Genomic DNA, 144,179 nt, shown 5'->3' on the forward strand with positions numbered 1-144,179 from the left:
AGTTGTGACAGGGCCAATAAAAGTAGTCTCAGGTTGGCTATTGAAATGCAATTCAACTGGAACTTGACAGACAGGTGCGAATCTCGACTTTTACCTATATACGGTCTATGGCTTTTACGCATTGGCATAATAATAATGCGCATATTATGTCGGCTAAGGCTGTCCTTATACAAGAGAGCACTCTAAACCCAAATACACTTGCCATGTTGCCTATAATACACCTCTTACAATGTAATTATTTAACACATGTTACATAATAGCACATTAATGTCTAATAAGGGCTGGTATCAAAATTATATTCTGGATGACATTGAAATTGGGCCTACCAAGGGGTTTTTCTGAAGTCAATAATATTCAACAGTTCTTAGTCATTTAATTGTGTAGGTCCCATAATAATATCATGAATGCAAGACTGTATGCAAGAAAAGATATGTACAAATGCCCTTGCTCACAGAACACACAACACAGATCTGGTTTGTTCAGAATACATCAGTAGTGCAGGGTAAGGTTTGGCATCAGACCAGCTCCAATGCTTCCTTGTAAAACACTTGGTTCCTGTTCAAGTTTTTCTTATAAATGGTTGCTACATCAGAAAGAACATGGGATAGCTCAGAGCCAGGCTTGAAAGCAACTTTTGTTGAGGGCTAGGTCCTTTACATAAGAATAAACTCACTAGACTGTGCTGCTCTGGGTTACTTGCTTCCAACAGACAAATAATTTGATTCCGATAAGAACATTTTTGCAAAATGGTGCCATAGTTCTTTAGTTTTTCTACATGGAACATACATGCAATGCCACAGGTTACAAGAAAAACTCACTCAGTGGCTCTAATAAAAGTTTGGTAACCACTGCCCTATATAGATACTGTAGCTACAATGAGAACCATTCCCTCCCAAATGCTTTTACTACAGACACCCCCATTAGGCCAGGCTTTTTCTCCAACTTTAAGCAGGCCCAGTCAGAGCCACAGATAGACAGATATTATATCCGTCTGTCTATAGTTTCAGGGGCACTCAGAGCCCTGTAGAAGTAAAGGGGCCACCCTGACTCGCTGTGGTATTAAGCTCAGTGCTGGAACAGGATATTGTGTTTCCTCTGTACATGAAAAGGATACATCACCCAAGCTACACATGATGAATTATGTGCTGTGTTTTACCCATGGAGGAGGAAGGGGATGTGAGGGGAGGGGAGAGGAGTGCAGTTACAAGGCAAAGGCATATGGGGGTGGCAGAGATATATTTTGTGGTGGCCTATACCAGAAAACAAATGCCTACTTTTGCTAACGCTTTATTTTACTGTCTGTTGTTCACCTAGTATCCGGCATTCGACAACTTCTTTACTACCTGAAAATATAGACACTCCATATCATTCCTTCCGCAGCCTTGGGGGCAGTGTGGTCGCTTGGTTCCTTGATCTGATCTACGCTATATAGGCTACTCATCAAAGTAGCGTATTTTGCATTAATAACCAAATATAATCTCAGCGACTGTTCAAACAGTAAACCAAACAACAAGAATCCACCCAAACATTTTTTGTTTACAAGTAATACCTAGAGATTCCAGGCTATAGTGGAATGGTAGAACCTGCTATAGCCAACTAGCTAGACATGTGTTTTTTTTCTCCATAACCAAAACATGATGACATTCTATTTTTTAGCTGATATGGGAATGAAGCATATCAAACTGGGATAATGTTTTAAGTTACACCGGCAAGTATACAAATACTTGCCAGGGCATATTTTTTTATTATAAATCTGATGATTTCAAATGGACATGTTGGAAGCTAAAAAGGTCAGCATGTTTTTAGCCAGGCTAAAGCCAGCTATCCAGGCTCATTGCTATCTCCTACTAGCAAGGGAAGGAGACTCTTCCTTCTGTTCACAAAATGAAAAGGCAAAAAAAAGTTGCTGTCGCCCTCTTGTGAGTGGGACCAGCAATGGTATCATGTTCCAAAAAGGTGTCCACTACTCCCACTACACCACCACTAACAGGCTCCCACTACACCACCCAATTGCACGCATGCTGCTCATTGAGGTGAAGCTTCTAGTAACCTTGCAGTTTATTATCAACAGATAGTTTGTTGATAGTATGAGCATCTGTAGAGCATCTACAGATGGACTATCCAAATAAAGTGTGACCGATATTTATTGTCCCTGAAGGCCAATTCTTGTCCAGCATAGAAAAATCATATTGTTGTTGAATTCCCTGATGAAGACACAGTGCCTCTGGAAAGTATTCATACCCCTTGACTTATTCCACATGTTTGTTGTGTTACAGCCTGAATTCAAAATTGATTTAAAAAACTTCCCTCACCCATCTAATGACAAAGTGAAAATATGTTTTTAGAAATGTTTGCAAATTTATTGAAAATTAAATACAGAAATATCTAATTTACAGTATTCACACCCCTGAGTCAATACATGTTAGAACAACCTTTGGCAGCGATTACAGCTGTGAGTCTTTCTGGGTAAGTCTCTAAGAGCTTTGCACACCTGGATTGTACAATATTTGCACATTCTTTTTCAAATTAAATTCTTCAAGCTCTGTCAAGTTGGTTGTTGATCATAACTAGACAGCCATTTTCAAGTCTAGCCATAGTTCTTCAAGCGGATTTAAGTCAAAACTGTAACTAGGCCACTCAGGAACATTCAATGTCATTTTGGTAAGCAACTCCAGTGTATATTTGACTTTGTGTTTTAGGCTATTGTCCTGCTGAAATGTGAATTTGTCTCCCAGTGTCTGTTGGAAAGCAGACAGACAACCAGGTTTTCCTCTAAGATTTTGCCTGTGCTTAGCTCTATTCTGTTTATTTTTATCATAAAATAAAATATGCTTGAAAATATGAAGAGTGGTTCTCAGCGACGTGTTGTTGGATTTTCCCTAAACGTAGCACTTTGTATGCAGGACATAAAGTTAATTTCTTTGCCACATTTTTTGCAGTTTTACTTTAGTGCCTTATTGCAAACAGAATGCCCTTTTTTGCGAGGCATGGAAAACCTCCCTGGTCTTTGTGGTTGAATCTGTTTGAAATTCACTTCACTGCTCGAGTGAGGGACCTTACAATTATCTGTATGTGTGGGGTACAGAGATGAGGTAGTCATGTTAAACACTATTATTGCACACAGTGTGAGTCCACGCAACTTACTATGACACTTGTTAAGCACATTTTTACTCCTGAATTTATTTAGGCTTGCCATAAAAGGGATTGAATACTTATTGACTCAAGACATTTCAGCTTTTCATTTTAAATGTATTTGTAAACATTTCAAAAACATAATTAAACTTTGACATTATGGGGTATTGTTTGTTGGCCAGTGACACAATCTCAATTTAATCAATTTTAAATTCAGGCTGTAACAACATGTGGAAAAAGTCAAGGGGTGTGAATACAATACTTTGAAGGCACTGTAGTTGGCAGACTGTGGGTAACTTCGTGGGAAGGCAACAATGGTAGTTGGGAGCCCCTCCAGACTAGTATTTAGAATATGAGGGGCCTTTGCCCCTAGATGTTTAGTCTACTGGTGGAACTGATTACCACAACGCATACTTCAGCAAGTTACTATAATTATATGAAATTCTGCACTCCTCTCCCATGATTTAATTTTGTCTGCATGCTCGTTTGTGTGTGTGTGTGTGCGCGCGTGCGTGCGTGCACACGTGTAGCTTTGAAACAATTTCACCTGAGGCAGTATCAGATGTCTCTCTAGGTTTGTGTATGTCAGATATCCCAGATTTTATTATACTTTATGTTTCCAATCAGATATGTCAATGAAGTGAATGTTTAAACAAGACGACTGGATTTCCCCCTGCATGCCAATACATCGGTTACTACTACAGCAGCTCTGGCTTTGGGACAGATTCGGACTAAACCCCAGAAATACCTACCCGAATTCCCTATTCCTCCCTGGCCAAGAATAGCATGATTCATTCTAAAACCACTGTAGGACTCAACACATATGGAACACCCTCCCACAAAACCATAGCCATACTGAGACACTCAAGTGTGAGCCAAGCCAAAATGGTACCCAGTGCATTCATTTTGGCCAGAGCCTACTACACTACTTTAGTCCAGAGTAAAGTAGTGCACTACATCGGAAATAGGGAGTCTACTGTCAGCCTATTGTTGATTGGAATCCTTTATTCCAAATCTCTCCAAGCTGTTTGGGTTGTCTCAGGAATCAGGATGTTACCATAGTGACCCAGCCCTTGTCAGGGGCAGTGACCTGGATGGAAGGGAGCTGTCAGAATTGGAGTCTTGGAGTTGGAATCAGCCATAGAAGAGAAGGGGTCAGGCCAAATGAGGTCAGGGTGATCATTAGAATGTCTGGTGTGAGCAATTCATTCTCCTGCCTGCCAATACTGCTGTCAAAGACCACGATATATATCTGGATATGTCTGTCTGAGGGGCTTGAGTTTTTCCTGGTCAGCTCCCATGGTCAGGAAAGACTCCTGGCCCTATACTCTGTCTTTCCATTCCTAACCAGTCAGAACAGAGATTCCTAATGTCTTTAATACATCTATGTACACCGAAGAAGAAAAAACCCGCAACAATTTCTAAGATTTTACTGAGTTACAGTTCATATAAGGAAATCAGTCAATTTAAATAAATCTATAGATTAAGGCCTAATGAATTTCACACGACTGGGAATACAGATATGCATCTGACGGTCACAGATACCTTAAAAAAAAAGGAAGTGGATCAGAAAACCAGTCAGTATCAGGTGTGACCACCATTTGCCTCATGCAGCGCGACACATATCCTTCACATAGTTTGATTCAGGCTGTTGATTGTTGCCTGTGGAATGTTGTCCCACTCCCCTTCAATAGCGGTGCATAGTTGCTGGATATTGGCAGGAACTGGAACACGTTGTCATACACGTCGATCCAGAGCATCCCACACATGCTCAGTGGGTGACATGTCTGGTGAGGATGCAGGCCAAGGATGAACTGAGACATTTTCAGCTTCCAGTAATTGTGTACAGATCCTTGCGACATGCGGCCGTGCATTATCATGCTGAAACATGGCACGACAATGATCCTCAGGATCTCGTTACGGTATCGCTGTGCATTCAAAGTAATAAAATACAATTGTGTTCGCTATCCATAGCTTATGACTGCCCATACCATAACCCCACTGTCACCATGTTGCACTCTGGTCACAACTTTGACATCACAACCACTTGCCATGTGCCCGATACAGTTGAAACCGGGATTCATCCGTGAAGGGCCCACTTCTCCAGTGCCAGTGGCTATCGAAGGTTAGCATTTGCCCACTGAAGTTGGTTATAAACGTAAAACAGCAGTCAGATTAAGACCCTGGTGAGGACGACGAGCACGCAGATGAGCTTCCCTGAGACGGTTTCTGACATTTTGAGCAGAAAATCTTTGGTTATGCAAACTGGTTGGCACAAACGCCTCACAAGTCCTCAACTGGCAACTTCATTAAATAGTACCCGCAAAACACCAGTCTCAACGTCAACAGTGAAGAGACGACTCCGGGATGCTGACCTTCTAGGCAGAGTTCCTCTATCCAGTGTCTGTGTTCTTTTGCCCATCTTAATCTTTTCTTTTTATTGGCCAGTCTGAGATATGGCTTTTTCTTTGCAACTCTGCCTAGAAGGCCAGTATCCCAGAGTCGCCTCTTCACTGTTGATGTTTGTTTCTCAAACTAGACACTCTAATGTACTTGTCCTCTTGCTCAGTTGTGCACCGGGGTCTCCCACTCCTCTTTTTGTTCTGGTTAGAGACAGTTTGTGCTGTTCTTTGAAGGGAGTAGTACCCAGCGTTGTACGAGATCTTCAGTTTCTTGGCAATTTCTCGCATGGAATTGCCTTCATTTCTCAGAACAAGAATAGACTGACGAGAAGAAAGTTCTTTGTTTCTGGCCATTTTGAGCCTGTAATCAAACCCACAAATGCTGATGCTCCAGATACTCAACTAGTTTAAAGAAGGCCAGTTTTATTGCTTCTTTAATCAGAACAACAGTTTTCAGCTGTGCTAACATAATTGGAAAAGGGTTTTCTAATGATCAATTAGCCTTTTAATATGATAAACTTGGATTAGCTAACATAACGTGCCATTGGAACACAGAAGTGATGGTTGCTGAAAATGGGCCTTTGTACGCCTATGTAGATATTCCATAAAAAATCTGCCGTTTCCAGCTACAATAGTTGTTTACAACATTAACAATGTCTACACTGTATTTCTGATCAATTTTATGTTATTTTAATGGACAAAAAATGAGCTTTTCTTTCAAAAACAAGGACATTTCTAAGTGACCGCAAACTTTTGAACGTTAGTGTACATGTGGAGACTGACTGCCTGTGGATAAAATGACCTGTAATTCATCGTCTTTACAGCGTGGAAGCAATACTGGGAGGCTGGTGGGGGACAAATAATGTTGACAGTTTATTGTTTAATGTAAGAAAGAACGTCACCATCATGTAGGGTAGAAATCAAACATGATTGAATGGATTAATACGTACAGTTGAAGTCGGAAGTTTACATACACCTTAGCCAAATATATTTAAACTCAGTTTTTCACAATTCCTGACATTTAATCCTGGTAAAAATGCTCTGTCTTGGGTCAGTTAGGATCACCACTTTATTTTAAGAATGTGAAATGTCAGAATAATAGTAGAGTGATTTTATTTCAGCTTTTTATTTATTTCATCACATTGCCAGTGGTTCAGAAGTTTACATACACTCACTTAGTATTTGGTAGCATTGCCTTTAAATTGTTTAACTTGGGTCAAACGTTTCGGGTAGCCTTCCACAAGCTTTCCACAATAAGTTGGGGGAATTTTGGCCCATTCCTCCTGACAGAGCTGGTGTAACTGAGTCAGGTTTGTAGGCCTCCTTGCTCGCACACGCATTTTCAGTTCTGCCCACAAATTTTCTATAGGATTGAGGTCGGGGCTTTGTGATGGCCACTCCAATACCTTGACTTTGTTGTCCTTAAGCTATTTTGCCACAACTTTGGATGTATGCTTGGGGTCATTGTCCATTTGGAAGATCCATTTGCGACCAAGCTTTAACTTCCTGACTGATGTCTTGAGATGTTGCTTCAATATATCCACATAATTTTCCTACCTCATGATGCCATCTATTTTGTGAAGTGCACCAGTCCCTCCTGCAGCAAAGCACCCACACAACCTGATGCTGCCACCCCCGTGCTTCATGGTTGGGATGGTGTTCTTTGGCTTACGAGCATCCCCCTTTTTCCTCCAACTATAACGACGGTCATTATGGCCTAACAGTATTATTTTTGTTTCATCAGACCAGAGGACATTTCTCCAAAAAGTACGATCTTTATCCCCATGTGAAGTTGCAAACCATAGTCTGGCTTTTTTTATGGTGGTTTTGGAGCAGTGGCTTCTTCCTTTCTGCGCGGTCTTTCAGGTTATGTCGATATAGGACTCGTTTTACTGTGGATATACAGTCGTGGCCAAAAGTTTTGAGAATTACACAAATATTAATTTCCACAAAGTTTTCTGCTTCTGTGTCTTTAGATATTTTTGTCAGATGTTACTATGGAATACTGAAGTATAATTACAAGCATTTCATAAGTGTCAAAGGCTTTTATTGACAATTACATGAAGTTGATGCAAAGAGTCAATATTTGCAGTGTTGACCCTTCTTTTTCAAGACCTCTGCATTCTGCCCTGGCATGCTTTCAATTAACTTCTGGGCCACATCCTGACTGATGGCAGCCCATTATTGCATAATCAATGCTTGGAGTTTGTCAGAATTTGTGGGTTTTTGTTTGTCCACCCGCCTCTTGAGGATTGACCACAAATTCTCAATGGGATTAAGGTCTGGGGAGTTTCCTGGCCATGGACCCAAAATATTGTTGTTTTGTTCCCCGAGCCACTTAGTTATCACTTTTGCCTTATGGCAAGGTGCTCATTCATGCTGGAAAAGGCATTGTTCGTCACCAAACTGTTCCTGGATGGATGGGAGAAGTTGCTCTCGGAGGATGTGTTGGTACCATTCTTTATTCATGGCTGTGTTCTTAGGCAAAATTGTGAGTGAGCCCACTCCCTTGGCTGAGAAGCAACCCCACACATGAATGGTCTTAGGATGCTTTACTGTTGGCATGACACAGGACTGATGGTAGCGCTCGCTTTGTCTTCTCCGAACAAGCTTATTTCCGGATGCCCCAAACAATCGGAAAGGGGACTCATCAGAGAAATGACTTTACCCAGTCCTCAGCAGTCCAATCCCTGTACCTTTTGCAGAATATCAGTCTGTCCCTGATGTTTTTCCTGGAGAGAAGTGGCTTCTTTGCTGCCCTTCTTGACTCCAGGCGATCCTCCAAAAAGTCTTCACCTCACTGTGCGTGCAGATGCACTCACACCTGACTGCTGCCATTCCGGAGCAAGCTCTGTACTGGTGGTGCCACGATCCTGCAGCTGAATCAACTTTAGGAGACGGTCCTGGCGCTTGCTGGACTTTCTTGGGCGCCCTGAAGCCTTCTTCACAACAATTGAACCGCTCTCCTTGAAGTTCTTGATGGACTTCAGGAAACAGCAGAGGGAGCACCCCCCTATCCACATCGACGGGACAGTAGTGGAGAGGGTAGTAAGTTTTAAGTTCCTCGGCAAACACATCACGGACAAACTGAATTGGTCCACCCACACAGACAGCGTGGTGAAGAAGGCGCAGCAGCGCCTCTTTAACCTCAGGAGGCTGAAGAACTTCGACTTGTCACCAAAAGCACTCACAAACTTTTACAGATGCACAATCGAGAGCATCCTGTTGGGCTGTATCACCGCCTGGTACGGCAACTGCTCCGCCCACAACCGTAAGGCTCTCCAGAGGGTAGTGAGGTCTGCACAACGCATCACTGGGGGCAAACTACCTGCCCTCCAGGACACCTACACCACCCGATGTCACAGGAAGGCCATAAAGATCATCAAGGACAACAACCACCCGAGCCACTGCCTGTTCACCCCGCTATCATCCAGAAGGCGAGGTCAGTACAGGTGCATCAAAGCAGGGACCGAGTGACTGAAAAACAGCTTCTATCTCAAGGCCATCAGACTGTTAAACAGCCACCACTAACATTGAGTGGCTGCTACCAACATACTGACTCAACTCCAGCCCACTTTAATAATAGAAATTGATGGAAATTGATCAAAAATGTATCACTAGCCACTTTAAACAATGCCACTTAATATAATGTATATGTATATACTGTACTCTATATCATCTACTGCATCTTGCCATCTTTATGTAATACATGTATCACTAGCCACTTTAAACTATGCACTTTTATGTTTGCATACCCTACATTACTCATCTCATATGTATATACTGTACTCGATACCATCTACTGCATCTTGCCTATGCCGTTCTGTACCATCACTCATTCATATGTCTTTATGTACATACTCTTTATCCCTTTACACTTGTGTGTATAAGGTAGTTGTTGTGGAATTGTTAGGTTAGATTACTCGTTGGTTATTACTGCATTCTCGGAACTAGAAGCACAAGCATTTCGCTACACTCGCATTAACATCTGGTAACCATGTGTATGTGACAAATAAAATTTTATTTTATTTGATCCGATCCGATAAATGGTTGATTTAGGTGCAATCTTACTGGCAGCAATATCCTTGCCTGTGAAGCCCTTTTTGTGCAAAGCAATGACGACGGCACGTGTTTTCTTGCAGATAACCATGGTTGACAGAGGAAGAACAATGATTCCAAGCACCACCCTCCTTTTGAAGCTTCCAGTCTGTTATTCGAACTCAATCAGCATGACAGAGTGATCTCCAGCCTTGTCCTCGTCAACACTCACACCTGTGTTAACGAGAGAATCATTGACATGATGTCAGCTGGTCCTTTTGTGGCAGGGCTGAAATGCAGTGGAAATGTTATTTGGGGATTCAGTTCATTCACATGGCAAGAGGGACTTTGCAATTAATTGCAGTTCATCTGATCACTCTTCATAACATTCTGGAGTATTTGCAAATTGCCATCATACAAACTGAGGCAGCAGACTTTGTGAAAATTCATATTTGTGTCATTCTCAAAACCTTTGGCCACTACTGTAGATACATTTTGTACTGTTTCCTCCAGCATCTTCACAAGGTCCTTTGCTGTTGTTCTGGGATTGATTTGCACTTTTCGCACCAAAGTACGTTAATCTCTAGGAGACAGAACGCGTCTCCTTCCTGAGCGGTGTGACGGCTGCGTGGTCCCATGGTGTTTATACATGCATACTATTGTTTGTACAGATGAACGTGGTACCTTCAGGCATTTGGAAATTGCTCCCAAGGATGAACCAGACAAAACATTTTCCTGAGGTCTTGGCTGATTTCTTTTGATTTTCCCATGATGTCAAGCAAAGAGGCACTGAGTTTGAAGGTAGGCCTTGATATACATCCACAGGTACACCTCCAATTGACTCAAATTATGTCAATTAGCCTATCAGAAGCTTCTAAAGCCATGACATAATGTTCTGGAATTTTCCAAGCTGTTTAAAGGCACAGTCAACTTAGTGTATGCAAACTTCTGACCCACTGGAATTGTTATACAGTGAATTATAAGTGAAATAATCTGTCTGTAAACAATTGTTGGAAGAATTACTTGTGTCATGCACAAAGTAGATGTCCTAACCAACTTGCCAAAACTATAGTTTGTTAACAAGAAATTTGTGGAGTGGTTGAAAAACGAGTTTTAATGACTCCAACCTAAGTGTATGTAAACTTCCGACTTCAACTGTACATTTATACATTGAATTGCCCCTCAAATAGTATAGAAAAGTATTTCACGTTCACTTCATACCAAGGTTGTTTCATTAAGCCTTCACATTTTCACCAGGCTTCTTCAATTAGAATATTGTTTTCCATATTTCATAGTGTTTCGGTTTTTGTATGATGTATCAGCCTGAGAGGAGAGATGATATGTCTCCCAACGCCAAGTTGCCAACTCAGGCACTCTTTAATTCCTATTTTATTATGACAGGCTACTCCCCCAGCCCACTCCCTCTCCTATTAACATCAAAGCCGCCTGGACCTGGTTCCTGTTCAAGCCTAATAGTGTGTTTTGATGTTTATAAGACAGAAACAAGCGAATGCCCGGGTGCTTTAGTGGATAAATCAACATGCATGCAGGCACAGGCACACACACACACACACAGGGTGCAGACAGCCACCGACTAAGGTACTGAGAGCCGTCTCGGTCGTATAACTTGATTGCTGAAGTCAGATCCTAAATTGGGTCGTCTTGTTTTAATAACTTGTGGATGGGAGGAGAAGGTTTCCAAAACAGCACTTAAGTCTCAGAGCATTATGTGAAAGTGCTCCCTGCTTTTAGATTGTCCAGGGTGGTTTTTACACATCAAAGAAAATACATGGGGATATATGGCCCATTGAGCAAATCAATCTCATTGAAAAATCAGCCTAAACTCAATAAGAAGTCGTGCATTTCTATTTTCATAGATCCATGATGTGTGTTGAGGGATGTGTGTGTGCTGTGCGTGTGATTGTGCGTACAGTACCAGTCAAAAGTTCAGACACACCTACTCATTCCAGGGTTTTTCTTTCTTTTTTCTTTTTTTCATGACTACCTCATGAAGCTGGTTGAGAGAATTCCATGAGTGTGCAAAGCTGTGATCAAGGCAAAGGGTGGCTACTTTGAAGAATCTCAAATATAAAATATATTTTGATTTGTTTAACTCCTTTATTGGTTAGTACATGATTCCGTATGTGTTTTTTCATAGTTTTGATATCTTCACTATTATTCTACAATGTAGAAAATAGTAAAGAATTAAGAAAAACCCTTGAATGAGTATGTGTGTCCAAACTTTTGACTGGTACTGTACGTGGGAAAGGAACGTTCAGAAAGGTCCATACTGAGCAGGAAGCAGTAGCCAGGCATTCTCTCAGAGAACTGTTGAGTTGACAACTGGCAATCTGCTCAGTCTTTTACACAAAGAAGGTCCATAGCACCTTCCGACTCCTACGCACACAGCTCACAGTCTTATGGGAGGTGTTCACAGCTGCACTTCGAACCTGTGTGAGATGGGTGGGCTTCCTTTCTCTCATCGCCATCGACACCACTGTGCACTGAAACCATCCAACGCGGACAGAAACCACCAATGTGGAGCTCACACCACAACTGCATTGAGTCAGGTGGTGTAGACAATAAAATGTGATTTCACAACATCCATTGTTATCACGTGGCCATCTGGAATCCTGTGTACTTGTGCTACACTCTAGTCGAGAGGGTTTGAATGATACACTGACTATTTGAATTAGTGACATAAAGCATAACCGGGCATGCAAGATGTGGAATCACAGTGCATATGGTAACATTCGCATGTGGTTCTTCTGCCAATGTATACTTATAGGAAATGTTTTACAAATATACATCCCTCCCATCCTTCTCAGTATGACTGAAACATGAAGACATTGGAGTGATTGGCTAACTACACAAACATGAGTTGTGATTCAGCCCTGTGTAGATCTGTTCTTCATCACCTGTCACCAAGTTAACATAGGGCCTAATGCAGAAGCTTAACTACATTACAGCCCAGGTCTAAATGACCAGAGCTTTGAACTGAACAACCAAAGCCTGAAAACTGCTGTGGCGGAGCGACATCAAACATCCACCACATATGCGGTTCATTAGGGGACAAATACACACACATCCGGACACACTCATGCACACACACTGGCATAGAAGAGAACCCTCCCACTGTTCCTAGTGACCCCTGCACCAAGGTGACTTGAAGCATGCAGGAAATACCTCAATGTGACTTCCTGGACTGGGGGGGTGGGGGGGGGGGTTCATTTGTGAATGACTCATTGTAACAACTGGTACGAACGGAAATGTGAAGGGCTGTGTATTTTTCTGCTTTTGTTCTCATAAATGTTGCATGTTGGATGTGTTGGCCCGTTTGCATGCACCACCACGACAAAGCCAACTATGTAATTTCACAATGGAGATGTTTGTTTTTTCAAATTGCAGGCTGGTACCGGTAACCGCTGGCTCCAACTGTATATGATTATCCTATTGAGTGACACGCTTTCCTTCAGGGCAGCTTACTGGAGCTTACTGCAATTAAGCTAAAACGGGCTTTTAACCCATTTGTAAACGCCAAGCGCAGATGAATGCTAAGATTTATGTGCATATTGTCTGTGAAATCTGAAACATGCTATTAAATGTGATAGTAGTGTGTGGAGTTTGACTTTTTGAACATCCTTTCAATTTTTTTGCAAGGAGATTATAACATGCAGAGTTGTGGATGAGAGATGTTGCTACCTGACTGCCTATATTTATGTTTTGGAAAGGGTCAATAACTTTACAGTTTTACTTTAGTCAATTATATTGTAAATTACAATGTTTTATAGCAATGGGTTAAGTAGATGGGTGCATGCACACACAAAATAAAGCCACTCCTGTATATACAGTTTGTTAGTTGGGTACAGTGCCTTGCAAAAGTACTCATCCCCCTTGGTGGTTTTCCTATTTTGTTGCATTACAACCTGTAATTTAAATTGATTTTTATTTGGATTTCATGCAATGGACATGTACAAAAGAGTCCAAATTGGTGAAGTGAAATGAAAAAAATTATAAAAAATACAAATTGAAAAAGTGGTGCATGCTTATGTATTTACCCCCTTTGCTATGAAGCCCCTAAATAAGATCTGGTGCAACCAATTACCTTCAGAAGTCACATAATTTGTTAGATTGCACACAGGTGGACTTTATTTAAGTGTCACGTGATCTCAGTATATACAGTTGAAGTCGGAAGTTTATATACACCTTACACATTTAAACTCAGTTTTTCACAATTCCTGACATTTAATCCTAGTAAAATGTCCCTGTCTTGGGTCAGTTAGGATCACCACTTTACTTTATGAATGTGAAATGTCAGAATAATAGTACAGAGAATAATAGTACAGAGAATGATTTATTCAGATTTTATTTCTTTCATCACATTACCAGTGGGTCAGAAGTTTACATACACTCAATTAGTATTTGGTAGCATTGCCTTTAAATTGTTTAACTTGGGTCAAACGTTTCAGGTAGCCTTCCACAAGCTTCCCACAATAAGTTGGGGGAATTTTGGCCCATTCCTCCTGACAGAGCTGGTGTAACTGAGTCAGGTTTGTAGGCCTCCTTGCTCGCACACGCATTTTCAGTTCTGCCCACAAATTTTCTATAGGATTGAGGTCGGGGCTTTGTGATGGCCACTCCAATACTTTGACTTTGTTGTCCTTAAGCTATTTTGCCACAACTTTGGATGTATGCTTGGGGTCATTGTCCATTTGGAAGATCCATTTGCGACCAAGCTTTAACTTCCTGACTGATGTCTTGAGATGTTGCTTCAATATATCCACATAATTTTCCTACCTCATGATGCCATCTATTTTGTGAAGTGCACCAGTCCCTCCTGCAGCAAAGCACCCACATAACCTGATGCTGCCACCCCCGTGCTTCATGGTTGGGATGGTGTTCTTTGGCTTACGAGCATCCCCCTTTTTCCTCCAACTATAACGATGGTCATTATGGCCTAACAGTATTATTTTTGTTTCATCAGACCAGAGGACATTTCTCCAAAAAGTACGATCTTTGTTCCCATGTGCAGTTGCAAACCGTATTCTGGCTTTTTTTTATGGTGGTTTTGGAGCAGTGGCTTCTTTCTGAGCGGTCTTTCTGGTTATGTCGATATAGGACTCATTTTACTGTGGATATAGATACTTTTGTATTCACTGCTGCTCGATCATCCTATTTTTCCAACTTAATTGAGGAAAATAAGAACAATCCGAAATGTATTTTTGATACTGTCGCAAAGCTAACTAAAAAGCAGCATTCCCCAAGTGACAATGGCTTTCACTTCAGCAGTCATAAATTCATGAACTTCTTTGAGGAAAAGATCATGATCATTAGAAAGCAAATTACGGACTCCTCTTTAAATCTGCGTATTCCTCCAAAGCTCAGCTGTCCTGACCTAGGACCTCTGCCAGGACCTAGCATCAAGAGAGACACTTAAGTGTTTTAGTACTATATCTCTTGACACAATGATGAAAATAATCATGGCCTCTAAACCTTCAAGCTGCATACTGGACCCTATTCCAACTAAACTACTGAAAGAGCTGCTTCCTGTGCTCGGCCCTCCTATGTTGAACATAATAAACGGCTCTCTATCCACCGGATGTGTACCAAACTCACTAAAAGTGGCAGTAATAAAGGCTCTCTTGAAAAAGCCAAACCTTGACCCAGAAAATATAAAAAACTATCAGCCTATATCGAATCTTCCATTCCTCTCAAAAATTTTAGAAAAAGCTGTTGCACAGCAACTCACTGCCTTCCTGAAGACAAACAATGTATACGAAATGCTTCAGTCTGGTTTTAGACTGCACTTGTGAAGGTGGTAAATGACCTTGTAATGGCGTCAGACCGAGGCTCTGCATCTGTCCTCGTGCTCCTAGACCTTAGTGCTGCCTTTGATACCATCGATCACCACATTCTTTTGGAGAGATTGGAAACCCAAATTGGTCTACACGGACAAGTTCTGGCCTGGTTTAGATCTTATCTGTCGGAAAGATATCAGTTTGTCTCTGTGAATGGTTTGTCCTCTGACAAATCAACTGTACATTTCGGTGTTCCTCAAGGTTCCGTTTTGGGACCACTATTGTTTTCACTATATATTTTACCTCTTGGGGATGTCATTCGAAAACATAATGTTAACTTTCACTGCTATGCAGATGACACACAGCTGTACATTTCAATGAAACATGGTGAAGCTCCAAAATTGCCCTCGCTAGAAGCCTGTGTTTCAGACATAAGGAAGTGGATGGCTGCAAACTTTCTACTTTTAAACTCGGACAAAACAGAGATGCTTGTTCTAGGTCCCAAGAAACAAAGAGATCTTCTGTTGAATCTGACAATTAATCTTGATGGGTGTACAGTTGTCTCAAATAAAACTGTGAAGGACCTCAGCGTTACTCTGGACCCTGATCTCTCTTTTGACGAACATATCAAGACTGTTTCAAGGACAGCTTTTTTCCATCTACGTAACATTGCAAAAATCAGAAACTTTCTGTCCAAAAATTATGCAGAAAAATGAATCCATGCTTTTGTTACTTCTAGGTTAGACTACTGCAATGCTCTACTTTCCGGCTACCCGGATAAAGCACTAAATAAACTAAAGTTAGTGCTAAATACGGCTGCTAGAATCCTGACTAGAACCCAAAAAATGTATCATATTACTCCAGTGCTAGCCTCCCTACACTGGCTTCCTGTTAAGGCAAGGTTGTTGTTTTTTTTTCAAGGTTTTACTGCTAACCTACAATGCATTACATAGGCTTGCTCCTACCTATCTTTCCTATTTGGTCCTGCCGTACATACCTACACGTACGCTACGGTCACAAGACGCAGGCCTCCTAATTGTCCCTAGAATTTCTAAGCAAACAGCTGGAGGCAGGGCTTTCTCCTATAGAGCTCCATTTTTATGGAATGGTCTGCCTACCCATGTGAGAGACGCAGACTCGGTCTCAACCTTTAAGTCTTTACTGAAGACTCATCTCTTCAGTGGGTCATATGATTGAGTGTAGTCTGGCCCAGGAGTGTGAAGGTGAACGGAAAGGCTCTGGAGCAACGAACCGCCCTTGCTGTCTCTGCCTGGCCGGTTATCCTCTCTCCACTGGGATTCTCTGCCTCTAACCCTATTACAGGGGCAGAGTCACTGGCTTACTGGTGCTCTTTCATGTTGTACCTAGGAGGGGTGCGTCACTTGAGTGGGTTGAGTCACTGACGTGATCTTCCTGTCTGGGTTGGCGCCCTCCCTTGGGTTGTGCTGTGGCGGAGATCTTTTGTGGGCTATACTCGGCCTTGTCTCAGGATGGTAAGTTGGTTGTTGAAGATATCCCTCTAGTGGTGTGGGGGCTGTGCTTTGGCAAAGTGGGTGGAGTTATATCCTTCCTGTTTGGCCTTGTCCGGGGGTATCATCGGATGGGGCCACAGTGTCTCCTGACCCCTCCTGTCTCAGCCTTCAGTATTTATGCTGCAGTAGTTTATGTGTCGGGGGGCTAGGGTCAGTTTGTTATATCTGGAGTACTTCTGTCTTATCCGGTGTCCTGTGTGAATTTAAGTATGCTCTCTCTAATTCTCTCTTTCGGAGGACCTGAGCCCTAGGACCATGCCTCAGGACTACCTGGCATGATGACTCCTTGCTGTCCCCAGTCCACCTGGCCGTGCTGCTGCTCCAGTTTCAACTGTTCTGCCTGCGGCTATGGAACCCTGACCTGTTCACCGGACGTGCTACCTGTCCCAGACCTGCTGTTTTCAACTCTCTAGAGACTGCAGGAGCGGTAGAGATACTCTTAATGATCAGCTATGAAAAGCCAACTGACATTTACTCCTGAGGTGCTGACTTGCTGCACCCTCGACAACTACTGTGATTATTATTATTTGACCATGCTGGTAATTTATGAACATTTGAACATCTTGGCCATGTTCTGTTATAATCTCCACCCGGCACAGCCAGAAGAGGACTGGCCACCCCTCATAGCCTGGTTCCTCTCTAGGTTTCTTCCTAGGTTTTGGCCTTTCTAGGGAGTTTTTCCTAGCCACCGTGCTTCTATACCTACATTGCTTGCTGTTTGGGGTTTTAGGCTGGGTTTCTGTACAGCACTTGTAGATATCAGCTGATGTAAGAAGGGCTATATAAATAAATTTGATTTGATTTTGTACCTGTTTCCTCCAGCATCTTCACAAGGTCCTTTGCTGCTGTTCTGGGGTTGATTTGAACTTTTCGCACCAAAGTACGTTCCTTCCTGAGCGGTGTGACGGCTGTGTGGTCCCATGGTGTTTATACTTGCGTACTATTGTTTGTACAGATGAAAGTGGTACCTTCAGGCATTTGGAAATTTCTCCCAAGGATGAACCAGACTTGTGGAGGTCTACAATTTATTTTCCTGAGGTCTTGGCTGATTTCTTTTGATTTTCCAATGATGATTTCCAAACTCAGGCACTGAGTTTGAAGGTAGGCCTTGAAATACATCCACAGGTACACCTCCAATTGACTCAAATTATGTCAATTAGCCTATCAGAAGCTTCTAAAGCCATGACATAATGTTTTGGAATTTTCCAAGCTGTTTAAAGGCACAGTCAACTTAGTGTATGTAAACTTCTGACCCACTGGAATTGTTATACAGTGAATTATAAGTGAAATAATCTGTCTGTAAACAATTGTTGGAAGAATTACTTGTGTCATGCACAAAGTCGATGTCCTAACCAACTTGCCAAAACTATAATTTAACAAGAAATTTGTGGAGTGGTTGAAAAACGAGTTTTAATGACTCCAACCTAAGTGTATGTAAACTTCCGACTTCAACTGTATATACTTGTTCTGAAAGGCCCCAGAGTCTGCAATACCGTTAAGCAAGGGGCACCACCAAGCAAGCGGCACCATGAAGACCAAGGAGCTCTCCAGACAGGCCAGCGACAAAGTTGTGGAGAAGAGAATCCCAGAGAATCCCAAAAAAATATCCATTATTAAAGAATTGAAAGAATATGGCATCACAACAAACCTGCCAAGAGAGGGCCGCCCACCAAAATTCACGGACCAGGCAATGAGGGCATTAATCAGAGAGACAAGAAAGAAACCAAAGATAACCCTAAAGATTGGAGTATCTGTCCATAGGACCACTTTAAGCCGTATACTCCACAGAGCTGGGCTTTATAGAAGAGTGTCCAGAAAAAAGCCATTGCTTGAAGAAAAAAATAAGCAAACACGTTTGGTGTTCGCCAAGAGGCATGTGGGAGACTCCCCAAACATATGGAAGAGGATACTCTGGTCAGAGATTTTTGGCCATCAAGGAGAACTCTCTCTCTCTCTGTGTCTGTGTCTGTGTGTGTCTGTGTGTGTGTGTGTGTGTGTGTGTGTGTGTGTGTGTGTGTGTGTGTGTGTGTGTGTGTGTACACAGGGGGCCGAGGGTGTGGATAGGCCCAGGAGAGGATAAAATCAATAGGACCACTCATGTATCAATTAACTAAAGTATCAAACAGCACTGAAGTGGGCAGTTTGCCTGTTTGACTACGGTTGACAGTCTTCTGTTGAAATTCAAGTAGAGAGAGAGAGAGAGAGGGTGATGGAGAGGTGGACAGAGGGAGAGGGTGAGAGAATCCATAACAGTGCGTTACCTTAGTTCCCACTAGACTAGAGGAAACATGCTCCAAATTCTATGTGAATATTTCATAAAGCAGGTAATACAAACTATATATATGGTGTGAAATTGAACTATACAGGGTAGGGCTGTTAAAAGCAATCTTCTGAGGCACACCAAACCAATTTTGTTCCTCCTAATCTCGTATGCCAGATTTAAGACAAGCTTCTGACTCGGCAAGATTACTTCCCTAACCCACATATCATAACTACTGGCACTTGCAGGAAATCAAGACAACAACCCAAAGCAAACAGACAGGAAGTTGGGGCAAGTTATGAAAAGCAGACACATCAGGCCACTAAAGGCTGTGAGGGAAGTTGGGGGAACAGGCTGTGTCATGATAATCACAACACTGAACTTTCGACACACAGAAAATGGGAAGCTTTGGTTCTTAGGGAGAAGGATCAAGTGTTGAGCAAGGGAAACAACTCCTACAACTGTTGAATGATTGTGTGTGTGTGTCTCTCTTCTTGAGATGGGGGAGGTGTTGATGGTGATGGTAGACAGGGGATGTGTTTGACTCCCAGACAGACACATGAGAGAATGAGGAGAGAACGGCCCCACTGCCACAGGACAATGGACTGCCATCAGACCATACAACTCTACACAGCTACACTACAAGAGGATGGCCATCAACCCCTATAGATAGTTACTATACACATCTATAGGAACTCAGACTGAGCTGAACAGAAGAGACAATAGAGAGGGTAATGATAAGCAGATCAGAGATCAACACCTGCAAGTAAGAGGTCTAACTTTTTAAAAGCCCGTTCTGACTATATCCAACCATTAATGGAACCAGCGTAACACCATAACCTGATAAAGGGAGAAAGAATTGCAACTTGATCAGTTACTTCCCAAAACTCTCCCTTTATAAACACAACCCAACCCCACCCTAAAAACACCAACCCTGTCTAGCTTTTTTTTGTGTGTGTGTGTGTGTGTGAGAGACCATTTGATTCACTGGGTTAAAAAGGAGAGGGGAGGAGGCCACAAAGGCCCTGTCTCAGTCTGGGAGTGAGGTTACCTGCATCAATCTCTCTGGCAGGGGTCTGATTTCACAACACACACAGACGAACACAGGATTTAGGATAGTCATACTGTAGTTCCTCTGACTGTTCCCTAGGAAATTACATGTAGAGAGCTGTCGACTAAATGTCAACAAAATGTAAAGTCAGAAGTTCACACAAACTTGTCTTTCTTCTTGTGACCCACCATGTAAGAAATACAACTATTTCTAGCCATGATTCAGTCTTGATCTGTGACTCAAAAGGAGTCAGCTGCAACCTACCACCAGTGATCCCTTCCCACTGTTACAAAACTATGTTACTAACCTGCTGATTTTGCTGCACTCGTTAGGTCTAGGAGTCGTATGCCTAGCAAACGATGTACGTTTTTTAGTTAACTTACATGGTCTGTAATCTGATTTAATGTGTGCATAAATGTGGGAAGTAAGCATGTGCGACTAGGTGTTGAAATATGTTTACAGGAGACAGCCATCTTACCTTAGGTCCAGGGCTGGCTGCTTCTTGACCTCTTGGTCAGCCAGTACAAGCAGTTTATTATTTGTTCAGTTGGTAACAAAACATAAATATATATATACAAATTTTAAAAATACACAAAGGCATGCCCAAAATAAAGACAAAAAACAACGAAAGGCCTCATGGCCACCAAACGAAACCAGCAGCCTCACGGCTATGCCCGCTGGGACACTGAATGAAGATCACCACCTGTGTGCCAATAAAGGTCTGGCTCAGCAGCTGGACCCGGTTGCTGCTGCCACCTGGGGATGGAGTGTGTAAGTGTATCGTGGTAGTGTGTTTGTCTATGTCATAACACTAACCTTCCCCCCCATATCATAACACCACCATTAGGGAAACACCGGGTAAAATCACTTATACAATGAGCTTTTACAGTAGAAATATACTTTTTTGAAATAATGACCATCTGAATAGGTTTTCTGAATGCGTAAATGAGACGAAAGTGAACCATGGACCCCTGAAATGTAAAATACCTGAGGAGTTTGAGGTGACCTTTTGTGAAAGGTAAACAGAGAAGTTAGAAATGTCACACTGGCTTCCCAGTGAGCTGACCTCTGGCAACAACCTTTGATCTGTACCCTCTTTAATGTCACCTCTAGTTCATTTTCTCTGAAGCAAACTCACCCACATTCATAGATAGTAAGAGGCACAATGTGAACGAGAACAAGCTCAATACACAGAGACATGAATGTTTTGTTTTATCACCTTTAGGGAACATACAATAATTTGTCTGAGTTATGTTTTGGAATGTGGAAGGAAAGAAGACCTTTCCATCACATCCATTATTAAGGCTTCCATCTGTGTGTGTGTGTGTGCGCGCGCAGTGGAGGGTAAACGTAGTTTACCCATCTTTTGCAGAAAACTGCATTGCAGTATAGTGAGCGTTAGCTTTTCCACCACCACCAATTTTCTTACCACTACAACATTGTTTGTGTGATGGGACTGGTGTGAAGCTGCCGGGGACAAAAACTGACTAGTGACAATACATCACCAGGAGGAACACACACCAAAACAATGCACAGATGTCAGATGTGTTGAAACCATAAAAAAAAACTACAATGCCCCCTGGTGGTTGTCATTCTATTACATCTTTCTAAATTCTACTTCCCGTAACACAGATGTTTACACATAAGAATATTTTTTATAAATTGCTCTCCAATAAGCATTTTCCATATCTTTCATTGCAATAAGCATTTCAATATCAATGTTAACCAAAATATACTGTACACATTTTATTTTACATACAAAATGGCTCTAAAATAAAGGACAAAAAAGCTAATCAGACAAAATGTTAAAATGGACTCCTTTAATTCTGCACAGGACAGCCATACAGTACATTTTCAATAGAAAAATGATATGCTTTGGGCTCATGTCTCAAGTTAGGCTCTCATCCAGAAATGCATACATACACCATCACACCTGGTGCCCACCATTGAGGGACAGAATCATAACTCCTCACACTGTTCTACAACAACCCCAGAACAGAAAACATCACTTCTAGAACATCCATAATTCTACAACAGAACTCCAGTAGTATTCTCATGTTGTTTTAGTCTAGAATCACAACCATTCTATCTGTGGTCAAAAGGCAGGACGATACCTAGGGCTCCAGTTCCTATGATGTTAGTTGAGACATTCAGCTTATGGTTTGGCTTTGCATTTACTTCCCTTTCAATAAACAAACAACTCAATGCTAAACAATCCCACCCTGGATAGATGTAACATAGACCACACGACTGACTGACTACCATGGTCGAACAACTCCTGGGATCAAACAAGCTTGCTACTGGAAGAGGCCTCAAGAGACTGAGGTTTCTCATAAGGAGATGCATGCAATACTACTGTCGTATTCATTGGGCACCAAACGGAAGCAAACTGGCCAAAATGGGGAGGTACTATCTGAACGTGTTCAATAAGAATCACTAATTTTCATGTGCCGTTACTTTGTTAGTGTTCCCTAATGAATACAACCCATGTCTCAAAACAGTGGCAGCCAGTCTAGTCAGGACGAGGAAATACAAAATGATCAATTACTTTATTGATCAGGGAGAAGAGTCATTCTGTTGACTCATCAAAAACATATCTTCTTCAAGGTCCTCATCCCTCCCCTCTAAATATCATTGTTTATTTATTTTAAATATATTTTTTTTTAATGAATTCACTTGAACATAAATAACACCATTATTGCTAATTAGAATGATCTGATATAAAGTACTACTCACACATACTGGCATCAATGTTGTGTTACTATTTGGGTAGGGCTATGAACGAGTAAACCAATGCAGACTAAAACAAAACATTTCAATTATCATGAGCAATTGAGGCAGCTACAAAAATGAAAAATGTATACCGTAAGCAAAGAAGCACTTCTCAATGAAACGAACACAATTTTGAACAAAATATCAGTTATTAATAGTTTCACAATTAGAACGCATCATAATAACCCGAGAATCAAACTAACTGATTTCAAACCAATGAAATGAACATGTTATTTTCAGGTGGAAACAGTGAGGTCACTTAAAAACATTAGAACTAATTAAGTGAACGCTTATGTCCCAAAGGGCACCCTATTCCCTACATAGTGCACTACGTTTGACCAGACCCCAATGTGTCCTGTTCAAAAGTAGTGCACTATATAGGGAATAGGGTGCCCTTTGGGATTCAAAAACACAATGCCAATCTATTTATGGCCATGAGAGAGAAAACAACTACTATAGACCCAAATGAAACTTGTTTTTAGTGCATATGTACAGGATTTGTAAGAAGTGTGTCCGATTACACAACTCATTCTTTCATTCGTCTGAACCATTAGTTGTTTGGGATTTTTGGTCAGCTGCGGCTTCTGAGGGAACCTCCTGGAATTGGAGAAACAAGACAGGAATTCTTCAGTTCATTTCAACATACAAAAATAGAACAATGTTTGGCGGTATTCTGCAAACTAATGAGCTCTTTATGAACAGTATTTACCCTTTTCATACATAGGACACCACTACAGTAACGGGTCGATAGCAGCAACAAAAAATAAAAAATTGAAGTGCCGCCCGCATCAGAAGTGTCTGTACCTTTTCAGCCAGTAGAATTCAGCTCCGGCATAGAATGTTCGGGTATTGTTTCCCTGACAACAATAAACGTTGCTGATTGATGGGTTGTTGTGTTGTTTTTCTGCTGTTTCTTTATGGCAAGGTAGATAGATGTGTTTTCTTTAGACTAAATGTATTGGTAAGCCATTGTATTTAACAAACTTCAAAGTACTTTTTTTAGGAGGGAGGAGTCTGTGTGCAGGCAGGCTGCGCGCAGGCAGCTCGAGGTCATTTGAATGACAGATCTGTTTGCCTAGATGGACATTAGTCCCGCTACAGAGGCAGCCTTTAGAGACAAGTCAAATGCCTGTTCAGTGGAGCTTCTTAACTATCTCCAGAGAAGGTTTCGTGGCGGCATTTAAAAAGTAATTGTGCACCTTTTCAAACAAACAAACATGCCGTAGCCGAGGTGCTTTCAAGGCGCCACATTCCATTTGTCTGAAAGGGGCAATAGTGAAACTTTGACGGTTGTACGACAAGTACATTTCTTTCTTATCACAGTTGGTTTGGGTTGATTATTGTACAAATCTAAAACTTTAAGATTATTAAACATAACTTAAAGTTTCATGCAAATCTCCCATTAACAACTAACCCAATCCACCAGAAATTGTAAGGTGCTTTCTTCGAGACCTAATGGAAATCCATGAATATCACCATTTAAAACCAACTCATGTCTACCAATAAATCAATCAATCAATTCTACCTTCTTGAGGACTCCCTGAAGTTCCTTAATGGTGTTGCCCAGGTTGTTGAGTGTCTTGCTGAGCTGGTCGTGGTAGACGGTCTTCTCTTCCACCGTAGCTCTGAAGTTGTTCTCTGTCTGGCCCAGAGTTCCCTTCACCTCCTCCAGATCTTTAGACAGGGCTCGGTTAGCTGATACCAGCTGGAGGATTTGCTTGGTGTCCTCGGCTGGAACACAAAAACGCACACATACAGGTTTAGACACTCAGGAATACATTCTATTAAATTAGACTTTTTTCCGGTTGAAGTTCATTCACCAATTGCAGGTATTAAAAATACATATGATATTTTTTTACTCCCACAAGGGGCAATTCTAATGCCATCAGGCCGTAGAATTAGGATAACATTGCGTCAAAGCCATCTGAGCTTAAAAGACCGTTGAAGACCTAAAAAAGCCAGTCTGAGTTTAACAATGATCAGAAGCGAGGCACAGAATGATGCCAAGGATAGTAAGTAGAGGGAGCTCGTAGTGGCCTATGTCCCAATGGCAATGAATAGAACTGAGTAAATCTGTTGAGGTGACTTGTCTCTTACCCATCTTGGAGTCCTGCACCATGAGTTTCTGCTCAATCTCCTCCCTGGCCTTCTCACTCTTGTCCAGTTTCTGCATGATGCTGCCCACGTCCACCATGGCGCCATTATACACTATTAGACTGCTGCCGCCTCCGGACTCACTAGCCTCCACTGGCGCTGCCTGGCCACGAGACACAAGCATGGGCAGCAAGGCACGGTTACCTGAGGAGGGAGGAGAAAGGAGGTGATCGAGGAGGAAAGGCAGAGGGAGAGAAAGAGAGCAGAGAGAGAGTGTCAGACTCAAAAATAAACCACACTAGGTCAGTTCTAACTAGGATGTTGGGTATTCACAGAAAGCATTGGTGAAGGAATGGATCATTCCGATCCACCTTAGTGAAGCTTAAAAAAATGCTTTGAGACAAGTCAAAGAGAGAAAATGAATAACCCATTCCAGTGTCAGGTCTCCTTCCCTCACCTAGCAGGTTGTCTAGCAGGGGTTCACTGAAGGAAGGAGCAGACTCATCTTTAGCTGCGTCCGTCAGTTTACGGTAGTAACACGACTCTCTCACCACCGGCTTGTTCAACAACTTCTTTACCTGCAAATGAATCAACATTATGAAAAGTACTAACAAATGAACAATCACATATATTGTGACGAATATAAAAATAGCAGGGCAGGCGTGTGTAACATTGAGCTCAAGCCCCAGTGTATGTGTGTATACCTGGGCTCTGGACAGATGTAACCATAGTGTGTGTGTGTATATATATACCTGGGCTCTAGACAGATGTAACCCCAGTGTGTGTGTGTGTGTGTGTGTATATACCTGGGCTCTGGACAGATGTAACCCCAGTGTGTGTGTGTGTGTGTGTATACCTGGGCTCTGGACAGATGTAACCATAGTGTGTGTGTGTGTATATATATACCTGGGCTCTAGACAGATGTAACCCCAGTGTGTGTGTGTGTGTGTGTGTGTGTGTATATATACCTGGGCTCTGGACAGATGTAACCCCAGTGTGTGTGTGTGTATATATACACCTGGGCTCTTGACAGATGTAACACCAGTGTGTGTGTGTATATACCTGGGCTCTGAACAGATGTAACCCCAGTGTGTGTGTGTGTATATATATATACACCTGGGCTCTAGACAGATGTAACCCCAGTGTGTGTGTATATATATACACCTGGGCTCTAGACAAATGTAACCCCAGTGTGTGTGTGTGTGTGTGTGTGTGTGTGTGTGTGTGTGTGTGTATATATGTATACCTGGGCTCTAGACAGATGTAACCCCAGTGTGTGTGTATATATATATATATATATATATATACCTGGGCTCTAGACAGATGTAACCCCAGTGTGTGTGTGTGTATATATATATATATACCTGGGCTCTAGACAGATGTAACCCCAGTGTGTGTGTGTGTGTGTGTATATGTATACCTGGGCTCTGGACAGATGTAACCCCAGTGTGTGTGTATATATATACCTGGGCTCTAGACAGATGTAACCCCAGTGTGTGTGTATATATATATACCTGGGCTCTAGACAGATGTAACCCCAGTGTGTGTGTGTGTGTGTGTGTGTGTGTGTGTGTATACCTGGGCTCTAGACAGATGTAACCCCAGTGTGTGTGTGTATATATATACCTGGGCTCTAGACAGATGTAACCCCAGTGTGTGTGTGTGTGTATACCTGGGCTCTAGACACATGTAACCCCAGTGTGTGTGTATATATACACTGCTCAAAAAAATAAAGGGAACACTTAAACAACACAATGTAACTCCAAGTCAATCACACTTCTGTGAAATCAAACTGTCCACTTAGGAAGCAACACTGATTGACAATAAATGTCACATGCTGTTGTGCAAATGGAATAAACAAAAGGTGGAAATTGTAGGCAATTAGCAAGACACCCCCAATAAAGGAGTGGTTCTGCAGGTGGTGACCACAGACCACTTCTCAGTTCCAATGCTTCCTGGCTGATGTTTTGGTCACTTTTGAATGCTGGCGGTGCTTTCACTCTAGTGGGAGCATGAGACGGAGTCTACAACCCACACAGGTGGCTCAGGTAGTGCAGCTCATCCAGGATGGCACATCAATGCGAGCTGTGGCAAGAAGGTTTGCTGTGTCTGTCAGCGTAGTGTCCAGAGCATGGAGGCGCTACCAGGAGACAGGCCAGTACATCAGGAGACGTGGAGGAGGCCGTAGGAGGGCAACAACCCAGCAGCAGGACCGCTACCTCCGCCTTTGTGCAAGGAGGAGCACTGCCAGAGCCCTGCAAAATGACCTCCAGCAGGCCACAAATGTGCAAGTGTCAGCATATGGTCTCACAAGGGGTCTGAGGATCTCATCTCGGTACCTAATGGCAGTCAGGCTACCTCTGGCGAGCACATGGAGGGCTGTGCGGCCCCACAAAGAAATGCCACCCCACACCATGACTGACCCACCGCCAAACCGGTCATGCTGGAGGATGTTGCAGGCAGCAGAACGTTCTCCACGGCGTCTCCAGACTCTGTCACGTCTGTCACATGTGCTCAGTGTGAACCTGCTTTCATCTGTGAAGAGCACAGGGCGCCAGTGGCGAATTTGCCAATCTTGGTGTTCTCTGGCAAATGCCAAACGTCCTGCACGGTGTTGGGCTATAAGCACAACCCCCACCTGTGGACGTCGGGCCCTCATACCACCCTCATGGAGTCTGTTTCTGACCGTTTGAGCAGACACATGCACATTTGTGGCCTGCTGGAGGTCATTTTGCAGGGCACTGGCAGTGCTCCTCCTTGCACAAAGGCGGAGGTAGCGGTCCTGCTGCTGGGTTGTTGCCCTCCTACGGCCTCCTCCACGTCTCCTGATGTACTGGCCTGTCTCCTGGTAGCGCCTCCATGCTCTGGACACTACGCTGACGGACGTCGGGCCCTCATACCACCCTCATGGAGTCTGTTTCTGACCGTTTGAGCAGACACATGCACATTTGTGGCCTGCTGGAGGTCATTTTGCAGGGCACTGGCAGTGCTCCTCCTTGCACAAAGGCGGAGGTAGCGGTCCTGCTGCTGGGTTGTTGCCCTCCTACGGCCTCCTCCACGTCTCCTGATGTACTGGCCTGTCTCCTGGTAGCGCCTCCATGCTCTGGACACTACGCTGACAGACACAGCAAACCTTCTTGCCACAGCTCGCATTGATGTGCCATCCTGGATGAGCTGCACTACCTGAGCCACTTGTGTGGGTTGTAGACTCCGTCTCATGCTCCCACTAGAGTGAAAGCACCGCCAGCATTCAAAAGTGACCAAAACATCAGCCAGGAAGCATAGGAACTGAGAAGTGGTCTGTGGTCACCACCTGTAGAACCACTCCTTTATTGGGGGTGTCTTGCTAATTGCCTATAATTTCCACCTTTTGTCTATTCCATTTGCACAACAGCATGTGCAATTTATTGTCAATCAGTGTTGCTTCCTAAGTGGACAGTTTGATTTCACAGAAGTGTGATTGACTTGGAGTTACATTGTGTTGTTTAAGTGTTCCCTTTATTTTTTTGAGCAGTGTATATACCTGGGCTCTAGACAGATGTAACCCCAGTGTGTGTGTGTGTGTGTGTGTGTATACCTGGGCTCTAGACAGATGTAACCCCAGTGTGTGTGTGTGTGTATACCTGGGCTCTAGACAGATGTAACCCCAGTGTGTGTGTGTGTGTATATACCTGGGCTCTAGACAGATGTAACCCCAGTGTGTGTGTGTGTGTATACCTGGGCTCTAGACAGATGTAACCCCAGTGTGTGTGTGTGTGTATACCTGGGCTCTAGACAGATGTAACCCCAGTGTGTGTGTGTGTGTATACCTGGGCTCTAGACAGATGTAACCCCAGTGTGTGTGTGTGTGTATACCTGGGCTCTAGACAGATGTAACCCCAGTGTGTGTGTGTGTGTATACCTGGGCTCTAGACAGATGTAACCCCAGTGTGTGTGTGTGTGTGTATACCTGGGCTCTAGACAGATGTAACCCCAGTGTGTACATGATGTCCTCCAGGTCTTTTTCCAGCAGGTAGCCACAGTGGCTCTGGTCAAAGTAGACAAAGGCCATAAGCAGGTCCTTGTTGTAGGTCACCATCTGCTTCTTCTCCTTGTCTTTAGAGGACCGCTCTTTGGACTTCCTGTCGTCTCTGCTGCTGCGGTCGTCTCTCCTGTCCCTGCCGTTAGAGTCCTCATCGTCTTTATCTGAGAAAGAATCGACAAAAGTCCGTCAGTCAGATTTGTACTGGTGAAATTGTGTGAAACGTACAGGGAATCATTTTTTAACAGTTCTAGGGTTTGTTATAGAGATTCTCTTGAGCATGCTTTTTAGTCCAGAACTAGTGCTAATCTGTGTCCGGGACACAGGCCCATAATGAATCAGGACAGGCGCATTGCATTGCATGTACCATCTTCATCATCATCATCAGCATCTTCGGCCTCCAGAGGGTCGTACTCCTCAGCATTAGTGTTGCTGCTCTCATCCTCCTCCTTCTCTTCCGCATCTATAGAATCCTCCTTCAGCACTTTCTCCTCCTCCTTCTCACCCTCCTCCTGGGTTTGGAAAATACATGGCATAGGCACAACTTAGAACTAGCAGGCTGTTTGAAAAACCGAGCACTTCCTTTACATCATGGAGCAAACTTTGTATGTACAGTGCCTTCAGAAAATATTCACACCACCCATTGACTTTTTCCACATTTTGTTGTGTTACAGCCCGATTAAAAATGGTGTCCCTGGTCTACACAAAATACCCCATAATGTCAAAGTGGAATTAAGTTTTTCAAAATAAAAAAATAAAAACAAATGTCTTGAGCTCAAATGTCTTGAGTCAATACATATTCAAACCCTTTGTTATGGCACGCCTAAATAAGTTCAGGAGTTAAAATGTGCTTAACAAACCACATAATAAGTTGCATGGACTCACTGTGTGCAATAATAGTGTTTAACATGATTTTTTAATAACTACCTCATCTCTGTAACCCACACTTTAAATTATCTGTAAGGTCTCTCAGTCGAGCAGTGAATTTCAAACACAGATTCAATCAAAGATCAGGGAGGGTTTCCAATTCCTCGCAAATAAGGGCACCTTATTGGTCATAAAAAAAAAAAGCAGACATCGAATATCTCTTTGAGCATGGTGAAGTTATCAATTACACTTTGGATGGTGTATCAATATACCCAGTCACTACAAAGATACAGGCATCCTTCATAACTCAGTTGCTGGAAGGAAGGAAACCTCACAGGGATTTCACCATGAGGCCATTGGTGACTTTAAAACAGTTACAGAGTTTAATGGCAGTGATAGGAGAAAACTGAGGATGGACCAAGTGAAAAAAAGGAAGCCTATACAGAAACTTTGGCAAAGCAGTAGAAAAGAGTACAAAATCTTATGGTTGGGGTAAATCCAATACAACACATTACCGACTACCACGCCCCATATTTTCAAGCATAATGTTGGCTGCATCATGTTATGGGTATGCTTGTAATCGTTAAGGACTGGGGAGTTTTTCACGATACAAAAGAACCAGAATGGAGCCAAGCACAAGGAAAATCCTAGAGGAAAACCTGGTTCAGTCTGCTTCCCACCAGACACTGGGATATTAACAAGGCCAAATCTACACTGGAGTTGCTTACCAAGAAGACTGAATGTTCCCGTGTGGCTCAGTTACAGTTTTGACTTAAATCTGCTTGAAAAGCTATGGCAAGACCTGAAAATGGTTGTCTAGCAATGAATAATGGGAAAATGTTGCACAATCCAGGTGTGGAAAGCTCTTAAGAGACTTACCCAGAAAGACACAGCTGTAATCAAACATTTCTAAAAACATGTTTTGACTTTGTCATTATGGGGTATTGTGTGTAGATGGGTGAGGAAAAAATTATTAAATTCAGGCTGTAACAATAAAATGGGGAATAAGTCAAGGAAGGGGTATGAATACCTTCTGAAAGCACTGTAAATACAATTCACTCAAGAGCCATGAACCTCCCACCTACTTTTTCTCAATATAAATACAATTCACTCTCGAGAGCTATGAACCACCTACCTTCTTCTCCGGTTCCTCCTCTTTTGCCTTCTTTGTCACCGGCTCTCCGTTCTCCTCTTCTTTTACTTTCTTCACATCTGCTTTCTTCTCTGCCTCTTTCTTGGCTTTATCCTTCTTGTCTTTCTTGTCGTCCTTGCAAGGCACAGAGGCCAGGGCCTTGAAAATCCTGTAGCCAAAGTCTCTCTGTAGCATCTCGTTAAACAGCTCCGCAAACAGAGAAACCTGGAGAGAAGAGGAGACAGAGACATGATACCTTTTGATGCAACTCTTATTGCAACTCTTACGGCTAGGATTGGCTGTTCAACTGATGGCATGGTAATCAAAGCTGTTTTTTAGTCTCGGTCTTGATGCACCTGTACTGTCTCCGTCTGCCAGAAGGTAGCCCAGTGACGTCCTTAATAAGAGTAGACAGTACAGGTGCATCAGTACCAAGAACGAGACTAAAAAACAGCTTTGATTACCATGCCATCAGTTGAACAGCCATCCCTAGCCGTATATCAGGTGATACACACACACACACCTAATACTCAAACACACACTCTGTACTTTGTATTTTAGAGTACACTGTTTGTACACACCACATATTTATTTATATACTGGATTCTTGTACATACGTATACACTCAGTGGCCAGTTGATCAGGTACACCCATCTAGTACCGGGTCGGACACCCCTTTACCCCCAAAATTAGTGATCACGCACTCCGTAGCCGATGCGAGTAAGACCTTTAAACATGTCAACATTTAAGGCCGCAGGGCCAGACGGATTACCAGGACGTGTACTCAGAGCATGCAAAGACCAACTGGCAAGTGTCTTCACTGACATTTTCAACCTCTCCCTGATGTTTCAAGCAGACCACCATAGTCACTGTGCCCAAGAAAGCGAAGGTAACCTGTCTAAATGACTACCGCCCCGTAGCACTCACGTCGGTAGCCATGAAATTTTGGATAGCTGAAAAGCTGGTCATTACTCACATCAACACCGTTATCTGGAAACCCTAGACCCACTCCAATTTGCATACAGCCCCAACAGATCCACAGATGACGCAATCTCAAATCGCACTACACACTGCCCTTTCTCACCTGGACAAAAGGAAGACCTATGTGAGAATGCTGTTCATTGACTACAGCTCAGCATTCAACACCATAGTGCCCTCAAAGCTTATCAATAAGCTAAGGACCCTGGGACTAAACACCTCCCTCTGCAACTGGATCCTGGACTTCCTGACAGGAAGCACCCAGGTGGTAAGGGTAGGCAACAACACATCTGCCACGCTGATCCACAACACTTGGGACCCTTACGGGTGCGTGCTTAGTCCCCTCCTGTACTCCGTGTTCACCCATGACTGCGTGGCCAAGCACGACTCCAACACCATAATTAAGTTTGCTGACGACACAAAAAAGTGGTAGGCCTGATCACCGACAATGATGAAACAGCCTATAGGAAAGAGGTCAGAGACCTGGCAGTGTGGTGCCAGGATACCTCCTCTCCCTCATTGTGAGCAAGACAAAGGATCTGATCGTGGACTACAGGAAAAGGAGGGCCGAACAGGCCCCCATTAACATAGACGGGGCTTAAGTGGAGCGGGTCGAGAGTTTCAAGTTCCTTGGTGTCTATATCACCAACAAACTATCATGTTCTAAACAGACCAAGACAGTCGTGAAGAGGGCCGAACAACACCTTTATCCCCGCAGGAGACTGAAAAGATTTGGCATGGGTCCCCAGATACCCCAAAAGTTCTACAGCTGCACCATCGAGAGCATCCTGACCGGTTGCATCACCGGCTGGTATGGCAACTGCTCGGCATCAGACCATAAGGAGCTACAGAGGGTAGTGCGTACGACACAGTACATCACTGGGGCCAAGCTTCCTGCCATTCAGGACCTAAATGCTAGGTGGTGTCAGCGGAAGACCCCAAAAATTGTCAAAGACTCCAGTCATCCAAGTCGTAGACTGTTCTCTCTGCTATCGCACGGCAAGCGGTACCGGAGCGCCAAGTCTAGGTCCAAAAGGCTCCTTAACAGCTTCTACCCCCAAGCCATAAGACTGCTGAACAATTAATCAAATGGCTACCTAGACTATTTACATTGACACCTATCCCCCCCCCCCCCCTTTGTTTTTACACTGTTGCTACTCGCTGTTTATTATCTATGCATAGTTACTTTACCCCTAGTTACATGTACAAATTACCTCGACTAACCTGTACCCCCACACATTGACTCGGTACCGGTACCCCCTGTATATATCCTCGTTATTGTTTTGTTTTTTTGTTGTTTATTTAGTAAATACTTTAACTCTATTTCTTGAACTGCATTGTTGGTTAACCTCTTGAGCCTATGGGGGGTGCTATTTCGATCTTGGAAAAATTGGTCTCCAAATTAAACTGCCTCGTACTCAATTCTTGCTCGTACAATATGCATATTATTATTACTATTGGATAGAAAACAATCTCTAGTTTCTAAAACCGTTTGAATTATGTCTGTGGGTGAACCAGAACTCTTTCTGCAGCGAAATCCATGACAGGAACTGCGAAGGTCTGAAAACGAGGCTCTGTTCTCAGATCAGTTTAAAGCTCTGTATGTATCCTATGGGTCGACATGAACTGCACCCGCCTTCCCCTGGATGTCAGTAACCAATGAGAAGTGGAATGGAGTTTCTACGTAGTTCTCAGAGCTTATAAAAGGCCAAGGAACGAGGGGACCTCTCTTTTCGACGTTCGTCATTGCGCAAAGCAAGACCTCAGGATGGCATTTTGAAACGCTCAGTTATCGACCTTAGATATATCCGTCTGTAATTTAATTCGATATAGGTGTTAGAAACATCATAACGAAGTTATTTTAAACCGAGTTATCAGTTTATGCGAGTATATTGCTATTTTCGGAATTTCCTTAGTATTGCGTTTTGAGGATTTGGGCATGTTGTGGCCTCATAGCTATTGTTAGCTGCTAATTCCGAAGTTGAAGACGACGTTTTACAACCAAGCAACGATTCTTTTGGACAAAGGACCACTTGCCCAAGATTCTGATGGAAGCTCGTCCAAAAGTAAGAGCTATTTATGATGTTATTCCGTATTTATGTGGAAAAATGTAAACCGATTTGTCCGCCATTATTGCGGCACTAGTCTGGCTGTAACGCACACTGTATGTCTAGTAACGTTAATTTTAAAAATCTAACTCAGCGGTTGCATTAATAACTAATGCATCTTTCATTTGATGTCCAACCTGTATTTTTTAGTCAAGTTTACGATTATTTATTGATTAGATTAGGTGCCTTTCCAAGATGGCGCCGGCCAGAATGCATGACCTGTTGCCACTGATCACATTGTATAACCATGATTTGTGCTGCTAAATATGCACATTTTCGAACAAAACCTATATGCATTGTGTAATATGATGTTACAGGACTGTCATCTGAAGAATTCTGAGAAGGTTAGTGAAAAATTTATTTATTTTGGTGGTGAATACGTTATCGCTATGTTTGGCTGGAATCAATGCTGTTGTCTGGTTTGCTATTGTGGTAAGCTAATATAACGATATATTGTGTTTTCGCTGTAAAACACTTAGAAAATCTGAAATATTGTCTGGATTCACAAGATCTGTGTCTTTCAATTGCTGTACGCTGTGTATTTTTAAGAAATGTTTTATGATGAGTAATTAGGTAATACACGTTGCTCTCTGTAGTTATTCTAGTCGCTTTGGGGAGATTTGTGATGGTGGCTGCAATGGTAAACTATGATTTATACCTGAAATATGCACATTTTTCTAACAAAACATATGCTATACAATAAATATGTTATCAGACTGTCATCTGATGAAGTTTTTTCTTGGTTAGTGGCTATTTATATCTTTATTTGGTCGAATTGGTGATAGCTACTGATGGAGTGAAAAAATGGTGGAGTAAGAAAAATTGTGTCTTTTGCTAACGTGGTTAGCTAATAGATTTACATATTGTGTCTTCCCTGTAAAACATTTTAAAAATCAGAAATGGTGGATGGATTCACAAGAAGTGTATCTTTAATCTGGTGTCTTGGACTTGTGATTTAATGATATTTAGATGCTAGTATTTACTTGTGACGCTATGCTAGGCTAGTCAGCTTTTTTACTGGTGGGGGTGCTCCCGGATCCGGGTTTGGGAGGAACTAGAAGTTAAGGTAAGTAAGCATTTCACGGTAAGGTCTACTACACCTGTTGAATTCGGCAGATGTGACAAATACAATTTGAGAACAGCCTGGATTCTGCGGGGCATGGATTCTACAAGGTGTGGCGTTCAAACGTTGCTCAATTGGTATCAAGGGACCTAACGTGTGCTAGGAAAACATTCCCTACGCCATTACACCACAAGGACCAACGAGTGGTGCTTTCCGAGATGCCGTTCTTGATAGTGTTAACTAAAAGGGGAAAACTCTAGAAAGTTGAGTGAAGTTCAATCTCGTGCTTCTCTGGGGAGGCTGATATTTATTCTGTGCGGCAGTCCGAGGGGAGCTGTGCACCTGTGCATGAACGCAGCTTAGAGGGAACAGTATCGTTGACTGGATGTTTTTTGTTTGTAGTACCATTCTCTTTAAACCCTAGATAATGTCGTGCGTGAAAATCCCAGGAGGCAGACAGTTTCTGAGATACTGAAATGGTGTGACTAGGTCACTCGTTTTGTCCATTCGAACCAATCAAACAGTAACTGAATGCCTCGATGCCTGCTTTATATAGCAAGCCACAGCCAGTGACTCAATGTCTGTAGGAGCAAACCATTTTCGTGAACGGGGTGTAAAATTCAGTGTATGACTGGGAGATACCAATACTCAGTGCAGCTGCTGCTAATACGTGTGTGTGTGTTCGTGTTCACTGAGTGTCCTGAGACTTAGTGTGTGTGTCCTGAAAGTCCTCTGAAAGTGTGAGTGTTTGTGTATGTGACTGTTGTCTCACCTCGAAGGAGTGTTCCTTGTTGTCCTCCACCCTGTAGTCCAGTAGCACGCTCAGAGACATGACGCTGCAGTCAAACTTGCCGTTCTTGGCCGCCCAGTTGGGGTGAACTATGATGGTGGGCTCGTCTGGCAGGACGTAGCGCTTCTCTCTGCGCTGGCGCTCCAACTCCTCCTGCTTCTTCCTCTCCTCCTCCTGATGAACAGACAGTCAGAGAGAGATGGGATGAGGAGATGGATAATCAGAAACAAGAAATCAGTGGACCCATTCAAGTAAGCCATCCCTGGTGATGCTGTTTGTCATTGTGCTAACTGTAGCTAAATGCACTAAAAGCATACCTCAGCTTTGGTGTTAGTACAGTAGACACAAGTGTCCTAGCAGTAAGTGTCTTAGTCGTAAGTACCCTAGTCTCCTGTACTGTACCTCTCTGTCTTCCTCCATGTGTTGAGGCTCCTCCTCATCAGGGACCTGGCTCTCTGGTTTCTCAGGCTCCTTGGCCTCCTCTACCTGCTCCTCCACTTTCAACTGCTTGGTGAGGCGTGCGATCAGCTGGGACTTTAACCCCTTAGAGCTCAGGGAGCGTGACTCTAGCTCTTTGCGCAGGTCATTCACCTACAGGAGAGGTGGTCAGTTCATCATTTATAATTATTTTGTCACACATTTAGGATGGATTGGATATACAATGTGATTCAAAATAGGAAGCTCCCACGTATTGTTTATTTTTTTAAATGTATTTTGTGCTGAACAAATGGATTGCATCAGCTGCTTTTTTTGTACCACTTTACTACACATCAATACAGGAATGCTGGAATGAGACACACAATACATAACAAAATATAAGTGCACTAGTAAACTACCAAAATGCTAGCCCTGCTGAGGTGCTACAGACAAGAATGCATTGACATGACTTGTGACCAGGGCTCTAAATGTGACAATTTTGGTCGAGCCTAGATATTTTGCTGTGTGACCTGATATTTTATTTTGGGAGCATCAGTGCGACCCCCACAAAAATATAAATATATCACCCAGAGAACAATTGTAACGCTAGGTTTAACTGTGCTATTCTTTCCGAGTGCCCTAGAGAAAAAAGTGCACGCAGATTTGTTCAATCCAAAGTCTACATGTAGAGAATATTAAAGAATGCATCAGCGATGTGTATTTCTTGCAACTTTCTGAAGACGTAACGGCATGGGAATGACCGTGTCTACCACTTAGTTTTTTACCTTTATTTAACTAGGCAAGTCAGTTTAAGAACAAATTCTTATTTACAATGATGGCCTACACAATTTCTTAAAGGCTTTCCCATAAAACTTTCCAAATTAAATGTTAACGGCAAAATAAACTTAACCTACCTGGCATAATGATATGATGACTTGTATCAATTGGCTATAACGTTATGCCTGGTCCAGGGGTCGCATTAGCTTTCAGAAACCTGCATTTTCAAAACCATTTAACCTGAGTGTTATATTGAAAGTCAACAATGGAGTGATAAGGGGTGTGCGACTATAGTTTTTCTTCACACAAAATACATTAGTGTGTTTGTTTTGCAAAAACGATGCAAGGCCATCATATTTCTAATGTTTATCATAGAAAGAATGTACCCAGCTACATTTCCTAATGTTTCGCTTGAAGTCAATCTTGCATTTTAACTTGCTACCGGAGAAAAACTACACAGAAGGAAAGTACCGGAGAAAAGTAGTCTACACAGCAGTCAAAGAGCTGTCTGGTGATCCAATGAAGAGAGCAAAGATATTTCATCTGAGTTGAGAAGTGCAACTGAAGCACAAAATTAGTAATTTTACATTCTGATTTGGAGCGAATGCTGACTGAAGCCGAGCATAATGTACAATAAGAAGTATTTTAGATCTGCGTTTATAAGATGTTTTTCTGCGTTTTATCTTTCCTTTTCTGCGACCCCTGAAGGGCCAAAATGTTTAAATAATTTTACCATTATGTTATTGGGCTCATTTCTGGAGGTGGAAATTATATTTTAGATTCTTTCAGTATAATTTTCTAGTAGAATGTCCTTTAAAAAGCCAGAACTGAGCTTCTCAGTCCTTCTAAATAAAATTATCCAGGGGGACCCTGAATCCTCCCCTATCCCGGACCATTTCACCCCCTGCAATTTTTTGGTTAGGATTGTTGTTAAGTTGCACAGTTCCAGATGATGCCAGGTATAGATGTGGGGAACCACCTGAACCAAAACAACTAATAGCACGTCAGAAGAACAGTATCCTGACTCGCTAGCAATGCCAAGGTTGTGGGTTCAAATCCTGCATCACATACTAAAAATGTAGGCTATGCACTCACTGTACTGTAAATAAAAGTATATCTGCTAAGTGGCTTTAAAAGTAACTAACTTTGTACTGAGTAATATTCAGTCATTTCTCAAGTATAGGCTATTCAACTATCAACTATCGAATACTACCTTCATTGATTTCGGATCAAGCTTAGTCCAGTGTGTCGGGGTGGTCACCTCCTTCGAATCTTCTTCATCCTTCTCCTCTTCCTCCTTTGAGAAAGAAACGTCCAACCGAGATAGAGAGATACAGAAAGAAAAAGAAAGAGGGACAGAAAACCATTAAAACAGTTGTTCTCCTGTCGTTTTAAATAGTGAAAAAACAAAAGGTGATCCTTCACATCATGTGTCTGATAGTTTCTCTGGTCCTAGTGAGTTGCTCTGGGATGATAAAGTAGTCCTCTGCTACTGCAGGGTGGGTAGTAGGTAACACAGGGACGCCCTCTAGCTCTTTAATATAAAACCTTTATCACGGAAAACCAATGCCCCTCCCCCCATCCCCAGCGGCCAATCAATCACGTTCTGTGGAACACAAAAAGGTAAATCAATGACAGTGGGTTCCAAAGGGGGTGTGGTCTGTATCTGTGTAGTGGTAGGTACATCAGGTTCAACTCAAAGCTTGTGTTGCCAAACTCAGTGTGTATGCCAACTGTCTGTATGTGGGTTCCCTAGCCAGCCATCCTAGTCTGACAGAGATTCTGATTTGGATAGTTCAGGATTCTGCATTATTTTGGTTCTGTTAGGTTCTAAAAGATCATAGAAAACCATCTGTCCAAACAACTGCCCTGGAACAAACCAAGCTCTAGATACAGTCCAATCAAAACAGGAACAGACGACAGACAGAACTTAGGGAAGGGTTTTTTCTCTCTTTTCAAGTTCAGCAGATATTGAACTGAAGAAAAACTATATATATAAAAATCTAAAACAAAATCTAGAACAAACACATGCCAATGCAACTAGCTCTGCAGGTTCCAGCATTCTCTTTTAGAATCCTCAGCGGTCCCAAGCAAATAATCAAATAATGTCATTTTATCCTCCCCTCATGCAAGCAGCCAAAATTGCAAGCGGGTTCATTTTTTATTCATTGTGATTTTGGCACAAGCAAATAAAGCCAATTAAAATTAGGCTATATCCAGTTTAGTACCCAATTACGAGTAATTTATAAAGCTGGAAGCTGATTGGCCAGTCGCGGCATTGTCATTCAGATAAGACCTAGTCTCCGTCCACTGTGTCTGCTGAGTGTGAGGGCAGGTGGGGGTGTAGGGAGGGGACAGTGGGGGTAGGACCAGGTAGCAGGACGGTAGGAGAGGGGGGGACCAGTGAGAGGAACTGAACCTAAAGGGGACCAGGTAGTTCAATATCCTGCCTGCGATGATGGTGATATCTGGTTTGCCCTCTGTGTGTGTTTAGATTTGTATAACATAATGTACTGTGTGTATCTGGGGTGGTTATGTCTAGTGAATATCCTGTGGCTGTGTTCTTCCTGTGAGAAGCGGGGGAAATGAGAAGAGGGATTAGCGGTTCAGTGCCTGTTCTCCGTCAGCCTCCTTCCGCTCCGCGGACAGCTTCTCAGCCAGCTGCTCCCGAAGTCCCCGCGACAGCCCTTCCCACTCTGAGCGGGTAGGAAGACAATGCCAAACATCCGGAAGAAACAAAACCACTGTCTCCACATGTGCGGGCACTGTCCGCCCCTTGTGAGTCTCCTCAGGGCGATGATAGCGAATCTCTGCAAAACGATACCTGTCGCAAAGGAAGAAGGCGCATTGGAAAGAAACATTGGGGTCAGGGACACAACTCTCAAAAACAGGGCTAGGGCTAGCCTAGGCTACATTACCCCCCCAATGACTTTTGAACTTGTTACAGTTTCCCCCCCAACACACAACATTAGCATGGAACCCAGTCTGCAGCTCTCCAGTGGTTGTCCATTGGTTTTCAGGGATAACAGCGGCCATTTTTTGTTTTGACAAAACATCAAGCCTGGTAACACCCCAAACCCGTCTCAACCCTCGCCATCAGTCAATCAAAGCTCAGAATTTCTGTGTTTGTGTAGCTTACGACCTCGCGGACGGGAGAGTTTGTGAGAGAAGACACAGAATCAGAGAACAGGACAGTGATAGCAAGAAGTTAAATATGTAAGATATTTAACAGAATGAAAAGAAAACATTTAAAACACGAAAAGTAATGGTGGTGTCTTCTGGTCCGGGAGACTGCGCTTCAAGCCACAAAAATCAATGCATTCAATCATCCACAACATAGATATACAAAGATAGATAGAAGCAGGACGGCGTCATATGGTAGCCAAAGACATTGGAAAACAAAAAATAATTAAGAGGCAAATCAAATGACAGAATCAGTCATTAATGTCCAAAAACCAACAAAAAAAGCTATATGGTAATCGTTGGGAGTTAACAAAACCTTATAATACTACCACTGGCCTAGTTATAGACAGAGAAAAGACAGCGATAGAAAAGAGAGAAAGGAGGTTGAGAAAAGAGCAGGACTTACCACTGAGTGCAGAGACTCAGGTCTATGCCTGTGAGGGCCTTACAACAGCGTATGGCTGTCTTTATGAGCACGGCCGGGTCCTTCTCAGGCTCCGCTCCATCCAGGGAGGGGGACCAGTGGCCCCCGATGGCCATGGCCTCGTCCTTACCCCGCATCCCCACCAGGAACTGAGCGACAGAGAGAGACCGAAAGAGAGACAAACAAGAGGTCAAAAACAAGCCTAAGCCATGCTACTCTATAACTTAGACATACCGTACGCCAGGCTAGGGAAAAACACCTGATTGGTTGACACCTAACTGACCTTGATGAGGCGGGCGGGGTGCTGGAAGGAGTCTCTGAGTTCTTGAGGGTCCTCAGCCAGAGCACAGGACTTATGGTAGAGCTCTTCTAGACTGGGGTTGGCCAGCAACATCACCTATTCAATGCATTACAACAGACAGGACAGGTGAGGGTGTGTGTGGAATACCTTAGCACTGTAAGTGGTATTAGTAGGTGTGTGTGTGTGTGTATGTATGTATCACAACATAGCGCTGTACAGGTGTATGTACATGCGCATGCAACCTGTCTGTGTGTATACCCTACCTTAGCACTGTATGTGTGGTTGGCATCGGGAGGGTCCAGCACCGCAGTGTTCTTGACCAGAGAGTCCACCTCCTTGTGCATGATGTGGAAGTTACAGTAGTTGCCGAACTGGAAGGGCCGTTGCAGGGGGAAGCCATCCACCCAGGTGAACACAGCATCAAAGAAGTCACTGGGGATGTACAGGCTCTGATAGCGTCTCCTCAGCTCCATCATGTCACAGTTAGAACTGGAGGGGAAAGAAAATAGTACAGTTCTACCAAATGTAGTCACTACAAACGGTTCTAGCAAAGCACCTAGAACCTGCTTCAATGCAGCCACATAGCATTGTTTTATCAATTACAAAACATCTTTAATACAACCTCAATTTACCTCCTCACATGCACTTCTTTATAACAATCAGAAACAGGGACACACGAGGAACAGCGAGCAGACCGAAGACTCTATGTACACTGTAAGAAAGGCCCGAGAGGCTCCGAGTTGGTGCCGAAACCCGGGAATATATACAGTTCACCTAGTCCTCCACTACACACACACACACTTCTTATTTTTTACCCCTTTTTCTCCCAAATTTCGTGATATCCAAATTGGTAGCTACAGTCTTGTCCCATCACTGCAACTCCAGTACGGATAGAGGTGAATATCGCGAGCCATGTGTCCTCCGAAACATGACCCTACCAAAACGCACTGCTTCTCGACACACTGCTCGCTTAACCCGGAAGCCAGCCGCACCAATGTGTTGGAGGAAACACCGTACTACTGGCGACCGTGTCAGCGTGCATGCGCCCGGCCTGCCACAGCAGTCGCTAGAGCGCGAAGGGACAAGGACATCCCTGCTGGCCAAACCCTCCCCTAACGATGCTGGGCCAATGGTGCGCCGCGTCATGGGTCTCCCGGTCACGGCCGGATGTGACACAGCCCGGGATCGAATCCGAATCTGTAGAGACGCCTCTAGCACTTAGACCAATGCGCCACTCGGGAAGCCCCTACATACACACAGTTCTAAAGTCAACTGCTGCACCCCTGAGTAGTGACAAAAGCCCGACCCTAGTCAACACAGTGACTAGGGTCAGAGCCCTATACTACGAATCAGGTTTGAGGAGTTACTGAGGTAACTTTGGTCAACTCTCGAGTTCAACTCGGGATAACCAGTACCACGAAAGTGGCTCACCTTTTAGCCAGGTTGATTTCTATGGCAACGAACGCTTCAAAACTAACCTGCTCCGAGGCAGGCTAACTCAGGGCTAACTCCATTTATCCCGAATGAAGTGTCTGAGCCGCGAGTTGAGGATAAATTAAATCAGATTTCCTCCCTTTCGTAAAGATCGCGTCATCCTCCCCTTCATTTGAGGAAGTGTTCATTTTTTATGTGTTAAAAACTAGTCATGTTAAAATACCTATCACATTACACATTTAATAATGACAGAATGCATTTGAAACTTCAAGCACAGTAAAACTTTTGTAAGGAGGAAGCCTGTGCTGGAATGTGAAGCTAACTGAAGCTGGCTAGCTTTAGAAAACCCTGAGTAGATCTAGCTTCCTTCGTAGTATACCCCTCTGGTTTCAATTGACTCTTTTGGCATAGAGAAACTATGTCACTGTCTATGAAGGGAAAAAAACTAATTCAGGGGACTCTCCCCCAAAATTACAAGGAAGACAAGCCAGAACATCACAATTGAAAACCAAAGTGTGCAGGAAAAACCTTTTCAGTGGTTTTAGTTAAGGTAGTTGATGCAAACTAGCCACTTGTGAAATGCACTCATTAAAGATGACCTCCGTGATCTCCATCTTGCTAGCTACTGGTGTAGTTCCTCTATGCCAAGAGTCCATCATTTAAATCAGACCCTAGTCACTGTGTTGCCAATGGTCGTGTTTTCGAGATTACACCCAGATATAGTAGCAATGAAAATCTGAAACTGATTATAATGATTGGTCGACCCACCCGTCCAGGCTGAACTTGGAGAACTGGACGGTGTAGCGAGGCACCACCCTACGAGGGCGGCGTGGGGAGCGATCACGTCTCGGAGAACGGTCCCTGGAGCGTTTACGTATGGGAGAGCGCTCTCTGGACCTTCTGCGCTCACGGTCTCTTTCACGACTGCGTTCATCCTTGGTCCTGAGGATGAGTTCAGGGCGGTCATTACGGTTGGGGAAGCGGGGGGAGGGGTCCAGACGCCGGACGGGCTGAGGCATCATCCTCACTGGGGGCTGAAGCAGACCTCCTGAGAACACATCTAGAGGAAACACGCAAAGCGAGAAAGAGAAACAGACACAGACAGACAAATACATAAACCCAGACAGATATATTACAAATCATTTCTTTATTTTCTGCAAAAGTAGCAACTAAATCTAAAAGCATAAGAAAAACACAAATCGACATCATAGTGCCCCCTACCTTTGGGTGGTGGCTGTGATAGCAGGGGCGGAGGGGGGTTATGTAGGAGCGGGGCCAAGGAGGCAGCAGAGAGCTGGGCCTGGAGCAGGGGAGGAGGGGGACCCTGGGCCTGTACATTGAAATTGGTGGGGGGAGGCAGAGACTGGAGCATGTTGGGACCCGGCTTCATCATATTAGGGCCTGGAGGCTGGCTCTGGGGTGGGGTATGGGAGAAAAGAGGTTAGCATTACCCCAGAGCTGTCCCATGAGGTATCTTACCAGAGTAAGTGATTTATTTTGATTTATTGTCCCATATATGAGCTTAAGTTAAAGAAATGTGCATCATGGATATCATTATGCAAAGAGGACATACACCAAATGAGGTTTGTGCCGCTGCCAAAAGGTAACCATGTGCTAAAGCAAAACAGAACTAGAGGAGTGAGGTTTGGAAGGCGTCCATTTCTTTCACCCAAAATGTTTTTTGGCAAGTACAGTTGTTTCAATCAGGTACAGTGACTAAATTCTGTCAACAAACGAGAAAACTACTGCCAAAGTAGCATATATTCGGTCTGCATTATCTGCAAAGACAGGACAGGTTCCACGAAAAAAAAACGACAAAAAGGTGAAGTTATAAAACTCTGCAAAACCCTGGAATGATAGGTGTATGACTTTCTGTTTGATGTATGGAGAACTTTCCAGTTTTGATAGTAGTTCCCAACCTGTTTGTGAGGTGAAAAGGTGATAATCATGTGTGAAAATCATAACATTGAAGAAGGGTCAGAGAAGTGAAGAAAAAGTGTGTCAAAAGTGCATTCTGAAAGATATCCTAGAAATCCTAGTATTTGTTGATTTAACTTCTTTAATGTCTGTAAAAATGTAAGCACAAAAAACATTACCATCAATGGGACTCGCATGGTTAGCCTAAATCAACAATGAAAGGAAATCTTATGGATTGCACCTTCAAAATTGCAAATTTCCCCTGTTGAGAAATTTTCTTTGATTTCACTGTTAGAAAAGCCCCAATTAGATTGCATTCAGAAACATTTTCTGACAGACCATAAGGCCCCGAGATAAAAATGTATTCAATGCATTTTATGTGCTTTTATAGATCAGGAAACCATCTGGGTCTGAAACACAAATAAATGCTCAGCGTGAAGAAGGAAAAGAGAGAGAAGACAGAAAGTTGAGGAGAGAGAATAGAAGAGAATATAAGAGAGGAGGGAGAAGCACAGATTGTGTGAAAGAAGTAGGAATATGTATAAAGAAAAAAGAAAGAGAATAAGAGGGCCATAGAGGTGTGTGTGTGGGGGGGGGCAGGGTAAGGCGGGGGGAGTGTTACATTTTGTCTGTTGTCCATGCCGACAGAGTGCATGTCTGAGTAGCGCTGCTGCATTCCCTGGTCAGCATAGAAGCTGCTCAGCTGTGGGGGAACTGGAGGTAAGGACTGGGGCTGCTGCTGAAGCTAGGGGAGGAGGGGTGGAGATCAGAGTGGTTAATAACAGACACACAAAGGGCTGGGTTCCAATCTGATCACTCTCAAACTTCACCTCTGCACTGAGATCGAGGGTGAATATGGCAATGGCTCCATCTATACTGCTTGAAGGCTACAAGTAGGCTACATGTAGGCTTACATTACATTTAAATCAGAGAGTGAGTCAAGCAGGGCAGACGGGAAGAGCGAGCCAATGATCAGGTTGGAATCAAACCCTGGAAGCATTCAAATTGAGGTGGAAGGTGTCACTGGCTTATGCCTCGATCAGAACGACAGTGTCATTAAAAAAAATATATATTTAACCTTTATTTAACTAGGCAAGTCAGTTAAGAACAAATTCTTATTTACAATGACGGCCTAGGAACAGTGCCTTGTTCAGGGGCAGAACGACAGATTTTTACCTTGTCAGCTCGGGGATTCGATCTAGCAATCTTTCGGTTACTGGCTCTAACCATTAGGCTACCTGCCGCCTTCGTCATTGCATCAATGCTGAGTAATAAATTCTGCAGTTGTAACCTTCTTCATTATGTAAGCCAAGATTGCTTGTGGATACGTGTGCAACAAAAGTTCAACATTCACCTTTAGCTACTATACTGACCAAAAATATAAACGCAACATGTAAAGTGTTGGTCAAATTTTGTGCACAAATTTGTTTAAATTCCTGTTAGTGAGCATTTCTCCTTTGCCAAGACAATTCATCCACCTGAGAGGTGTGGCATATAAAGAAGCATGATCTTTACGCAGGTGCACCTTGTGCTGGCAACAATAAAATTGCACTAAAATGTGCAGTTGTCACACAACGCTACAGATGTCTCATGTTGAGGGAGCATGCAAATGGCATGCAGACTGCCAGAATGTCCACCAGGACCTCCACATCCTGCTTCTTCACCTGCGGGATCGTCTGAGACCAGTCACCCGGACAGCTGATAAAACTGTGGGTTTGCACAACTGAAGAATTTCTGCACAAACTGTCAGAAACCGTATCAGGGAAGCTCATCTGAGTGCTCGCCTTACTCACCAGGGTCTTGACCTGACTGCAGTTCAGCATTGTAACAGACTTCAGTGGGAAAATGCCCACCTTCGATGGCCACTGACACGCGGGAAAAGTGTCCCAGTTTCAACTGTCCCGGGCAGATGGCAGACGGCATGTATGGCGTTGTGTGGGCAAGCGGTTTGCTGATGATGCCAACGTTGTGAACAGAGTTCCCCATGGTAGCGGGAGGGGGGGGGGGGGGGGGGGGTTATGGCATGGGCAGACATAAGCTAGGCCCATTGTCGTGCCATTCATCCGCCTCCATCACCTCATGTTTCAGCATGATAATGCACGGCCCCATGTCGAAAGGATCTGTACACAATTGTACACAACGCACTGCAAATGCCTCTGCAACCCAATGCTGCAAGGCAAATGCAGAGTTCCATTGGAAATTAATGTACTTCTGGTGTATCAAAACGAAATGACGCTGTCAATCTGATCAAGGTGTAAGGCTTTGGTTTTAGCTGTTGACAGGGTCACCAGGATCATATTCAGTAGGGAGACAAAAGTTATTCAGTTTTACTTCAGGACTGTCTACTGAATGTGTCCCAGGTATGTGTAGGGGCTAGGTGAGGCTCACCGATTGGTTGGCCAGCTGAGGTAAGGTCTGAATGCGCTGGGCGTTCCATTTGAAAGGCATGTTGGGGTTGTACACGGCCTCCACTAGGACCCTGTCACCCACCTGGGGGGTCTTCCCCTTCACCGCACTGTGGAGACATCACCCATTATTTACCCACTTGAAATTGCTTTAGAAACTGCAATATACGGAGACTTCACACTTGAAATTAAACAAAACATTACTGCTTTAGAATAAAAGGTACACAAATTAGGAATGCAATCAGCAAAATATAGAAAACCCATGGGAAAAAAGACAATTGGTCCGATGTCTTCTGTGACCCAATCCTAAAAGGACTCCTAAACTCTATGCACTTGTGGAGATCTGAGAGGACTTGGGCCAGAGTCTGAACACTCACCTGAGCTGGAAGAAGACGTCCTCATCCACAAAGCCGAAGGTGTCATGCAGCTTGTTGACAACGCCGGTGAAGACGCGCTGTTTCTGGGGCTGGCTCTGCTGCTGGCTCTGCTGCTGGTGGCTGGAGCGAGGCGTGGGGTAGGACACGGTGATCTGGGCTGTCTGCTGGGGGTTGGACAGAGAGAGGCTGGTGGGGAGAGCCACGGGGGGCTGGGGAGGAGGAAAGTTATAGGTCAGTGTCCAGCGACAACTTCATCCTACTACTACCTTCTGTATAAGTCCTAAATGGATGAATTGTATGAAGTACCACTAAATTCTAAATCTGTGTATTTAATAATGGAACTGTTTGAAGTGTCTACTGTATATGGAGCCTATCATGTTATTTGCGATTTAATTGAATCAAATGTCCCTTAGCGGTTCTCTTCATTTATTAAAAGGTGTTGATTATTACACTCATTGTGGCCATACATGTCCTGTTATTGTATTTGGCTATGAAGAAGGTTAAAACATTTAACCTGGATTTTAAAACTGAAAAGTGATAAGGTGGGGATGCCTACCGGGAATTTGTTTTCACCACTCCAGTTCTTTCAACATCCGCGCAGATGGCAGAAAAAGAGACACGGTCACGTTAGACTATTATGATGCATTCACAATTCCTTCCCCAATAGCTTTGGTTTTGTACCGCATGCTTCCAAAATCACAGCCTACTTATAACAAGAGCGCGTTTGGAATTTTCATGACAAAATGGCATCTTTTTAGGCCTATTATATTTGACTAAATAATTCTACTCAAGACAAGATGACTTAAGTGGCAATACTTTTTCTGAAAGGTGCATTAAATTTACAAGAGAGACAAGTTTGTTCCTAATCAGCCTACCTGTGAAAGCAGCGCTTGCTGGGGCTGGGGGAGCTGTGGAGAGAATGATAGATATAGATAGAAAGAGAACAGTTACTACTGTGTGTATATAGAATAGAGTACATTCCACACCCCAGCACCAAGAATGAAGTGCCTTGTGATTTGACTGTGCTGCGGCTGGGAACCGCTGCTGCTTACCCCGTATAAGTCTGTATGCTGTTGATGTTGCTAAAGAGACAGGGAACACAAACACGCAGAAATAGCAATAAGTCTTTCATTGAGTCAACTATACATTTGTTGATTGATAGATATCATGAATATGGCTTTTCTCAAATCAAGGCGATTCAAAGTTGTCTGTGCGAGTTGCAAACATCAATAATTTACCCCGTATGAGTCTGTATGTTGTTGATGTTGCTGAAGAAACGGGATACACACACGCAGAAATTGCAATAAGTATTTCATTGAGTAAATAATACATTTGTTGATTGATACATATGAGTATAGCCTTTTTCAAATCAAGGCGATTCAGTTGTCTGTGTGAGTTGCACATCAATAATTTACCCCGTATGAGTCTGTATGTTGTTGATGTTGCTGAAGAGACGGGGTACACACACAAATGCAGAAATTGCAATAAGTCTTTCATTGAGTAAACATTACATTGTTTGATTGACACATATCAAGTGACCAGCATTAGTGAGGTATTTTTCAAGTTGGTTGAACATCAATAATTTGCACAAAAAAAAAACATTCCTAGAGAATGCAGCACAGGAGGCTGCAGAGGGGAGGACGGCTCATAATGATGTCTGGAACGATGCAAACGGAATGGCATCAAACACCTGGAAACCATGTCTGATGTACAGTTGAAGTAGCAAGTTTACATACACTTAGGTTGGAGTCATAAAAACTCGTTTTCAACCAATCCACAAATTTCTTGTTAACAAACTATAGATTTGGCAAGTCAGTTAGGACATCTACTTTGTGCATGACACAATTCATTTTTCCAACAATTGTTTACAGACAGATTATTTCACTGTATCACAATTCCAGTGGGTCAGAAGTTTACCTACACTAAGTTGACTGTGCCTTTAAACAGCTTGGGAAATTCCAGAAAATTATGTCATAGCTTTAGCTTCTGATAGGCTAATTGACATAATTTGAGTCAATTGGAGGTGTACCTGTGGATGTATTTCAAGGCCTACCTTCAAACTCAGTGCCTCTTTGCTTGACATCATGGGAAAATCAAAAGAAATCAGCCAAGACCTCAGAAAAATAATTGTAGAACTCCACAAGTCTGGTTCATCCTTTGGATCAATATCAAATGCCTGAAGGTACCACGGTCATCTCTACAAACAATAGTACGCAAGTATAAACACCATGGGACCACACAGCCGTCACACTGCTCAGGAAGGAGACGCGTTCTGTCTCCTAGAGATGAATGTACTTTGGTGCGAAAAGTGCAAATCAATCCCAGGACAGCAGCAAAGGACCTTGTGAAGATGCTGGAGGAAACAGGTACAGTGGGGCAAAAAAGTATTTAGTCAGCCACCAATTGTGCAAGTTCTCCCACTTAAAAAGATGCCTGTAATTTTCATCATATGTACACTTCAACTATGACAGACAAAACGAGAAAAAAAAAATCCAGAAAATCACATTGTAGGAGTTTTAATGAATTTATTTGCAAATTATGGTGGAAAATAAGTATTTGGTCACCTACAAACAAGCAAGATTTCTGGCTCTCACAGACCTGTAACTTCTTCTTTAAGAGGCTCCTCTGTCCTCCACTCGTTACCTGTATTAATGGCACCTGTTTGAACTTGTTATCAGTATAAAAGACACCTGTCCACAACCTCAAACAGTCACACTCCAAACTCCACTATGGCCAAGACCAAAGAGCTGTCAAAGGACACCAGAAACAAAATTGTAGACCTGCACCAGGCTGGGAAGGCTGAATCTGCAATAGGTAAGCAGCTTGGTTTGAAGAAATCAACTGTGGGAGCAATTATTAGGAAATGGAAGACATACAAGACCACTGATAATCTCCCTCGATCTGGGGCTCCACGCAAGATCTCACCCCGTGGGGTCAAAATGATCACAAGAACGGTGAGCAAAAATCCCAGAACCACACGGGGGGACCTAGTGAATGACCTGCAGAGAGCTGGGACCAAAGTAACAAAGCCTACCATCAGTAACACACTACGCCGCCAGGGACTCAAATCCTGCAGTGCCAGACGTGTCCCCCTGCTTAAGCCAGTACATGTCCAGGCCCGTCTGAAGTTTGCTAGAGAGCATTTGGATGATCCAGAAGAAGACTGGGAGAATGTTATATGGTCAGATGAAACCAAAATAGAACTTTTTGGTAAAAACTCAACTCGTCGTGTTTGGAGGACAAAGAATGCTGAGTTGCATCCAAAGAACACCATACCCACTGTGAAGCATGGGGGTGGAAACATCATGCGTTGGGGCTGTTTTTCTGCAAAGGGACCAGGACGACTGATCCGTGTAAAGGAAAGAATGAATGGGGCCATGTATCGTGAGATTTTGAGTGAACCTCCTTCCATCAGCAAGGGCATTGAAGATGAAACGTGGCTGGGTCTTTCAGCATGACAATGATCCCAAACACACCGCCTGGGCAACGAAGGAGTGGCTTCGTAAGAAGCATTTCAAGGTCCTGGAGTGGCCTAGCCAGTCTCCAGATCTCAACCCCATAGAAAATCTTTGGAGGGAGTTGAAAGTCCGTGTTGCCCAGCAACAGCCCCAAAACATCACTGCTCTAGAGGAGATCTGCATGGAGGAATGGGCCAAAATACCAGCAACAGTGTGTGAAAACCTTGTGAAGACTTACAGAAAACGTTTGACCTCTGTCATTGCCAACAAAGGGTATATAACAAAGTATTGAGATAAACTTTTGTTATTGACCAAATACTTATTTTCCACCATAATTTGCAAATAAATTCATTAAAAATCCTAGTGTGATTTTCTGGATTTTCTTTCTCATTTTGTCTGTCATAGTTGAAGTGTACCTATGATGAAAATTACAGGCCTCTCGCATCTTTTTAAGTGGGAGAACTTGCACAATTGGTGGACTTGCACTAAATACTTTTTTGCCCCACTGTACAAAAGTATCTATATCCACAGTAAAACGAGTCCTATAATTGACATAACCTGAAAGGCCGCCCAGCAAGGAAGAAGCCACTGCTCCAAAACTGCCATAAAAAAGCCAGACTACGTTTGCAACTGCACATGGGGACAAAGATTGTACTTTTTGGAGAAATGTCCTCTGATCTGATGAAACAAAAATACAACTGTTTGGCCATAATGACCATCGTTATGTTAGGAGGAAAAAGGGGGAGGCTTGCAAGCCGAAGGAACACCATCCCAACTGTGAAGCACGGGGGTGGCAGCATCATGTTGTGGGGGTGCTTCACAAAATAGATGGCATCATGAGGTAGGACAATTATGTGGATAAATTGAAGCAAAATCTCAAGACAACAGTCAGGAAGTTAAAACTTGGTCGCAAATGGGTCTTCCAAATGGACAATGACCCCAAGCATACTTCCAAAGTTGTGGCAAAATGGCTTAAAGACAACAAAGTCAAGGTATTAGAGTGGCCATCACAAAGCGCTGACCTCAATCCTATAGAAAATTTGTTGGCAGAACTGAAAAAGCGTGTGCGAGCAAGGAGGCCTACAAACCTGACTCAGTTACACCAGCTCTGTCAGGAGGAATGGGCCAAAATTCACCCAACTTACTGTGGGAAACTTGTGGAAGGCTACCCAAAACATTTGACCCAAGTTAAACAATTTAAAGGCAATGCTACCAAATACTGAGTGCATGTAAACTTCTGACCCACTGGGAATGTGATGAAAGAAATAAAAGCTGAAAGAAATAATTATCCTATTATTCTGACATTTCACATTCTTAAAATAAAGTGGTGATCCTAACTGACCTAAGACAGGAAATGTTTACTAGGATTAAATGTCAGGAATTGTGAAAACTGAGTTAATGTATTTGGCTAAGGTGTATGTAAACTTCCGACTTCAACTGTATTTGATATCATTCCACTGATTCCGCTCCATTCATTACCACAAGCCGTTATCCCCAATTAAGGTACCACCAACCTCCTGTGGAATGTAATATAAGACAACTACTACATAGGTCAAAGAGAACAAAGGGGAAAACTATGCTGCAGAGTCTAGCCTCTAAAAAATCTGATTTGACAAACACGGATGCCATTTTCTTTTATCTAAGTGAAACCCATTTGTCAATGAAATCCTGTGACTCAGTGAGTGAGAGGTCTAACTGACGTGATATGAACTGGCTGCTCTGGGTTAGAACACTCAGTGTTCTTCAAGTGGGTTAAAGTTCTGGAACTCTGCCCAGTTCGACAGTTTTCCTGACAAGCTCTAATTCGTTTACAAACCAAGCAGCAAAAACATGTATCAAACCCCCAACAGAGCACTACTCCAGATATTCTCAAAGCCTTTATAACTGTACCAAGGTCCACCACAGAATGTCATATGACAGGAAAACAGAATATTTTGTATAACTAAAAAGGAAAGATATGTGCTCATTAGGAGAGATTGAAGACATTAGGAATTCCAGATTGATCGTCATATGAACTAACATTATATGACATACTAAACATCTTCTCCAATCATAGCCATCAGGGGCAAAACTCAAAACACATAAGGTCAATAGCTTCTAAGAGAAACTTCATCCTACTCAACCTAGAACAGGGTATTTCACTTGGTGTAATGGCCATGTGTCTCACCTGATGGGGTACATTGTAGAGCTGCTGAGGAGGAGGCTGCTGAGGAGGAGGCTGTTGTTGCTGCTGCTGCTGCTGTTGCTGTTGTTGCTGTTGTTGCTGCTGCTGCTGCTGCTGTTGCTGATACTGCTGCAAGGCCGAGTTGATTTGAGACTAAAACAATAAGCGAGATGAGACAGAGAAAAAGTTAAAATGACTTGATGTTGCTTTGAAGGGAAGACCATTTACTAAACAGTTAGTGACTTCATACTCAACCACAGCGATGAGAAGAAAAAAAGGGTTATTTTTCTCAGACTTTCACTCAGAATCTAAAGAGTATGTTGTTCACACTGATCTGTCTCATGGTGTGGGGGTGTTTATCAGTTCATCACCCACAAATCATAACACGAGAACAGGTTTTCCAACATCACAGCTCCTTCAAGTCTAGTGAGGTTTGGCTGCTTACCAATCTCTGTACCTCGGTGGTTCCCAAACCAGTTTGTCTGACCAAAATAATGCTCATCATTGGAAATGTTTCTTCAGTAAACAAAATCCAGAAAGTTCAAGTGAAATTAGACGTGATCAACCAATGGGGTATCTCCCTACCATTTTGGGGACTATTGGGTTGTGTTCATTTGGCACAAAACCAAAGTTACTACCTGAGCTTATCCAACAACAACAACAGTGACCCGAATCAGGAAACTAGGCATATGTCGCAAGTCACAGAAGGGCCGTTTGAATTATTTCTGTATTTTTATCAAAGTGTCTTTTTTTGGCAGAAATGCCTTCTCGAAAATGTGAACTTTCATGTGCCTTAATAACAAACTTGTATGCCATCTGTAAATATGAATAAAATTGTTAAATTAAGAGCCTTGTTGGTTAAGCCACAGAAAAATATAGCAACCTTTCCACTAGCCATGATTGGCTGAGATAACGAGTGAGCTGGACATGCCGAGAGAGGAGTTCGGATTGGTCTGCCATATTCAAGGCTTCTGTCAATTTGAGCTCGTCAGTCTATGTTGGTAATCCTGTCGAACTAGGCTTTTTTTTTTTTTAAATGTATTGTGTAGTGGAGCTGCATAAGTGTTGCTCTCCACTTTCTGGAGGATGAAGTTTTGCAATCAGTGGAATTAGAGTATGATAGGTAAAGAGACGGAGAAAACCCCTGTCTCCGGATTACATCTTCAAACTAAGGGCAACCGTGGTATGGCATTCCTGACAGGGAGACGCGTCCATAATTTCTGTCAAAATTAGAAACGTGTAATATCTGAAAATGTAAGATAGCTAGCTACATTTTGAGATATGACACGTTTCTAATTTTGACAGAAGATGCTTTCATTTCAAGCTAAAATGTACTGTTAGCTAGCTAGCTAACGTTAGCTGGCTGGCTCCCTAGCTGACGTTATTCTTTGTTTCCCAGTACCGTTTGCTTTTCTAGTTAAAGCCTAATGTTAGCTTGCTAACATTGAACCTGGTTGGTTAGCTCCTAGTACTGTGACATTGTTGGAACTTTGTTCATTGTTGTTTAACTAGCTAACGTTAGCTGGCTGGCTCGTTAGCTAACGTTACGTGGCGTGTGTACAACACCTGCTGAATATTGCCGGTGTCAGTAAACGTTTGCAAAAAAATAATTAAAGTAATTAAATTGTTGCCAGCAATGCTGGTTAGGCTGTTTTCATGTTATCCAGAGGTAAACAAATCATCGGCCAGTGCGTCAAGTGTGCGCTCTGAGAGCGAAACAAGATGGGTGGGGCTAAAGCTTAAGAGGGTGTGAACGATGCTGAATGGGTGTAGACAAAGAAGAGCTAGATACCAAAACATTCAAAGGTGATTTTCTCAAAAGTGAGTTTAAAAGTTGATCAACTTTCAAAGCAGAATTACTTTCCCATTGTTCCTCAAATGCAGTGTATAATATACCATTTTGTAGCTCTGAGTCTCTACTTTTATCCAATGTAAAAAACACAATTTCACATTTTGCTACATAAGACCGAATCCAGGTGGTGAGTCACAAATATGATCATATTCTGTTAAAGAACATGTAGCTGCATTGTGCCTAGCGGAACACTGCCAAGCTGAGCCTAGCGTAGCTCACCTGTTGCAGTGCTGCAGCGGCGGCGGCTGCGGCTTGCTGCTGCAGGGCTGCAGTTTGTTGGGATAGCTGGTAGTTGGAGGCGGACGACTGGGAGTTGAGGGAGGCTGCAGACAGGGCCGATTGCTGGGAGTACATAGAGGGAGACGCACCCAGGAGAGATGGCTGCTGCACACCTAGAGCTGCAGGGGAGAGATGGGTGTGGGAATAGAAGAATGCGGAAAGAGTGGTGTTAGGATGTATGGCAAGTGAAAGGAATGGAGTGATAGACCGGCAGAACAAGAACGAGAAAAGAAATGACGGGAGAGAGAGAAAGAAAAAAGTATATTACTTTGAATATCCAGCGGACTAATCTGAACCCCCTCCATCACAAACTTTGCCAAAGAGATCAGTGAGATTCAGTTTCCTTCAAGCACTGTACCCTCAACCCAGCGTTACCGTTATCCGGTAATAGCAAGCTTTTGTCCCAAAAAATAATAATAGAAAAACTGATCAATAAAATTGGCACCGGCCAATTTGCGAAATAATGCTTTTTAGCCTATTTATTATTGGAAATATGTTTATCGGTCAATAGGTACATTTGCATAATTTAGTGGAATTAAAATGGCGCACAGTATATTCTTTATGCATCTTATTAATCACACATGTAGGCCTACAGCATACAAATACAGAGCCTTTGAGCAGAAAATCAGTCAGCTTCTCAAACAGCAAACATAGGCAACGGAAGTCAGGCTTCATCAACGCATCACACACCACTTTGCAATGAGCTGGAGGCAGTATGCATTTTGAAAACATATACTTAATTGTTTGAAACCTGAACATTTTAATACATATTATGAGGCATGTCTTACCTGCTTCCAAATGTGTAGCCTAGACAACTTTCTTTCATTGTCCAGTAGCCAAATAATTCTCTGTCACATGAAACCACTTGCATGAGCGGTGTCCTTTTGACAATGGTGTTTTCCTGCTAATTGCATTACGGAACGAGCATTAGTGCATAGTCTAATGCCTTGTGCGCATTGCTGCGCTTATAATGTTAAGAACATTATACATTTTAAAATAAACGTTCTGATCTATTGCATCAGACTCATTGCTTAGATGTGGATGTCGATTAAGGCAGCCCCCCACACCTCTCTGATTCAGAGGGGTTGGGTTAAATGCGGAAGACACATTTCAGTTGAATGCATTCAGTTGTACAACTGACTAGGTATCCCCCTTTCCATTAATTTATTTTTATTTTTATGTAGCCTAGGCCTACTGGTTGTATGAATTTGGGATCCATCGTCCGACAGCTATCCCAAAGTCTGTTTGGAATAGGCCATTTCTTTCTCCACCAGCTGACCAATAAAATGTGTCAACTTTTTTACTATGGGGGATAGTAGATTGACAGAATAACTGTCCACATTTACTAGCCTAACATCTTCAAAGTGCACATCAAAATTTCGTAGGAAAGACCGCACATCGTCCTCGACATTCATGTTCTGTTAATCCTTAAGAGTCTAAGCTGGGGGTTCGGTCTACTAAGCTAACCTATGGAATTCTTAAGATAGCTAAATGATCCTTGGTATGACTGTGACATAGAATATTAGGACCCCTTAAGGTATGTATATGATGAAACAGAATTTGATTACTGCTATTATCCCATAGAAACGCAATGAATAACAGCTTCATACATGGATAAATATAGAGTAATAAAAAAAAAACTATTCAAAAAATGAAGTTATGAAAGATTGACATGCTTTTAACCCCTTATTTTAGGGACCCCTATTTTAGGCACATCTCCATATATACTGTACTTCCATTTATTTTTTAAGCTGGTACCGGGCTACTTTCAGACAAGTCTTGTGAGGCTTCTGGGTGTCCTAGAGCAAAACAACCAACCTGTTCGTGAGAGACTCACCTTTCCTTAGAGGGAGCATATTAGTGTGTTGCCCAAACTATTCGGACACTACTGACAGAAGTTGGCACATCGGCTGTACCGACTTCAGAAAAGTCCTGTGACGTTTGTGGGGGTCGTAGAGCAAAACTGAGAACACCATCGTGTTCGTGGGAGTCATCTTTAGTTTGTAGGTCAAACCGTTCGTACGTTATAGACGTTTTCATGAGAAGACCGATTTTCGGAATGTCTCATGATCTGACAAACACTGCTCCACCTCTGCCACCTTCACCGCAGATGCGGAAGGGCGACATCGGCAGATGCTGTGGATTGAGACGCAGCCCTTGCCCAAAAAAAACCTGACGGATTTTGATGGGAAATGTTTTATTGTGTTAATTCATTTAGACTCTAGGGTGTGAAAATGAATTACCATAATCTAAATGTGATTTCTGTCAGTCATTCTGAGCACCGTGGGTGGACACCCTAATCAGGTTATGCACTCAATGTATATGGGTCCAGTAAATTTCACAAATGTTTGGTAAATTAAAATACTGCCAGTAAAATGTCCGGCGTCACATTTTCCTAACTGAAACCCTGCCTCAACCTCACATTAATTGTATCCCACAGATGAGTACAGATTATAGAAGGAAAGGCAGTCATCCAGCAAAATGTCATACTCACAGTGTAGGCTGTTGAGGTCCAGGGACTGTCCTGAGTGGCTGGGCTGGGACACCCCCGTGGCAGTGAACTGAGCCGCCCACGGTGGGTTCTTCTGTCCCCCAAACTGGGCCATGAGTTACGGCTCGAGCTTAAGTGTATTGCCGGAACTGATTTAGGCTTATATCCTGTCAAAACAACAACCCGGAAATGGGCCTATTTGTATAAGGATTCTTCATTTGACATTTACCTTGCTTTCATTGAACACAAACACTGGCATCTAACAACAAAAACAAACAATACAGGAGGAGATTGTTACAGATTTACTTACAGCTAATACAATACCTAGCTAGCTAAATCATATCAGCTAACTTTAGCTTGGATAATATATCGTTAAGTTACCACTTTGGCTAAAACGACAACAACATTAGGCCTCCTGACAGCTGCCTCTACTAGGCGGGATAGTGAGACTAGCAACAACAGAATTAATGGGCAGGGTAGCCAAATTTTCACTGCTGGAAAATGTTGCTTAGTTGGCCAGCTAGCTATCCCTTGATCATGACTCTCAGTTTTATTACATTACACATAAGAGTCATTGGACGAAGGTGTCTTCTGTATGGGACTTTTTGTTAATAATAGAAAGCCTTAGAATTAGAACAATTTGAATTAATGAATGTGGCATACTATTTATAGCTAGCCTCTTCAACTCTGATGCCCCCTGGTGGCATTTTCTAAACTACGCATAATATTGTATACTATCCTCAAAGTACATTTTGGTTTCAGAACTAAGTCCGACAAACACAAGCTTAGTACTGTTAGAAAGGTGGGAAACAATGTGTTTACTACAGAGCCTGAGATACAACAGATTCCCAGTTCCCAGTTCGTCCACTAGACAGCAGTAGATCACATGTCTCTTGGCCATTTCAAAATCAAATCAAATCAAATTGTATTTGTCACATACACATGGTTAGCAATGTTAATGCGAGGGTAGCGAAATGCTTGTGCTTCTAGTTCCGACCATGCAGTAAAACCAGTTGATTCACTGTGCCAAAAAGGCTGAATGGATTTTCAAGCCTGACATGAAAATGACCCTAGCAATCAGGCCTTTCAAGTTATCGAGGTGAGAAAACGTATTTTCATCATTCACGTTTCCTATTGTAAACAAGTGAGAAATCAACGGTGCATGTGGAGGATGCATACAAGGTAATGTGGATGGAGAAGAAAATGCATTGCTTTACAATGACAATCAGTGTGTATCCTTTCCTACTAAATGTTTGCACTATTAGTGACTTGACCTACATTGCACACTATGAATATGGCCATTGCGCATGATTTATGGCCTTTATGGGGGGGGGGGTCTTACAAAAGACAAGAGCTGTAGCTGTCAAATGATTTGTACTTTCTATTTTCTGAACAAATATTTGTTTGGGGGTACCTGTACAGGGCCCAAAACAACCAAGTTTAACAGGCAATCTAGCTAATGCACATGCTAGACAATTACAGATATCTACCTGGTTAGCCTTTAACTATAAATAGCCATAGGCTAACTAACAACATTTGCTGGGTTAGCTTGCTAACGGAGATAAATAACTAGATAGCTACCTAGCTTGCTATTTAGATAGCTAGCTATGATGATGACTCGTGGGTTTTGTTATCAAAGCAAAGACGACTAGTAACGTAGCTAACGTTAGCTATAACGAGGCCTAAACAAGGCAACACACGACGCAGTTCTATAAGAGACTGATGGACAGCAAGGCTGATTGACATTCCAATTTTGCGACAATAATTGCGTTCTGCAGTAAGGAAAGCATCCAAAATGTTTATTACATTAACAGATAGAGGAAAAAATATTGTCCTCACGCCTTTACCTCTGTCCTCTGTTCATTCGCCGGCGGAGATGGATCAAAAACTGTCGCCGCGCATGCGTAGATCAGGGGGCGCGCACGCGTGCTACATACTTTTCTTTGACGACAAAATAACAAGGTCGGTCAGGCAATCTGTGTAATCTTCAGAAAGTATTCATATGCCTTGATTTATTCCATATTTTGCTGTGTTACGGCCTGAATTCAAAATGGATTAAAAAATAATAATTATAATTTTCGACCATCTACACAAATACCCCATAATGACCAACTGAAAACGTTTTTAGAAATGTTTGCAAATTTATTGAAAATTAAATACAGAAATATCTCATTTACATAAGCATTCACACCCCCGAGCCAACAAATGTCAGTCACATTTGGCAGCGATTACAGCCGTGACTCTTTCTGGGTATGTCTAACATCTTTGCACATCTCGATTGTACAATATTTCCACATTCTTAAAAAAAATATGAATAATCTGTCAAATTGGTTGTTGATTATTGTTAGACAGCCATTTTCAAGTCTTGCCATAGATTTTCAAGCCGATGTAAGTCCAAACGGTAACTAGGAATGTTCAATGTTGTCTTGGTAAGCAACTCCAGTGTATATTTGGCCTTGTGTTTAAGTTTTTTTTTTCCTGATGAAAGATTAATTTGTCTCTGTGTCTGTTGAATAGCAGATTGAACTAGGTTTTCCTCTAGGATTTTGCCTGTGCTTTAGCTCTATTCTGTTTATTTTTATCCTAAAAAACACCCTAGTCCTCGCCAATGACAAACATACCCATAACATGATGCAGCCACCACCATGCTTGAAAATACACTGAACAAAAAAAAAAGTATTTCAGTAATTTCAAATAAATTCATTAGACCCTAATTTATGGATTTCACATTACTGGGAATACAGATATGCATCTGTTGATTACATATAACAATTTTTTTAAGTAGGGGCGTGGATCAGAAAACCAGTCAGTATCTGGTGTGTTCACCATTTGCCTCATGCAGCGTGACATCTCCTTTGCATAAAGTTGATCAGACTGTTGATTATGGCCTGTAGAATGTTGTCCCACTGCTCTTCAATGGCTGTGCAAAGTTACTGGATATTGGCGGTAACTGGAACACGCTGTCGTACATGTCGATCCAGAGCATCCCAAACATGCTCAATAGGTGACATGTCTGGTGAGTATGCAGGCCATGGAAGAACTGGCACATTTTCAGCTTCTGGGAATTGTGTACAGATCCTTGCGACAAGGGGCCGTGCACTATCATGCTGAAACATGAGGTGATGGTGGCGGATGAATGGTACAACAATGGGCCTCAGGATCTCGTTACGGTGTCTCTGTGCATTCAAATTGAAATTGATAAAAAAAAGCAATTGTGTTCATTGTCCCTAGCTTATGCCTGCCCATACCATAACCCCACCTCCACCATAAGGCACTCTGTTCACAACGCTGACATAAGCAAACTGCTCACCCACACAAAGCCATACCTGCCATCTGCCCAGTACAGTTGAAACCGGGACTCATCCGTGAAGAGCACACTTCTCCCCCGTGCCAGTGGCCATCGAAGGTGAGCATTAGTCCACTGAAGTCGGTTATGACGCCGACCTGCAGTCAGGTAATGACCCCGGTGAGAAAGACGAGCACGCAGCTGAGCTTCCCTGAGACGGTTTCTGACAGTTTGTGCAGCTATCCGCGAGGCTGGTCTCAGACGATCCCGCAGGTGAAGAAGCCAGGTGTGGAGGTCCTGGGCTGGCGTGGTTACACGTGGTCGGCATTTGTGATGCTGGTTGGACGTACTGCCAAATTCTCTAAAACGACATTGGAGGCGGCTTATGGTTGATAAATTAACATTACATTCTCTGGCCACAGCGCTGGTGGACATCCCTGCAGTCAGCATGCCCTTTCTGCAGTCAGCATGCCAATTGCACGCTCCCTCAAAAACTGTGGCATTGTGTTATGTGACAAAACTGAACATTTTAGTGGCCTTCGGAGGCCGAGCAGTTGCCATACCAGGCGGTGATGCAATCAGTCAGGATGCTCTCGATGGGGCAGCTGTAGAACATTTTGAGAATCTGAGGACCCATGCCAAATCTTTTCAGTCTTCTGAGGGGGAATAGGTGTTGTCGTGCCCTCTTCACGACTGTCTTGGTGTGTTTGGACCATGATAGTTTGTTGGTGATGTGGACACCAAGGCACTTGCCAAGACATTTCACAACCAGTCAGGGAGCAGGGAGTTTAAAGAGAATTCTCTGCTCATGGAAAGTAAGTAAAGCACAGCTATATTTATCTCAATTCACATTATTACCTTGAATACCAGAAACATCTAACAAATGGCATGCACCACCTACTATTGAGTCAATAAAGCTCTGCATCTATCTGAACTACAGTACTTAGTGAGTATCTACTCCATCAGTTTCACCAGCTCTGGCTGGGTGAGGTATTTGTAAAGACACCCAGCGATGGCTGCAGGCAGCTCCTCTTGATACCTGGCCGGAGACAAGTCTCAGACTCAATTTCCCATGTTAACTTACATCAATCAAAAGCATGGTGAATAGTGCTCCACTCATTGCTGTACAGGGTTAATGGTGGGCTGAAACTACCTCAGACCTGGGGAGACAGCACACACAAGGGAATGTTATTACCAAAAACTTCTGACAGGGTGCCTTTTCCCCTGACACACACTGCGGACGTTTGAGTTTGAGTTTGAGTTTATTTTATTTTTACAGGGACAGTGCACATTAATCAACGTTTCAGTAAAAGTGCCGGTTTTAGCCAGCCGGCTAATTTTCAACCGCAGTCCCTGGGCAGGTTATTAAAAACAATTACAATATAGACAATAGCAGCATGGAATAAGACGTAGCATACAGACAGAGCAACATAGAACAAAAAGCAGCAAGACAAAATTCATAAAAGCAACAAAGTGTTTCCACACCTCACAAGTTACAGACAACAGACATGGAAAGCGGCAACACACAGCTAGGGACCATGTTCACAAATCTGATTGACCTTTAGCCATGTCTTCAAGCATTTTGTGAAAGTGTGATATGTGGTGCAGTTATGTGTGTCTGATGGCAGTGTATTCCAGACATGGGAAGCTCTCACAGAGAAAGCGGATTTACTAAAGGTGCTTTTCCTTAGGGGAACTATACAGTCACCTCTCATGGCAGACCTTGTAGATCTGCTGCCATATGTTTGGGTTTTCTGTTTAACAAAAATACTGAGTGGAGGGGGAGCCAAGCCATTTAGGATCTTGAATACAAGACATGCGTCGGTGTATTGCACAAGATTTTCCCAACTCAGGAGCTCATGCTTTCTGAGGATGTGACAGTGATGATGGCTATTGGGCTTCCTATCAAGCACTTTGAGAGCCTGTTTGTAGACAGACTGAATAGGTCTTACTGTTGTACAGCAAGCTTGGGCCCAACTAGTCAAGCAGTATGTTAAGTGAGGGAGTATCATAGATTTGAAGTACAGTTTTGCTACCTCTGTAGTCAAACAATTTCGTATAAATCGGAAATTAGCTAGGTTGAATTTGGTTATTTGAATTACCTTTTTCACATGCTTTTTAAAAGAGAGGTTGGAATCAAGTATGATGCCAAGGTACTTAAAATCAGATACCACCTGGAGCTTCTCCCCTGACACATAGACATCTGGCTCAGTAGCATCTGTTGCCCTCTTTGTGAAGAACATGCAAACAGTTTTTTTCACATTGAGATGCAAACACGAGTCACTGAGCCACTTTGTAACCTGGACCATTACAGTAGTGAGTTCTTGTGCAGCTTGTTGTTTGCTCTTTGCATGCACATATATCACTGTATCATCTGCATACATTTGAACTTCAGACCCAGTACAGACAGAAGGCAGATCATTAATGTACAGGCTGAACAGGAGGGGCCCCAGTATTGACCCTTGGGGCACACCCACATCATAGCTAAGAGTGGGCGACAGCTCATTGCTCACTCTGACACACTGAGTTCTGCCTTCAAGGTATGATTTCATCCATCTCAAGGCATCGGGGGAAAAGTTGAACTTGGACAATTTTGTGATGAGAATCTCATGGTTAACAGTATCAAAAGCCTTCCTTAGGTCCAGAAACACAGCCCCAACAACGCCCCCTTTGTCCATCTTGGACTTCACATTTTCCAGAAGAAAGCAGTTGGCCGTTTCTGTGGAGTGTTTCGCTCTGAAGCCAAACTGCATGGAATGTAATGTGAAGGGGCTGTTGTTGAGGTGGGCAATCAGTTGTTCTGCTACACACTTTTCAACAGCCTTTGACACCACAGGTAGTATACTAATGGGCCTGTAGTTACTCACGTCAGCAGGGTCGCCTGATTTAAAGATGGCCGTTATTATGGCGGACGTAATGGAGGAAATTGAGAAAGTTGGTGAAGCAACAGCAGTGCTGGAATGCGAACAATATGGGTGTCAGTTCTGATTATATGGAGCGGGAGGATGAGGGTCAAGGACCGGAATGGTCGGTAGTGGAAAGACATGGGAAGAAGAGAGATCATGATACAGAAAGCAGTGAAGCATCTAATAAAGAAAGCATAAGGAGGGCCAAGGTAGGAAGCAAGAGTAGTGATGTTGGAGTGGAAAGTGGTGATAGGGTGTGAGGCCCTGTGTTCGCATCAAACACTATCTGACTAACTAATGCAGTAGAGAAAGAGGTAGGTGAAGTAAAATTAGTTTGGTTCATTGGAAATGGTAGATTGTTCATATTTTGTGGTAGCCAGGCTCAGCAAGAGAAGATTCTGAAAATGGAAAAGCTTAATGGGAAGAAGATTAAAGAAGATTAAAAATGTCCCTGGTGCTTATACTAGATTGAGGGGAGTCATCACTGGGGCCTGAATATCTATAGATGATATTTAAGAACATGTGAAGGGAGGCAGAGTGATTGAGGACAAAAGGTTGATCAGTAGGAAAGAAGGTCAAAGAAGTGAAAGCCTATCAGTGCTGCTGAGGTTTGACAAGGTTATGCCAGGGAAAGTACACATAGGATTCCCTAGTTTCAATGTCAGAGAATTTGTCCCATCCCCATTGCGGTGTTTAAAATGCCTAAGAATGGGACATGTAGCTGTTCAATGTAAAGGAAGGAAAGATGTGCCAACTGTGGGGGGGAACATGATTACGGTGAATGTGGGAGCAATGTGAAGGTTAAGTGTTGTAATTGTGTGGGGGAACATAGTGCAGCATTTGGTGGATGCCAGGTTCAGAGAGAGGCTCAGAGATATAGAATCAGTCATGCTGTATCGTATGCAGAAGCTGTAAAACAGATTGGTGGAATTTCCATGGCTGCTCCTGTACTAAGTGGACCTAATTTCGGGACTGGGTTATTCCTAGTAAGCGGTGTCTTTTCTTTTACCCCTTTTTTCTCCCCTGTGTGTGGCCAATTGTGCGCCGCCTCATGGGTCTCCCGGTCACGGCCGTCTGTGACACAGCCCGGGATCGAACCTGGGTCTGTAGTGACGCCTCAAGCACTGTGATGCAGTGCCTTAGACCGCTGCACCACTCAGGAGGCCTAGCGGTGCCTTTTCTGTCCCCAGAAAATAGAAGTTCTTATTTAGTGTAAAATGTGGATTCCAAAAGGCTTTAAATATAATCTCAGGTGTCCTTTACCTTAAACACCAAATATGGATCTTGAAAGGGAATTTTATGCATTTTAAACACTTTTTGTCAGTGGATGTAAGCATTTTTGCTTTGTCCCAAGGTGTTATCAACTTCCACAAGAAATATAAGTCTTAAAATAATAACATGTTTAACATTTTTCTTCATTATTTTATAGTCCTAGTTAAAGTATCTTTCATCAATATTTTTTTTCTTCATGATTATTGTATTTATTATTATTTTATTTAAGATTTTCTGTGTGTCCCTGATACCACTTTCCACCCTGTTAGTTTGTTGTAATTCTCTATTTAAGAAATCAACCCCTTCCTACAATATTCAGGAAGTGTCATTTCTTATGGGTAAAAAAAATAGGTGTGAAGCTAAATAAATAAACACTCAGTTTATCTATTTGTCCATGTTTCATGTTGTTATTGTTGTTGTATGTCCCACTCATAAATTTCCACCGTTAGGCTAAATTACAGAGAAAAAAAATTATACGATAGCTCAATCTTGCTCACTCACAGAGCTATGGCTAATAACATTTCCATCCTGTTAGGTTCCACCTTGTTAGGATTATGCACCTAACAAATTGGAAAATGCACCCCAATGTTTACGTGCCTGAGCTTGATCAATATGTTTTTCTGGAAGTCAAACATGTCCTTTTTCTGAGCGAATACATTTTATTTTATTTTATATATATATGTGTGGCAGGGAGAGGTGAGGGGAGTGGTAATTGAAGTGAGATACCTTGCAGCCCGCTGGCTCCACCCCCGAGCCTTATATGGACTTCCTGCCCCAACGAGGTGAGCCTGTGTATCATTAAGCCAGGGAATGCTTGGGGATAAAAGAGGATGCGGCAGAGAATGGAGAGGGAAGCGAGTGTTATGAAGCGAGGGAAATGTCTGTGTGGTTACCCCCACTGTGTACCGAACCGGTTTGGCTGAGGACCTGAGTTTTATGATTACCCCTGGAACGGACAATGAGAATGGATTGTGGACTGTGAAATGGTTGGTGAATTCCCCCTTTCCCCAGTGTGCAAAACTCCCTAATAAACACCCCATTTGGATTCTAGTTGTGCTCCTTGTGTGTGTTTGGTTATTGAACTTGGTGACATGGAAACCCCACACCCTTGAACCTGCTACAATATACAAACATTTTTCCAAAAGTTTTGAGGTCTAAATGGCACCGCATTGTAGGAATAACCCGGCTGGTGTTTCTGCTGGTCCTGGCATGGTTTGGATGCCTGTTCAGAAATCTTGCGCTCATGAATGTGCACTGTCAAAGGACACTTTGATAATGAAGTTGACTTCATAGCTTTTATTGGTAAGGTTATCAATACGACTCAGGTTGTGGAAAGCAGAAATGCCAGGTTGAAGGTTTTTGTGGAGACGGCAAAAGAGATATTGGGGGTATGAGATGTTAATGTTGAAATGGTTGTTAACATGCTGAACAATCCTAAGGGTGGAGTGTTCAGCATGATATAGATCAGGGGGGTTGGGGAGTTTTTTGGGGGGAGGGGAAGGGTGTGATAGAAGTTAATAGGAATTTATTTTGATTTTATTTTCATGGTAATACTGAATTGGTCAGATCATGATTGATCGTATATATTCCAGCACAAACGATTGTTTGCGGACCGCCATGATATTGGAGAAAAATTAGGAATTAATTCCTTTTAGAGCATGTACTTCCATTTTGTAATGGAATGTTTTATGTCTCCAAACTTGCGTTCCAACTCGGTGAAAACGTTTGCGTTGACATGATCCACTTCATCTTCCACCTACAGAAACAAAAAGAACAGCTATAACTGACAGACATAAAAGCTTAATGCTGTTCCCCTCCTCGCTCACTTTATCCATTTATCCTCATTCTGCCTCTCTATGGGTTTCTCCCTCCTTCTCACTCTCCTCTCCTCCTCCTCCCTGTCCCTCCCTCCTCTCTGCCTCTCACCTGTTCCACGTCATCCACCTCCGGGATGTAGAACTGCAGCATGTTCTGGATGCCATTCTTCAGGGTGACAGTGGAGCTGGGGCAGCCGGTGCACGAGCCAACCAGCTTCAGCTTTACCGTGCCATTCTCAAAGCCCTTAAAGATTATATCACCGCCATCCTCCATCCCTGTGGGCCTGTGTGAAACGGGAGGGTTTATTAGTTGAGTTTATTTGTCACTGAACAACATAACAGGTAATATTACAATTGTTATTAAAAACTAGGAGGAAGAGAAGAATGGAGGGGAGGTTTAAGAGGGGGGAGGGGATGGGAGAATTTGTACCGAGCTGTCCTTGAAGATAACATCACTATAGTCTATTTCATATCAACATAATTTCTATAATTTGTTTGTGGAACAACTTCAGTGCCCAAACAATCTGCCTGAGGGTGGTCTACAGAGATAGGTGGAATGGGCTGAGAGTAGCTGAGGGGTGGGATTAAAAGCGCATGATCTGTAATGATTATGACCGAAAACACTACATACATTCAGGTCCGAAATTATTGGCAGCCTTGATAAAGATGAGCAAGAAAGATTATAAAATAAATAATTATAATTGTCTCGCTGGAAGATCCACTTCTGGTCATGTTTCAGGCTCCTGGCAGAGGCAACAAGGTTTTTGTTTAAAATGTCCTGGTCCTGGGTAAAGTTCATGATGCGGTTGACTTTAAAGGTTGACAGCGAAATTACGTTGCCACGAGCAGCACTGCAGATATTGAGATGAGCAAGATGCAAGACTTCGCTCTCACAGTCACACACAGTATATGCGCATGTGCACAGATTCACTTCACGCTGTTCACAGCATGACCCACTATGCTGTTTACGTTCTTCATCTATGTTATAGTCGCTGAATCTACCTTTAACAAGGGCCCCAGGACCAGTGGAAGCAAAATAGCCCCATAACATTAAAGATCCACCACCATATTTTAGGTTAGGTATGTTTTTTTCTTCTGCATATGCATCTTTCTTTCAACACCAAATCCACTACTGGTGTGCATGGCCAAATAGCTCTATTTTCATGTCATCTGACCAAAGCACCAGTTCCAATCCAAGTGCCAATGTCGTTTAGCAAACTCCAGGCATTTACATTGGTTGGATGACATGAAAATAAAGCTCTTTGGCTACGCACACCAGTCGTGGGTTTTGCGTCGGAAGAAAGATGTATATGGTGGTGGATCTTTGATGTTATGGGGTTATTTTCTTCCAATAGTCCTGATCCTAAATAATATATATATATTTTTTTTTATCCCCAATTTCGTGACTACGATCTTGTCTCATAGCTGCAACTCCCCAACAGGCTCGGGAGAGGTGAAGGTCGAGTCATGCGTCCTCAGAAACATGACCCGCCAAACCACGCTTCTTAACACCAGCCCGCTTAACCCAGAAGCCAGCTGCACCAATGTGTCGGAGGAAACACCAAGTGGCGCAGCGGTCTAAGGCACTGCATCTCAGTGCGAGAGGCGTCACTACAGACCCTGTTTCGATCCTGGGGTGTATCAGAACCGTCCATGATCGGGAGTACCATAGGGCGGCGCACAATTGGCCCAGCATCGTCCGGGTTAGGGGAGGGTTTGGCTGGGGTAGCCCGTCATTGTAAATAAGAGTTTGTTCTTAACTGACTTGCTTAGTTAAATAAAGGTTAAATAAAAAATAAACTGACGCTGGGCCTATGGGACTCCCAGTCGCAAACCCTGAGGCCCTTAAGGTCAACGGCATCATGAACTTTACCCAGTACCAGGGCATTTTAGCCAAAAACCTGGTTGCCTCTACCATAGGCTGAAACTTGGCCTAAAGTGGATCTTCCAGCAAAATAATAACCCCAAGCACATCAAAATCCACAAAAATGTTTAATTGACCACAACATCAACATTTTGCAATGGCCAGCCTAGTGAAAACCTGTGGTTTGAATTGAAGAGAGCAGTCCATAAGCGCAGATGAATGATATCAAGGATCTTGAAAGATTCTGTATGAAGGAATAGTCCAAGATCCCTCCCAATGGGTTCTCCACAGCTCAGTGCCATCATCCTTGAAAGGTGTTGAAAACAAGGGTGTCAATAATTCAGTGGTGGGCCGTCAGGGCCTGCAAGGCCTTCTCTGCTGGCCTAAACATCATCAGAATATAATTTTTTTTTAAATATATTTTCCCACAAATATGTATTAAATTATTCCCCAGAGTAAGAGTTATACTCTTCATTTCATAGCTTTCCTCTTGGTTGCACTGCTTCCAGCCCCAGGTTGAGATTTGGACTGCTGGTCTTTATGTTAGATCTTTTATCCAATCATATTCAGCCATCATGTGTTGCCAGGGGTCTAAAATCTGCCCTCAGGCCTTCAGAATCAACAGTGCAGGCGCTTGTAGCTTATAGTGAATGGAAATAAAAATTTAGTGTCAACCAATCAGCTTTAGAGTTGGCTATTGTACGCCTGCTGGCTGGCTCCAGTGTTACACAGGAGCCAGCTAGCAGGCGTAGTGCGTGCACGTCTTTTGATTGGATTACCAATATTGAGAGGCAGGTCCTATGGGCATGTCTATGCAGATCTAGGAAACTGAATTTGATAAACGAATTAATTCACGTACTACTAAGCTGTTTTTTCAACCCACAATGGCGGAAGGAGGAGAAGATATCGATTTGGTCGAGGATATAATTATAACGCCATTCTCAAGACAAACTTTTCAAGAAAAGTTAGACATTGTAAGGAGAGGTCGCCCGACGCTACAAAGCCTGTCACAGGCGGGAAATGGGTTCGTTCGCTCGCCACTTTCAAAGTTTCAATTACGAGCGCTGTCAATGGCTCACAGGCTCCTACAAGCAATGGTGCTTTTGAAAACTTTTGGGGACACCGGAGTGGATCTACAGCTCAAAGAACAAGCGCGCAGGGCAACGGAGCTGCACAATGAAAAGGTGAAGGGAAATATTGAAAAGACTCATTGATTGTGTCATGTTTTTGGGTAAACACTGTTTACCCAAAAACGTCAATTTGTCAATTTCAAGGTGACGCAACGCCTGGTTATACTGCGTTTCTGTCTAAATGTATAGTGTCTAGAGCCATGGCATCATAATGATGGTATTAAGAGGTGGATTAATTCGGGTGGGACTGTGTAGTACCTCACTGAAGGCCCAGGCCCCAGGCCCACGGCACGCCACTGCAATAATTTTGGCCCCTATCTTTTTGAGAAAAACAATTATTATTGTTTTCTCTTTCTCTGAGCAGTTGTATCAGTACAAAATATCCAATTTTTTTGCATACAACATAGCTCAATATTTTAATTATTTATTTTATAGTCATTTTTGCATCTTTATCAACGGTGTCAATCATTTCAGACCCCACTGTACATCATACTAATAGTATATGGGGATTTTACCTTATCCGTGTATCTAGAAGCTCGTTAATCATTGAAACAATTTCATCATCTTCAAAGTGACCTAAGACAGGAACAGCATGTTGAAAAGTCTTAAATTCATAATACAAAAAAACAAACATTTTCATTAGATGTATGCAATTTATCAAGATGACAATACAGTACAGATTGACCCTCAACACCCATATGAAGAAGAGTTTTGTTCCTGTCATACTCACTGCTCTCATGGTGGGTCACCTCCGTGGTCATGGGGTCTCCACTTAGTGATGGCATCCATGACATGGTGCTTGATGTCTGTCCACTCCACATCGTCATCTGCCTGACAAAGGCAACACAAAACATGCAAAGGCCTGTTAGTAAATGAACATGGCCCGATACCCCACCCTTCTCCCGAATTCTGCACTTGCACACTTTCTTGCATGGATTTAGCAATGGTGAAAACTCACTCTTGCCAATGCTTATACCAATCCTATGTTTTCAAATCAATGACAAGGATTGTGCAAGTGCACAATTTGGGAGAATGTCAAAAATGTTGACATGGCCCATGAATTGAATCAGAAAATGTCAGTTAAATTGTATTTGTGACATGATCCATTCAGTCATCATGGTCTAATTGCACACAATATCCCAGAGTAAATGGATAGGGTTGGTAAATGAGGGTTTAAACTTTAACGTGTATTTATTGGGTACCTTGGTAACTGTGATGAAGTCAAGGCCATAGAACGCACTTTTCACTCCTTCCATTTCAAACAGGTTCCTGTGAAAACCAAGGGGGGTCACCAAACAGTGGAGAAGCACATTGCACGTTGCAATAGATTTTTACTTGAGGCATGCACAGAACTGTAACTTAGGCTAATCAGTACAGTAAACCTCTAAGAAATATGTTCCTAGAGCACAAATGATCATCTTCGGTTCGAGTTCTCCTACAGCAGTTCATGTACAAACGTCACTGGTTCTCCCACACTCTGAAAAGCAAACAAGCTGATGTTTAGAGAACAATTTGTGATTCACGTTGGAAAACCTCAGTTTATTCACACTGTCTGGTTTGTCATGGTTACTGCTCATTGTTCACATTTCCAATATGGGGAAAAGATGCACTGAGTACAACCCAGGGAATAACACATTAAAGCAATTCCGCTTGTTTCCAACATGATCCCCAATGGAATAAACAAAATATAGACAAAACCAGAAAACGACAGTAATCCCTACAGAAAAAAAAAAAACGGTATTACACAGCATAGAATAAATATATTTAAAATAAGAGATAGTCAACCTATCCTATTCCCATAATTTGTTCTCCCAGACTCTCAATACATTATACATCAATAAATCTATATTGCTATCAATACAACTGTAACCGCAATCCTTTGAGCATATAGCTACAGGTAACTGCCAAAATAAAGGAAACACCAACATAAAGTGTCTTAATAGGGAGTTGGGCCACCACAGGCCTTGGCATAGATTCTACAAGTGTCTGGAACTCTATTGGAGGCATGTGACACCATTCTTCCACGACAAATTCCCTCATTTGGTGTTTTGTTGATGGTGGTGGTAGAAAACGCTTTCTCAGGCGCCGCTCCAGAATCTCCCATAACTGTTCAATCTGGTTGAGATCTGGTGACAGAGACACACACACACACCCTTTAATCCCACTATGCTCCATTGAGACCCTTCTTTCAAAGGCACTGAGATCTCTTCTTCTAGCCATGGTAGCCAAAATGATGGGCAACTGGTCATTGTTATACATGACCCTAAGCATGATGGGATGTTAATTTCTTAATTAACTCGGGAACCAGGGTGCGATGACACAGAAGCATAAAAATGGCACTAAGTACATACCTACGTCTCCTGAGTACAAACCTTTGTTCAATCATTTTCTTCTCCTGAATACAAACCAAGTAAAATGACCTATAAATCTACTTGTGCTCTTGAGAACATCGGTCAGCAGTAGTGAGTGCTCTGAAGTCGAGCCAGACCAGGATGAAGTACCTGCAGCTACAGGTGTGGTAGACACTTCCAGTGGTTGCCATGGGTGGATTCCTGCATTTTGGCCAAACCGTACATTGTTTCAGGCACGGTAAAGGACAAACTGGGAGCGGTTACATCTTTGAAAGTTTAGAGAAGTGGAATTGTTGAGATTTTTTCTGCATCCTCTGCCCAGAGGCAGCAGGCGCTGTGCGTCTCGCATCTCGTGGCTCAACCTGTGTCGTGCTCAAAGGGGTGACTGGTGGGTAGTGTTGAGCGTAGAGGTGGATCAAATGAAAAATAATATTCCTGGTGTTTGTGACACCCACCTTTTGGTAAGATGTAGACCCAGTGGCAATGCAACTGAGAATACCCTGTCTGTCTTGTTGAACTTTAACAGAGAGTTTCTACCTGATAAGGTCAGGTTAGGTTATATTTGCTATTCTGTGAGGGCCTATGTTCCAAACACGCTACGGTGCTTTAGGTGTCACGGATTCAGACATGTTGCAGCAGTGTGTAGAAAGGAGATCCCACAATGTGAGAAATGTGCAGAAGGGCATAGTCAATGGGAGTGTAAAGTTGGGTTAGAAAAAGCACCGTGTGTCAACTGTGGGGGCGCCCATGCAGTTGGAGATTCGAAGTGCCCTGTGAGAGAGAGACCGGTTGAGTGGGGCAGAAAGTTTCCTATGAGGCAGTGAAGAGACTAGAGGACAGCCCAAAGGTGAGTGATTCAACTGGGAGTTCCCCAGTGAGTAGGCCTGAAGAAAAACCCAGAGAGGATGAGTTTTTCAGTAAGGTTGGATTTCTTGCGTTTTATAGCAATGATGATCAATTGCACTGCACTGATGGACTGCAAATCACAGAACATAGATGTGTTAGTCGCATCGGCAGAAAAATATTTGGGTGAGAGATTGTAGTGCAGAAGATCTACAGGGAGTTTTGAGAAAAGGGGTTAGATGGTGGTGCAATTTAAGAGTTTCCCCTTCCACTTTTTTTGGGGACCAAAATGTGCAATCTGCACTCCGACCTGCGAAAGGCAGAAATATGCAACACAGCGTCCAGTCTGCCAGAAATTCACATGAAGAACTCCGGAACCACACCTGTGTGGAAGTACTTGCTTTCAATATACTTTGCATTCAAAATGTACGCAAGTGTTTCCTTTATTTTGGCAGTTACCTGTAGTTCCACTTGTAGGCCTACAGAAAACGTGACAACTGTAGCCTTTGAATGTGGTTCTTATAGTTAGTAAATGTGATCAGAAAGGACGGTTTCTCACCTGCGAACTGTGTGGGTCCCGTCAGAGACAGAAGTTTTCTGAAGTTCTGGCCAATGTGTATTGTGTGTGGAACTAGTTTCTCGTTTTAATTGTAAACCTATAACACAGTTATGTCATGGTCGGACATTCATTCAACAGAGTGGGTTTATCCTTACAAACCGACTCTGTTGGATGAATGTCCGATGGTCTTGAAACATTAACTTGAGACTGTCAAAAAGCAAAGAAACGACAAAAGCAGCTAAAGTTAGCTACCTATGGTTGTGCAGTGACACTGACTAGGCTAGGTAATGCCTCAATGACCAGATTGCAGAACAAAACGGAATGGTTTTTAGATAGCTAGCTAGCTAACGTCGTTAGCTACTTCACTCAATCAAGTTGCTGATGACGGGTTTAACGTTAGCTAGATAACGTTAACTGAAGAAGACCCAGGCAAACAGAGTTCTTGTTATACTTCTTGGCCCATCGTTATTGTTGACTGAACTTTATCCTTAATACATTTAGAGAAATTTCAGCTGCGCAACATGAAGATGGGATTAGGCTAGGACCTGGTTTGACATCGATGATGTGGCAGTTAGGGTTTAGCTACTGTAACGTCCTAAAGATATTGGCAACCAATCGAGCTGAAATCACAGCAAGACGTTCATTAAGTTGGTATACCCAAGTAGAACTCTTAATTTAATAGAAAATGTTGAAACTGAAACCTAAAATGTAATGTATTTCATGACCGAATCAACGGTAGAAAACTCAATTTTACGCGGGCCGCCATGGTTTTATTTGTTTTGAAAATGAGGACTCCAGACAGCTGGCTTGACATATCCTGTTTAAAATGGATTCCAATTGCTCTACTGTTTATTAATCGTACGTTTGCTAAGTAAATATTCTTAGTCATTACAATAAATAAACATACATTCAACCTATATAGCTAGCTAGATACATTTATAGAAAGTACGAATATTGGCATCTGAACAGCCAGCTACTATTGAGATGAATTAACTGTTGGTTCTGCAGACTATGCAATGATAAACATAAATCAGAATTCTTGCATGGAATGTATTGGGATTTTGTTGCTGCTACTAAAGCAAAATATAGATATTTAATGTAAATGATCACTGAAGTGGGAATATGTGTGATAGGCTACATAAATAATAATCTCTAAATTTGGTATGCATTTTGTCAAATTTGCCACTATAGTTTCCGGAATTTGTAACAAGATGTTAAACACAGGAATGACAAGACATGCATTCAAGGCAGAACTTCGAAAGCCCATTTACTACAAAGCTGCAGTTCTCTCTCCCCCCTCCCTCTCTACTCCACTTTCACGAGTTGTGTTGGCCAATTATTTCAAATCAATCTCATCATTTACCATATCATAAAGTTTGATTTCTGGACAACTTTAATAACACATTTTTAAGCTCATCTGAAAGTTATAGTTTTAGTTTACAGTTCAGTAAAGGAATCTAAGAAACATATAGTTGGATAGAGCTCCACACTGCCCCTGGGGAACTAGAGTTTGACCGCTATGCAGTCTACAGTGTGTGCTATGTAATTTAAAACAAACAGGGAGATAGCGTCGAGAGGGCCCACCCCATGTTACCTCACGTCTGTCCTCTGACAGGACAAGGTGGTACTCCCTTCCAAAAGGAGTGGCAATAGTGGTTAGACCTTTAGTTTCCTCTGCTGCTCTCAAATGGCAGGAATGTTGCCTGGGTGGTGGAAGGTACACAGACAAACTGGTGCTACGTCAATCTGCTGGATATACTTGAATGATCTAGTTTGGTGACAGGACATACTTATTGGGATTCTACAGTTACGATGAGGCGTCAGGTTTATGGGTGACTGACTCTACTGTGGGGGAATCTAGAGGCAGAAATCTTCAAAGTGCCAGAAAGACAGACCGTGTCTGGACCCAGATCGTCACTACTGTACTTCTGCTACTGCTCTCACTAAACTACCAAGACATGGTCCTCTGGAGTCTACTCCCAATCTCCCTCTCCCTGGTGTCTCTCATTGGCACATGGGTGACGTAAGTTATATTTATATTTTCTTCTAATGTTTTATAAGAATAACATGTTCTTGAGTTTATTGACTTAGATTTCTGTCCAGCCTGGTCTCATAGATGTAATTTAGTAAACGTAAATCCGGGACACTCAAATTAGTATGTTACGTTACACTGAGTGTACAAAACATAAGGAACTCTTTCCATGACAGACTGACTAGGTGAATTCAGGTGAAAGCTATGATCCTTTATTGATGTCACTTGTTAAATCCACTTCAATCAGTGTAGATGAAGGGGAGGAGACAGGTGACATGGATTGTATATCAAATCAAGTCAAACTTTATATGTCACATGCGCCGAATACAACAAGTGCAGACTTTACTGTGAAATGCTTACTTACAAGCCCTTAACCAACAGTACAGTTCAAGAAGAGTTAAGAAAATATTTACCAAGTAGACTAAAATAAAAAGAAATAATAAACAAGTAACACAATAAGAATAACAATAATGAGGTTATATACAAGGGGCACCGGTAGTGAGTCAGTGTGTGGGGTACAGGTTAGTTGAGGTAATTTCTACATGTAGGTGGGGGTGAAGTAACTATGCATAGATAATAAACAGCGAGTAGCAGCAGTGTACAAAAGGGGGGGTCAATGTAAATTGTCTGGTGGCGATTTTATGAATTGTTCAGCAGTCTTATGGCTTGGGGGTAGAAGGTGTTGAGGAGCTGCTTGGTCCTAGACTTGGCGCTCTGGTACCGCTTGCCATGCGGTAGCAGAGAAAACCGTCTATAACTTGGGTGACTGGAATCTCTGACAATTTTATGGGCTTTCCTCTGACACCACCTATTATATAGGTCCTTGATGGCAGGAAGCTTGGCCCCAGTGATGTACTGGGCCGTTTGCACTACCCTCTGTAGTGCCTTACGGTCAGATGCCGAGCAGTTGCCATACCAGGCGGTGATGCAAGCGGTCAGGATGCTCTCGATGGTGCAGCTGTAGAACCTTTTGAGGATCTGAGGACCCATGCCAAATCTTTTCAGTCTCCTGAGGGGGAAGAGGCTTTGTTGTGCCCTCTTCACGACTGTCTTGGTATGTTTGGACCGTGATAGTTCGTTGGTGATGTGGACACCAAGGAACTTGAAACTCTAAACCCGCTCCACTACAGCCCCGTCGATGTTAATGGGGGCCTGTTCAGCCCACCTTTTCCCGTAGTCCACAATCAGCTCCTTAGTCTTGCTCACATTGAGGGAGAGGTTGTTGTCCTGGCACCATGCAGTGGTGGGTGAACAGGGAGTACAGGAGGGGACTAAGTACACATCCCTGAGGGGCCCCAGTGTTAAGGATCAGCGTGGCAGATGTGTTGATACCTACCCTCACCAGCTGGGGTGGCCCATCAGGAAGTCCAGGATCCAGTTGCAGAGGGAGGTGTTTAGTCCCAGGATCCTTAGCTTAGTGATGAGCTTTGAGGATACTATGGTGTTGAATGCTGAGCTGTAGTCAATGAATAGCATTCTCACATAGGTGTTCCTTTTGTCCAGTTGGGAAAGGGCAGTGTGGAGTGCAATAGAGATTGCATCATCTGTGGATCTGTTTGGGCAGTATTCAAATTGGAGTGGGTCTAGGGTTTCTGGGATAATGGTGTTGTTGTGAGCCATTACCAGCCTTTCAAAGCACTTCATGGCTACGGACGTGAGTGCTACGCGTCTGTAGTCATTAAGGCAGGTTGCCTTAGTGTTCTTGGGCACAGGGACTATGGTGGTCTGCTTGAAACATGTTGGTATTACAGACTCAATCAGGGACATGTTGAAAATGTCAGTGAAGACACCTGCCAGTTGGTCAGCACATGCCCGGAGCACACGTCCTGGTAATGCGTCTGGCCCCGCGGCCTTGTGAATGTTGACCTGTTTAAAGGTCTTACTCACATCGGCTACATAGAGCGTAATCACGGAACAGCTGTCCGGAACAGCTGATGCTCTCCGGCATGCCTCAGTGTTGCTTGCATAGAAGGGATTTAGCTCGTCTGGTAGGCTCGTGTCATTGGGCAGCTCGCGGCTGTGCTTCCCTTTGTAGTCTGTAATAGTTTGAGACGAGAGAGTCGTAGCCGGTGTAGTACGATTCAATCTTAGCCCTGTTTTGACGCTTTGCCTGTTTGATGGTTCGTCGGAGGGCATAGCAGGATTTCTTATAAGCTTCCGGGTTAGAGTCACACACCTTGAAAGCGGCAGCTCTACCCTTTAGCTCAGTGCGAATGTTACCTGTAATCCATGGCTTCTGGTTGGGGTATGCACGTACAGTTACTGTAGGGACTACGTCATCGATGCACTTATCGATGAAGCCAGTGACTGATGTGGTGTATGTCATCGGAAGAATCCCGGAACATATTCCAGTCTATGATAGCAAAACAGTCCTGTTGTTTAGCATCTGCTTCATCTGACCGAGTCACTGGTGCTTTCTGCTTTAATTTTTGCTTGGAATCAGGAGGATAGAATTATGGTCAGATTTGCCAAATGGAGGGCGAGGAAGAGCTTTGTACGCGTCTCTGTGTGTGGAGTAAATGTGGTTTAGAGTTTTTTCCCCCCTGGTTGCACATTTAACATGCTGATAGAAATGAGGTAAAACTGATTTAAGTTTCCCTGCATTAAAGTCCCCAGCCACTAGGAGCGCCGCCTCTGGATCAGTTGTGGCAGCTTTGCATGATGTATTGTTGTCTTTACCGTCTTGCCCTTTGTGCTGTTGTCTGTGCCCAATAATGTTTGTAACCTGTTTTGTACTACTACCATGTTGTGATGCTGCCATGTTGTGCCCATCCCCCGTCCCCGCAGGAGGCCTTTTGGTTGGCCATCATTGTAAATAAGAATTTGTTCTTAACTGACTTGCCTAGTTAAATAAAGGTTCAATAAATAAAATGTCGCTTAGTGGCTAGGGCCGACGCTGAACAAAACTTTCCAGAAAGAAAGTCCCATGCTGATACTAAATATTTTTATTCGGTTGAGTTATTTTTTAAGATGCCTGTAGAGCCAGAACCACCACCTTACACCCCACCTCACAACGTGCAAAATATAAACCAATTGTTTCACTGATTCATACATTGTGAGACATTTTATTTAACCTTCATGCTAATAATATTCTAATGACCTCCAACTGTGTACTCTTGCTTAGTCACCCTAATCAGTTCCTGGTTACCCATTGTACCTCTCAAGATTATCAGTGTTTTTTTCTGCGAGCGTACTGTATATCACATTGTAAGTTGAGGGTGCGAGTACAAGTGGATGGATGACTTTTCTGGATGGAGATGGATAACTATTTAGCAGCTTTAAAGGTCAAACGACATTGAACACCATCAGCAACCACACTAGAACTGACTGTCACTTTCTGTTTCAATAAAGCGTATTCAACACAATTAATGCATTGGCCAATAAGAAAACAGGTAATTAGTTACTAGGTAAAGAATTAGGTAAACAGTTATTTCCTAAAAGACCGATTCACCACATATACTGTAAGCAATGTGTATAAAGGGAACAGGTTATTTTGACAAAATATAAATGCTCATAAAATAATTATGCTCATAAAATAATTATTACAATATTACAATATTAGTACAATATTATACATTGAAAAAACATACGCCCTAACATAGATAATTAGGCACTTCAATCATATCAAATGGGTGTGTTTGTTTTGTTGTTTCAGGTATGGCCTGGCTTACAGCTATGACCATGTGTGTTCCCTCAACAACTGGTACGTTGTGTTCTGTCTGTGAGAACTCCTACAGACCATTGTGAATGGTTATCTCAGCCAATTATATGTCAATGAAATACATTGCTTTAATGTAACACAAGCATATTTATAAAGCAGTATTGTTCAACACAAGTCCTGGAGATTGACAGGGTGTCCAGTCTCTTCGTTTTAGCCCAGCACCAACACACCTGATTAAATTAATCCACTAATCATCAACTTGATTAGTTGAATCAGGTGTGTTGCTGCTATTGGGTTGGAACAAATGCCTGCACACCCTGTAGCCCTCCGAGACCAGGGGTGAAGACCACTGCATACTGTATACACACTATACATAAAAGGAAGGTCTGTAACCATGATTATTTCCCCTCTGTCTTCAGGGCCCCTGGGAACCCCTGCGGAAACAATACAACTATGGCATGTTGTCAAGTTCCCACCATAAGGTAACCATAGACCACTATACCAAGGCTGGGTTCAACTAACAGAATTTAATCTCATTTCAGAAAGTGAAGAAAATAATTGAAATTATAGTAAAACATTTATACAAATATTTACTGAACATACATTTTTTGAATTAGACTTTCATTTTTAAGTTTGTCAATTTAAATGGAATTTAACATTGAATTAGAATTTGAACTTTAACTCTGTTCCATTCACATCAGAACACTTAGTCAGCTTTTTAACAGACATTCCTAGTTTGTTCTCTGTCACTGGGGAATTTGAGTATTGTTTGAAATAATAGTTTCTTACACATGCTTTGGCCTTGTTGCAGCACGAGTGGAACAAGCTCACCAGAAAACTCTTTCTTCACAGCCACCATCAATGCTGCTTCATTTCTGTGTAAGATTACCTCTGTGACTGTACAGATTACCCACTCTATACATACACAGGTCAACCTGGATCTCTATGCACTATGCAGATGTCTATACTGACACAAAGATGAGAGTGTGCGAGTATGTGCTCATAATGTTGTAATGTAATGGGAGAATCATGAGGCGTCGTACGGGTTAGGGTAGGGTTTGGCCAGCCAGGAAGTCCTTGTCCCATCGCGCTCTGTGGCGGGCCGGGCGAATGCGCGCTGACACAGTCGCCAAGTGTACGGTGTTTTCTCCGACACATTGGTGCGGCTGGCTACCGGGTTAAACGGGCAGTGTGTCAAGAAGCAGTGCGGCTTGGCGGGGTCGTGTTTCAGGGACGCACGGCTCTCGACCATCGCCTCTCCCGAGTCCGTACGGGAGTTGCAGCGATGGGACAAGACTGTAACTACCAATTGGATATCACAAAATTGAGGAGAAAAAGTGGTAAAAGTACCAAAAAATTACAATAAATATAAAAGGGTTTGGTATGTCATATTTAGGGCCCTGTGTTTTGGATAATCATGTCACATGACCTGGATTTTAACCTTTATTTAAATCTTTTTCATCAAACTGTCCCCTTTTCATTTTACATCAGATGGTCCAGCACCATCCTCAGACAATTGCTTATATTTTTTGTTGAATTCTTGTTTCTGGAAAAGGCTTAAAATGAAGGTTAAAATCCAGGTCATATGACATGATTAACCAAAGCACAGGGCCCTAGTCATATTTCATATCAAATGTGTTGCTTGTCCTGCTCAGAAAACATCTTCCCGAAAGAAAAGTTATTACGAGTTGATTGTCATTGTTGTGTTATTGAATAATAATCATATAATCACATTGTTTTAGATCAGATGTGATGTTGCACCTATTGTATAAACATGTAATAAACATCTTATGAACATTTGATCAATTATACTGTTATAGATGCATTATAATATACATTTTTACTCTCTCCTCCTTAGTTATGGTGTTCTGTATCTTCCACCATGCTCACATCTTGGAGAGGAACAGTGTCCACTCCATGCTCAGTAGAATCGCCCTGGTGTTTGGTGGAGTGGCAGCCATCGGGGCCTTCGTGGCTGGGAACTGCAATGTTAGTACTTAATGTATTACATACAGTAAATATAATATATGCCATTTAGTAGACACTTTTATCCAAAGTGACTTACAGGCGACTTAGGCCTGCGCGGCTGGCTACACTGTACACAATGATGCAGAGAGGAAAAATAAATACAAATAATAATGGAGCTATATACAGGGAGTACCAATACCAGTTCAAGTTGCAGGGGTACGAGGTATTTGAAGTAGATATGTACAGTTATCATCTATCCTAAGTGACTAGTCATCAGGATAGATGATAATAATAAGAATAAAATAAAGAACAGAGTAGCAGCAGCACATGATCAGTGCAAAAGTGTGTGTGTTTGTGGTGTCGGTATGTATGTGTATGTGTTTGTCAGTGGAGGCTGGTGGGAGGAGTTATAGGTGGATGGGCTCATTGTAATGGTTGGAATGGAATGAATTGAACGGAGTCAAGCATGTGGTTTCAATATGTTTGACGAGTTTGATACCGTTCCATTCATTCCATTCCAGCCATTACAATGAGCCCTTCCTCCTATACAGTGAAGGAAAAAAGTATTTGATCCCCTGCTGATTTTGTACGTTTGCCGACTGACAAAGAAATGATCAGTCTATAATTTTAATGGTAGGTTTATTTGAACAGTGAGAGACAGAATAACAACAAAAAAATCCAGAAAAACGCATGTCAAAAATGTTATAAATTGATTTGCATTTTAATGAGGGAAATAAGTATTTGACCCCTCTGCAAAACATGACTTAGTACTTGGTGGCAAAACCCTTGTTGGCAATCAGAGAGGTCAGACATTTCTTGTAGTTGGCCACCAGGTTTGCACACATCTCAGGAGGGATTTTGTCCCACTCCTCTTTGCAGATCTTCTCCAAGTCATTAAGGTTTCGATACTGACGTTTGGCAACTCGAACCTTCAGCTCCCTCCACAGATTTTCTATGGGATTAAGGTCTGGAGACTGGCTAGGCCACTCCAGGACCTTAATGTGCTTCTTCTTGAGCCACTCCTTTGTTGCCTTGGCCGTGTGTTTTGGGTCATTGTCATGCTGGAATACCCATCCACGACCCATTTTCAATGCCCTGGCCGAGGGAAGGAGGTTCTCACCCAAGATTTGACGGTACATGGCCCCGTCCATCGTCCCTTTGATGCGGTGAAGTTGTCCTGTCCCTTTAGCAGAAAAACACCCCCAAAGCATAATGTTTCCACCTCCATGTTTGACAGTGGGGATGGTGTTCTTGGGGTCATAGGCAGCATTCCTCCTCCTCCAAACACGGCGAGTTGAGTTGATGCCAAAAAGCTCAATTTTGGTCTCATCTGACCACAACACTTTCACCCAGTTGTCCTCTGAATCATTCAGATGTTCATTGGCAAACTTCAGACGGGCATGTATATGTGCTTTCTTGAGCAGGGGGACCTTGCGGGCGCTGCAGGATTTCAGTCCTTCACGGCGTAGTGTGTTACCAATTGTTTTCTGGGTGACTATGGTCCCAGATGCCTTGAGATCATTGACAAGATCTTCCCGTGTAGTTCTGGGCTGATTCCTCACCGTTCTCATGATCATTGCAACTCCACGAGGTGAGATCTTGCATGGAGCCCCAGGCCGAGGGAGATTGACAGTTCTTTTGTGTTTCTTCCATTTGCGAATAATCACACCAACTGTTGTCACCTTCTCACCAAGCTGCTTGGTGATGGTCTTGTAGCCCATTCCAGCCTTGTGTAGGTCTACAATCTTGTCACTGACATCCTTGGACTGACATCCTTGGAGAGCTCTTTGGTCTTGGCCATGGTGGAGAGTTTGGAATCTGATTGATTGCTTCTGTGGACAGGTGTCTTTTATACAGGTAACAAACTGAGATTAGGAGCACTCCCTTTAAGAGTGTGCTCTAATCTCAGCTTGTTACCTGTATAAAAGACACCTGGGAGCCAGAAATCTTTCTGATTGAGAGGGGGTCAAATACTTATTTCCCTCATTAAAATGCAAATCAATATATACAATTTTTGACATGTGTTTTTCTGGATTTTTGTTGTTGTTATTCTGTCTCTCACTGTTCAAATAAACCTACCATTAAAATTATAGACTGATCAAACGTACAAAATCAGCAGGGGATCAAATACTTTTTTCCCTCATTGTAGCCAGCCTCCACTGGTGTGTGTTTGTGTTGTGTCGGTATGCGTGTGTGTGTGTGTGTTATGTGTGAGTATGTATATGTAGTGTGTGTGAATGTGTGTGGGTTTTATGTGAGAGTGGTAGTGTGTGTGAGTGTGTATGTACACCACCCCGTTCACAAAAATGGTTTGCTCCTACAGACAGTGAGTCACGTCGATGTGGCATGCTATATAAAGCAGGCAGACAAGCATTGAGGCATTCAGTTACAGTTCGATTGAATGTTGGAATGGGCAAAACGAGTGACCTCAGCGACTTTCAGCATGGTATGATCGTCGATGCCAGGCTCGCCGGTTCCAGTATCTCAGAAACGGCCGGCCTTCTGGGCTTTTCAGGCACGACAGTGTCTAGGGTTTACAGAGAACTGTGGGACAAATAAAAAACATCCAGTCGCCGGCAGTCCTGTGGGCGAAAGGAGCTCGTTGATAAGAGGTCGAAGGAGAATGGCAAGAATCGTGCAAGCTAACAGGCGGGCCATAACCAGGCAAATAACAGTGCAGTACAACAGTGGTGTGCAGAACGGCATCTCGGAATGCACAACTCATCGGTCCTTGTCACGGATGGGCTATTGCAGCAGACGACCACACTGGATTCCACTCCTATCAGCTGTCAACACCCCAATTGTGTTTGTACATTTCCTCAGACAATTGAGCAAGTGTGAAGAGACCGCAGAAGAAGCGGCTCCAGTGGGTACACCAACACTGGACAATTGTGGGAAAGTGGAAAAACATTGCCTGGTCCGACGAGTCCCAGTTCATGTTGCGTCATGCTGATGGCAGAGTCAGGATTTGGCGTAAGCAGCATGAGTCTGTGGACCCATCCTGCCTGGTGTCAACGGTATAGACTGGTGGCAGTGGTGTAATGATGTGGGGAATGTTTTCCTGGCACCTGTTAGGGCTGTTGATACCAATAGAGCAACGTTTCCATGCCCCAAAGAATTCAGGCTGTTCTGGGTGCAAAGGGGGTCCGACCCGGTACTAAATGGATGCACCTAATAAACTGGACACTGAGTGTATAGTCTTGTGAGTGTGCATAGAGTCAGTGCAGATAATCCGGGTAACCACTTAATTAACTGTTAACTGCCTTATGGCTTGTGGGTAGAAGCTGTCTTGGAGCCTATTGTTCCGAGAGCCGTTGCTCCGGTATCATTTGCCGGACGGTAGCAGAGTGAACAGTCTAGGGCTTGGGTGGTTGGAGTCTTCTGCAATTTTTCGGGCTTTCCTCTGACACCGCCTGATACAGTATAGAGGTTGTGGATGGCAGGGAGTTCGGCCCCAGTGATGTACTGGGCTGACGGCACCAGTGCCACCCTCTATAGCACTTTGCGGTCGAGGGAGGTGCATTTGCCATACCAAGCGGTGATGCAGCCAGTTCACATGCTCAGACGTTGCATGCATCAACCAATGGTTATGTGCCATGTCATCGACTGTGTCATCGTCTGACAGATTGAGGGGATTCGATTAATCTGGCTCGGGCACCCGGATAGGCATGTTTTGCACCATTCGTTTTGGAACCGGGCTAACTCCCGGGTGTGAGCCAGGTGCCACATTCAAAGCCCAAGGTGAAGTTGGCTCAAAACAAAAGTGATGTAATAATGAGTAGGATTCTGTGTTTTCACATGCAAAAGTGATTGCTTTTGATAAAAACGCTTCATCTGCCTTCCCAAATTCAAACATACTGTATATTTGATGGAAAAGAGATGTTGTATGTTTCTGGACGATACACCATGCTGCCTGGCTGACAACATGACAGAGCGGCATAGATTACTGAGAAGGGAGCTCCTCCCTCACTGCTTTTGCAGGCCATAGACTGGTGTGTGCCCTGCGGCTCAGCATAATCCAATCCGCCCATTGCTAAAACTTATGATGTGGTTAGCTGATACTTAAAATAACTATCCAGGCATTGTAAGATCTGGCATGCATCAGCAACACCTGGGCAGAGGAACACACCAAAAGTCTGTATAGGCCAAAAGATGGGAGACGTCGTGACCTGTGCTCTTAAGGTCGTACTGCCTTAGTTAGCAACCGGAATCACACATACACCTATTAAGTTGAACGGTACGACCTTTCCGTTTGTCTCTAGAGCTGCCACAAAGACACATTCAGAACAGAGAGGAAAAGACAAAGCGAGAGGGTTTACTCCGCCCAAAATCTGTCCACGTTAAGCAGATAATTAATTATACTAAACAAAAATATAAACTCAACATGCAATAATGTACTTTACTGAGTTACAGTTCATATAAAGAAATCAGTCAATTTAAATAAATTCATTAGGCCCTAATCTATGGATTTCACATGACTGGGCAAGGGCGCAGCCATGGGTGGGCCTGGGAGGGCATAGACCCACCCACTTGGGAGCCAGGCCCAGCCAATCAGAATTCGTTTTTCTCCACATAGGGCTTTATTACAGACAGAAATATGCCCCAGCATTCACTCAGACGATCCAGAAGGTGAAGATGCCGGATGTGGAGGTTCTGGGCTGACGTGGTTACACATGATCTGCGGTTGTGAGGCCAGTTGGACGTACTGACAAATTCTTTAAAATGACGTTGGAGTGGCTTATGGTAGAAAAATGAACATTCAATTCTCGGGCAACAGCTCTGGTGGACATTCCTGCAGTCAGCATGCCAATTACACACTTCCGCAAAACTTGAGACTTCTGTGGTATTGTCTTGTGTGACAAAACTGCACATTTTAGAGTGGCCTTTTATTGCCCCCCAGCACAAGGTGCACCTGTGTAATGATCATGCTGTTTAATCAGCTTCTTGATATGCCACACCTGTCAAGTGGATTGATTATTTTGGCAAAGGAGAAATGCTCACTAACTGGGATGTAAAGAAATTTGTGCTCCAAATTTGAAAGAAATAAGCTTTTTGTGCGTATGGAACATTTCTGGGATCTTTTATTTCAGCTCATAAAACATTGGACCAACACTTTACATGTTACGTTTATATTTTTGTTCAGTATATTAAGCAAGTAAGGAGTTTTTGTATAGGGGCAATGAGTGTCAAATTTAGTCAAGATAAAATTGTGTTGCTATTTTCATACGTGAGGCTTATTTGATCTACTATAAGTTTCATAATGCTTAGGTTGTTACGAGTGTACTGATATAAGTGTGACACACGTGACATCCTAGCAACTTTGAGAAAAAACACTTATCGGAGTTGTCCCTGTTGAAATTCAGGACGGTCTATGCATATTCATGAGGCTAGCATAGCATCTCACTTTCCATTGAATACAGGCGGTTGACATCAACACCTCTCACCAAATATTACAAAAAGTATTAAAATAACCCAGGAGCTTGAGAATGTTCTCTGTAACACAAACATATCCATCATTGAGGAATTGGAGTATTGTGTGACATAATGGTTTCTTAGAAGTGCTTTGGCTTTGTCATTTGCAGCTAGAATAGTTAAATGGAACCTTGTCTTAAGCCTCTCCTCTAGCCAAGGTACCTGATACTAACTGTAACCTGTCCTCTCTCCTCCAGCCCGCGTACCTAACGCTGGCCCATTACCTGGGGGCTGCGGTGAGCTTCCTGTGTATCTGTTTCTACAGCCTGCTCCTCACGGTGCTCACAGGGAAGTGTGTTCTGACCCGGATGGAGTGGTTCCTCTACCCAGCACGGGTCATGTCTACTGCGGTCCAAATCATTGTCACTATTGGCTGTATCCTTTCACTTGCTCTGATGAACACTATAAGCCTTACCCCTGACCTTATAACCCCTGAACCTATTAAACTCTGCTGGGTGTGCATACACTCAGGAAAATTATAGGGATGACACAGTGCAAGAGTAAATATACAAGAACAGGAGTGTCCTCTTCCATACGTCTTCAACTTTGCAAACGCTCACAGGCCCTGAAAGGCACAGGACGTTCTAGGTAGTAGTGGTATTTGATAACAAGAAGATACCGTCCAGAACATTGACAGTGAGGTTGCCTATCTGTGCGTTTTGTCTGTTTACTGATGAGTAATGTTTGAACATCTTCAACGTTCCTTTGAACATATGCGTAGGGTTACTATTAACAACTACAGTTCTCCCTCCTTGACCTCTGACCACGACAGATGCAATCTTGTTTGTACAGGAGGAATACATGTACAAGCACTCAGCGGCCGTGTTTGAGTGGATACTGAGCGTCAACCTGGAGCTGTTTGAGCTCAGCTTCGTTGTTGAGTTCTGTTTCTTCTCCTCCTCCATGTTGTGTATGCTGCTGGGGAAGAAAGATGAGGAGGAGCCTATCCTTCTGGCCTGAGAAGATAAGATGCTACTGGGCTGGGGGAGACCCACTGTAAGAGACACTTGGGTCATGTGATGCATGAAATGGAAGAAAACGTTCCAAAACGGAGACCAGCTGGACTTGTCCATTTAAGAGTCGGTTAAAAAAAAATCACGTTGTGCCCTAATGAAATAACCCAGTAGTTTACAAACTTTTCTATGTTGTGACCGATCTAAAGCTTGTGGAATTGGACCAACCAAGTAAAGGGAACAATTGTTTGTAACCGGTTCTGGCTGCGACCAAAAAACGAATCAGCTGAATCGTCCACGACCCACCGTTTGGGGAAACACTGACCTAGTGGCATCAAAGATGGGGATCATACATAACCTTTGATCTCGTTCTCAGACCAAGTCTTATTATTGAGGATGATTTAAAAAAAATAATAATAATCAGGGCTGAAAACATTTTTCTTATGCAGTCCCTAAATACAAAACGAAGCTTTGGAAAAGGAAAACTGTCAATCCTACAACTTTCATAGCCACTGATGGACCAATACCAGGACACCTTAGCATTTGAGTAGTAGTCACTGTAAGTACTAAAATCATTATTTCTATTCCCATGTTCTGAATTGATCAAGGTGAAATTTCCTATTTTATGGGCCATGGAGAATTGTGAATGATATTATTCTTTCAATGTTTTGTCTATATGTCTAAAACGTAAAGTCTTGGGGGCATTACTCTGCCTTTGAAGTATGCCAGGCAACAACAGAAAAAAGTTTTCGTATATATTGTGTATAAAAATGTAACTGTCTGCAAAGTGAAGTATTGAGGTGTAATGTTGTGATGGAATCTGAGGCCAGTAATCTCTCGACAGCTTTAACATAAAAATTATGATCAAGTAGCTGATTTGGTTATTGGTGTGGAGATTAGAAGCCAGTGATGATTCTACCATTGTGAACATTAACCTAATGTGAAGGAGGCAGGAAATTCAGGCAGGTGTGGTGGTTAAGATTTATTAATAGAGGCCTCTGTCTTTTGTGATAGATCATTCTGGAAAGCTTTTTGATGGCAGAACAGCTGGTTGTACAAGTTTTACTGCATACCTGTCAGATGAGAAGAACCCGAACATAAGCAATCATTCATCCAGAAACAATGTAACTGAAAATGTTATGAACAGAACAAATTTCTTATCAAGGCATAATACTTTGTATTTGTTCCTTCTTATGTATCGGTCTCATTTTCTACTGCTTTTCTACAGTGTTCCTATTCAAGGATTTGTGCAATGATGATTCACTTGTTTACAACAACAATATATCATGGACTATATGGTTACATCTTAACAAAGTGGTACATAAATAAATAGTGACAAACTGATGTTTACTAAGGGTATAAATAAATAAAAGCCTTTAGCCTAATTCAGTATGAAAATATCGACTTGGAAGGTTTCCTTAAAGGGCTCTTAATTTTTGGAGGCATTTCTTTTGCCAAGTGTAATTGAACAATAAAACGTGTGGAAGATCAAATCTAATCATTGTTGTATTTGTGATTCCTCTGCAGGACTGTCTCATGATATCACACACTTTATAACAAGATCTAGTCGTCACATCCCTTAAGCTGTCATATCAGTGACGTGAAAACTTCTCTGACAAGTTCAACCGCATGGTTTCCGCATCAACACAACTCACTCCAGGGTCTGTCATGTGTTTATGTAATGCTCCAAAGGGGACAGTGTGTGGGCCGTTCATTATAGGTGTGTGTGTAGGAATGCAGTCAGGAGTCAGTAAAAAGCATGTAATGTTAACATATCTAAGGGGAGTCTGACTTCGCTATTCCTGGGGTATACTGTACAGAGTTGGGGTCAATTCTGGGGTCAACCCTGATACTGTATATGAGTTGTGTCCACAAAAACATCCCCCTTGCCTCACTCATATGTGGAAACAAGTAGTGCTGTCTCTTCACGCTTGCTCAATTGTCTGAGGAAATGTACAAACACAATGAATGTCAAAAACATGCATACCTCTGGAACACAAGTATTAAGTGTTCTTAGAACACAGGCATGACTCATATCAGTGGTGTTCGGTACAGTAGGTGTTGCCCCATCATTATATAATTACTATGGCATTGTGGGGTGTTAACAGTTATTGGCTCCCAGGTGGTATTTGCGTGGGGACAGGTGTGTACTGTAGGTGCACAGGTAACTCAGGTGGTATTTGCGTGGGGACAGGTGTGTACTGTAGGTGCACAGGTAACTCAGGTGGTATTTGCGTGGGGACAGGTGTGTACTGTAGGTGCACAGGTAACTCAGGTGGTATTTGCGTGGGGACAGGTGTGTACTGTAGGTGCACAGGTAACTCAGGTGGAGTTTGAACCGGAGATGTTTGGGAAACCTAGTCATTGTGTTGTTGACTCACTGCGGACTGATAGCTGTCTGAATTTTAGGGTCTTGGAAGAATGAATGTCTGTTGGGTGTGTGCACTGGCTGAGGATGACTTGGGAATGTACAGAACAAGAAGTACTTGAAATTGATTAGCCTACTTTATGTACAAAGGGTGCATAATTATAAAAGATATATATAAATATGTTTTTATTGTCCCTTCCCCCAGATAGGTGCAGTGAAATGTGTTGTTCTACAGAGTCAGCCAGAGTAGTACAGGTCCACTGGGGCAAATTAGGGTTAAGTGCCTTGCTCGAGGGCACATTGGCCGATTTTTCAGCTTATCGGCTCGGGTATTCGAACCAGCGACGAACACTCCAACCACCAGGTAAGCAATATGGCAAGGTGAAGCTACTATATCCAATCCTTTGAGATCTACATACATTGTAGAGGTAGGGAACGATCTGGATTTCAACATAGAGCAAAAGTAGATACTGGGTGCATTTCAGATACAGATTCTGTGCATTTTATTGGGAGATTATATGATGTTCATACAATATGTTTCCTGGGATTGTTATTAAATACTTCTACAGGCTTTGTACAGATCTGATTATCTATTCAGACCAGAGCGGTATACTATGATTGAATCTAGTTCTACCTAGGGTTTTCCAAAGCTAGCAGGCTACCATCTTCCCATTCCAGCTCAGGCTTCATCTGTAGAGTGTCTCCTGACCCCTCCTGTCTCAGCCTCCAGTATTTATGCTGCAGTAGTTTATGTGTCGGGGGGCTAGGGTCAGTCCGTTATATCTGGAGTATTTCTCCAGTGTCCTGTGTGAATTTAAGTATGCTCTCTCTAATTATCTTTCTTCCTTTCTCTCTCTCTCAGGGGACCTGAGCCCTAGGACCATGCCTCAGGACTACCTGGCATGATGACTCTTTGCTGTCCCCAGTCCACCTGGCCGTGCTGCTACTCCAGTTTCAACTGTTCTGCCTGCGGCTATGGAACCCTGACCTGTTCACCTAACGTGCTACCTGTCCCAGAACTGCTGTTTTCAACTCTCTAGAGACAGCAGGAGCGGTAGAGATACTCTCAATGATCGGCTATGAAAAGCCACTTGACATTTACTCCTGAGGTGCTGACCTGTTGCACCCTCGACAACCACTGTGATTATTTTTAGTTGACCATGCTGGTCATTTATGAACATTTGAACATCTTGGCCATGTTCTGTTATAATCTCCACCCGGCACAGCCAGAAGAGGACTGGCCACCCCTCATAGCCTGGTTCCTCTCTAGGTTTCTTCCTAGGTTTTGGCCTTTCTAGGGAGTTTTTCCTAGCAAATACACCTGCATTGCTTGCTGTTTGGGGTTTTAGGCTGGGTTTCTGTACAGCACTTTGAGATATCAGCTGATGTAAGAAGGGCTATATAAATACATTTGATTTGATTAGAGACCCCCAGCGCTGCTAAAACCAATGACAACTACGTACCGTTTAAGGGATTGTTAAATAAATGTTAACTATTTGGTTTTAAATAATATCACCTCTTGAAGAGCATAGTAGTCAGAACTACACATTTCCGATTATTCCACATTTAGCTCTATCATCAGTTGCACAGCAAGTAACTGCATGCTTTTCATGATCAGTAAACATCCATTGATCGTCATCCTGATAGTTGTCAGTCGGAATACTGTCATCACCACTAGATGGCAAGCAAATATAGCCTAGCCATCTAGTTTATCCCCTGAAAGTTAGCTTGTCTAACTTGCCATATGGATGTGATCTGTTATTAGCTAACGTAGCTAGCCTATCATGTCTGTTAACATAAATCGTGATTAAACACTCACAATGTTGAAAAGGGGATAAAATAATGTTAGCTAACTTCGCTAGGTAGGCCTACGTTGGTTGGAGAAAAAAATACATGAGCATTACTTAACTTACCAATATGTTTAGCCAACTGTACAACGTTTCTACCGGTAGATGGCATTGTAAACATTATGCCTATAAGCTACCGCACATCGGCAAATGCGACATTCTGCTGGCACGCAGCTGTCAATGGTTTTAGCGGAGCTTGGAGTCTCGTTGTCCCCCAGCAGGCAAATCGAACGCTCTGCACTTTATAACGACCTCGAAGCGTACTCTGTTTGAATGTTAATGACGAGACAGAGGCATTGATGCGAGTAACCAGTCTTGTTCCGTACATCACAATACATCCGGGTATCTCAAGCACACCGGTAAAACACATGAGTTGCAGTAATGAACATTTACCAACAGATGGCATCACTGTGCCATCTTACACCCATAACATCTTCCCTTTAATAAAATAGGACAGGTGTCCATTCACTAACAAAACAAACCTAGTAATAATTTCCAACATGAACAGTTTAGTTTAGTTTTTTTTCTCAGGTAACAACAACACATTTTGATACTCTCTTCACTTTTATCTCTGTCTGTCAACAATCCCTGATGGGAAACCTACAGATTAAGTATTTTTGGTGGCTGGGACAGATGCCCGCAGCGTGAAAAGACAGGGGGCTTGTCTGCGAGGACTGCGGGTTCCCGCACAGGCGTGTCACCTGACTGTCTAAGGGGAGTATTGATGGGCGAAGGAGCGGCCGACCTGTGATCCCCTGGCTCTTTGCCCAGTGCCTCAGGCCCCATGTGACTTGCTGGGGTTCCGTCTTTTGTCATGCGACCCCTTTGACCATCAGGGTTCTGAGTAGGTGCTGGCTCAGCAATCCGAAGGTCAACCCTGTTGCGACGGTACAGTCATCCATTCACTTCGACCAAGTAGGAGCGTGGTGCCACTTTCTGTACACAGGATCCGAGTCTCCAGAGGCCCGTCCGGTCCCCTGGTAGTGGCTTCATTCGCACCGTTTCACCCACCCTGAGCTCAGGTAAGTATTTTGCTGATTTGTGAGGTATGAGTGAGCTATTTGTGAGCTATGAGGCACTGGGCCGGGCTGCTATCCATGTCTTCTGTCGGGGTATTGCGCCACTGCAGGATTGCTTTCCAGGCATCTTTGCCCTCTTGCAGAGCCTTTTTGCAGAGGTTCTTTGCGATTTTTACTGTGGACTCCGCCTTCCCATTAGCTTTTGGGTGTCTTGGTGATGAAGTGACGTGCTCGAATTCCCATCCTGCAGCAAATTTTCGGAACTCAACTCCGGAGAATTGGGGTCCATTGTCTGAAATTACCCTATCTGGCTGGCCATAGCGGGCAAACTGAGGCATTTCCAAGACAGCCTTCACTTTTTCAGGATCCGCCTTCAATCCGGTGGAGGACAAGATGTGCCCATGAAAGCGGACCTCTGGCACTTTAAACTGAAGCTTTTTTATGCTTAGCCTTAGCTTGACCTGCCTGCATCTGACCATCAGGGCCAGCAGCTTGGCGTCATGGTCACATTCTGCCTCCTCATCACTGTCCCCACAGCCCACTACGAGGATGTCATCTGCTATGGGTTCCACGCCACTGAGTCCCATCAACAGCTCATGCTGTTTCCGCTGATACACTTCTGGAGCCACGGAGACACCAAACGGAAGCTTCAACCACATCTTCCTGCCCCAGGGTGTCCAAAAGGTGGTCATGAAGCTGCTGGGCTCGTCGAGCTTGCACTGCAGGAAGGCATCTCTGGCATCCACGAGCGTGAAGACTCTGGCCTTTGGGAGCTTGTAAAGAACATCCTCCAACGTGGGCATAATGTAATGTGAACGTCGCAGATCCCGGTTGAGGTGTTTAGGATCAATGCATATCCGTAGCATGTCTGGTTTCTTGACGATAACCATATTACTTATCCAGTAGCGCGGGCATGTCGCAAGTGGCTAGACGAACGCTGAACACTTCATTGCCACAATGCTGACATCAATCTATGGGCGACTCCGTGCCACATAAAGACAAGTGCTCTTGAAAATTCCGCAGACTATGCTGTGAAATGTTGAAGTGCCGTCTTTATTTTATTACTTATCGTTAATATCTACTGTTAACTCTTTGGCGTGCTTATCTATTCACAAGCAATTTTATTCCCACTCATATTAATAAAATTAATGTATTGTAATGAAACAGCACGGAGCAGGTCTCGAACCCTCGACCTTCTAGCCCGAGGTCCGGCGCGCTATCGACTGTGCCGCAAAAGCATGCTCGTGCGGCAGAGTCGATTTCCGCGCTTATAAACCCAGGGTCGTTACAGTATTATGTCATACACTAGTTTTACTTTGTCAAGTTTCAAATGCATTCTATCATTAAATGTGTAATGTGATAGGTATTTTAACATTACAAATGTTTAAAACACACACACACAAATATTAAACTATTGAATCAGCCGTTTTACTCAAATGAATGGGATGATGAAGCAATCTTTGCAAAAGGAAGGGGTTCTGATTTAATTTATCCTGAACTTGCAGCGCTGAAGTATTTGTACAATTATTCATGCAAATTGTTGACAAGCACTTCAAGAAATGAACTGAGAACTGTTAGAGCCCCCTGGATTGATGACGAATAAAACGCTATAGTTCGAATAAATAAATAAACAAAAATAAGAAATTATATTACCAAACCAAGATAAATGGTACAGTTAGTGTGGCAGAGGTGGAAAAACTATTGTTATCCATCAATAATGATAAGCCACCAGGTACAGACAACCTTGATGGGAAACTACGGAGAATGGAGGCAGACTGTATTGCCACCCCTATTTGCTATATCTTTAGCCAAAGCCTAAAGGAATGTGTGTCCACAGGCGTGGAAGGAAGCTAATGTAATTCCCCTGCCTAAAAATATTAAAGCACCCTTTGCTGGCTCTAACAGCCACCCAATCAGTTTGAGGATTGTTTTTAGTAAACTGATGGAGAGAATTGTGTTTGACCAAATTCAACGCCATTTTTCAGAGAAAACGTTAACTACTGACTTTCAACATGCATAAAGAAGGGCACTCAACTTATACTGCACTGACTCAGGTGACTGATGATTGGTTAAAATAAATGGATACCCTTACAAAAAAAGATTGCAGTCAGAGTGCAGTCTAACTGCAGTATGCTGCAAATACTGCGTCCAAAATAACACTATTTTTTACCAAAGTAATTTTGCAGTATAACTGCAGTTACAGTGCAGTATAACTGCAGTTATTCTGCATTTACTGCGTCCAAAATACCACAGTAGACTGCAGTTACTGCACGTTACTGCGGTTTCAAAATGGCAATATTTTTTTGTAAGGTGATACTGTAGTTGGAGCTGCATTGTTAGATTTCAGTGTAGTCTGATGTCATTGATCATAAATTGTTATTGAAAAAACTGCCATCACATGGTTGGAGTTATTTATCCAATATAACCCAGTGTTCTTCAATTGGAGCTTACATAAGATATGTACAGTGCGCTGTGCTGTTACTGTTTTCTATTTTTGCAAATGATTTGCCACTGGTCTTACACAAAGCTAGAATGAATATGTATATTGATGATCCCACACTTTTGTCAGCACCCAAAGCCAGTGCTCACTTAAATTCGAAATAATATGTTAGTCAGTATCAGAGTGGGTGATTAATAACAAACTGGTTTTAAATACATCTAAAACTAAAAGCATTGTATTTGGTTCAAAACATTCTCTAAGACCTAAACCGGAGTTTTGCATAAATTGACAAAGTTGTTGTAAAGATGGGGAGGGGTATGTCTGCTATAACAAATCAACTGTACTAGTTGTTCAGGTTCTGCTCTGGTCTTGTCCCATCTGGATTACTGTCCGGTAATATGGTCAAGTGCAGCAAAGAAAGACATAGCAAAGCTGCAGCTGGCTCAAAACAAAGCAGCATGCCTTGCCCTTAACTGCACAGCTCAAGAGTTCCACTGTGGAGATGGAAGAACCTTCCAGAAGGACAACCATCTCTGCAGCACTCCACCAATCAGGCCTTTATGGTAGAGTGGCCAGACAGAAGTTACTCCTCAGTAAAAGGCACATGACAGCCCGTTTGGAGTTTGCCAAAATGCACCTATGAAACCAAGACTCATCAACAACATGCATGCCAGTCTTTCCTGGTTGAGAGATTCCGTCTCTCACAGTTGAGGTGTACCTATGATAAAAATTACAGACCTCTAACATGCTTTGTAAGTAGGAAAAACTGCAAAATCGGCAGTGTATCAAATACTTGTTCTTCTCACTGTAAGTATTCAGACCCTTTGCTATGAGACTCGAAATTGAGCTCAGGTGCATCCTGTTTCCTTTGATCATCCTTGAGATGTTTCCACAACTTGATATGACTCCACCTGTGGTAAATTCAATTGATTGGACATGATTTGGAAAGGCACACACCTGTCTATATAAGGTCCCACAGTTGACAGCATGTCAGAGCAAAAACCAAGGCATGAGGTCAAAGGAATTGTCCGTTGAGCTCCGAGACAGGATTGTGTCGAGGCACAGATCTGTGGAAGGGTAGCAAAACATTTCTGCAGCATTGGTCACAAAGAAAGCAGTGGCCTCCATCATTCTTAAATGGAAGATGTTTGGAAACACCAACACTCTTCCTAGAGCTGGCCAAACTAAGCAATTGGGGGAGAATAGCCTCGGTCAGGGAGGTGACAAAAAACCTGATGGTCACTCAGAGAGCTCAAGAGTTCCACTGTGGAGATGGAAGAACCTTCCAGAAGGACAACCATCTCTGCAGCACTCCACCAATCAGGCCTTTATGGTAGAGTGGCCAGACAGAAGTTACTCCTCAGTAAAAGGCACATGACAGCCCGTTTGGAGTTTGCCAAAAGGCACCTATGAAACCAAGACTGAACTATTTGGCCTGAATGCCAAGCATCACGTCTGGAGGAAACCTAGCACCATCCCTACGGTGAAGCATGGGTGGCAGAATAATGCTGTGGGGATGTTTTTCAGCAGCAGAGATTGGGAGACTATTCAGGATTGAGGGAAAGATGAACAGAGCGAAGTACAGAGATCCTTGATGCGCGCTCAGGACCTCAGACTGTTGTAAGGTTCACCTGGCTTCGGGACAAATCTCTGAATGTCCTCGAGTGGCCCAGCCAGAACCTGGACTTAAACCCGATCTAACATCTCTGGAGACCTGAAAAATAGCTGTGCAGCAACACTCCCCATCCAACCGGAGAGGATCTGCAGAGAAGAATGGGAGAAACTCCCCAAATACAGGTCTGCCAAGCTTGTAGCATCATACCCAAGACTAAAGGCTGTAATCGCTCCCAGGGGTGCTTCAACAAAGTACTGAGTAAAGCGTCTGAATACTTATGTAAAACATTTCTATTTTTTACTTTGAATACATTTTTTCTAAAAACCTGTTTTAACTTTTGTCATTATGGTGTAGTGTGTAGATTGAGAAAAAACAACAATTTAATAAATTTTCGAATAAGGCCGTAACTTAATAAAATGTGGAAAAAGTCAAATGCACTGTATGTGGTATAAGGCTCTGATCTAGGTATAATCTGTATATTGAACGCACCCCCATGACACTATAGGAAGTGATGCTAAACAGACGACACAGAAAAGGAGACCGTGTGGTTCTGGTTTTAATGCAAAGCACTTAACCTTTACTTGAAAGAAGGTAATATACATCCTGGAATTACAGATAATAAAGATACATTATAAGCTAAATAATTTCACGATGGATAGATTATCCTTTTTTCTCCACTCGCACAGGCCCCAGAGTAGTGCGAAATGTTCTACAGTTTGTTAGGAAGAAAACAGTAAGAAGCAGACCTAAAACTTGTCCAGGCATCTTTACTTAGTATGATACACTGTAAAAAAAAATCTATATTATTAAGCAGTAGTCCATGTCGTTAACCTCCTCAAAAACAAAAAAATGGTAAGGAACTTGAGTTTTTTCCCCCATGGTTGTCCTCCAACTATGTAGTTCAACTGCAATGCATATATCATAAATGCATGTAAGGGAAACAAAAGTTCAAAATAGTTCTACAAGCAGAGGATCCACAATCCCAGCATGGCTGAAACTATGTGTGGCCGTTCTTCTGTTACCGCTACTATTCTTTTACACAAGAAATAATTATGGTACCGTTGTCTTTTCTGCAACAGGTGCATCTGCAATCCCTTCTCATGCCAAACACCTCCAACTAAAGAAGGTTAAAACGCTGGTTGCCCTTTAAAATCTGCTGAATGAATGAATCTCGTCTACTTTTCTATCCTGGGTGGTTGGTGAGAAACACCTTTCATAACAGGGAATGATCATAAACTCTGCATGAGAAAAGGAAAAGGTTGTACAGCTAAGAAAGTTGTCTGTCTTTTAATCAAGCCTTAAACGACAGATCTTCTCCTCAGTTACGTTAGTAGGGGGAAAGCCACTGGTATTATTAGTCACATATACTCTCCAATTCTAAAATTAACTCATTTAACGATCTTCTAGCTCAAATCCCAACAGCTTCAGCTGACGCTGTCCTTTCTTTCCGACAAGAACCGGAGGTTAGCCAGCCGGTCCATCGGGTGTCAGTGGGGCGGCTCTAATTTTGTATACGTTTCAACAATTCTCTCGTCTGTAAAAAGGACACTAACAGCAGTTGACAACTGAAAAGTATTAATGGGTTGGTGATGCAGGGGGTTGATAGTTGAGCTGAGATGGGGGGTAGGTGTTGTTGATCAGACTGAGTACATGTTCTTGGTGGTGGAACCACTCTTGCTAGACGTGTCGTCGTGTGACTGGTAGCCAATCAGGAGCTTGATGGGGATACTCAGGCGCTCTTTATACTGTTGTCTGGAGAGAGATGAGTGAGATAATATTGAATAGGTTCTCAGTACAGTCTTACATGCATTGTCTCTACTTAGTGGGGAACTAGAAACAGCACAGTACTGTTAGTCTCAGAACTGATGGCATTTCTGCCAACTACACACTTTTTGCACTCCCGGGTTACCTTAAAAGAAAACCTTTTCATCTGAAAAGTTTCATACTTGAATAACATACATGTATGATTATATGAACTTGTTCAATTAACATAATATACAGAATTTGCTTATGTGCCAAATGAAATGTGTAATTGGTGGATAAAAGAGTGTGTGCGCACGAGAGACTCAATTGGGTTCTCTCAACTCCTCACGTTCTTTCCTCACCTCCTTTTGAAAAAGGTCAATGGTAAGCGAGGAAACATAGAAACCAATGCGCACATATGAAATTAAGCAAATTCCGTTTACAGGGGTGCAATCCCAAAATACATGTGTAAAGTGGTAAAAAGAAATTAGCTAGTTGTGCTAGACATTTTTTGATAAAATAAGAAGCAGCATATTGTTTTTAATCAATGTGTGCACGCGTTTCTCCTTAAAGAAAACAACTGTGGTTTCAAAGGGTGTGTGGCTGATTTCAAAACTCTTCAGCGGTAGGATACACCTGAGCATCCTCTACTGGAGGAAGGCATTCGAGGAAGAAAATCCTCTTCACTTATTAACAAAGTAAACACTTTGTTTCCAAGTCACAGAGGAGTGGAGGAAAGGACAGACTTTTGCCCAATTGACAAAAGGCCAGAGAGATGACCTACCCTATTGTCACGATGGCTTCCTTGTTCTGACAGTTTCCGGTCCAGATGGATATTTTATCTCCCTTGGGTCGGATGTTGACCACCGCTCCACACACATCTTCACTGGCCTCGTCAAACGACTCACCGATTAAACACAACAGCTACAACACACACACAGTACATGATATTATGGAATTAATCAAATGTTATTTACGTGTTAAGTTGCCCTCTAGCAATCCATCCCATACATTAGATTATTTGACAATACTTTGGAAGTATAGTCATGGACAGTTCCAGCAGGGTTGTGTTCATTAGGTACCATATGAAAGAAAACTGGACCATCCCAAAATATTTTTGTGTGTCCTAATGAACTATTCAAAACTCAGGGCCGTATTCGTCAGGGCACACAACGGGAAACATTTAGCAATGAAAATGAGCGTTCAGGTAGTCCATCCTTGTTTCAGTCCCATTTTTTTCCGTTTGGTGTCTAAGAACAGGACCCAGGTTTAAGGATAATGATGCTGACCGTCTCCATCCAGTAGCGGTCGAGGTCGATTTGTCTCTGCTGTTTGCTGAGGGTCATCAGCCACCTCCCACCCAGCTTGTTCTTGTCATCCTCCCACATTGGCTTCACCCCATCCTGAAACACACAGAGAGCAGTAGGGGAACGTTAGGTAACTTGACCCCAATCTACATTCTGGGCAGGGTTTCCGTTAGCCGGCAAATTTTGAGACATGTCTTACCTTGCCTTAAAGTAGCTTATAAGTAAAATCAGAGTTAGAGTTCATAAAAGGAAATCTGTCAAATGAAATAAATTCATTAGGCCCTAATCTAGGGATTTCACATGACTGGGAATACAGATATGCATCTGTTGGTCATAGATACCTTAAAAAAAAGGTAGGGACATGGTTCAGAAAACCAGTCAGTATCTGGTGTGAACATTTGCCTCATGTCGTGACTCATCTCCTTCGCATAGAACTGATCAGGCTGTTGATTGTGGCCTGTGGAATGTTGTCCCACTCGTCAATGGCGGTGCGAAGTTTCTGGATATTAGCAGGAACTGGAACACGCTGTCGTACACGTCGATCCAAAGCATCCCAAACATGCTCAATGGGTGACATGTCTGGTGGAGTATGCAGGCCATGGAAGAACGGGGCCATTTTCAGCAACCAGAAATTGTGTACAGATCCTTGCGACATGGGGCCATGCATTATCATGCTGAAACATGAGGTGATGGTGGCGGCTGAATGGCATGACAATGGGCCTCAGGATCTCGTCACAGTATATCTGTGCATTCAAATTGCCATCGATAAAATGCAATTGTTTGCTATCCATAGCTTATGCCCGCCCATACCATAACCCCACCGCCACCACGGGGCACTCTGTTCACCACGTTGACATCAGCAAACCGCTCGTCCACACGACACCATACAGTCTGCCAACTGTCCGGTACAATTGAAACCGAGATTCATCCATGAAGAGCACACTTCTCCAGTGTGCCAGTGGCCATCGAAGGTGAGCATTTGCCCAATGAAGTCTGTTATGACGCCGAACTGCAGTCAGGTCAAGACCCTGGTGAGGACGACGAGCACGCAGATGAGCTTCCCTGAGACGGTTTCTGACAGTTTGAGCAGCAATTCTTCATTTGTCTCAATTTGAGACGTCTGTGGCATTGTGTTGTGACAAAACTGCACATTTAAGAGTGGCCTTTTAATGTCCCTAGCATAAGGTGCACGTGTGTAATGATCATGCTGTTTAAATCAGCTTCTTGATATGCCACACCTGTCAGGTGGATGGATTATTTTGGCAAAGGGGAAATGCTCACTAACAGTGATATAAATTCATTACGTGCACCAAATTCGAGCGAAATAAGCTGTTTGTGCATATGGAACATTTTTGGGATCTTTTATTTCAGCTCATGAAACATGGGACCAACACTTTACATGTTGCGTTTATACTTTTGTTCATTGTGTATTATCATTCGCAATGGATGTAAAAAAACAACACTTTCCTTCATGTCCGCGCAGCAGGCCAGGTACTTCTATGCGTGCTCAGGCACACACACTCCCTCAACATTATCAGGACAGAGAAACCAGGCATGCTCATTGCTCACATGGAGCACTCCAAATAAAAGACACTGAAAAAATTGACAAATCTCATTAATGATGGTTATGAAATAAACCAAAACTTGTTTCTCACAAGTGTAGCCGGTTGTGAACTCCGCAAATAACGTTTCCACTCCGAGAATGAGAACGGAAAATGACTAATACATGCATTAAAATAAATGTAACCAAAATGGGGATTAATAGTACATCTACTACTGGTGACATATGAAATTGTTATTTTTTTGATCTAAGTGCAAACAATTCACACAATGAATGTACAAGTATTGGCAGGAGCTAGCTGAGCCATTCTGGAGAGGCTTGTCTATATCTTCGCCACACACCCCTCCCCTTCTTGTCTCAAAAGTTTAAATTATACTCAAGACACATTCTCTTCACACATATTTTAGATGCTTTTCACTGACAGCCCTAACTCAATAATCAGTTAGGCCTATTGCCACGCACACTGCCCAAACGGCGGGCTTCCCAAATAGGCATAGGCCTACGGGCTTGTGATTTGAAAGAATCCACAGCAATTTGTTTACAAGAAGCTAATGATCCTCAATTCCTCTGTGGCTAAGTTCTGCTTTCTGGTGAAGTATTTGGAATTATTTAATTTATTTTTCTGTATAGACAGGAGAAATTATATAATTTTGGCAAATGTATTTCCATTTGCTTCCCTATTAGACCCAGCACTATGCCATTTCTCTCCTGTTCTACTGGTTTTCATAGAAACTTTCTTTCATTGTCCAGAAGCCAAAGGCACAATCCTAGTCATATTAGCAACACATCTTAGTTGTTGCATCTTTAGATTCCCCCTCTCAGTTTTCTGTCTGTCACAAATGGAACCACTATCAGGTGCACTGTTTACAATGGTGTTTTCCCAGGTGTGCTGTTTTGACAAATTGTATTTTGGGAAATGTTTGAAAATAACATTTTATTGGCTGCTTCATTACATGAGTTGCATGTTCTGTTAAGATGCATTACCATAATCTAAATGTGATTTATGTCATTCTGATCACCATGGGTAGACGCCCTAATGAGTTATGCACCCAATGCATATGGGTCCAGTACATTTCTCAAAATGGCCGGTAAATTAAAATCTTCCCGGCGATATTGTCCGGCGCCACATTTTGTTAATGGAAACCCTGATCTTGGGCCCGTATTCATAGTGTCTTACAGTAGAAGTGCCGATCCAGGATCAGTTTTGCCTATCAGATCATAATAAGATTTAAATGGACAGGAGAAACTTGATCCTAGATCATCACTCCTACTCTGAGATGGTTTATGCATACGGGCCCTGATGTTTTTCATTTAACAGAACAGCGACAAGTCCTCTGAAGGGATACTGTTTGTTTCAGAAGTGAACTTACCTTAAATAAGCAGTAGTCACAGCCGAAGCCCAACTTGCTGGGCTGCTGTATGTGGTTATATAATCTACAACACAAAACCAAGAGGCACACTTAAACAAAGGCCCATATGCAACAATATTAGACACCACGATTATAAATATCAATGTCCTGTTCCATGTCATTCTCCATAATTTCTACTTGGAGAGAACTAATGACTAATTTGGGCTCCCGAGTGGCGCGGCGGTCTAAGGCACTGCATCTCAGTGCTAGAGGCGTCACTACAGAGCCTGGTTCGATTCCAGGCTGTAACACAACCGGCCGTGATTGGGAGTCCCATAGGGTGGCACACAATTGGCCCAGCGACGTCCGGGTTAGGATTTGGCCGGGATAGGCCGTCATTGTATAAAAAAAAATAATAAAAAAAAAAATAAAAAAATCTTAACTGACTTGCCTAGTTAAATAAAGGTTAAATATATATATAATAATAAATGAGGCACAGATAGCAATGCATAGAACTGCCAGTCCTTTACTCCACAGAAACTTGTCTCAATTCTGTACAATGCACTCTGTCATGGTTACGTCATAGCGTGGAGGAGAAAGAGGATAAGGAGAAGAGAACGAGTACTCACGCCCAGAAGTCTTCCACTGTGTCAAACTTTGCGATGAGACGAAGGTTCTCTGTCCAGCTTTTGCTCTTGTCGTTTTTGAAATACCACAGGGCCCATCTGAGGAGAGAAGACTCAGTCAGAGATTCCCTATCGTGCTCCCCAGTACCCACAAGACAGAACAGGTTGGACGTTTACTGTCATGAATCAGCAGTCAACAGAACTGATCGCAGTAAAAATCCACGTGACCGTTGAGTAACCGTGATCTCCTCTTATGCACTCTGGACATGCGTTGGTAGTACCTAACTCACTAATGACCATCAGGTAGCTAATAGGCTAGTACTCAGTGCTCAATTGTCCCTCTAACCACTCTGACAATGCAACTGCATTCAAAAACTCACCTCACCGTGATTGATCAATTTGAAGAAAATAGTTCAACAACTGTTTGAAACTGAGTGGAAAATATGGTCGTTGATGTTTCAAAGCCTAACAACGAAATGGACAGCTTTCTAAGATGATGATTAATTAAAAACGCATACGCATATTAGAGTTTATGCATACACATAGCTCAGACATGTATATAGTGCATTCGGAAAGTATTCATACCCATTTACTTATTCTACATTGTTACGTTGCAACCTTATTCTAAAATGTATTAAAATATATATTTGTCTTATCAATCTACACATAATACATCATAATAACAAAGCAAAAACAGGTTTTTAGAAATTCAGCAAACGTATTAAAAGTTAACTGGACGTAGCCATTCCTCTAGTGCAGTGGTTCCCAAACTTTTTATAGTCCCGTACCCCTTCAACATTCAACCTCCAGCTGCGTACCCCCTCTAGCACCAGGGTCAGCGCACTCTCAAATGTTGTTTTCTGCCATCATTGTAAGCCTGCACACACAAACACTATACGATACATCTATTAAATATAAGAGTGAGTGTGAGTTTGTCTCAACCCGGCTCGTGGGAAGTGACAAAGAGCTCTTATAGGACCAGTGCACAAATAATAATATAATAATCAATAATTTTGCTCTTTATTTAGCCATCTTATATATAAAACCGTATTTGTTCATCAAACATTGTGAATAACTCACCACAGGTTAATGAGAAGGGTGTGCTTTAAAGGATGCACATAACTCTGCAATGTTGGGTTGTATTGGAGAGAGTCTCAGTCTTAAATAATTTTCCACATACAGTCTGTGCCTGTATTTAGTTTTCATGCTAGTGAGGGCCAAGAATCCACTCTCACATAGGTACGTGGTTGCAAAGGGCATCCGTGTCTTAACAGCACAATTAGCCAAGGCAAGAAACTCTGAGCGCAGCCCTATCCAGAAATGTGGCAGTGGCTTCGGATTACATAAAGATTTCACAGAACCGCTTGTTGCAATTTTGATGAGGCTTCCATGTTCAGATATCGGTAAGTGGACTGGAGGTAGGGCATGAAAGGGATAACAAATCCAGTTGTTTGTGTCATCCGTTTCGGGAAAGTAACTGCGTAATTGCACACCCAGCTCACTCAGGTGCTTCGCTATATCACATTTGACATTGTCCGTAAGCTTGAGTTCATTTGCACACAAAAAATCATACAATGATGGAAAAACCTGTGTGTTGTCCTTGTTAATGCAGACAGAAAAGAGCTCCAACTTCTTAATCACAGCCTCAATTTTGTCCCGCATATTGAATAAAGTTACGGAAAGTCCCTGTAAATCTAGATTCAGATCATTCAGGCGAGAAAAAACATCACCCAGATAGGCCAGTCGTGTGAGAAACTCGTCATCATGCAAGCAGTCAGACAAGTGAAAATTAAGGTCAGTAAAGAACTTGAAGCTCGTCTCTCAATTTAAAAAAAAAAAAACGTGTCAATACTTTGCCCCTTGATAACCAGCTCACTTCTTTCTGTATGTTGTAAAAGCGCTACATGTTCGCTGTCCAAATCATTGCATAGTTCAGAATGTACACGAGAGGTCAGGGGCCTTGCTTTAACAAAGTTAAGTATTTTCACTGTAGCATCCAAAACGTCTTTCAAGCTGTCAGCCATTCCTTTGGCAGCAAGAGCCTCTCCGTGGATGCTACAGTGTAACTAAGTGGTGTCGGGAGCAATTGCTTGTACGCGCGTTACCACTCCACTATGTCTCCCTGTCATGGCTTTTGCGCCATCAGTACAGATACCAACACATCTTGACCACCAAAGTCCATTTGATGTCACAAAGCTGTCCAGTACTTTAAAAACATTCTCATGTTGTCATGGTTTCCAGTGGTTTGCGGAAGAGGATGTCTTCTTTAATTGACCCCACATAAACGTAATGGACATATACCAGGAGATGTGCCAGGCCTGCCACGTCTGTTGACTCATCCAGCTGTAACGCATATAATTCACTGGCTTGTATGCGAAGCAGTAATTGTTTCAAAACATCTCCTGCCATGTCAATGATTCATCAAACGACACTTTTGCGATGCAAGCATTGTCTGTATCGTTTTTTTGACCTTTTCCCCCAGCATTGTCCCAGCCATATCCACGGCAGCTGGAAGAATTAAGTAATCCACAGTGCTATGGAGCTTGCCTGTCCTAGACACTCGGTAGCTCACCATGTAAGACGCTTCTAGACCCTTCTTATTAATGGTATCTGTTGCTTTTAAATATGTCTTACTACTCGAAAATCGTCTTAATTCTCGCTCAAAAAACTCCTGTGGTTTATTTTTCAAATGGTCATGTTTCGTTTCTAAATGTCTGCGCAAGAATGAATGTTTCCTGCGAGAGAGTAACAGTTAATGTGATTGGATGTTAATTATTTGACTAGCCTACCTGTATTTGACATTGTGTTATTTCGCTGAACACTAGATGGTTACATTTTATTTTTGGCAGTGAAACGCGGCTACTCACACGAGAATAATCACTCACCCAAATGTATAGCCCCATTGGAAAATATAAACGTACTGTTTAAAAATATGATAGGGATAACTAATCCAGTTGTTTGTGTCGTCCGTTTCGGGAAAGTACCTGCATAATTGCGCACCCAACTCACTCAGGTGCTTGTGCCAAGAAACACGAGCAATGGACATTAGACTGGAAGTCTATCCTTTGTTCTGATGAGTCCAAATTTGCGATTTTTGGTTCCAAATGCCGTGTCTTTGTGAGACGCAGAGTAGGTTAATGAGTGATCTCCACATGTGCGGTTCCCACCATTAAAGCATGGAGGAGGTGGTGTGATGGTGCTTTGCTGGTGACACTGTCAGTGATTTATTCAAGACAGCATTCTGACAACGATACGCCATCCTGTCTGGTTTGAGCTTAGTGGGACTATCATTTGTTTTTCAACAGGACAATAACCTAAAACACACCTCCAGGCTGTTTGACCAAGAAGGATAGTGATGGAGTGCTGCATCAGATGACCTGGCCTCCACAATCACCAGACCTCAACCCAATTGAGATGGTTTGGGATGAGTTGGACCGCAGAGTGAAAGAAAAGCAGCCAACAAGTGCTCAGCACATGTGGGAACTCCTTCAAGACTGTTGGAAAAGCATTCCTCATGAAGCTGGTTGAGAGAATACCAAGTGTGTGCAAAGCTGTCATCAAGGCAAAGGGTGGCCATTTGAAGAATCTCAAATATATTTTGATTTGTTTAACACTTTTTTGGTTACTACATGATTCCATATGTTATTTCATAGTTCTGATGTCTTCACTATTATTCTACAACGTAGAAAATAGTAAACATACAGAAAACCCCTTGAATGAGTAGGTGTCCAAACTTTTGACTGGTATTGTACCTTAATAGGATAACACAGTGCCACTGACGCGGCCTGCTACCAAAGACTGGTCTCTCCTCCTCCGTGTCCGACGTAAGACATTTAAGCGTGATAACACTCGCAAGACTGCCGGCCCAGAGCATGAGCAGACCAGCTGGCTGGAGTGTTTACGGACATATTCAATCTCTCCCTATCCCAGTCTGCTGTCCCCACATGCTTCAAGATTTCCACCATTTACCCTGTAACCAAGACAGCAAAGGTAACTGAACTAAATGACTATCACCCCGTAGCACTGACTTCTGTCATCATGAAGTGCATTGAGAGACTAGTCAAGGACCATATCACCTCTTCCTTACCTGACATCCTAGACCAACTTCAATTTGATTACTGCCAAAATAGATCCAGACGATGCAATCGCCATTTGCAGTGCACACTGCCCTATCCCATCTGGACCATACGAATACCTATGTAAGAATGCTGTTTATTAACTATAGCTCATCATTCAACAACATAGTACCCTCCAAGCTCATGAATTCAAGCTTGGGGCCCTGGGTCTCAACCACGCCATGTGCAACTGGGTCCTGGACTTCCTGACGGGCTGCCCCCAGGTGGTGAAGGTAGGAAACAAAACCTCCACTTCGCTGATCCTCAACACTGGGGCCCCACAAGGATGCGTGCTCAGCCCCATCCTGTACGCCATATTCACCCATGACCGCGTGGCCTCGCACACCTCCAACTCAATCATCAAGTTTGTAGATGACAAGTGTGGTTCCAGGAAAATAACTTCTCACCCAATGTCAACAAAACAAAGGAGCTGATCGTGGATATCAGGAAACAGCAGAGGGAGCACCCCCCTATCCACATCGACGGGACCGCAGTGGAGAAGGTGGAAAGCTTCAAGTTCCTCGGCGCACACATCACTGACAAACTGAAATGGTCCACCCACACAGACAGTGTGGGGAAGAAGGTGCAACAGCACCTCTTCGACCTCAGGAGGCTGAAGAAATTTGGCATGTCACCTAAAACTAGAGGTCGACCGATTAATCGGAATGGCCGATTAATTAGGGCCGATTTCAAGTTTTCATAACAATCGGAAATTGGTAATTTTGGACGCCGTTTTTTTTTTTTTACACCTTTATTTAACTAGGCAAGTCAGTTAAGAACACATTCTTATTTTCAATGACGGCCTAGGAACGGTGGGTTAACTGCCTTGTTCAGGGGCAGAACGACAGATTTTTACCTTGTCAGCTCAGGGATTCAATCTTGCAACCTTACGGTTAACTAGTCCAACACTCTAACCACCTGCCTCACGAGGAGCCCGCCTGTTACGCGAATGCAGTAAGAAGCCAAGGTAAGTTGCTAGCTAGCATTAAACTTATCTTATAAAAAACAATCAATCAATCATAATCACTAGTTATAACTACACATGGTTGATGATATTACTAGTTTATCTAGCGTGTCCTGCGTTGCATATAATTGATGCAGTGCACATTCGCGAAAAAGGACTGTCGTTGCTCCAACGTGTACCTAACCACAAACATCAATGCCTTTCTTAAAATCAATACACAGAAGTATATATTTTCAAACCTGCATATTTAGCTAAAGGAAATCCAGGTTAGCAGGCAATACTAACCAGGTGAAATTGTGTCACTTCTCTTGCGTTCATTGCACGCAGAGTCAGGGTATATGCAACAGTTTGGGCCGCCTGGCTCATTGCGAACTAATTTGCCAGAATTTTACGTAATTATGACATAACATTGAAGGTTGTGCAATGTAACAGGAATATTTAGACTTATGGATGCCACCCGTTAGATAAAATACGGAACGGTTCCGTATTTCACTGAAAGAATATGATAGTTTCCGGATTCTACCATATTAATGACCTAAGGCTCGTATTTCTGTGTGTTATTATGTTATAATTAAGTCTATGATTTGATAGAGCAGTCTGACAGAGCGATGGTGGGCACCAGCAGGCTCATAAGCATTCATTCAAACGGCACTTTCGTGCGTTTTGCCAGCAGCTCTGCTGTTTATGAATTCAAACCTATCAACTCCCGAGATTAGGCTGGTGTAACCGATGTGAAATGGCTAGCTAGTTAGCGGGGTGCGCGCTAATAGCGTTTCAAACGTCACTCGCTCTGAGACTTGGAGTAGTTGTTCCCCTTGCTCTGCATGGGTAACGCTGCATCGAGGGTGGCTGTTGTCGATGTGTTCCTGGTTCGAGCGAGGAGAGGGACGGAAGCTATACTGTTACACTTGCAATACTAAAGTGCCTATAAGAACATCCAATAGTCAAAGGTATATGAAATACAAATGGTATAGAGAGAAATAGTCCTATAATTCCTATAATAACTACAACCTAAAACTTCTTACCTGGGAATATTGAAGACTCATGTTAAAAGGAACCACCAGCTTTCATATGTTCTCATGTTCTGAGCAAGGAACATAAACGTTAACTTTATTACATGGCACATATTGCACTTTTACTTTCTTCTCCAACACTTTGTTTTTGGATTATTTAAAACAAATTAAACATGTTTCATTATCTATTTGAGGCTAAATTGATTTTATTGATGTATTATATTAAGTTAAAATAAGTGATCATTCAGTATTGTTGTAATTGTCATTATTACAAATACATTTTTTAAAAATTGGCCGATTAATCGGTTGCCCCTCAGCAAGGCAGTTAACCCACTGTTCCCCCGAAGACGTGGACGTCGATTAAGGCAGCCTGCCGCACCTCTTTGATTCAGAGGGGTTGGGTTAAATGCAGAACACACATTTCAGTTCAATACATTCAGTTGGACAACTGACTAGGTATTTCCCTTACCCAATCATGGCTGGCATAGTGTAATAAAGGCTTCTGATGAATAGGCTGGGGTCGTATCCAAGAAGTTAAATACTGAAACGAATACTAGAAAGAGAACAGAGCGCAAGCTTTTTTAGCGACTTTCTCAAATCATCAATAATGTTAAGAAACAAGACGACGTGTGCCATGACTCGTCTGGTGAACCAGGGTGAGGTCACAGACAGATGTGTAAACAAACACTAATGTGTCACTTGAGGTAAAGCCTGTGGACTTATGGACTAGTAGGAATTACCTCCACTAGGTAATTCCTACTACAGTCACACAGTGTGTGTTGAGTGACTCCAAACTTCCTATCCCTGGTATCACCCTGAAAAACATAATAAACATGAGGAAGAGGTTTCACAAGGCAGTGTTTGGCCTTGTTTCTTCTCTGGTGCAAAGACACCCCAAAGTAACATTCAGAGAGCTGCAAAGTACCAACACCAAAACCAATAGAATCTGAAATCCACTGGACTAAGATCACTTTTTCAAACAGGAAAAAAGACCAGAACAATGGAGTTTTTAAAGCATCATACTAGTCCAGAATCGGTGGCTAGGGAGGAACAGCCGCCACCTGAGAGGCAGGGACAGAACAGACGGAAAGGTCTAGAGAAGGTCTATCCTGAGGCTGTGCTCTATGTCAGCAGTTCTACTCAGCCTGCTGTACTGCCTACAGTAGTCTATGGCCTAGCGCCCTATTGAATAGACAGCCACTGGATGGGATGTGCTAGAAGAGACAAAAGTGGTGGTATCACAATGTCACATCTTTAGAGCGCAAGTATGATCAGCTTTGTTCTTCATCTAGGTTTAGGGTTAAAGCTAGCTGTGAGAATGTAAAGGGAAATATGGACAAAACATTTTGGGAAGCACCAAAGCGTTTTATTGGCCTAGTGAGCGTGACCCTAGTATCCCAACTGGGTCGTGTTAATTTGGGCACACAATAACATGTGCTAAAACATTTTGCAACTGAAATCAAAACTTAAATTTTACAAGCCCAGCTGTCCTTTTCCTTCCATTTGGTGCCTATGCCTAATGAATAAACACAACCCTGGTGTCAACAATGAGTAGCAAGTGTGTTGTAATCAGCAGCCAGTTATCAAAAAAGTAGAACTATTGTACCAAACAAGCACTGCTTCAAGCTGAAACATCTACAGGACCCACTTAGAGTGCATTCGTTAAGTATTCAGACCCCTTGACCTTTTCCACATTTAAAAAAATTATCATCAATATACACGCAATACCGCGTAATGACAAATCAAAAACAGATTTTTAGAAATGTTTGCAAATGTATAAAACATTTAAAAAACTGAAATATCAAATTGGCTGTGTGCTTAGGGTCATTGTCCTGTTGGAAGGTGAACCTTCTCCCCAGTCTGAGGTCCTGAGCGCTGTGGACCAGGTTTTCATCAAGGATCTCTATACTTTGCTCTGTTCATCTTTCCCTCGATCCTGACCAGTCTCCCAGTCCCTGCTGCTGAAAAACATCCCCACAGCATGATGCTGCCACCACCATGCTTCACCGTAGGTAGGCCAGGTTTCCGTAGGCCAGGTTTCCTCCAGACGTGACGCTTGGCATTCACGCCAAAGAGTTCCATCTTGGTTTCATCAGACCAGAGAATCTTGTGTCTCATAGTCTGAGAGTCCTTTAGGTGCCTTTTGGCAAACTCCAAGCGGGCTGTCATGTGCCTTTTACTGAAGAGTGGCTTCCGTCTGGCCACTACCATAAAGGCCTGATTGATGGTGTGCTGCAGAGATGGTTGTCCTTCTGGAAGGTTCTCCTATCTCCCCAGAGGAACTCTGTCAGAGGGACCATCGGGTTCTTGGTTACCTCCCCAACCAAGGCCCTTCTCTCTCGCTTGCTCAGTTTGGCCGGGCAACCAGCTCTAGGAAGAGTCTCAGAGTTTCCAAACTTCTTCCATTTAAGAATGATGGAGGGCACTGTGTTCTTGGGGACCTTTTTGGTACCCTTCCCCAGATCTGTGCCTCAACACAATCCTGTCTCAGAGCTCTACGCTCAATTTATTCGACCTCATGGCTTGGTTTTTGCTCTGACAGGCACTATCAACTGTGGGACCTTATATAGACAGGTGTGTGCCTTTCCAAAATCATGTCCAAACAATTGAATTTACCACAGGCAGACTCCAATCAAGTTGTAGAAACATCAAGGATTATCAATTTCTAAAAACCTGTTTTCGTTTGGTCAGTATGGGGTATTGTGTGTAGATTGATGAGGAAAAACATTTATATAATCCATTTTGAAATAAGGCTGTAAGGTAACAAAATGTGGAAAAAGCGAAAGGTTCTGAATACTTTCCGAATGCACTGTAAGTCATATGTCTTACACAGCTACTGTATACCACCTGGGTCAGAGAGAAAGTCTCAGCTACTTGCTGTAGTGTGTCACAGGATACAGTGGCAGACTATGCAGTTTCTCTGCGTATTAACCTATGGTGAATAATATGGCAATCACTGAGAGTAGATTCAATTAGGACACATTCTATCTCTTCTGTTATGCTATATAAATCTGTTATTCTGCAAAGTAATAAGCTTATGTTTCAGGCTACCTTTGTCACTGATTGTTGCATGTGCTGACTACCACAACAATTTGTCTCACTGGAAAATGCACTAATTGTAATGCCTAAACAGAGATAGACATAGACAGAAGCACACACACACACCCAGCGGTGTCCATACTTATTTTGCAGGGGGTGTTTGATGTACTGCTGAGAACCAGCAACCACAGGTGGTGCAGTGAGTATAACTTCAGGTTGGGGCTCTTCTGTTTCAGGTGCATTCTGGATGGGATGACACCAAAAACATGAATCAATACAATATAAGCTGTTTGCAGGAAATCTGACAATAATAATATCCTTAGACCCATCCTGCCAATAGTTCTAAACATTTATAAACATATCAAAATCAAGGATAATCATGTATACTAACTACTTCTGATAGTAGATCAATACTAAATGTGCAGGTATTCCATCCATGTCTGACTAGAATATACAATTTTGATTCAAGCCAAACCTAGAATTTTAGGTCCATATCTGCCATTTCTACTACTGAATGATGCATACAATGACTCAACATGCCTACTGAATATCTACCAACATCTTTGTAGGAGTGGTGAAGATCTAGACTTTCACTATTGAAAGATCAAGAACAAGCTCCGACTGACACACTGCCCTAATTTGGGTGAGGAGACATTGGGTAGCTAGTCTGCTCAATGGCCTTACTGAAGAGCTCAGTGACTTTCAATGTGGCACCGTCATAGGATGCCATCTTTCCAACAATTCAGTTCGTTAAATTTCCGCCCTGGTCAACTGCAATGCACAATGACGCTGTAGGTGTGATGGAGGCATAAGATCATCATGCGCAATGTCAAGTATCGGCTGGAGTGGTGTAAAGCTCCGCCGCCATTGTACTCTGGAGCAGTGGAAATGTGTTCCCTGGAGTGATGAATCACGCTTCACCATCTGGCAGTCCGACGGACGAATCTGGGTTTGGCGGATGCAAGGATAATGCTACCTGTCCGAATTCATAGTGCCAACTGTAAAATTTGGTGAAGGAGGAATAATGGTCTGGGACTGTTTTTTTTCATAGTTCGGGCTAGGCCCTGTAGTTCCAGTGATGGGAAATCTTAACACTACAGCGTTCAATGACATTGTAAACGATTCTGTGCTTCCAACTTTGTGGCAACAGTTTGGGGAAGGCCCTTTCCTGTTTCAGCATCACAATGCCCCTGTGCAGGTCCATACAGAAATGTTTTGTCGCAATTGGTGTGGAAGAACATGACTGGCCCGCAGAGCCCTGACCTCAACCCTGTCTAACACCTTTGGGATAAATTGGAACGCCGACTGCGAGCCAGGCCTAATCGTCCAACATCAGTGCCCGATCTCACCAATGCTCTTGTGGCTGAATGGAAGAAAGTCTCTGCAGAAATGTTCAAACATCTAGTGGAAAGTCTTCCCAGAAGATTGGAGACTCATAGCAGCAAAGGGGGGGACTTATGGCAGAAGGGGGGGGGGCTTATGGCAGAAGGGGAGGGGCTTATGGCAGAAGGGGGGGAGGACTTATGGCAGAAAGGGAGGGGGGACTCCATATTAATGCCCATGATTTTGGAATGAGATGTCCACATAAGTTTGGTCTTGTAGTGTACTTCATTTGACTGGGAGACTCACTAACGTTATCTAGCTAATACACTTTCAAACACTAATGTTGGCACTAATTTACATAGCTAGCTAGGTAACATTAGCTAATTCAAATTAGGAACACCATTTAGCTAACGTTAGCTATCTAGCCTAGAAAGGAAGCTAATAATTAGCTAACTTGTCAGCTACAGGTATTCGAATAGTTAATGATAGATCAGTTGCAAATTCATTACGATTGGCCCCAGAACAGGTAGTTACATTTGGAAAAATCGTTCCGATTCAAATGGTCTAGGTAGCCCCATGGCCCCAGAACAGGTAGTTACATTTGTAAAAATAATTCCGATTCAAAATGGTCTAGGTAACCCCATAGCAACTAGTTAGCAAATTAATGTAAAACTTAGCTAGCACAGGCAGCACGGACACACGTGTCCAGATGTCACCAGTTTATGATTAGTCTAAATAAAACCGATCACAAATACGATCAATATATTTGAAAGGACACAATTAAAATGATAGGTAGTGTGATATATCAAATTATATTGAATTAAAGCTCCAAGTGTGAACCACCGATGTCCAGTCCCTCCTTGTCACCAATGCCACCCCCTAAATCCATCGCTAACGTTAGCATCCATTGCTGAGCATGTTGGAACCAGACACCCGAGGTTTCACAGCTTCCGAAGCCAAATATTAAATTGAAACCGGGTATATTTAACTGCCATAAGATTAAACTTAATATAAAAACATTATTGATTTTATTTTTTGTTTTATGTGTCGTGTGGTACCACGAAATGTCCATATACCTCAATCTCGCTTACCGGCTCCGAAGTCGCCATCTTGCCTGTCAAAATTATCCTGTCCGTTCGGCGCTGGTGCGTCACGAACCACTAAAAAAATCTACGGAAACCGAGTAAGCCCACTATATGTGAGGGTATACTTTCCGCACGCAGGACTCTATTTATGGCCAATTATAACAACTCTATCAATATCCATTACAGACTGATAGAGAAATATGTTGACTTCTGTTCACAAAAGAAAATTCCTGACATATCGAGTAGGCCTACACATATATCAGGAGTCTTGCTATAGGTTGTGTCTGAAGAAAGATGATCTATTATATTGACCAGATTGATATTCAAGTGGCAGCTCTAACTAACAAGGAAAATAAATGTCTTAAAAAATGGAAGGTAGTTGGCAGGCTTAATTATACCAGATATTTTAGAGAAAGGAGGAGATGGGAATCCCGATGGACAAGTGTGGAAAAACGTATAACGCAACAAACTGTCGACCAATCGTGTTCACGCGGTTGATAAACGAATCGCAGGCAATTCCTTCTCAAAGTCAGGGTATGAGTCTTGAAACGTGCCTATTTTGCTCGAAAGTACGTAATGTCACGATTCCAAAGCTGAACAATGTTACAGATAGAAAGTTAATTATCTCATATATTGTTGTACTTCTTGTTGACGAAATTGATGCTAATGTTGGATTTTTGAGCTGGCGCCCAATTCACTCCTTGGAGGAGCGCTCGCCTTGTCCCAAACTAGCCCAGAATGCACCGCGCGGCCTGTTGACGTAGCATGGGCAACGTCCACACAATGGTTGTTAATACGACTCCAATTAAGTTTCCTATCTCCTTAAAAATATCTCTGATAATTACCTCACTGTCGGGAGCTGGCCGCCATCGGGAGGGGGCAAGATCAGGTGGGATCACTCTAGCCAATGAGAGGGCAGATACGCGGAGCAACTACGGAAGTCCAGAGAGGACATATGAATAAAATACAATACATCCCTAATTATGTCGAGATTACAATTTATTTATCTCGTGATCATGATGTAACAAAAGTTGTTTTGTTGGTCCTCCCGAGTGGCGCAGCGGTCTAAGGCGTCACTACAGACCTGGGTTCGATCCAGGGCTGTATCACAACTGGCCGTGATCGGGAGTCCCATAGGGCGGCGCACAAGTGGCCCATAGGGGGAGCAGTATGACCATTGAGGGGGTGTGGGGACCAAGTGAAATAAAAAATAAATAAAAAATTGTAGTTAAATTGTAATAATATACATATTAACAACTGCAACAGTGATGCATGTTGTTGATTCATAATCTTGAATTTCATGATTTCTGAGTGGATAGACTATTGTAAGTATCTAAAACCAGCTACCTCTGAATCAGCCGTCTGAGTTCGTATTTGATCTAAGGTTTGATACTGGGTAAGAAGGGATTGTCTTTGGGCAGCAGGAGAGAGAATGTAGTTCTAGTGGTGGCTATTCAGCAGCCTGATGGTCTGAGGTTAGAAACTATTGACCAGTCTTTCAGTTTTGGCAATGATGCTCCTGTACTACCCGTGTCTGAGTGATTGAAGCAGGAAGAAAAGGGAATTGCTTGGGTGGCTGGGGTCCCTGATTATCTTCTTGGCCTTCCTTCGACACCTGGTGTTGTAGGTATCCTGTAGGGCAGGCAGTGTGCACCCAATGGTGTGTTTAGCTGCATGTATCACCCTCTGAAGATCCTTGCGGTCCGCGGCGATGGATTTGCCGTACCAGGCTGTGATGCACCTCGACAGTATGCTCTCGATGGTGCTCCTGTAGGACACTGTGAGGGCCCTCAGGGATAGGCCACATTTTTTCAGCATCCTGAGGTTGAAGAGTCGCTGTCGTGCCTTCTTCACTATGGTGTCCATGTGGTTAGACCATTTCAGCTTCTCTGAGATGTGTATGCCGAAGAATTTGAAGTTATTGACCGTCTCCACGGCGGCCCCGTTGATGAGGATGGGGGTGGTCCAGCCTGGTTCCTCCTGAAGTCCACAATCAGCTCTTTTGTTTTGCTAATGTTGAGGGAGAGGTTGTTTACCTGGCACCACACCTCAATTGTGCCTACCTCCTCCCTGTAGGCTATCTCGGCGTTGTTGGTAATTAGGCCTACTACTGTCATGTCGTTAGCGAACTTGATGATGGAGTTGGAACTGTATAGCACTATGTGACAGTTGCTGATGTAAAAAGGCTTCATAAATACATTTGATTTGATCGGTATGAGGCCATGCAGTCGTGGGTACAGGGAATACAGGAGGAGACTGAGGACGCACCTTTGTGGGCCCGTGTTGAGAATTAGCGTTGAGGAGATAATGTTGCCTACCGTCACCTCCTGGGGGCAGCCCGTCAGGAAGTCCAGGACGGTGAGCTTTGTAATGAGCTTATAGGGCACTATGGTATTGAAGGCCGAGCTGTAGTAGGTGAACAGCATCCTCACATATGCATTCCTTTTGTCCAGGTGGGTAAGGGCAGTGTGCAGTGCAATGGCGATTGTGTCGTCCGTGGATCTGTCAGGGCGTTAGACGAATTAGTGAGGGTCGAGTGTGTCGTGGAGGGAGGAGGTGATATGGTCTTTGACTAGCCTCTTGTAGCACTTTATGATGACAGAAGTGAGTGCTACTGGTCAGTAATCATTCAGTTCAGTTACTTTCCTTTTCTTGGGCATGGGGATGATAATGTTGTTGTCACGATCGTCTATGGGTGAGAGAGAGGACCAAGGCGCAGCGTGTGCAAAATACATTCTCTTTTATTGAGAGAAGGGAAAAACACGAAACGAACACTGAATACAAACTAAACAAAACAACAAACGACCGTGAAGCTAAATGACGTAAGTGCACAGACAAGCAACAAACGTTCAACATAGACAATTACCCACAAAACCCAAATGCCTATGGCTGCCTTAAATATGGCTCTCAATCAGAGACAATAAACCACAGCTGCCTCTAATTGAGAACCAATCTAGGCAGCCATAGACATACAAACACCTACATACAAACACCTAGACAAGACACTGACCCATTAAACGTACAAACCCCTAGACAAACCAAAACACATACATTCCCCATGTCACACCCTGACCTAACTAAAATAATAATGAAAACAAAGATAACTAAGGCCAGGGTGTGACAGTACCCCCCCCCCCCCCAAAGGTGCGGACTCCGACCGCACAACCTGACATTGAAGGGGAGGGTCCGGGGTGGGCCTTAATATGACGGCGGCTCGGGTGCGGGACGTGGCCCCCACTCCACCATTGTCAATACCCGCTTTGGTGGCGCCTCTGGAGCGGCGACCCTTGTAGAAAGTCCCGGACTGAAGACCATCCCAGAGGGCGCCACCGGACGGATGGGTAGCTCCGGACTGAGGGGTAGCTCCGGACTGAGGGGTAGCTCCGGACTGAGGGGTAGCTCCGGACTGAGGGACGGCAGCTCCGGACTGAGGGACGGCAGCTCCGGACTGAGGGACGGCAGCTCCGGACTGGCTGACGGATCTGGCTGCTCATGGCTGGCTGACGGATCTGGCTGCTCATGGCTGGCTGACGGATCTGGCTGCTCATGGCTGGCTGACGGATCTGGCTGCTCATGGCTGGCTGACGGATCTGGCTGCTCATGGCTGGCTGACGGATCTGGCTGCTCATGGCTGGCTGACGGATCTGGCTGCTCATGGCTGACTGGCGGATCTGGCTGCTCATGACTGACTGGCGGCTCTGGCAGATCCTGGCTGACTGGCGGCTCTGGCAGATCCTGGCTGACTGGCGGCTCTGGCAGATCCTGGCTGACTGGCGGCTCTGGCAGATCCTGGCTGGTTGGCGGCTCTGGCAGATCCTGGCTGGTTGGCGGCTCTGGCAGATCCTGGCTGGTTGGCGGCTCTGGCAGATCCTGGCTGGTTGGCGGCTCTGGCAGATCCTGGCTGACTGGCGGCTCTAGCGGCTCCTGACTGACGGGCGGCTCTGACGGCTCGGGACAGACGGGCAGCTCTAATGGCTCGGGACAGACGGGCAGCTCTAATGGCTCGGGACAGACGGACGGCTCAGATGGCGCTGGGCAGACGGACGGCTCAGATGGCGCTGGGCAGACGGATGGCTCAGATGGCGCTGGGCAGACGGATGGCTCAGATGGCGCTGGGCAGACGGATGGCTCAGATGGCGCTGGGCAGACGGATGGCTCAGATGGCGCTGGGCAGACGGCAGACTCTGGCCGGCTGAGGCGCACTGTAGGCCTGGTGCGTGGTGCCGGAACTGGTGGTACCGGGCTGGGGACACGCACCTGAAGGCTAGTGCGGGGAGAAGGAACAGGGCATACTGGACCCTGGAGACGCACATTTGGCCTAGTGCGTGGTGCCGGCACTGGTGGTACCGGGCTGGGGACACGCATCTCAGGGCTAGTGCGGGGAGCAGCAACAGGACGCACAGGACTCTGGGGACACACAGGAGGCTTGGTGCGTGGTGTAGGCACTGGTGGTAATGGGCTGGAGACACGCACCATAGGGCTAGTGCGTGGAGGAGGAACAGGGCTCTGGAGATGCACAGGAAGCCTGGTGCGTGGTGTAGGCACTGGCTGCGCTGGAGAGGAGGAAGGCTCTGACAGCGCTGGACAGGTGGGAGCAGCTGGAGAGAGAACCCGGAGAGACAGCCTGGTGCGGGGGGCTGCCACCGGTGGACTGGTACGTGGAGGTGGCACCGGGTATACCGGACCGTGAAGGAGGACACGCGCTCCCTTGAGCACCGAGCCTGCCCAACCTTACCAGGTTGAATGATCCCCGTAGCCCTGCCAGTGCGGCGAGGTGGAATAGCCCGCACTGGGCTATGCTGGCGAACCGGGGACACCATTCGTAAGGCTGGTGCCATGTATGCCGGCCCGAGGAGACGCACTGGAGGCCAGATGCGTTGGGCCGGCTTCATGACATCCGGCTCGATGCCCAACTTAGCCCTACCAGTGCGGCGAGGTGGAATAGCCCGCACTGGGCTAAGCACGCGTACTGGGGACACCGTGCGCTTTACCGCATAACACGGTGTCTGACCAGTACGACGCCCTCTCACTCCACGGTAAGCACGGGGAGTTGGCTCAGGTATCCTACCCGGCTTTGCCACACTCCTCGTGTGCCCCCCCCCCCAAGAAATTTTTGGGTCTGACTCTCGGGCTCCCAACCGCGTCGCCGCGCTGCCTCCTCATACCAGCGCCTCTCTGCCTTCGCTGCCTCCAGCTCCGCCTTGGGACGGCGATATTCCCCTGGCTGAGCCCAGGGTCCTTTGCCGTCCAGGATCTCCTGGGGTTTTTCCCACTGCTGTCGCCTCCCTTCTCCACTCCGCTTGGTCCTAGATTGGTGGGTGGTTCTGTAACGAATCTCTACTTCGTCCTCCTCCTCAGACGAGGAGAGGCGAGAAGGATCAGACCAATATGCGGAGTGGTTTGTGTCCATGATTATTTATTAAATCGAAACTGAACACGAAACAAAAGAACACAATGAAACAACCGACAAACAGTCCCGTGTGGCACGAATGCAGACACGAGATACAACCACCCAACCGCGAAGCTAAATGACGTAAGTGCACAGACAAGCAACAAACGTTCAACATAGACAATTACCCACAAAACCCAAATGCCTATGGCTGCCTTAAATATGGCTCTCAATCAGAGACAATAAACCACAGCTGCCTCTAATTGAGAACCAATCTAGGCAGCCATAGACATACAAACACCTAGACAAGACACTGACCCATTAAACGTACAAACCCCTAGACAAACCAAAACACATACATTCCCCATGTCACACCCTGACCTAACTAAAATAATAATGAAAACAAAGATAACTAAGGCCAGGGTGTGACAGTTGTACTGTAAGTGGATGATAGTGTTGTACTGTAAGTAGCCATGTGTTTGTCTATAGGCTTGGGCCTGCTTATCAAAGCTCCAGAAATAAAAGGCAAACTGAGGAATTACAAATTCCAAACAAACTGCACGTGTTACAGTATGTGTCTAGTCAGTGAGACAATTTTTATAGCTGGATGAATGGAGGAGTTGTCCTTCAGCACCACAACATTTTGCCCACCATTTGTGGCTGAAATGACAAATAGACTGTAGCCTACCTGAAATGTTGGATAATTTAGAAACCTCGACATGTGATTCACTTCACCTGCTTTACTCTTTGTATTTTTCTGTGCAACTTGTTAATTATCGTTTGTGACAGTGTTTTTGCTGCTATTGACAGGACAACCTTAAAAATATTAAAATCAACTTTTATTGGTAGTCTGGTAAACTTTGGTAAACTTTCATTGGTAGTTTGCAACCACAGACCTCAATGTTAACTTTTCTTGCACTGAACATTCCACATTCAATCCATTTAAAATAGAAGTGCAACCACACTTTTACATGTCTTTAAAATTAGATTGGAGACAAAATTGGAAGACATCTATAATTGACAGACATAATGTAATTTTTGCCTGGGTTAATCCCTGAACAAAATAAAAATGGATGTGGTGATCCCCCGTGGACTCTGCCTCCTCAGCTATACTTTCAGTGTCAATCTATCATCAGTAAGTCCACTTCTACTTTATAGAGTTTATCTTGTGATCTCGACAAAACAAGGGATTTTAAAAAATGTATTAATATGTCATCTCTGGACTTCTGTACTACGACTCCGATATAAAGTGTTTTTTATTTTTTATTTGCCTACTTATATCAGTACACTCGCAACAACCTAAGCATTACGAAACATATATTTGATCAAATAAGCCACAGGTAGAAAATAAGCCATATAATATTTTGTTAAACCAAATTTGACACTCTCATTAACTTCCATACAAAAACTCCTAGCTTGGTGAGCAAAACAAAACAAAAACGCCACCTGCTAGAGAAGACAGATTTTGGGCCCGGTTACCCCTCTCGCTTCGCCTCTTCCTCTCTGGTCTGAATGAGTTTAATTCACATTTCAAAATGGGTCAATGTGACACAGTACAGACAGAACACACACACACGAACACACACACACACACACACACACACAATGTTGTATTATAGCTTGTACAGTTTGAAGTAGCTTATTGTCAATAAAGCAAAAACAGACACACAAGTCCAAAATATAAATACATCTTTATTTCAAAATCACCAGAGGGCAGCCATTGACAGGAATGCTGAATTTAGTATTTTTTTCAAGTCTGTCAAATTGATATACACACCTTTCAGTTATGTACAGTAATTTTGGCAATCAATTTCAAAATAGCAAGACTGCTCGTTATCTACAAACCATGAATAGTACAGTAAAAACAGTCAGTTTCACATGTGTATTTTATATAGTTTTATTCCAATAAAATGCTGGTGCTAGTTTTTCCTCCTTGATGTAAGTTACATTTTTCAAGTCACACATAAAGGAAGATCCGAGAAATCTTCAAGTGAAGCAATTACAAAAGTTTACAGGATCATATTTTTCTTACAAACTGTCTTATGTAAAGGTGGAAACATTTTAAAGTGACTGTTTTCTACCACATCAGTAACGGCCTACATTCAATATAATGTAATAGACTATATATGTACTGTATATACCTTTCTACTTTGTATAAAATGTATTCAATCTATGTGTCAACATACTTATCTCTTAGGAAAGGTCTAAGTATATGGTTTGACTTTGTGAATCTGTTAAAGACATTATTGGAAGACAGAGTTTTTTAGTAGACTGTGTTTGCCCTAGTTGGGTTGAAGCCTGGGTAATGCCCTAGTTGGGTTGAAGACTGGGTAAATTAACAACCTCACTCACACCTGAGAAACAAAGAGAAAAACAACAGAAAAAAAGATGACAAAAACCAAACAAACAAACATTTCCAGCTCTGTGTATTACTAAAATGAAAGCACCAGTGAAATGTTTATCTGCGTTGAGCTGATTTAGATTCAGCATATGCTAAGACAGATCAATACAACAGATACCTAATCCATTACATTAGTAGCAGTGCTTGACTTGGACTGCACTAGGTGTTGGTACCCCTTTTGGGTGCCGGTACTGTTAATATGTATTTTGTAGGAGCTCCACAATACTTTTGATCTAATAGTCTATAAGAGGAACAGGAGCTCAAGCTGTTGAACATTTGAGGTGCCGGTATTCAGCTCCAGTTCGCTCCTACCCCAGCAAAGCACTGAGTATTAGTGAATGGGCCTATTATTACATGGTTATGATTGACTAATGTGAGCATGAATTACTACTCAAAATGTTTGCCCCTATCAGAAGAAGGTTTATAATCTGTAGAGGTCTACTGTCTGACTCAATACGTGATAAGCCTACAATTTATGATGATGCAACGATCTGAGGAGGTGCAACGATCTGAGGAGTGTGTTATTTTGTCAGAGCAGCGTCTCCCAAAAATTGAAGAGGAGGCAATGAGAAACAACAAAGGGGTTTGATTGGTTTGGTATCCACTTGTATAATGTATTTATACCCAGCATATGGAAAAAGATAACTGTCAACCAATGCCCTAGTCAGTTAAAAAGAGGGTACAGATCTTGTTAGCACCAGTAACAAATATACAGTAATATAGTCACCATTTAAACAGGTTTTATGTGGTCTTTTTAGCTATGTCTGTATAAAAACATGTCCTATTTAAAACACTCTAGAAGTCCAGACAGTGAACAAACATGATTATCCAGATTCATATAAATCAAGTGCGGTTCACAATAAGCACCGTAATCTGACAATCTTTATATGCAGCATTTCATAATTGCTTGGTAAGCTTGGTTTTGTGTGAGACTGATATGTAATTTATCATTCTACGACAAAAAAACAACAACAAATAAACACAGAACTACTGAATAAAGAGGAGAAGAGGTTTCACACAAGCTGTCTGATATATCTCTCGATCTGTACATATTGGAACAGGACCTTTTTCAAGTTATGAAAAATAAAAAAGTGCTTTTTCAATATGTCATCATATACACTGAACAAAAAGACTAAAACTATCCAGACCAAAACAAAAACGAAGGTAGTACTGTTCCTTCATGACCACCAATAGAGGAACGGGGAAGTACTGTTCCTTCATGACCACCAATAGAGGAACGGGGAAGTACTGTTCCTTCATGACCACCAATAGAGGAACGGGGAAGTACTGTTCCTTCATGACCACCAATAGAGGAACGGGGAAGGGAAGGAAAAGCACCATGCTACATGTGTTCATTATTTTCACATAAAACTACATACTGTGTCAAATGTGTAATATGTGGTCTGTTTATCAAAAGTTGCTGCTACAAATGGCACCTTTATATAAATCAATCATTGATAAAACTCATCTTGTGAAAAGAGCACTCTTGGTTGAAACAAAGACCACAGAGACTTAACATGAGTGTTTACTAGTGTAAAATGCTGGTTGACAGTAAAATTGCAGTAAATAGCCTTGCACCAAAAAATATACAAAAATAATCAGAATAAATAATCACATCTTGTTTGTTCTTATTAATCAATTCCTATATAAAACCAGTTAAAAAAATTGGTTCTGAGCACCATCTCTTTACATGAAAAACCAGACCAAAATGTTTTATCATCAAATACCAAAACTCACAGTTAAAACCCCACAAACGATAGTCTTCCTCATCACTTTAAAACCAGAGACAAAGAGAAACAAAAATAAACAGACATACATTAGAAAAAGTAACACAATGAAAAAACACCTAACGAGACTAGAAGTGTAATGTTGATTGAGGTAAGGCAGTAGCACAGGGTGGTGTGTGTGTGTGTGTATGGTGGTGTGTGTTGAAATGTATTTGTCGTATGTGTCTGTGTGTGTGTGTACATAACAGTATCATCTCATGTCCAGCGGTTGTAAGGGCCCGTGACCTGTGTCAGAGCATAAGGGGAAACAGTGACCACCCCATCCCGCGGGACAGTCACCGCCTTCCGGGTAGGAACCGTCAACACACCCTTCTTCTCCTCCGGGCCCTCCTCCTCTACCTCCTCAGGCTCCACACTCTCACCGCCGGCCCCATTCCCCCTCTTCCCCTTGACCGGGCTAACCTCTTCCAGGTCTAGGCCCATCCCCAGCCTCTCAGCCTCCTCCTCTCTCTCCCGCTCCCTCCGGGCCTTCTTGGCCTCCCACATGTGCAAGCCGTGGTCGGGCTCATTGAGGGACTTGTGCTGGTAGAAGACCAGGGAGATGCGGGTGGGGTGGCTGCGGTCGGGCCTGAGGATGGGGGTGGTGGCATGGAGCTCTCGGCGGGCGCATTCGATCAGGATGGAACCGTGGGAGGGAGCCACCGCCACCCCGCCGATGTCACTGTCCAGGAAGTTGTGCTCGCTGTCCGACCACACCTCTTCCTGTTCCTGTTTGACCTCTTTTGGGTTGGGGAAGAGAGGGGGAGGGGCCTGATGAGGAGGATGGGGGGCACTGTGAGGAATAACATGACCTACATGACCTCTAACCCCGTCCTTGACTCCCAGCTCCCCCTCCGCCCTGAGGAGCCCATTGAGTCTGCTGTGGAGGCCCTCTGGGTGGGTGTGGGTGGAGGAGGAGGGAGGAGGAGTGCTGTGGCTGTGAGGGGGTCTGAGGAGAGGGGAGCAGTGCACCTCGTTGGGCTCTGTTTTAAAAATCCTGGGGGGGTAGTCGCCACCCCGGGGCATTCCTGGGGGGGTCCGACACGTCTCAGGGTCCACCAGCTGCTTTCTGCTGAGTCCTGGGGAGTAACCATTCACAGCCACAGCCTCTTCCATTGTCTTGTAATGGAATGGGGAACCATTGCTCTGGGTCCCTGGTGGCCCTCTGTACTGGGGGGTAGGCAGGCCGGGGTGATGGGGGGAAAGAGCCTCCATCCCTGGTGTGGATCTTCCAGGAGGTGTGGGGTAGGTGGGGGTGCTGTGGTTGTAAGCGCTAGGGGAGTTAGAGTCTGGTACATACGCACCCACATTTCCTGGTCTGTAAGAGCTGAAGGACTGAGGCTCTCTTTTGAACAAGGGGGACTGATCTGCTGAAGAAGCACTTTTCAAACCTGTCAAGTTAAACATACAAACCGGGATTAATGATGAGTATTTACATACCACATTTTTCAAGCTTTTTCTTGTACATGATTTTGTAGCAACAATCATTCAACCAATTAATCAATTAATGCACCCACCCCATCCATCCACCCACTCAATCACCCACCCATCAATCAATTGACCGACCGACCGACCGACCGACCGACCGACCGACCGACCGACCGACCGACCGACCGACCGACCGACCGACCGACCGACCGACCGACCGACCGACCGACCGACCGACCGACCGACCGACCGACCGACCGACCGACCGACCGACCGACCGACCGACCGACCGACCGACCGACCGACCGACCGACCGACCGACCGACCGACCGACCGACCGACCGACCGACCGACCGACCGACCGACCGACCGACCGACCGACCGACCGACCGACCGACCGACCGACCGACCGACCGACCAACTAACTAGAGATCTCGACCTTTATTGGCAGTCTTGACCTTGCCCGGGGTTAGTGGACTTTGTCCAGGCTTCCTGTTCTGAGCTGCAGCTTGTTTGTCAGCCTGGGCCTTCAGCTTGGCCTCCTGCTTCCTCTTACGGGCTGATTTCACCGGCTCAGCCAGCAGACGCACCTGGTGATGATATAAACATGGTCATTAAGGAGAGCTTTTAGTAGATGCTTTTATCAAGTGTCTTGAAGTAAACACGCAAATGTGACTCATGCAAGAATCAAACCCAAAACTCTCCTATTGACATGTCCTTGACACCAACTAATTTCAATCCCAAAGGGCGCAATGGTGACCAACCCTCACCCTGGAGAGCAACTGGATGTGCAGGTTGATTAGTAAAATCAGGTGTGGTAGAGCAGGACTGGAACAAAAGCCTGCACACCCAGTAACTCTATAAGAGGAGGGTTGGCCAAAATATCTTATAGCCTCTTGGTTCTCCTGGTTGCTACAAGGGGTACGAACCGATTTAGGGTGAAGTTGCCCCTAGGTGCTGATCTCTTGGGTCAGTTTCAGATTTTCCCCACTAATAAGGTTAGGACTGGGGGAGAGGAAGCTGCTTATAGATCTTTACCCAGGGGAGACTTTAACCTGGAGTGTAGGAACCTACCTCTCTGGGGAAGGCTGAGAGCACCTGCAGGGCCCCAGTCTGGATCTTGGCCCACTGGCCATCGGCACTGCCAAACTCATCCCTCTGTGAGATCTTATAAAGGGGCAAGACGTGGAGCTGTTCGTCCTCAGGGACGTTACGCACCGCACGGTTGTCCTCCTTGGTTAAAGTGCAAACCTGCAGGAGGGTGAGACATTTTACGTAAATGGAAAAGACTAACACAGTATCTGGCAGTTTTCCGGGATAAAATGCCTATTTTGGTGGAAGTGAAAACAGGTATTTTTGGTATTTTATTAGGATCCCCATTAGCTGTTGAAAAAGCAGCAGCTACTCTTCCTGGGGTACACACAAAACATGAAACATAATACAGAATGACATAATACAGAACATCATTAGACAAGGACAGAACTACATACATTTTTAAAAAGGCACACGTAGCCTACATCTCAGTGCATACAGACAAACTATCAAATAGGGGAGAGGCGTTGTGCCGCGAGGTGATAAGATAGCTGATATTGATTTTTGTTTCAACTATGGAAACATGTTAATGATTTGATATTGACATTTGTCTAAGATATATATTTATTTATTTAAAATATATATGTGTATATATACTGTATATATTTACAAAATAATATATGGGGGATTGGAAATTATGCAGACAATTACATTGATGGTACAATGCTACAATCTCTCTGCAGTATTAAAGCTGACTTACCCAGCCCCCAAAAAATAAAAAATATATGATATGTCCATTAATATGCTGGCACGCAATCAGAAGCAAGTGTCTAAGTATCTGTGTCTGTGGTTCTCTCTATGTGTGACAGTGAGTGTGTGTATGTGTGCGCGATTGAGCGAGCGTGCGTTTGTATCTGTGGCTATGGCTCTGTGTGTTTGACAGTGAATGTGTGTGCACCTGTGTGTGTGTCCATTGACAAACAGTCATATGAGCGGCATACCACAGTGCTGCCATTGTTCATGTTGTGTGTGTCTTTGTGAGCGTGGGCACAGAAATCCACACACGCCGTGACCCCGGAGAAAGGTCGGCCCGCTCTCCGACCCAGCCTGCAGTCCTGGCCCGCCTGCTCCTGATCCACCTGGTTTTGGAAAGCCTCCGGGGCCAGTCTCTGGTAGACAGGACCCAGGTCTGTAGCCAGGTTCTGCAGCCGATTCTCCAGCTTCTCCTCCTGAACAACCCACAGACAGACAACACACAGATCAGAGGAAGAGTGGGACAAAAGGAACAGGAACAGATGAGGGAAAAGGTGTGAGGAAATAAAGGAGAGTTCCCCTGGAGAATCTGGGAGTGTTTAAGATAATACCAGTAATGTTTAAGTCACTATCCTCCATGTCACGCTTTGACTGTCATATCAACCTGAGGCCACTAGGAGGTGTCTATTAGCCACTTTAACATGCCAAGAAGACTATTCACAGAGGAATATCTATTCTAAACCATTGTTTGTAAAGCTATAACAAGGCTTAGATTAGCAAAGCAAAGAGCTAGAGTTTAGGCATATTGGGAAGTGGCTAGGGTTCTTTTCAGACCAGGCTCTCAAATCTAATTCAAGGGTGTCAGACTCAATTCCTAGAGAGTCAAATTGGCTGCTGTTTTTTTGCTCTTTCCCTTAAGCTAGTTCTGATTTAGACCAGGAAAACCAGGTATGTGGCCGGCCCTAGAGGACTAGAGTTTGACACAGTTTGACTGGAGTGTCCTGGTCCTCACCTCCTGTGGCATGTCTCCCAGCAGGCGGTACTTTCTGGGGATCTTGCTGCGGGCGAACTTGCAGCCGTTGAAGTACATACTCCAGGAGCAGCCGAAGGAGAACGAGGCGCCACAAGAGTCTGGGTCCAAACCCTGGCACGCACACGTCCGACTGGAGAGAGAAAGAGGGAGAGAGATGGGGAGAGGGGGAAGAAGATCCATTTAGATCCTGGCACATAAGTGCAACTGAAGAGAGAGAGGGAGAGAGACTAAATGCTAGAAAGGAAAGAATTAACTCCTTTGTTCTATGAATCTAAATGTGTATGTGTAAGCCTGTTATTGAATAATACGCATAGGTCTGTTGTTTCAGTAACTCACTCCTCGTTGAGGGCGCAGCGTCGACTGGTGGGCGAGCCGTATTTACAGAGGGTCTGGGTGAGTTCTTGGTACAGACTGTCTGCCACCCCCCGGGGGATGCCCTCCCATGCCAGGATGAGGATCACCACCACGGCACTCTCACAGCGGTGCCCTGCACGGTGTCTCACCAGACACAGCAGCTTCTCCTCCTCACTGCCCCGACGGATCACCTGGGGGAGAGAGAAGGTTTACTACACAGACATGCAGATGTGTATACGCACACACAAACACACACACAGCCATATACGCACCCATACACATACACACGCAGCAGTGTACACACAGGCACGCTGGCACTCATGCACACACACACACACACACACACACACACACACACACACACACACACACACACACACACACACACACACACACACACACACACACACACAGCCATATACGCACACATACACACGCAGCAGTGTACACACAGGCACGCACACACAAACACAGACACAGACACACACACAGCCATATATGCACACATACACATACACACGCAGCAGTGTACACACAGGCACACTGGCACGCATACACACACACACACACACGCGCAGCGGTGTACACAGAGGCACGCACGCACGCACGCACGCACGCACGCACGCACGCACGCACGCACACACACACACACACACACACACACACACACACACACACACACACACACACAGGAGGTACTTACCCACTTGGCGATGGGACAACCCTGGGAACTGCGTCCTTCTTTCCCAGTGTACACCACCACCTCCAGCCTTACTGCCTTCCCTTTCTCTCCATACCTTTGAACAAACACAGCAATAACATACAGAGCCGGATTATTGCAGGGGCTTACTAGGGATGAAGCCCCTGGGTCCAAGCCAATGGGGGGCACAAGAGGCAGCAAAAAAAAGATATATATGTATATACAATATATGTTCCTTTTTTTATATTATAATTTTTTATCCAACCACAGCCCACTCTCAATGTTAAAAATACACCAGAGAGCATCATTTACCCATAGAGGATCAACAGTTTATAAAAATAAAATAACTGTGGATTAAGTCACAAACTCATACAGGTATCAGCCAAAAAGGAAACACCAACATAAATTGTCTTAAAAGGGTGTTGCAGAACAGCTTCAATGCGCTTTGGCATAGATTCTAAAAGACCTAAACCATGCTAGGAAAATGCACCCCACACCATAACACATACTTTGTATCCCTTGTTTACTCAAGTGTTTCCTTTATTTTGGCACTTACCGGTATGCCTACAGTCGGGAAGGCTGCAGTTTGGACAGCATGCGTGCCAAATAGGCTACAGCTTGTTGCGTTGTGGCCATAGACATATAATCCATAGAAGGGTTTTGTAACCCCGTACCCTGGCAATTTGACTGTTAAAAGTCATGGGTACACTAGCAATGGATGCCAATCCTGACTTGAATTGTAGTAGCCATCTGTGGAATATATTTATATGCTTGGTTGCGGCTGTCAGTTTCCTTTTGCAGATTTCAAAATACAATCGTGGGAAAAACGTACAGTTTGGAAAGCAAATGCCTACTGCTGAAAAGAGAAGATGAATCTGTATGTAGAACCAATATAAATAATTTCTCTCAACAACTCCTAATTTGTAGCTAACAGCAGCACTGTTTTTCAAAGTAGCTCATCTTAAAATAGGCTGTTGCCACAACGAGCCAATTGGCCATCACCATGAGTAGCCTATGGGTTCATCTTCATCCTCACATGCTGACCAGACCGGACACGTCGCATGCGCGAGCATCGCAAAATAAATGTAGAAATCCATGTTATTCAATTATTGCACCAACACTGCTCGCGCACGCCAAAGAGCGTCTGCGATGCCAAGGGCTAAAATAGAACTCCTTTCTATTTCTGACGCAGATCGCGCTGAAAGTCCTGCCTCTCCCATCTCCTCATTGGTTTATAGAAGCAGGTACCCACGTGCCATCTCCTCATTGGTTATACCCATGTGGGTGATTGAAAGACAAAATGTTTTGCCGGTTGTCGTGGTAAAAGTGTAGATGCCAATCACCATATAAGTTCAAAGATGAAAAAGCCTGGAAGGAGGAGAGATGACTAGAAACGATTGCAAGCTAACTAGTTAAATTGCCATACATGTTTAATGCTTTTCGACCTGTCCCCAAATTAATGTCATTGGTTCAGAGTTTGTTTTGATATTTTAACCTGCGTGTCGTGATCACGTTTGGTGTAGGGGGACAAAATAAATGTATGCACGATGGCGCACGCGTGCAGCCGGTTTTGGTTCCGTGTTAGGTGAGTCAGTGTGCCACTGGCCATTTTAATTAGATATTTTTTTAAAAACAAAGCCCCGGGGCCTATGATTTCTTAATACGGACCTGATAACGTACATCACATCTTCATGACATTTCACACTTCTCATCTTAGAACACAAACACAATCCTTTAAGCAATGACATACTGTATCAAGCATTTCTCCCTTTATCTGCAACCACCAGTACCAACATCTTTCAATGATTGCCAATACAACAACAAATCACATTTTGAGAACTTCATCAAAATACAATGGGACAGTGAGACTACATCACTAGCCAAAATGCAGCAATAGTTTTTGTAATAACTGTCAAAACAGTTAAAAACCAGGCACTGAGGCCATTCAGCAGACTACTACAGAGCAGAGAGACTGTGAGTGTGTGGTTGTTGTAGAGGTTGTCATTTCTCCTCATGTGCCCCTCGACTTGGCCCTAGGGGTTTCCTGTTCTAACACGCAGGGTGTGTTTTTGTATTGGTGAATGTGTGTGTGTACAAGTGTGTGTTTTGCCAGCGGGGTGCTGCTTTCCTTCAATGACAGGCTCTATAATATATGAGCTATAATATGATTGTAAGCCCCACCTCATTCCATGAACACCAAGAGCCCTTTGGGAAACCAGGCCTTTGGCAGGGCAAATGGTTCATACAGTAGGCTAATAAGAGTATGTACCAGACTTTTAGAAATATATACAGCTACATAGTAGTAGTGGTAGTGGTACATAGTGGTACATATTAGCCTAGCTCTATAAGCCTATTGGTAAGCCAACCTGTGAGGCACTGAGCCACTCCTGTTTTCATATCAACTCTTACCATAGCAGTATTATACAGCCAATAGATTTGTCATGAAAACAGAAGTGGATTAGCACCTCACAGGTTTGCAGTCCCAATGGAAATATGAATGCATAAAGTAAAATGGCTAGGCAGCAACAAATACTTGTTTTCCCCCCAAGCTTGGTTGTGGAATGGAATAAAAAAAACTGATGCAGTTTGGCTTGTTAGTTTTTATTGTTACCTGTTCTCCATCATCTCTCTGACGGCTGACACACTGGGTCCAGCACCAAGATGAGTGTAGTACGGACCCTCCTCCTTCTCTATGATTTGCTCTGTGGAGAGAGTCGTTTTTAGAGTAAAGTTTCAGCTTATTTCTCGGAAAGCAAATGCTATGTACATGGATGTGACAAATACAGCCCCAGTTAACCAGTCATGTTGTGGCATGCAGAGAAAATCATATTCATAATCATCATAATCCTCATCATTATTATGTCCACCACCACTACCATCATCATCATCATCATCATCAAGGTGACTCACCCATGCAGCCACAGGAGGGGATCTCAGAGAGTTTCTTAGAGGGGGTGTTGAGCAGGTTCTTAGTGGGCGTGTCCAGGAATATGAGGGGCGATTCCAGGAAGCTGTTTACGTTGTGTTTGGTTGGCGTCAACTCCTCTGATAGGTCCAAAGCGCCGTCAGTTGACGTGGACAAGATGGTGACCGGACCGGACCTCTCCACCTTGTAATACCCCTGCCGTTGACCCCCAGAGGAGTAGCCGTTGGGTAAACTATGGTTCAACCCGGTTCTGTGGTTGTTAGAGTCTAAACTGGTAAAACTGGGGTTGGTGGAGCTAGCCTTTAGGTTAGCACCGTGCTGCTGCCAAACGTAGGGCGGCGATACCTGAGAATACAATTGTCTTTCACACTCATGTCCCTGTCCAACTCCTTGTCCTTGTAAAGGGTCCAGGTGACCGTTCAGAGGACCATTGTGGTGACCGTTCAAATGCGACCACTGTTGGTTGTCATGACCATAACCTTGACCACGATCGATGGCTCCAGAGGTTTTGTGGTATTTGACCCCACTGTGGCTGTTGCTGTAGTAAAAGAGCTGCCGTTGTTCCTCCTGAGCCTCAGCCAGGTATCTCTTTAGATCCATTTGAGTCTGAGGCAGGAACAGGCTCCTCTTGTGGCTGAGTGACAATGTCTTTGGCTGGGGCAGAACCTTCTGGACCCTGGCTCTGTGGGGGGTCTTGCCATTGGGGTTGTAGCCCTCCTCTTCAACCCCCTCCATCCCCTTCTTCTTCCTAGGTTTGGAAGGCGTGGACCTTGGTTTCCTCACAGGGATTTTCTTGTTGTTGGGTGGTGCATGCTGGGAATTGTAGTTGTACTTGATGGCCGAGACTGGCGTTCCTCTGGGAGGGTTGTTCTCAGAGTGCTGGGAGGGTTGGAAACCCTGCTGCTTGTGACGTGATTGGATGATGAATGCCAACTCGGCCAGTTGAGCCGCCACCTCTTCCTCATCCCTGTTCCTCCCGCTCTTACCCACCGTCCTCTCTGTTGTTTCCTTACTATTCCTCTCCATGTCTTTCCGCTCTCTGAAAGTGCCTTCGGACCTGTTATGGTGAGAACCAAGGTCTTCTGCTCTGCTGTACAGGTGTTGTCCTGCTCTCTCGGTGCTGTCGTAGGGAAGTCTGCCACAGTCCGAGCTGGCATCTAGCAGGTTCTGTAGGGACAGCTTGCCAGTGGCTGCGGGACTACGGGAATGACACTGGATGACAAGACTCTGTCTGGCCACCGGGGACCTGATGACTGAGGTCTGGTGCAGAGGGGAGCGTATGACTGAGGTCTGGTGCAGAGGGGAGCTGATGACTAGAACTTTGTTGGGGAGGAAACCTGTAGGGGGTTTGACATCCTGGAGAGAGGTGTTTCTACTGGATAAGTGCATGGAAGGTGTGGTGGGGTTTTGACCATGTGCGTCCATTCTAAAGGGTTCGGGGGGGTTTTGGGGGATAGATGCCAGTAAGGTTAGCGCCTCGATAGCGATAGCTTGGTCACTGCTAATATTCCTCTCTTGCACCAACGACTGGATGCTTGGCAGAGAGAGATCTGGAGAGGGTTGCTCTCGTTTGACAATAATGTCAAGAGCTTTCCGTGGACTGATGGGAGTGCTTTTCAGGAGAAGGTCTACCTTAAAGTCCTCCGGCTCTGTTTTTAACGAGTGTAGCACCGGGGAACGGGAGCTAAACAGCTTGTCCTCCAGTCCCTTCCTGTCTGTGATAGAGAAACACACAACTGCTGCTAGTGTGGACAGAGCGTCCACATAGACATCGTCATCATTGCCCCCTAGTAGGGTGGAGGACTGGTCCGTAGACCACACCCACGGCTCCTCCAACTTGATCTTCTTCAGAGGAATGGCCATGGTGTCATCCGGAAGTGCATCATTGGGCTCAGAGCTGCCTTTGGGGTATGTGGTTTTTGTAGTCCTTTGGGACTCTAATTGTCTTGTAGTTTTTTGGGAATCTGGTGACACTGGAGCACCGTTGGTTTTAGACAAGTTTTCGTCAGCACCATTGTGAAAAGTCCCAGATGAAGAGTAGTGGTGTTGCAGAAGAAGTGCATCGTTGGTGTCCTCCAGGCCAGGCTCTCTCTTGATAAGTACTGCTGGTCGGCCATCTAGGATTGGGGTGAGAGTGTGGGCGTGGGGAGGGTGTGTGTGAGGGTGTGTCTGGGGGTGTGTGGGAGGTATGTGACCCTCCTCCTCCTCTGCCGTATAGGTTTCCTCTACCATCTGGACAGGGCTTCTGCCATTTATTGCGACACCCTCTGGAACCACCTGAGAGAGAGAGTGAGACAGAGAGTTGCCACAAGAAAAGGACAACCAGTTAAGAATAAACACAACTGTAAATACAACCCACATTTATGTTTATTTATTTTCCCTATTGTACTTCATTTGCGCATCGTTACAACACTGTACATAGCCATAATGTGACATTCGAAATGTATCGATTCCTTTTAAACTTTTGTGAGTGTGATGTTTATTGTTCACTTTTGTTCATTATCTATTTCACTTACTTTGGCAATGTGAACACATGTTTCCCATGCCAATAAAGCCCTTTGAATTGAATTTAGAGAGAGAGCGAGAGAGAAAGCGAGAGAGACACACGGAGAAAGATAGATTTGAATCTGTAATTTCCACTTAAAAATGTCAGACTTGATTTGCCTTAACGACAAATATATCGACCCCTACAAACATTTCCATTAATTATAATCCACATAATAATTCAAATTTCCTGTTGCTGTAGGATTATTTTCCTGCTGTGAGAAACTGGTTGAATTAAGATAGCAGATCTGTACCTTACTGCTTTGTGTGTGTGTGTGTGTGTGTGTGTGTGTATTGATACAGTAGTGTACATACCATAATACTGTCATGGAGCAAGGCCAAATCTTTGCTGAACCCCAGAGTTTCTATATTAATAGGAGCTTGCAACACTTTCCATAACTAATGATAATGTCGTTGGCACATCCAATCTGATTAAAACAATATGGCAGATAAAAACACCACAGTGCCAAGACTCCACCCACTAAATTGTGTGTGTGTCTGTTTTATGTAAAGCTAATGAACTGTTCTAACTACAGGGAGCCTGGAGGTGGGTGGATGTCAGCTACTTGTTTACCTTGTCTGAACTGTCATTAAACTCACTGTTTAACCACTCTTTATAGACTACACTACCCAGCATGCACTCTCTGTTTTAAAGCCTCCAGGCCTACAGTACCCAACATGCCCTGTGAGAAAGGACAGCCACCAGCCGTCTAGTCTAGGTCACATCCTTCTTCTAGGCCACTACTAACACAACTGACTCAATCCTAGTTCAATTAGTTGAAACAGGTGTGTTAGTACAGGGCTGGAACAAAAATGTGGACTGGAGTTGAGAAACACTGCTGTAGTACAGGATTAACTGGGCTAATAAGACACACGAGGGTTTGTGTTACTGCTGTTACTGGCACAGAGACAGGTCTATCTCACAGAGGACCAGTGCAGCTCACATCATCATCACATCTCTGTTGCTGGGTAAATCAAGACTTGTCTATCTAATGGAGAAAGGACGCCCTTACGTGACAGACAAAGGGTAGGCAGGTAGTATGAAGTGTGAACATACTTTTACAGTGTTGGTGGTACTCTAAAACCTTACAAACCCTACAACAACCCTATAAATAGTCTGAGCTGCTACTGTAGGTCACTGATATTAAATTAGATTAGCAAGAGGGACATTGCTTACAGCAACAACAACAACAATAGAAAGGAGACATACAACATAAAATCATCACCATAAGCATACTGTAAGAAAAATGCACTTTACATTGATCAGAGCACAGTAAATGTGAACTTTAAAACACTGTCTACACTTTCTCTAACCCACACACCAAACAGAAAACTCAGTCTGTCTGTCAATTACGGGGTGAAGCCCTCTTCTCTCCTTCCACTAGAGATGAGAATTATACACAATAATACCCTCCCAATACACTGTAGTAAAACCCCAACTCTATTTACAGTCATGTAGTATTCAGACCACCCCTCCTCTCCTCCTCTCCTGGTCTCGTGACCCTCCCTTACCACTAAGAGCATGCTGCTACTGATAGCGGGAGAGGAGGCTGAGGCAACATCTTGACTGCTGCTGTAATCATAAGAGAGAGAGAGACATCACAGAGAATGTGGAAATGAGCTACTATTGAGAAAGAGAGAGAGAGCAAGAGAAAAAGGGAGCGAGAGGGAGAGAAAGCGAGAGGGAAGGAGAAAGAGACAGAGGGACAGAGAGAGAAATAGAGACAGATACAGAAAGAGGAGACAGTAGGAGAGAGAGAAATTGATGGAGAGAAATAGGGAGAGGAAAGAGAGAGAGAAAGAAAGGGGTAAAGGCAGTGTGTCACTCACGTTAACCTGCTTTTCTTAACAAAGCATTAGTGGCTGGGTTCCAGCAGTACGCCAGCAGTGTGTATGTATCATAACATTTCATATAACAGTACATTAATATATTTTTTGACATATACTGTAGATATGGGTGTCTGTAATTCTTTTGTAAAATATACAGTACCAGTCAAAAGTTTGGACACACCTACTCATTCAAGGGTTTTTCTTTATTTTTACTATTTTCTACATTGTAGAAAAATAGTGAAGACATCAAAACCATGAAATAACACATATGGAATCATGTCGTAACCAAAAAAGTGTTAAACAAATCAAAATATATTTTAGATTTGAGATTCTTCAAAGTAGCCACCCTTTCCTGAATGACAGCTTTGCACAAATCTTCACTCCTGTCCTAGCAACAAGACTATGACTGCTCTCTGACTCCTAACGACCCTCTCAGAGGAGGAGGGTTTCCAAGGAGGTTTCAACCGAGGGACTATCCATCCATAAAAACACACACACAGATACGCATCAATACACACACGCGCACACACACACACACACACACACACACACACACACACACACACACACACACACACACACACACACACACACACACACACACACACACACACACACACACACACACACACACACACACACACACACACACACACACAGGGAGTGTCCATACACCATATACAATGCACTCCACATACAGAGATGCATACAAAGATTTCCCTTTTATGCTTGCTTCGAGGCAAGCAACACTGAAGCATGCATGAGAGCACCAGCTGTTCCGGACGACCGTGTGATCACACTCTCTGTAGCCCATGTGAGCAAGACCTTTAAACAGGTCAACATTCACAAGGCCGCCGGGCCAGACGAATTACCATGAAGTGTACTTAGAGCATGCGCAGACCAAGTGTCTTCACTAACATTTCCAACCTCTACCTCACCGAGTATGTAATACCTACAGTTGAAGTCGGAAGTTTACATGCACCTTAGCCAAATACATTTAAACTCAGGAATTGTGAAAAACTGAGTTTAAATGTATTTGGCAAAGGTGTATGTAAACTTCCGACTTCAACTGTATATACTAGGTCGTGTCAGAGGATAGCCAAAAAATTGTCAAAGACTCCAGTTACCCAAGTCATAGACTGTTCTCTCTGCTACCGCACGGCAAGCGGTACCGGAGTGCCAAGTCTAGGTCCAAAAGGCTCCTTAACAGCTTCTACCCCTGCTGAACAATTAATCAAATGGCCACCCAGACTAATTACAAATGACCTCGACAAACCTGTACCCCCGCACATAGACTCGGTACCGGTACCCCCTGTATATAGCCTTGGTATTGTTGTTTCTTGTGTTACTTAAAAAAATAAAAAATAAAAACTTATTTAGTAAATATTTTCTCAACTCTTTTTCTTGAACTGAATTGTTGGTTAAGGGCTTGTAAGTAAGCATTTCACGGTAAGGTACCTGTTGTATTCGGCGCATATGACAAATAACATTTTATTTTACTTCTAAAAAGAAGTGACATCATAAGAATACAGTAGGCATTTTCACATCCTCATTGAATGTCACAGACAGCAAACAGGTGGTTCTACTGTCAATCCTTTCAGAACATTCTCTTAAAATAATGCATTAAAAAGGCTTATTTAAAAGTATTTGAAAAGTAATTCCTGATAAAGTAGCTCTTTCAGCTCTGATAATCCTCAAAAACATCCACAGAGTTCAAAGCCAGACCACAGGCTGCAGACAGTCTTACGACAACTATCCCACGGTGTGCTGTGCTTAAGATAAGACATAAAAAAACATGCTTCCTTCCTGGGCTGAGTGTGTGAGTGTGTTTCTCTGAAGTTCTGTGCATCGGATTCGTTTCATTCATAGAGCGTAATGCCGCCTTCCTCTCTGAACTCAACTTCACAGAGTCAGACACACACTGACCATACAGAGCAGTGCACAAATACATTAACTCCTACAAACACTGCAGCTACTAATAATACACTTTCTTCCAGCCAGTCAGGCTAAAAACAGAGTCAAACAGACTCACGCAAACACAGTAGCACAAAAAGAAAACATTGCATAATGTACTATCACTACTGCTACTACTGCAGCTAAAACTACCACAGCACAACCTACAAACACTCTTCTCCACTTTTCAATGAAAAGTTACTACTACTACTACTACTACTCCTGTCCTAGCAACAAGACTATGACTGCTCTGACTCCTAACGCCCCTCTCAGAGGAGGAGGGTTTCCAAGGAGGTTTCAACCGAGGGACTATCCATCCCTAACAAACAAACACACACACACACACACACACACACACACACACACACACACACACACACACACACACACACACACACACACACACACACACACACACACACACACACACACACACACACACACACACACACACACACACACACACAGCTCCACATAGGGAGTATCCATCCCTAGCATCCCCCAAACAGAGAGACAAGAAGCATCTGCATCTCACCAAAATATATAATGATATGCCTTATACCATATACTACTACTACTACTACTACTACACTACAACTACAGTAGCCTGGCGGGTAGGAGCGTTGGGCCAGTGACCGAAAGGTTTGAATCCCTGAGCTGACAAGGCAAACATCTGTCGTTCTCCCCCTGAGCAAGGCAGTTAACCCACTGTTCCCCGGGCGCTGACGGCGTGGATGTCGATTAAGGCAGCCCCCCGCACCTCTCTGATTCAGAGGGTTAAATGTGGAAGACACATTTCAGTTGAATGCATTCAGTTGTACAACTGACTAGGTATTTCCCTCTACTAGAACCAGACAGTAATGCTAGTCTAACTACTGTTAACTCTCCTCTCTCACACAAACAATAAAATAGATAGACAGAAAGAGAAGGACGCAGAAGGATCCTTGTCCCACCACGGCTAAAAAAGACATGCAGAGAAAAAAAGAGAAGGGTGGTTGTTACCGTGGAAACTGGTTTCTTTAACGCTCCTTTGGCCACGTCCTTGCACGCCAGCTGGAAAACACAACCCCCCCCCACACACACACACACACACACACACACACACACACACACACACACACACACACACACACACACACACACACACACACACACACACACACCGTTAGTGATTTAGAGGTTACACAGTCCAACAGGAATAGTAATAATAACAATCAACTATTTGTATCAAACCTTTTATACATTGTTTGTATTCTAATAATAGTATACTGAAACTGCTTCCAAATACAAACAAAACACACAAAACACATGCAAACACACAGGACACAAAACACTGAAAAACAGTAGAGCTAGTTATCATAATAATACATTCTACTGTAAAGTATCTTTCATACACTACATTGTTTGTGTCCTGATATCCTGAAACTGTTTCCAAATCCACACACAGCCCAGCAGCACAGCAGACAGGGTTAGTCTCCTGCTAGAATGCTGTACTGTATTAACATGCGTCTGGAGATAGACAATAGCCTCCAGGGCTACTAAAGGCTCCGGGCAGCTTTACCTTGTCTGTCCTCAGAGGCAGAACCTCCAGTTTGGGTAGCATTATATTCCTACAAGGTACCGGTGGCCATTTTGCTTTGCTCCCCTCAGCTCTAGATAGAAGAATAGCAGGCTACTATAACAGCCGTCTCTGAGAGGAGGGCGAGCTGAGCTCTCCACTACCATCGCCAGAGCAGAGAGAGGCTGCCTGCCTGTCTGCCTGCGAGACACTGTGTAGAGAACTGCTGTTGCCGCAGACACGAACACAGACATACACACACACTCACGTAAACACACACACACACACACGGCATGCCTCTCGCAGACATAGACTGAGCCCCGCCAGCCAATGGGGTGAGGGCGTCAGCGGCTTGTAAATGATCTCCCATGCCTAGTCCGTCCTAAACAAAGGAGCTCCTATGTGGGCTTTTACTCTAGCCCCTACGAACGGGGGACACACACAAACTGTGGACTGGACAACGTACACGCACCCGACTGGAGCTCAGCGGAGGAAGAGATAGATGTGTCCACTGAGCTGTGTCTGTCTGAGATATTAACCCTTTAAATGCCACTCACAAACTGGGTGTGGGAAACAACATGTTATTTAAAAATATGTTTATAAATGGCGTATTCACATTATGGAAAAGTTGATTAACAAAATTAGGCCTAACACATGTATTATATTGTTTTCTATTGTATTATATTCTATTCATACAGAAGTAGACAGGCTAGGAGATAGACAGAAAATACAATTACTCTGAGATTATATTGCATGAGGGACAACAAGAACATATGACTGAATTCAAATCACTGGTTTAATTATTTAGCATCTTAATGGACCCTGACTGTAATGCAAAGCACACACTCCTGTCTGTCTGGCATCAGTCATAGCTCCAATGATTCCTCCAAGTCACCTCAGAGTTCAAACTACAAACACTTGTCCTAGCCTCTATAGTCTCGTTACGCTAGCTTTTTATGAACTCTGTGTCATAACGCTGTGAGCAAACGTCAATCTTAAAAAAATATATATTAAAAGTATCAGTTTTATAACAAGTCGAGAGTTGCAGAGTATTTTTATTATCTAAGCTGTGATTTGGGGCTGTGATTTCCCTAAGCTGTGATTTGGGGCTTTGATTTCCCTAAGCTGATATTTCTCCAACTAACTCAATGTACACAAAACATGACAGAATCCGCCCTAAGCTATGCCACACTTTCCAGGCTTGTGTTCATTAGGCACGAAACGGAAGAAAATGGACTGAAACAAGGACGGACTACCTGCACTTTTACAATAAACCCAAATGTACGTTTTCCGTTGCAAAATGTTTTCAGACGTTTTCCGTTTCGTACCCTAATGAACACAACCCAGCATTGTGAAACACCAAAACACAGTCAGGTGGTCGACTACTGCTGCATGAGTGTAGCACCAGCCCACAGTGGTTCTGCTCCAGTAACTCTCTACTCCCTGGCATACAGGAGTAGTGGCACGAGTTGTGTGTGTTTGGGGTGGAGAAGACACACCCCTGACTCCGACGAGTAGACACCCAGCCCTTCTCTCTCTCTCTCTCGTTCCCTCTGTAATTTCTATCTATATCTCTCCCAGATCCTCCCCTTTTCTCTCCTCTAGCCTCTCTTTCACTCTCTCCCAGCAACTTATCTTCCTTTCCCCACTCTTTCTCAGCCTCTTCTCAGAGAGAACTCCCTTTTCTCTCTCTCCTCTCTAAAGATGACCATGTGGTGTCGGCAAGGCGGAGGTCATACCAGGACAAGGGAATAAACTCATGCAGGCTCCCTGTGTGTGTGTGTGTGTGTGTGTGTGTGTGTGTGTGTGTGTGTGTGTGTGTGTGTGTGTGTGTGTGTGTGTGTGTGTGTGTGTGTGTGTGTGTGTGTGTGTGTGTGTGTGTGTGTGTGTGTGTGGTGTAGCTCAGGTACTACGACAACAGCTTATCAGTGTATTCATAACAAAAGATGACCATGTGGTGTCGGCAAGGCGGAGGTCATACCAGGACAAGGGAATAAACTCAGGCAGGCTCCCTGTGTGTGTGTGTGTGTGTGTGTGTGTGTGTGTGTGTGTGTGTGTGTGTGTGTGTGTGTGTGTGTGTGTGTGTGTGTGTGTGTGCGTGTGTGTGTGTGTGTGTGTGTGTGTGTGTGTGTGTGTGTGTGTGTGTGGTGTAGCTCAGGTACTACGACAACAGCTTATCAGTGTATTCATAACAAAAGATGACCATGTGGTGTCGGCAAGGCGGAGGTCATACCAGGACAAGGGAATAAACTCAGGCAGGCTCCCTGTGTGTGTGTGTGTGTGTGTGTGTGTGTGTGTGTGTGTGTGTGTGTGTGTGTGTGTGTGTGTGTGTGTGTGTGTGTAGCTCAGGCACTACGACAGCAGCTTATCATTGTATTCATAACAACCGCTAGCAACAGGCAGCATACAAACCCCAAACAAACACACACGGACATCTCTCGTGAGGATAAACCACTGAATTAAAAGGACATCATAGTAAGCATAACTAAGATGTGGCAGTGTTTAACAGACTACTGTTCTAATTTTCATAAGAATCCTTATTCTAACTTGACAGTCTATACAATTACATTAAAATCTAAGTGCAGAGGAAAAAATATATTTTAGAATTCCACTCAACTACAAGGTGCAATTGAGGCAGGTTAGAACAGGTGTAACACTCCACAGAAAAGGAAAGTTTAGATGCAGACAAGGCTAAAGTGAAGTCTGGACTTAAACAGCTAGTGCCAGTGCTATAGGTAGATGATGACAGAGAGAGAGAGAGAGAGAGAGAGAGAGAGAGAGAGAGAGAGAGAGAGAGAGAGAGAGAGAGAGAGAGAGAGAAGAGAGAGAGAGAGAGAGAGAGAGAGAGAGAGAGAGAGAGAGAGAGAGAGAGAGAGAGAGAGAGAGAGAGAGAGAGAGAGAGAGAGAGAGAGAGAGAGAGAGAGAGCGTGTGTTTGTGTGCATGTGACTAATTATAGCTGTCTGTGGTAGTTGGACAGGTTTGTCTCTTTTGGGCAAGTGTCTGACCGACTGTGTGTGTTCTAAACAGGTCAGGTTGGCTTTCCAGTCACCTTTAATATGAATCACCACACCTTTCAACTACCATCTGGTAACATACTGTAACGAGCCTGTAAGACCACCGAAACTCGCACGGTTTGTTGACTAGAGTAAACAGTCTAGGACACTGATTTCCCATAAAATAATCAAGTTCTCATTTATTTGGATGAACACAGACAGTGCACCCCAGCACTTATCCGCCGCACAAAATGCCTCACCAAAACTCTCCCTCAGCATGCCTTACATGCAGCAACTAATTTGCATAACATTGTGTGACAGGCTGAGAGACTTTCGAATGTGTAAAACATTACAATAACACATTTAAGAAAGGGTTGCAGTCTGTAGGACGCATGGTCAGTAATTTGGATAGTCCTCTACACCATACTTTACTTGTAAGTTTTATTCAATTACATTTTTCCTTGGATCTTACC

The 144,179-nt window shown here is 43.5% G+C and overlaps 4 protein-coding genes and 1 pseudogene across 6 annotated transcripts; 1 reads left to right on the forward strand and 4 right to left on the reverse strand.

Annotated features, from left to right (window-relative positions):
- Positions 1-22,013: 22,013 nt before the first annotated feature.
- Positions 22,014-59,411, reverse strand: LOC120046713 (cell division cycle and apoptosis regulator protein 1-like). Of its 2 annotated transcripts, XM_038992154.1 has the most exons (27): positions 59,365-59,411; positions 57,521-57,684; positions 54,967-55,145; positions 52,899-53,048; positions 48,689-48,718; positions 48,326-48,355; positions 48,149-48,181; positions 47,830-47,856; positions 47,274-47,482; positions 46,880-47,006; positions 45,114-45,236; positions 43,796-43,988; positions 43,343-43,634; positions 41,404-41,629; positions 41,123-41,236; positions 40,822-40,988; positions 39,846-40,056; positions 38,446-38,529; positions 36,441-36,629; positions 36,021-36,212; positions 31,103-31,324; positions 29,468-29,612; positions 29,029-29,264; positions 25,537-25,657; positions 25,083-25,283; positions 24,511-24,716; positions 22,014-23,582 (listed from the first exon to the last, which is right to left on the reverse strand). In XM_038992154.1, the coding sequence occupies exons 2-27, from the start codon at positions 57,630-57,632 to the stop codon at positions 23,520-23,522; spliced, it is 3,882 nt and encodes a 1,293-aa protein (XP_038848082.1). In that variant the 5' UTR covers positions 57,633-57,684; positions 59,365-59,411; the 3' UTR covers positions 22,014-23,519. The 2 variants fall into 2 exon arrangements, with proteins under 2 accessions (XP_038848082.1, XP_038848083.1); XM_038992155.1 differs by lacking the exon at positions 48,689-48,718.
- Positions 59,412-66,262: 6,851 nt separating this feature from the next.
- Positions 66,263-74,311, reverse strand: LOC120045954 (annotated as a pseudogene).
- A 935-nt stretch (positions 74,312-75,246) lies between these two features.
- On the forward strand, positions 75,247-89,129 carry LOC120045685 (transmembrane protein 150A-like). Its single transcript, XM_038990623.1, has 7 exons — positions 75,247-75,568; positions 79,233-79,280; positions 79,658-79,720; positions 80,050-80,117; positions 81,097-81,227; positions 86,876-87,053; positions 87,451-89,129. The coding sequence occupies exons 1-7, from the start codon at positions 75,504-75,506 to the stop codon at positions 87,636-87,638; spliced, it is 741 nt and encodes a 246-aa protein (XP_038846551.1). The 5' UTR covers positions 75,247-75,503; the 3' UTR covers positions 87,639-89,129.
- An 8,329-nt stretch (positions 89,130-97,458) lies between these two features.
- On the reverse strand, positions 97,459-115,390 carry LOC120046714 (eukaryotic translation initiation factor 4E-like). 2 transcript variants are annotated; one of them, XM_038992157.1, is made up of 7 exons: positions 115,052-115,390; positions 112,780-112,880; positions 103,510-103,605; positions 102,902-102,965; positions 99,953-100,066; positions 99,448-99,587; positions 97,459-98,672 (listed from the first exon to the last, which is right to left on the reverse strand). In XM_038992157.1, the coding sequence occupies exons 1-7, from the start codon at positions 115,067-115,069 to the stop codon at positions 98,558-98,560; spliced, it is 648 nt and encodes a 215-aa protein (XP_038848085.1). In that variant the 5' UTR covers positions 115,070-115,390; the 3' UTR covers positions 97,459-98,557. The 2 variants fall into 2 exon arrangements, with proteins under 2 accessions (XP_038848085.1, XP_038848084.1); XM_038992156.1 differs by having other exon boundaries at positions 115,037-115,390.
- Positions 115,391-122,106: 6,716 nt separating this feature from the next.
- tet1 (tet methylcytosine dioxygenase 1) lies at positions 122,107-135,082 on the reverse strand. Its single transcript, XM_038992158.1, has 9 exons — positions 132,812-135,082; positions 132,513-132,603; positions 129,905-129,998; positions 129,184-129,392; positions 128,827-128,977; positions 128,063-128,290; positions 127,104-127,280; positions 126,469-126,619; positions 122,107-125,992 (listed from the first exon to the last, which is right to left on the reverse strand). The coding sequence occupies exons 1-9, from the start codon at positions 135,057-135,059 to the stop codon at positions 124,818-124,820; spliced, it is 4,524 nt and encodes a 1,507-aa protein (XP_038848086.1). The 5' UTR covers positions 135,060-135,082; the 3' UTR covers positions 122,107-124,817.
- Positions 135,083-144,179: the final 9,097 nt, after the last annotated feature.

This window comes from Salvelinus namaycush, chromosome 4 (assembly GCF_016432855.1).
Source record: "Salvelinus namaycush isolate Seneca chromosome 4, SaNama_1.0, whole genome shotgun sequence".
Lineage (NCBI taxonomy): Eukaryota > Metazoa > Chordata > Actinopteri > Salmoniformes > Salmonidae > Salvelinus > Salvelinus namaycush.

Bases quoted from the DNA above. Each gene is read 5' to 3' on its own strand.
- LOC120046713 (XM_038992154.1), bottom strand. From the start codon at position 57,632: ATGGCCCAGTTTGGGGGACAGAAGAACCCACCGTGGGCGGCTCAGTTC. The intron at 53,049-54,966 runs GTGAGCTACGCT...TTATTGTTTTAG, and splicing joins CCGCTGCAGCACTGCAACAG to TCTCAAATCAACTCGGCCTT. The intron at 23,583-24,510 runs GTAGAATTGATT...CTCCAATTCCAG, and splicing joins TTCAGGGAGTCCTCAAGAAG to GAGGTTCCCTCAGAAGCCGC.
- LOC120045685 (XM_038990623.1), top strand. From the start codon at position 75,504: ATGGTCCTCTGGAGTCTACTCCCAATCTCCCTCTCCCTGGTGTCTCTC. The intron at 79,281-79,657 runs GTACGTTGTGTT...CTCTGTCTTCAG, and splicing joins GTGTGTTCCCTCAACAACTG to GGCCCCTGGGAACCCCTGCG. The intron at 81,228-86,875 runs GTTAGTACTTAA...TCTCTCCTCCAG, and splicing joins TCGTGGCTGGGAACTGCAAT to CCCGCGTACCTAACGCTGGC.
- LOC120046714 (XM_038992156.1), bottom strand. From the start codon at position 115,069: ATGGCGACTTCGGAGCCGGTAAGCGAGATTGAG. The intron at 103,606-112,779 runs GTATGGACACCG...TTCTCTCCTCAG, and splicing joins AAACACCCCCTGCAAAATAA to ATGGGCCCTGTGGTATTTCA. The intron at 99,588-99,952 runs GTCAGCATCATT...TGTGTGTTGTAG, and splicing joins ACCGCTACTGGATGGAGACG to CTGTTGTGTTTAATCGGTGA.
- tet1 (XM_038992158.1), bottom strand. From the start codon at position 135,059: ATGGTAGAGGAAACCTATACGGCAGAGGAGGAGGAGGGTCACATACCT. The intron at 129,999-132,512 runs GTAACAATAAAA...GTTTGTTCAAAG, and splicing joins AGAGAGATGATGGAGAACAG to GTATGGAGAGAAAGGGAAGG. The intron at 128,978-129,183 runs GTGAGTTACTGA...TTCTCTCTCCAG, and splicing joins CGCTGCGCCCTCAACGAGGA to TCGGACGTGTGCGTGCCAGG.